The 136,765-nt window shown below is 42.9% G+C and overlaps 7 protein-coding genes across 10 annotated transcripts; 3 read left to right on the forward strand and 4 right to left on the reverse strand.

The window, feature by feature from the left end:
* The first annotated feature begins 44,511 nt into the window (after positions 1-44,511).
* cdkn2a/b (cyclin-dependent kinase inhibitor 2A/B (p15, inhibits CDK4)) lies at positions 44,512-46,509 on the forward strand. Its single transcript, XM_053418777.1, has 2 exons — positions 44,512-44,891; positions 46,258-46,509. Exons 1-2 carry the CDS (start codon positions 44,769-44,771, stop codon positions 46,507-46,509), a joined length of 375 nt encoding a protein of 124 aa, XP_053274752.1. The 5' UTR covers positions 44,512-44,768.
* A 1,920-nt stretch (positions 46,510-48,429) lies between these two features.
* Positions 48,430-61,729, reverse strand: mtap (methylthioadenosine phosphorylase). Its single transcript, XM_053418778.1, has 8 exons — positions 61,566-61,729; positions 60,104-60,190; positions 59,751-59,809; positions 59,371-59,538; positions 54,585-54,687; positions 53,785-54,024; positions 49,985-50,107; positions 48,430-49,026 (listed from the first exon to the last, which is right to left on the reverse strand). Exons 1-8 carry the CDS (start codon positions 61,665-61,667, stop codon positions 48,988-48,990), a joined length of 921 nt encoding a protein of 306 aa, XP_053274753.1. The 5' UTR covers positions 61,668-61,729; the 3' UTR covers positions 48,430-48,987.
* Positions 61,730-62,517: 788 nt separating this feature from the next.
* On the reverse strand, positions 62,518-67,090 carry toporsa (topoisomerase I binding, arginine/serine-rich a). Its single transcript, XM_053419070.1, has 2 exons — positions 66,899-67,090; positions 62,518-65,459 (listed from the first exon to the last, which is right to left on the reverse strand). The coding sequence occupies exon 2, from the start codon at positions 65,454-65,456 to the stop codon at positions 63,063-63,065; it is 2,394 nt and encodes a 797-aa protein (XP_053275045.1). The 5' UTR covers positions 65,457-65,459; positions 66,899-67,090; the 3' UTR covers positions 62,518-63,062.
* Positions 67,091-67,736: 646 nt separating this feature from the next.
* On the reverse strand, positions 67,737-69,787 carry ndufb6 (NADH:ubiquinone oxidoreductase subunit B). The gene is made up of 4 exons (XM_053418635.1): positions 69,510-69,787; positions 68,315-68,407; positions 68,058-68,102; positions 67,737-67,880 (listed from the first exon to the last, which is right to left on the reverse strand). Exons 1-4 carry the CDS (start codon positions 69,687-69,689, stop codon positions 67,815-67,817), a joined length of 384 nt encoding a protein of 127 aa, XP_053274610.1. The 5' UTR covers positions 69,690-69,787; the 3' UTR covers positions 67,737-67,814.
* A 1,282-nt stretch (positions 69,788-71,069) lies between these two features.
* Positions 71,070-78,799, forward strand: prelid1b (PRELI domain containing 1b). Of its 3 annotated transcripts, none has more exons than XM_053419369.1 (7): positions 71,070-71,268; positions 71,931-72,109; positions 72,744-72,969; positions 73,577-73,690; positions 74,090-74,168; positions 74,948-75,007; positions 77,561-78,799. In XM_053419369.1, the coding sequence occupies exons 2-7, from the start codon at positions 72,018-72,020 to the stop codon at positions 77,683-77,685; spliced, it is 696 nt and encodes a 231-aa protein (XP_053275344.1). In that variant the 5' UTR covers positions 71,070-71,268; positions 71,931-72,017; the 3' UTR covers positions 77,686-78,799. The 3 variants fall into 3 exon arrangements, with proteins under 3 accessions (XP_053275344.1, XP_053275345.1, XP_053275346.1); XM_053419370.1 differs by having other exon boundaries at positions 74,986-75,007; XM_053419371.1 differs by lacking the exon at positions 74,948-75,007.
* Positions 78,800-79,065: 266 nt separating this feature from the next.
* Positions 79,066-103,226, reverse strand: mxd4 (MAX dimerization protein 4). The gene is made up of 6 exons (XM_053419372.1): positions 102,954-103,226; positions 102,325-102,424; positions 99,203-99,232; positions 86,864-86,978; positions 84,866-85,028; positions 79,066-84,082 (listed from the first exon to the last, which is right to left on the reverse strand). Exons 1-6 carry the CDS (start codon positions 103,015-103,017, stop codon positions 83,922-83,924), a joined length of 633 nt encoding a protein of 210 aa, XP_053275347.1. The 5' UTR covers positions 103,018-103,226; the 3' UTR covers positions 79,066-83,921.
* Positions 103,227-121,097: 17,871 nt separating this feature from the next.
* LOC128437016 (proline-, glutamic acid- and leucine-rich protein 1) lies at positions 121,098-133,513 on the forward strand. 2 transcript variants are annotated; one of them, XM_053418987.1, is made up of 6 exons: positions 121,098-121,719; positions 127,616-127,660; positions 128,071-128,115; positions 129,035-129,182; positions 130,124-130,285; positions 131,092-133,513. In XM_053418987.1, exons 2-6 carry the CDS (start codon positions 127,616-127,618, stop codon positions 132,159-132,161), a joined length of 1,470 nt encoding a protein of 489 aa, XP_053274962.1. In that variant the 5' UTR covers positions 121,098-121,719; the 3' UTR covers positions 132,162-133,513. The 2 variants fall into 2 exon arrangements, with proteins under 2 accessions (XP_053274962.1, XP_053274961.1); XM_053418986.1 differs by lacking the exon at positions 121,098-121,719 and adding an exon at positions 123,366-123,657.
* Positions 133,514-136,765: the final 3,252 nt, after the last annotated feature.

Genomic DNA, 136,765 nt, shown 5'->3' on the forward strand with positions numbered 1-136,765 from the left:
AAAATAAGATTTAAAGGCCTCGATCGAAATAACCCGATTAGGTGATATATATTTTTTTTTTTTTAAAGTGTGAGGTAGAAAAAAAAAACAATCAACAAGTTCTAAAGCCATGATGGTTTTATGGAAACCCAGCAGGCTTCCATATTTCCTGAAAACAGATTTTCAAAGTTTCTTTCAAACGCCCGGAGTAATCCCGGCTCACATTTTTCTAAACAGCACATCACAAACAAAGAGGCAGGAGAGGAAGAAACGCACGGGCAGAACTAACACACTGTTAACACTGGAGCCCGAGCGCGGCCCCATCTCCTCCATGTCTGTCTCTCTCCTCGCCTTTCAGAGACGGCAGAGGCTTTGAGCTTCGTTAAATTGTCCCTTCTGCCCCTCCCCCACATCTCCCTCTCTCTCTCTCGTCTCCTTTCTCTCCTTCCCTCTATCTCCCCTCCACCGTCTCTCTCCGTTTCTCATTCACTCTGTTCTCGGCGTCCCTCCTCCCCCTCCTCGTCCTCCTGCCCCCCCCCCCCCCCCCCCCCACCCCCCCACCCCCCCCACCCCCCCCCACCCCCCCACCCTCCACCACCTCAACCGGCAAGTCTTTCGCCCTTAATCAGAAGGCTGCAGCTCCCCTCGCTCCTCTGCCTCCTCCCTCCATCCCTCCTCATCACCCCATCCCCCCTCCTCCTTCTATCCTTTCACCACCAGCCGCCACTTCCCTCTCAGCACTCTCTCTCTCTCTCTCTCTCTCTCTCTCTCTCTCTCTCGCCTTCTCTCTCTCTGTACGTTTTTCCCTTTTCCTCCCACCTCCACCCCCCACCCACACCTCCTTCTACACCCCTGCAGTTAACGTCTGCCAAAGGCCGCTTCTGTTCATCACTCACTCATGCACTTAGCAACAAAAGACGTGTGGTAATTTCCCTGCGCGTGCGGCCTACCGCCGGCCCCGGTCACACCCCGAGGGGGCAGGGGTGGTGGGTGGGTGAGGAGGCTGTGGGGGTGAGGCAGCTTGCCTTGCCGCAGCTTGCCGCTGACCCCCATATCACGCATGATCGGCGCCGGGGAGAGTGGCGTGCTGCAGCTGTGTGACTGGCAGGCTGGGGAGACGGCGGGGCAGGGTGAGAGCTCTGTCAGGGAGGTGGCGGTGGGAGTGATTGTGTGTGGGTGTATGTGGGTGGGGGGGGGGTTGCGGGTTGATGGCTGCCACCGGCCCTGGCCACCATGTCGTGTTTGTTAAAATGACTTCCTCGTGCAGCATGGTCACCAGCTCGCTGCTGCACCTGCTCTCCTCCTCCCCAACCTCTGCAGATTCACCCTCTCTCTCTCTCTCTCTCCGTCTCACTATCATCACCACGGCTCTCTCCCCCTTTCACTTTCTACAAACACTGCTTTTCAAATGACCACAACTTCTCCCTCCGGGTTCAGACACCACATCTGCACGACCTGTTACAGGGTGTTTCAAAAAGCAGGCAGAACAGAACATCTCAATAAGAGACGGCAATCGTGCACAAAGCCAGAGAGGTGAAACACAGGTGAGCTTTAGCATACGCCAAAATACTGTACAAACACACACACACACACACACACACACACACACACACACACACACACACACACACACAAACACACACAGGCACTCACAAACATGAAGCGTACACGTGTGAGTAAAATCACAGCCACCGAGGGAGGAAGGCATATTACTGGAATTCTCAGAGCTCAAAGCCCCTATTCCCAGCAGTGAAATAGGGAGTGTGTGTGTGTGTGTGTGTGTGAGTGTACGGAGGGGTAGTGTAAGTGGGGTGGTGGATGTGGGGGTGGGGGTGTGGAGCGGGCGCGAGGACACTTCCATCCAATCTGATTAATGGTGATATTAATCTGAGCACAAGTCAGCCCCGCCGCCCCAGCATTTGATTAAAACAGGGAAGAAATATGACGTAACCAATAAATCTGTTTGTCAGAGCGGCACGTGGCTCGAGAGGAAAGGAAATACTGGCACAGATAAGGAGAGGAGAGGAGAGGAGGTTGATTGACAGGGGGAGAAGGAGGAAACGCGGGGGGGGGGTGACGGAGGGACGGAGTGCCTGGTGACTGACCTCCTCAGCATTTCCACGCATGAGTGAAGCACTCAACCGAATCCTCACCTGCTTACCTCCCTCTGCACTCTTGCCAAACTACCTCTCCCACCTTCTCTCTCTTTCCCTCCGTCTCTCACGGCCTCCATCTCTCAGCCTCTCCCAGCAGCACCCATGGATAACTGAATAATCCTCCTCCCCTGCACTGGGAACATGAATGTGAGCGTGTGCCTGCAGTGTGGAGTGTGGGGCCTCTGAAGATGGAAATAACACCAGATAACGAGACTGGTTGAAATGTGCACACTGTCCTAAACCACATTTATTCAATGAAAATGATTCTCATCTAAAAAGAAAAGGCATGAAGCCTGAACGTCTATTGTAAAATCCAGATGTTAGCAGATGTTAGTGGGGGTTTTGGACAGTGGAAAATGGGCTAAATGTTCCTTTAAACAACTGAACATCCCCCACACCCATGTTGATCCTCCATATTTATCATGTTTAGAAATGGAATATAAGAAATTACTGGGTGCATTTAAAGTCGATAGATTAGAAACCAGTCCCACAACACCTTTCCACCCCTGGACTGGGATCGGGGGGTTGTGTGTGACCCTTTCCATTGCACTTTGAACCCAAAGATCTGATATCCACTCTCCCTTCACGCTGCGATTGGCCAGCGATATGTTGAGGAGAGAGAAAAGCTGAGGTGAGCACTTCTTTCTTTAGCTTTCTTGTTTTGTTAAAACAACTTTTGTTCTCTTTTTGGCGGAAAATATTACCAACTGTGAACTCTGTGAATCTCTCCCAGGAGAGACGTGTCTAAATGAGCACCATTATCATCATATTTAAACATTACCTCCTCTCTCTCCATGACAGAGTTTAGCCGTTTGATTTTCAACTCGGTCGGACAGCGCGTTGAAAGACCTCGTTTTTTAAAGGAAGATAACCAAGATTAGTAACTGATATCATACTACTGTAATGAAAGTAATCACATTACTGTATCATATTATATTATATGATATGTGTGTTTGGAGCTGGAGGCAAGAGAGAAGAGGTTGTGTATGTGATGCTGTTAATGAAGTTGAGGAAGCGATGACTCACATGTAATCTGAGTCACTCCTTCAGCTCGGGCTGTGAGCTGGTCACCGTGGACACCGTCTGGACGGGAAAGGAGCAATCTTGTTTGTCACTTGTGTTAATCCTAATGAATGTTGTAAAGCATATAATTAAATGTGTAAATAAAAACATTTTAAAGGACTTGACAACTTTAATAAAAAAAACAAGTTGTCCTGTAAAGACTGTCATGTTAAGTGGCTGCTCTCATTTAGCAGCGCCTGGCGGTCGTGTCAGGAGGCGGAGGGGAAGCTTTGTTTGCCCCGATGACTTCCCGTGGATCCCCGCCATCTGTGTGCGCCTCTGCCACGAGCAATCCCCGAATGTTTGTCAAAACCAGACGGGCACAGAGGGAAGAAAACGGAGGGATGAAGGGATTAAGAAGGATGGAGGAGGATGACAGAGAAGTGGAAGCGATGGAGAGTGGGGCCATGTAGGAGGAGAGACGACCTGGCGTGTCACGTGACCTCTACTTCATCTCACTGCGGGGTGGGGGGGGGGGGTGGGGGGGGGGGGTCAGGCAGACAAAAGAACCTGTCAGCATCCACCTAGAAGAGCCAACGTGCACTCACACAACAACACAACGCCTTAGCTAGATAAACCTGAGCGGCAGCAGCGGATGCAGGAATGTTTGTTTAAGTTCAACCTCGGAACATCAAGGTGCCTGGTATGAATAACCTGTCGACCAAGAGAGATATCTGGCCAGCACGGGCCGGGGGGGGGGGGGCCTTCTTGACATCTATACATATCTACCATCGCCAATATCTTACTGCTGTGTGGTCAGGACTCAGGAGAGGAAGAGGGATGCAGTTTTAACAAAATAGTGAATTATACAACTGAAATCATGGCAGAGGTAAAAGGGAATATCTGAAGGTTCCTGGTTCAAATCCTGTGTCTTCGTGGGGGGGTTTCTGCAGGTAGCCCAGCTTCGTCCCACAATCCAAAAAATCACACAGTTTTGAGTCGGGTTAAGTGGGAATTCTGAATTCACCATGCAGGGTGTATCCCGTCTCTCCTCCATTGTCAGCTGGTTGTGGCTCCAACCCCCCTGTGACCCTTGAAGGATTAGAGCATATTGGCACTGAACCTTGGTGTTAATCGCTGACCAGGGAGTCGTCCAATATTAATGCAATTGCTTGGGATACTGTGCTGCGTGAGTGCATCGAGAAACACATTGCCAGTGGAACAGTGGCTTTTCCAGATGTGGAGTCTGCACTTTGGCTCCCTGGGTGCTTCTACAGTTGTTATTATCTTATGGGCCGGTCTCTTAGCATGCAGTTTCAGTTCCAGCGCAGTGATGGGTGAGGAGGAGAGAGCCGTATCTGGGCCCTCTTGCTAATTGAGCACAGCGCTGGACCCCAAGGTCTGCCTCGCTGACGCTTTCTTAATCCATGTCTGTTTAACGCTGGCTGTGCTTGAGTAATTAAGCAGATAATCTTCAATTAAACCGAGCTCGACCCCACAACCCCCAACCCCCAGCCGGAGACAGATGGGCCTTAGAGCACACAGCTCTTCTTCCCCAAGATAAATGGTCCACTCCCCTGCCACGCAGCCCGGGTGCTGCCGTGCTTTATGGCAAGTGTGTGCGCCATTATCATTTTTTACCACAGGACTAAATTATTGCTGCGCTGACACATTCTTGGCCTGGCTTACTGCACTTTGTTTTCAGTGGGTTTATTTCAACATCGTTTATTTTTAAATTCACATTGATCCTAATTTTCATTCTGATTCATGTTTTTGAGTACAGCAAATTATGATACATTCATTTTAAATCTTTGCTAGGTTTTTTCTAGTCCAGTCTTACATTTTTTAAATATAAGAATTCTAAAATACTCCAAATATGTTGTATATATATTCAATTATTTAATGACGTCTAAATAAAAGTCATACATATGACAGAACCTAAAAGTTCCTCTCCTGGGTTTTATTTAAACCACTAAAAAAATCAAAATAACTTAGTTCTAATTCTACACCTTTGCCTCATTTAATCATTTCAGATCTGTGAATATACAGAGTAGATCCTCCTCTATCTCCACCCACTAGCTTTTTCTAGCTATTGTATGCTACACAGGATGGAGCAGTTATATGAGAGGGATTCAGATATACTTGTTCGAACCAGAATCCAACTCTGAAGAGGAAGAAGAGCGACAGATGACTGGTAACGTATTTCAAAGGCAGGCACGGCAAAACAGGAGGCGCAATAAATCTGCTCTGTCGAAGTAATACAGAAGATCCCACCCAGAAAGTGTAGCGATGGACAAACCACTTGAGGAGTCTCATGGCTAAACAGTGTTTCAGCCTAAGAGAGCACTTCTTCAGACATTATATAATGAAGGTCGGGGCTTGTGGACACTTGGATGACACCACAGGAGGAGAACAGGTCAGAATTGACATCAATTGTATTGGATTCGGCTGCAACGCTGTTTACCCCTGAGACTCAAACACTTCACCCCCCCCCACCCCCCCATCTGCATAGTGGTGAGTAGATGATGAGTGAATTTTCATTTTTCTGTGAACTATCCCTTTAACAGGATTGATTTATTGGGTATGTGATGAGTGAGTGTGGTTCACTGTAGTGTCAAGGTGGAAGTCCTCAGACTGTTTGTTTCACTCATTATATGTGTGATATTGTATATTAAACACTATATGGATCATAAGGAATCGTTAACATGGTTGAAAATTTGACTTTCATTATAAAAGTGATCAAAATTCATCATCACTGCTGTACTTATACAGCTTAAGATTAATTAAATAGTATTAAGCCATATCGTAAAGAAGACAGTCTTGGGGCTTGACCTTCTCTCAAAACAAATCATTTATATCGCAATTAAAAAGGTCTAAAAAATGAATTCCCCAAATGAAAAGCCCAGATGAAAAAAAACAGGTAGGGCATTACTTTTATTGTGTTCTTCATCTTCTTCATGTTGAGATATTAAAGCATGGATGTCACGTGTAAATCATTTCATCATTCGGCGAATAGACTGCTACAGGGATGATGTATTTTTATCGGCCGACCCTCAAATGTTCCTTGAATTTTCTATTATTTGCAAGGCTATTACAGGAAAGAAGCTCTTTGACAAACATAAGTTCGTAAAAAAGTTTTAGAGCCCAAATGCAATCACGCGCGTGTTTGTGTTTGCAAATGTTTCTCAAACAGGAGAGAATAGTATATTAATTGGGGACTATTTCCAGTCGTGGAGTGATACACATTTAACAGAGTATTCACAACAGCAGGACAGAGAATGTGGGAATGACTCAAAGAAGAAAAGGAAAAGTGTCAGTGTCGCTCATTTATGTGTTTTGGCACAAAGTCATACGATTATCAACGAGTTGAACAGACAACATGCGTCAGCAAGAAACCTTCAGCGTTGGTTTCAGTCTTTTCGTGGCGCAGTTGTTCTTTAGTGGTCTGTGGTGTTGCAACATTGGATGAGAGAAACCAACAGCGACTCATAGAAATCTATGAAACATGTCAGCGGGATGCAGATAAAACGTACTCACGAACCGAGTCAAATATCTGCTTATTTATTGAGCTTAAATAAGACTCCGAATTCCCCCTCACCCAAAGCACATACATTTAATATGCCTTGTGGGACCCCGGTGCCATTTGAGCCTCACGCTAACGATCTATACAAGCTTATCAGTGCTGCTAACACGTGCACATAAACCTCTCTTTCCTCTCTCGCTCTCCCTCTCCCCCCCGATCTCTAACCACTCCTGTTTCCACAGCGATAATTAAGCCATCAAAGCGCGCAACCATGCCCATCCTCCGTCTCTAAGGTGAAAATACAGGCCCACATGTCAAGTGGAGCGCAGCCACCCGTGTGTCTCTTTAAAGGGGAAGACACAAGGGACGGGCAGGGGGAGAGAGAGAGAGAGAGAGAGAGAGAGAGAGAGAGAGAGAGAGAGAGAGAGAGAGAGGCTGTTGTGTGTGTGTGTGTGTGGGCGTACATGTGTGCGTGTGTGTGTGCGACTATCACCACAGCAGCTGCAATGGGCTGCTAGACAACACAGTGTGACGTAGGTTGGATGTGTGATCCCCGCTGCCACGCGGTGCTGGAGAGCCACAGAGGACTGTTTGTCTTCAGCTTGGTTTCTTCAGCACTTTTTTTATGAAAAAGAGGAGTTAACAAGGTGAAATACAGCCGGGGTGTGTGCAGGTATACTCACACATACATCTACCTTTTTTCCTTTAACACACACAAAAACACCCACACCCACACACACAGACACCTGTCCCAATGTGCTGCTTCCTGCTCTTTCAATAAATTCCACCCACACACGCTGCATGTGATCAATCAGTGATGTTCAGCGCGTCCCAGCAGTCATATGTTTATGTCCTTGTACAAACATCCCACCTCATCTGTGTTGTATTTAATGATCTCCTACATTTCCCAGAATGCCTTTTGACATTCCCCCCCAGCACCGCGGTTGTTACTGTTGGATTCACCTGTGTATTCGATTCAGAACATGACCAAGGGCCAAGTTATACCTAACGAAGGCTTGTGGCCCCCGAGGGTCCACATTATTTACATTTTGACATCTGCTGCTCTCTATGTCCACCGGCCATGTCTGTGTCTATTTTTAGACCACCAATCAGCAGGCAGAGCACCTCAGAGTTAAAATCATGTATCAGTCTGGTCAAAGGTGCTGGACCGACTTATTGATGACCTATATGTACAACACGCCGCTCGGCAGAACAATAACAACAAGTGTTTGAAAATCGCATTGGATCATGGGAGTTGTTGTGTTCACCAACATTTCCTTTTCCCAATATCCTCTTGGGTCGCTCGGCTCCTCTGTGTTTTTGTGCTTCAGTGGGAGAGTTGACCGAACGTGCAGGAAATGATAATAATCGTGATCCAATACAATCAATGGAAAGAGAAAATAGCAGACTGGCTAACTGAGGGGTGTTCCTGTCTCAGAGGGTCGAATTATAGCAGAGACAAGCAAAACCAAAGATAAAGAAGATATGATGCAATTCAAAAGTGATCAAACTGAATCGTCCCGCTTCCTTCAACTAAATTGTGGATTTCCCTGTGTTTTAACATAGTACACAAGTCAAGAAAATACAAAACATAGGCCAATTCATTTACAAACAAACAATGGACTCGATGAGAAACATGACACCTTTTAGCGCGCACAACCGTTTCTGGGTAATCCGATGGAGAAACCTTGAAAATGCATCTAAAATACCAACTTTCCACAGAACTAATGTGTGTGGTTTCCTCTCTCTTATTCCAACAGTATTTACATTTTTGACGTTGCCTCTTCTCATTTTGATATTCAGCCCATTGTGCGTCGGCTCCTGTTAACGTGGTTTGTTTGTGGATCCGGTGAACAGGTGCACAGGTGCAGACGTACAACTCACTACATCGGGAGCAGACCCAGAAACTGGCTCGGTGCGTTGCCAGGTTGGTAAACTTCACCCCATCCCAGCTGTGACAGAACATCAGAGCGGGACAAAGCCCCACAGGCCTCATCCAGTCAACTGCAGGCCGGGGACACGGGGACCGTATGAGGACAGACACGGATCCTGACCTTAAAACCAGACGAGTGTAGAGTGTCTGAACCAGCAGCTTGTTGTTCACAGCACAGATACAAGTTGCAGCGACAATGTGAATTGCTATCACAATTTTTTTTTAATCTGAAATAGGGGACTATTGTCTCTTTGTCTTTTTCTCAGAAAGTCTTCCATTTCATTACCTATACAAAATCACAATCTAATGATTCAACAAACTCTGATATTTCCTGATTCTAAGTGATACTAATGAGATGATGAATACAAACAACAGGCTGCTGTGGATCTCGACTGTCATTGTAAGGTTTGAGCTTTTTGAGTAAATATATAAATTACTCTCCGTCCAGTTTATCACTTTGTTGATAATATTAGACGTTATGAGCCTTTCGCCGACATTTAAGTAATCTGCGTTTACGTTTGCATATTTGTGCCAAATAATAATTACTTACAGAGTAAACATTGCAAAAAACATGTTTATTTGCTGTACTAAGTTCTATAAATTTGGTTATATTTGTGTTTTCTTTTACCTATAATAAGGTTTATGGTTAAACTGTAAAATATCAACCCTCAATTACATTTTGATAATAGCATCTTCGAACTTGGAAAAATTGAATTTGAGAGAAATTTGACACTTGCGACCAATTATCCATATAAAAGCACATTTACTTGGCTGGATTAGCAAACACTTGAAGACAGTACAACACAAGATATAAATAAATAACTGGTACTACAAAGAGATTTCACAGGATTATACATACATTTCTTTTGGTGATTATTTTAATAAAAAAGACAAATATTTTGAGAAAAGACCTGAAGACACAAACCTGCACAAACCTAGATCGAGAAATTTAAAAGCGTGACCTCGAACTGACAAACATGTCTTCACGGCTGCATTTATGAAACGTTTAATATTTCATATTAACGTCAGTATCCAACATCCCTGCACATGGAGGATGTGTTTACCTGCACTGATTCTCCGACAGTTCAAAACACTGAATTAAACAAACGGGGAAAAAGTCGATTCAGGTCAAAGCCAAATGTGAAGGCTTGCATTGCAATACTTGTACACAGCACACACACACACATACACACACACACACACACACACACGCACACACACACACACACACACACTGACACACACACACACACACACACACACACACACACGTCTGTGGGGATTGTGGACTCCTGTTCTCAACCGGCTGGTTGCCTCCCCTCATGTTACTGACAGCTCCTAATGGCGGCGGTAGACCTTGCGTAATTAGGAGACCGCACGCCTGCCATGACGCCTGTCTCTCAGAGGCCAATTGTCCCTGATGTTTTCCTACACCACCACTAAGCACCCCACCACCAGCAACAGCCACCCCCCCACGCACACGTCTACACGCACACAATAACTCCTCTGCTGCCCCCTGAATGGCTGCCGTCTGCTCTCCCTGGCGCAGTGCCCCAGGTGGCAGCACGTCCGCCGTGTATCCCTGTGTAGCCGTACCTGGGGGAGGTAATTATCGAGATGCGCAGCATGACTGAGGAGGGCCTGGTTTGTTTGAGCGTGTGCGCACGTGGAAGGGAGGAATCATGTCAGTGTATCTAAATCCCCAAACTCCGACATGGCCCAACAGGAGCCCCCACTGTACACGAGAGGAGATTTATGTTTATATATCCTTCATTTCAACCTGCTCTGCGTCCCCCTCGCTCCATCTGCTTTGTCTCTCTTTCCTTTAGTTTCATTTTTCCTTTCCCCCTGATTCGAGCCATTAACCGAGCCTTTCTGTCACACCTTAACGCCCGTTTCCCCAGTCGAGTTCCAGCCAATCCCCGCGCTCTCCGCATTACAGAGGTGACAACAAAAGTTCCATTAGATCTAAATATCTCTTAATAATTCCTCCCTCAGGATTGGCATCAAGAGCTTTCACCGCGATTAGGTAACGCCTGAGCCAAGGAGAGACTGGAATTGCAGAGAGGGAATAAGGGACGGGTGATTATTCTCAGGGTAGGGGTGCTCAGGAGTCAGGGCGGTGGGCTCGTGATGCTTCACTCGAGAGCAGGAGAGGGATGAGAACCAATTGTGAACGAGAAGAATTTACAGGAAAAGGAGGGAAACACAGAGGAACGCGGCAAAGGACGAGTGATGTTAATGAGCACGTGGACTCATCAGGTCGGTGTGCCTCAATGTGACACCTCGCTGTGCTCTCGTTTGTCCCCAGATTGAATACATATACATGATAGATCTAAAATTAAGGTCGCCCAGTGATTAATCCTCCTCTGCGGGGGGGCGGATGATGATGTGGTGATAATGGAGCAGGTCCGTGGTCTCCGGTCAGCGGCCGGCGGTCTTGGAGGAGAGAGATATAACCTTTGTCTCAGGGACGGCAGATATACGAGCCGGCCGAGCGCCAAGGATTATACACAGAGGTCCTCGGCAGAGAGATGGAGGGGGGGGGGGGGGGGGGGGCCTCCCTCCCTCCCTCCCTCCATCCCTCCCTCCATCCCTCCCTCGAGACCACACGCTGTCTGAGCCAGCCACCACCACCACCACCCCCCCTCCGCCGCTGCCCCACTCTGCCTCCTCCTCCTCCTCCTCCTCCTCCTCCTCCTCCTCCTCCTCCTTCTTCCTACTCCCCCCCCTCAGCTCCTTCCCTCCTCCTCTCCCGCCAATCCCATAACTGCCTGCCGATGCCGGATGTCTCTTCTTCTCCTCTTCAACCGACTGGGGGGGAGGGGGGGAGTGGTGGTGCTGGCAGCAGGAGGTGGGTTGTAGGTGGTGGAGGGGGAGATAGACAGAAACTAGAGTCAGGTTCCTGTGTTGCTGCTGCTGCTGCTGCTGCTGCCGCCGCCTCCGATGCTGCTAAGTGCTGCAGCAAATCATCCCTGCATTAGGAATATGGGCAATTAGCACTGTGGCACATCCCTCCAGACACACACACCACACACACTGAACACACCCGCACGCACGTGTACGAGCACAGGGAAAAAACAAAAAATGACCCCCCCACATCCACATTCAGATGTAAAACAACATCTACATGCATCTATGTACAGGTGAGAAGGATGTGCAGCCACTTGCAGTATTTCCATATGATAAAATATCACAAATCAACACTGGATGCTTAGTTTTCACAGATTTTTTTTTTTCTTCAACACTGACACAAAAAAAAAACAATTACAGCTGCACAAACCTTTTCAAATAAGGCGTTTCAAATCTCAAAGACCATGCAGATAATTTCCACCAGACATCCCTTCACAATAAATCCATCTTTAGCATATAGGTGTAGTGTATATGCGGGGGGGGGGATGCAGAGCGGCAGTTGCCGTTCCACCTTAAGAAAGGTACCTTAAAAGATTATCTCGGTTATTTCACCGCCACTGAGCCGGCACTAATAGTCCAAGGCAGATATTGAAGAGCAGCGCAGGGCCGCAGAGATCTATTAGAAATTCCCATCTACGCGCCTCATACATATTGATTTCTGACACCAAGCAGCGATGAAAGGCCCAGGGGAATAATATATTTAGCAGGGTTTGCAGTGAGGAGGTCACAGAGTGCATAAAGATTAGCTGCACAGACCCTGACAGGACGATGTGTGAGCCCAAATTGTAGACAGAAAGGCACGCACGGATGCACGTCTCACAGACACACACCTTAGCATGCGCGTGCACACACACACACACACACACACACACACACACACACAACCACAGATATATGCAAACACACACCGTATATATATTCACACATTCCAAGTGGAAAGCTTTTGTGCACGGTGTAGGAGCAGGGCAAACTGGGGCTGCTATACTTTTTTTTTTTAAAGTTGTTGCCTCTCACTTCATGGAAAAAATAAAAACAAGAAAAACACATGCTGAAAGTCAAAGCTCCACCGCTGGAAATATCCGGATTCTCTCTCTCTCCGAATGCAACCTTTTGTCTATTTGTGAGCAAGAATCCAATGTTAATTAATTCAGCCAATATTCAACAGTGTGTTCAGAGTGATCTTATGCGTCCCATAAACAAGGGCCTCCAGTGGAGCCTGTTTACTGCTCTGTCTGCTGAGATGCATGCAGAGAGGTTAGACGAGGGCAGAGCCTCCGTACACCAGGTGGACACACAAACAGGTTTAATGCCTCCAAACACAGCACACCTGCAATACTACCCATTTTCTAAAGAGGTTGATTATACAGTATATATATATATATATATATATATACACACACACACATATATATATATAGGTGTATTTCATATATCTAGTTATTTTATTACTTATGTAAAGCATCTCTGAGCATTGTTTAAAGTGCTATATACAAATAAATCCAATGCCTTTATTATCATAGCTCAAAATGATGTGTTGCAGTGGAAAAGAGAGTAAAAGGCAAATTAACACATAAATAAACAGAAAAACATAAACATTAAAATAAAAAAAAATGTTGGTTATATTACACATCGTACCATTGCACATGATGATATTGCACAGCTGGATATCATTCGACTTGGTTAAGTTATCTAATGGCATTCTTGCTCTGTTGTCTAACCACTTTGTAAACGATGTTTTTAAAAAGTGATATATATAAATATAGTTTTTTATTTGTTGTAGTATTATTATTATTATATTTAAGAGTTGAGAGTCTGGAAGTGGACCTATTATGAATAAAATGTATTATTATTGTTGTTGACGATAAATAAGAGCTAGTCCCTGATGAGATCTCTAAACATGGCTACGTTGCTGAAAGACAAAAGGTCAAACACATCAACAAGCATGAGGTCAAACAATCACACAGGTTGAAACCAGACAACAACTTTGTGATATCAGCAAGTTCTCAACTTTACTTGGAACCGAGAGTGAGCGCACCCGGGACGACGCCAACGATCCATCTGGGGTTTGCTTTCAATCTGCGTGTTCGTCTGACTGCACATCCGTGTTGCCTCATTTGGACCTATTTTTGGCGACTTATTGTTTTCTGCTCTACACGAGTTTAGCATTTGGTTTGGTGGGAACAGTTTTTTTTATCACAGATGATAGAAATGGCAAAAGGAAGATGTTTGTGTTACATTTACAAACTAATCTTTAACAGCTCAACAATCAGCAGCTTTTAGGATTTCCGCTCGTTGCTGCTGAGCGACAGCGCCGTTATCACTTCGGCCATGATACGCAGAACATTACTTCATCATCAAAATCATATTAAATGATCTATTTTCTAAAAAGTTCCTGTCTATGTGTGCACCCGTCATGTTCCTGACTCGGTCTGTTGCTTCCTCCCTCGGGCATTTCGCAGTCCTGGCTGGAGACCTGCGCTGCTGGAGAGGACGAGCGGGGTGGGGGGGGTGACCGGAGGGATTCTGTGATGAGCTTGTCCAGGTGAAAGGGTAATTGCTTCAAAGAGGGTAAGACCACCGAGAGCGAGGCTGCGACCAGCGAGAGGGAGGGCTCGACTCCTCCACGAGAGCCCTCAACACCGCCCCCCCATCCATCCATCCTCCTCACCCCTCCCTGCGCTCACCTAGCTCCTGCGTGCTCAATGCCATTGCCATTACCGCCTCTTCTTTTCTTTTTTTCGCTCTCTCCAGTCCCGCTCTCCCCTCCTCCTTCCTCCCCTCCTTCAAAGCGCCACTCGGCAGCCTCTTCAGAAATTACAATTGCTCAGGGTTTAGGCAATTTGACCAAATGCAGGGCTCCGCATGTAAGGATTGGGAAAGGAAGGAGGGGGCGGTTAGGACTGCAGGGTGAGCCTGGGGGGGGACTGGAATGAAATTACAAATTCAATGGCTGGAGCACCGCACGACGGTGGCAAGCCGTGGACATGAAATGAGGATTATCCGATTTGAGGAGGGGGCGAAAAGTACCGCAAAGAGTCTCAAGTCCACGAGAGCTGACGCCCCCAAGTTCCCTTTGATAACTGTCTTAACCAAAATTTAGACTTTTGCCAAAAGAGCTCATTGTTTCAGTGAGATTTGTAAGAGTAATGTTCCTAAAGCATCTTATTCAACTTGCAATATTATTGTTGGTGAGTACTTATGGGGAAGTAAGTAGGCAGAGAGAGAAAACCTTCTTTCCTGGCTGATGACATTTGCCCATTTCAGGAAGAAATACAAAACAAAGACAGAGCTGATCTCTGAGCGGAATCTCCTCAATTCGAAAACGATGGAAAACAGCTGAAGTTAAGCTGAGAAAAATTTCTGAAATCTATGATAAATTCTGATTTTCCAGGGCTAGAAACACAAGATCCAATTTCACACCAAGAGTCGTAATAGACAGCGCCACCATGGGTTATATATGCATTGTGGGAGCCTCGACGTATTCAGCTCTGCCTTCTCTAAGGACATTTCCTGATTTCCCACTTTATCTGAATGGTGAGCTTCAGGATGACAGACCATTTCAAAGTTTTTCTATCTCGGTTGTGTAAGAATTTAAAGGAAAATGCAGGACTCACATATGTGCGACACGTGACACTTTTCTTCTAATCAAAGATCACAGATATTAACTGTTCTCGTCTAAGATTTAATGTGTTTACACTGATAACTGGAATAATATCTATTCTGTGCATTTCTTGCAGACCCTGGAGTTGCCTTAAAGAGCCGAACCGAACCCACCGATACATTCCTGTCACTTGTCATCACCCGTCAAGCCCCCGTGTGACAGCCTGATGAGGCCAGCCGTCACACCTTGATGACAAGCCTCACAGTTGGGACGACGGGAAAAACAAGCATAAGCTAATCCTAATGCAAAACCTATGAATTTGATGAATCACAATCATTCCGTGCGCCGTGATGAATGGCGATGACGCTAACTACAACCATTCATCAAGCCATCATCAGTTATCCTAAGGTGGCTTAATGTTTCATCCACTCAGACCTCAGAGGGAGCGAACAGCCATCGCTCATCGCCGCCGACCGGGAGCGCTCCTCACACATTTCAATCTTGTCTTGTCATCTCCCCTCTCAGGTGCAGACACCCTCCTTCCAAATCATCATTTTTATCAGCGCCAGTAAACCTCGGACCCTGGACGGCGTCGAAGATGCAGATTTTTATGGGCTGGAGAAAAATTTAAATCAGCGAGCCTGCTTTGTGAGTTTGTGTGTGTGTGTGTGTGTGTATTTTTTTTCTTGTAGGAGCAGTGATTGGGCCCGGGCGAGCCGGGGCTGAAAGGGGTAGCTGCAATGACAGCCGGTCTTTCAGCGTGTTGGTTACAGTAAATTAGCATTCGAGCCACACTGCGCGTTTAGCACTTTGCGATTGGGTTCAGCAGAGGCCTCGCCCAGACTGTCCCTGGGGGAAACTTTGGCAGCGGCACAGCGGCGCGATGGGCGGCACCGGGCTGTCAAAATTAGATAATAAAGCACCGCGGCGCTGGCGGATAAATGCGTGTGAGAGGGCATCCATCTTGCAAGCGTGTTGCCGAAGAGGATGCTGCTAAATGACAGCGAGGGCTTTTGTGTGTGTGTGCATGTGTGTGTATACTTGCATGAGAGGACTGTGGGGAACCGAAGGGAATCCATCCTATTTTTTATTTTTTTTGCAGCTCAGCTTGGTTGTGTATAAAATCACAAATAAGAAATTCTAATCAGTGTCTTTGTATAGGAAGAAAAAAAAAGACAAGAATGAGGGAAGGAAGTATTTTAAAAGGGAAATATTAAAGGTTGAAGAAAAAGAGAGACAATGGAAGAGCGACAGAGAGAGAGAGAGAGAGAGAGAGAGAGAGAGAGAGAGAGAGAGAGAGAGAGATTGAGAGATGGAGGAAGGAAATCAAATGTTGCCTCGGCCCTTAACCTTTCCCTGATAATGTGTGGCCTGCTGAACCAGCAAACTCCCTGATGTTTCATCAATACTCCTTATTAATGTGCGGCTGCCATATATTTGACATATACAATATGGCTGAGTAATGCGATCGATAATATTCATATTCTATACCCCTCTCTCTTTTTAATATGTACATGCATTTACATGTTCAGCCGTTGAGGCCGAGTCAGGATAAATTCTGGTGATGTTGCAAGTTCTTATTTTTAAATGTAGCTTATTCCTCTGCACCACAGAGCTCCACCATGTGCTATGACACTATTCAGTTTATTCATAGACGGTCAGGTGTATTCATCCAATACTCTTCAAAAGGCACAGCCTGTTCCAGAACACAACGACTTAAGGAGTCTCTGAAATTAGTTTATTCGTCACTCAAAACTGGATGACTTGCGCCAAAAGCTGAGTAACGCCCAGATATGTACAGCTATTTTTAAATCGGGTCCAAATATTTCATTAGATGCAGAAACCAACAACTCCATGTCCCTCTGTGGAAATAGCAAAGGTACAGAATGACATTAACGTGATTGTGGACAGCACTGTGAGGACGAGTAGGTAGAATGTGACAGACTAAGCATCCTGCACTGCACACAGCAAGAGTTCACATAGAACAATCTAATTATGGCAAATTTACTATTGAAATTTCAACTGAGGGTGCAAACTATTAAACATTGTCTGCAATGTATGTTATAGCAACCCCCTCTTCGAACCAGGACAGCTTAAAAGTCCGCTGTCGAGTTTGTGACCACTAGTAGTGCTGTGGAGCAATGTTTAATGAGCGGGTACTTGTTTTTTTTTTATATTAAACACACAGCACGTGTTCAAGCAGGTCATACAACATGCAGTCCATCGTCACATGATCCCCTTGATGGACAGGTGGAGGCGATAAGGAGAAATGGAGAAACGCACTGATAAAGGCAAAGAGGAAGGAAAAATATGTTAAATGAGGACACAAATCAATGTTGAAGAATGTTCTGTGTTTGCAAGAAAACGAGATTTGGGACTAGCTGATCAAATTATAAGAAAATTATACCAAGCATTGAATATCAATATTCAAATCTCACTGGGAAACCAAATTAGTAGTTTAAAACAACCACCACCACGTGCACTATTTACTCCTGTTACAGTGAATTAGCTTTTTGAATGATTTATTACATTTTACCCCTTCAGTAGGAACAGTGGACTGGCCGGTAATAGCAGAAAGTACTGAGCGACGCACTAATGTGTTATTAGTTTTGGCCTGAAGAGAATAAAAACAGAATATCCTGTGGGTTTATTAGAAAAACACAAAATATTGTATTCTTTAAATAGGTATTGAGTGACTTTAGACCTATGGCCTCAAGATCTTTTAAAAATCTCCCTTCTTAATTTGAAATGTAGATTTGTGCGAATTGGTCCAAAACTGAGGTAGTGCTCTCACTCCTCTTTATGTGTCTCTCTCTAAAAACAACCTGTCTTTATAACGCCCCACGAGTATCTGGCCCAGAATAACACTTTACAAATAGAGATATCTTTCATTCAATCATCTGTCGTTCATTCTCGTCGATGTACTTTGTGCTCGCATTGTGAGCGGCGCCGCAGCGTCTTGATTAATGGCTTTTTCAGAGAGATGGTGCTAATGGCTCTTTAATTGCTCTGACTTCCTATCCAAGCTTCCAGAATTTCTGCCCCTGCTTCTTGCACCGGAGGAAATAGGCAGTTTATTGCGGTTTGATGCAGAAATAGCTCCTCTCTGCCATGCAGGTGATGCTGTAACGCTGGAGTGTTAATAACTTGTAAAAGGCGTTGGCGCAGACAAAGTACTGAAACCTTTCTCCAAGGTGCTTGTGCTCATCCTGGTAAAGAAATGCTTTTAATTGAAGAGCCTTTTTCAAACATTCACTGGTGAAGCATGTCTGTATGTTTTTTCACAGACTGTCCAAAACCAAACAGACACATGCACGTATGACCACATGCACACACAGACACAGTGCTCTGGTTTTGTGATGAGCCCAGCCTCCGGCCAGCAGGAGTCCTGTATCTCTAGTCCCACGTTCAGAGGGGAATACGCAGCAGGCCCTTTGTTGTGCTTTTTCTCCGCAAAGTTTATCTTATCTGGGGGTTCATAAAGTAGCTGCCACGGAGCCGAAGCATGGCAGCGCACGGTGGTCATCTATCACCAGCGCAAAGGCTTGAAAACCCCCCACCTCCATGGAGTAAATCCAACAATAATGTCAACTATTACCAACGTTAGCTGATATTAAAAAGTAAACTAGAAGCTGCAATTTGCATCATGCATCGCCATCCTAACAGGAGAGACTTGTGACAGAAACAGTCAAAGGGCTGACAATGATAATCAGTCAAAAATGAAAATGGGAATCATTTGCCTCATGTAGCTTCACCCTCCTCTTCTCATATCGACTGTCATGCAGAGATATTGGAAATCACTTTTAGAGGCTTGGGGTATCAAGTGTACACAACTGCTGGAAACCAAGAGTGAGTGATCAGACATGTGAAAAGGTTTTATCATAATCTGATCAGAAGTAAGGAAAGCAAGTTCCAAAATTTGATCAATAACGTCTTGTTCGTCCATCTCCAACTATTTCTCATGTGTCCAATCTAGAAATTTGAATCATGTTGATCTTTTTTCCCTGAACCAGTATTTCATCCATCTGTAACACTCAATTGACAAAACATGATTGTACATCAGAATAAAAAAGTATATTATACTTGTTTGCATAATTTCAATTCATCTTTATGTGCAGTTATGGATGTATGTTTACGTGTGTACTGAATGAGACACAAGGGTCCTTGCTTGGTTGTTGTTGTTGTCCCCAAATGTCTGGTCAGACAACAATGCTACACAACGATCCTCTGGCTGTGGCTGGAGGCATTCTGCAAATTCAAGGAACGTCAGCACCGATGTAAACGTGATTCAATCCAGAGGATCAGTTACATCAGATCTGTTGTGATGTGTGCATATATGATGCTGTGGTCTTTTGAATCAAATCAACATTCAAGGATGGACGGTACAAATATATTAAACAAGTAACTGCTGGCGACTCATCACAATGTTACACCTACAGTATGCTAACACTTTGTTACACTATATCTGCTCTTCACTACCACCAGCCAATATGAAAACCTCACACATTTTTTGTCTGATTAATATCTATCCGTCCTCAGTCACTTAAAGTCACGTTATATAGAATGCACCGTCAAACTTTTCAACAAGGGTGATCACGAGGTATTAAAGCAGTACACCCAGTTGCACTATGGGATCTTTAATAATGGCCATTACATTTTAATGACACAAAGCGTCTGGCTGAGATCACAGAGCCGTGCACGTCCTCCCTCCACACCGTCTGAGTAGCGTGTCTCCAGTTTAATGAGCATGGGCATGAAAATCCAGCAGATAAGATTAAGATTTCAGTAAACCTATGAACCAGGGCTTCACGTTTTCAGAAAATTCAAGTTCGAAACAAAGGAGAACCTGTTTGGATGCATTCAAATGTCCCCTGATTGGTTTACCGCTGAACTAATGTTGCCCTGTACTTTCACTTTGCTTCTGTTGTGGCACTATTCAGAAGTTTTCACACATGATACGTAAAATCCAGAGAATTGGCTATGGAGTTTCTCTTCCACACATGCACAACATGCACAGACGCGTTCACAGCAGCAACAAATCCTCCGCATCATTCAGGCGAGAGGTGGAGCAGCCGGGTGCCGCAGACGGAGACAGGAAGTGACTTATTGACTCCGCCGCGGAGATCACGTGATTTTCTTGTCAACACACAGACACTGGTGTCACATCAAACTCTCTTGACATCCTTGGCCGTGTCCTCTACGTATATGCCACAACTTTTATATTTGTTTTAACGCCTGTTGTGCATTATCAATCCCTCCACTGGGTAGAGGTGAATCTAGCTGGGGATCACCTGCTGGATTCAAACATAGACTTCTCCTGGATTTCTACAGACTTTACATTGGAGGTCAGGTGGAGAAAGTCTGCAGAGACGGAGTGAGCGTCTCACTCAGATATTTGCGTTCACACATGCATCTCATCCTCAGAAAATACGGAGGAACTGCGGAGTTCAGTGCGTGCTAGAAAGCAGCTATAGATATAATAAACTCCCAGTCACTGTTATATGACTGAAGCTTTTTGGTTGGGAGTAAGTCGATCTAAATCTTATGATGTTTTAGTCCTGTACTACCCCATCCCCCAGTTGGCACTTCTGCAGCGATGGCCAGTCACTGCCCAGCTTCTCCTGGCTTCTAACTCAACTCCTCCTGTCTTTTCCAGAGCCAAGAAGAGGCTATATCTGCTTCCTCCCCCCACCTGTGAGCAGCTGTCCTTCTCGCCCGTGCCGCTACTCTCAGAGACTTGAGCATCTCCCCCACCGACTGTGCCAGGAAACCCCTGCAGCCAACCCCAACTGGAAGCCAGGTCTGCCACCCTTTCTCCCTCCATTGTTGGACAAAGTTCCGATGGCGGTTGCTTTCCTCTTTAATACCTATTCACATCCATCTTCCCATATGATCATCCATCCAGTCAGGCCTTTGCATGACCCGGGGAAAGTTTCCTCCCTGGTCCTTCCTCATCTCCAAGGTACCAGCACGAGGAGGCTCTTCTCGGAGGAGGGTTGCTTCTCCCCTCTTCCGAGGACCTGTATGGGTCGGGGCTGGTCTCACTCAGGTCTTAAAGTTTTTTCGCTCAGACAAAGTGCCTTGTTAGGCGCCTTCTGTGACTCGTCTGTCTAAATCTTATCTTGTAGTCAGGCAAGTCTAGTCTTCATCATCACATTTAAGCCTTTTCATTCATTTAAGTGAATTCAGATGAGATGATCCAGCAAAAAAAAGGGTAGTACGGTCATTTTTTTTAAAAATTTGGCTCAATTCTTGTAAATTGCAATTGTAATATAATATAAATTTGTCTAATTCGTTGATGTATGAAGACAAGTCAATGGTCAAGTGTCATCTGACCCTGTCTAATGTCAAATTGCCTACAGTCATATGGAAGCTGAAGAAATGCTTTTATTATTAATTTAAACCTTTGTATTTTTTTTAATTAAACATTTTCTTTGTGATCACAGAAAAACTACGGCTCCCATAAAAAACACTAGAAGCACAGCAGAGCAAGTACTTACATCATCATAAGTACCTGTATCCATAAAACTCACCACCACCTTCTTAGTCAAGTCTTTTTTTTTTATTTCCAATCTATAATCTCTAGTGTCTCGTTTTTCTAGGGTTCATTTTTCACAGTGTTCAGTCCTCATGTACTGCAGACATCTTGTGAGGTGATGACCTCTGACTCACTGATTGTCTCCCTGCTTCTGGTGGAGCTGTGACTTTTAGCCTTTGAGCATCTTGGGATTATGAGATATATATATATATTAAATATAATTTGGTGTTAGATGTTTGTAAAATAATATATACGATCTTTGCAACGACACAAGAGGCGAGCCCCACCGTGCACTGTCTAGAAAGGCTCCGTACCATGGCAAGTAATGTATTTAAATGGAAATAACAGAGCACTTTCAAACTATCACTTATCACAGACATGAATAAGTGATGTACACAATTGCATAAACAATAAATGAAAGAACCTGAGAAAGTTTCAAGCAGGCTATTTCTCATCCTTCAGCGTCTAACTCGTGAAATATTCCCACTTTGTGCAGCCACAACTTTATTGAAACAAGTGATTTAAAACATCTTTATTGTCGGGGGGCAGAATACGTTGGTTCAACCGTATGAGGGTGTAAACTGTAATATGTGTGAAGAAAGTGTTTCTTCACACCTTTAGAGATTTAGTGTACGGTGACCTCCTAACCTCTGCGTTGGCCTCATTTTGAAGCCGTTCTCCATGTATCTGGTGCAACTTGTTTGGCTTCATGTATCGAAACCATCAACAACAATATGCTACTGTGTGTGCAGCCCTGTAAAATAAAGGCAGTGTGCAATAAATCCACTATTTCTCAGTGGCCACAATGCAGGTGGTCGTTCATTTTTCCATTTCCATCTTTTTGTGTGTGAGTGTGTGTGTGTGTGTGTGTGTGTGTGTGTGTGTGTGTGTGTGTGTGTGAGTGTGTGGAGCAGGGGAGGTTTGGGTGGGCATATCGTTAATAACGGAATAGTGATTCATCATTTAATTATGATTTGACAAATGCTCGCGCCTTCCCCGTTCTCGGCATCCTCCTCCCTTTCAATTCTCCGCTCTGCCAAACTGTCACGCACTCCCCCCGTGGGATTAATTCGAGCTGTCTGTCTTTGTGAGGCTGCCGGCGCTCTCGGGGCGGCGGGTGCACGACACTGTCAATGAACAGAGAGCCTGACACTTCCAGGGAGCCGCACACAGACGCACGCTCCCCGCTCCCCTTGTTATTGTTTTCACCTTAACCCCTTCCTTCCTGCCTCCATGCCTGAGTGTGTGTGTGTGTGTGTGTGTGTGTGTGTGTGTGTGTGTGTGTGTGTGTGTGTGCGTGTGTGTACACCTTCCTCCCCTCCCATCTCCCCTCCTCTGTCTTGTCTCCCCTTGCTTTCTTTGCCCCTGTCTGTCTCTCTCTCTCGCTCTCTCTATCCATTCTGTCTTCCTCCTCTTTCCCTGTCTACCGCTCCTCATCCTCCTTCCCTCCCTCCCTCAGCCCTCACACCGAGAGAGGGACAACAGCACCGGGAGCAAATATCACACAAAGGAAAACAGTGGCTGTTGCTCCACTGGAGAGGCGATGTGACCATAATGAGGGAAAGTCCTGAGAATCAATTAAAATGTGCATCCACGTGCATGTAAAAGTTCAGGGAGACATTATGTGTATTTTAAGACTTTATATCCAGGGACATTATGTGCAGGACGGAAACCTCCCCAAGCCTCCTGGTGACAGGCGATGCTAATGGGCGGGGGGGGGGGGGTCATTAAAACAAGGCATGTTTGAGTTGAACTGGAGCGCTCGTGTAGCCAAATCCAGCGGGCCTTAGCCCCAGCTGGAGAGATAAGGTTTAATACCAGGCACAGGGCCCTGCCTTATCTCCTCCACTGATAGAGAGAGCACGGAGGAGAGGGGAGGGGAAGGGGGGGGGGGGGGGCAAGCGAGGAGAGGAAACAAGAGGGACAAAAACAAGTGTCTTGCAGGGACCCTGGCTGGCTGGCTGCGTGAGTGCGTCCTCCCGCCGTTGGCATAGAAACTAATCCACGTCCACATTTAGCACCTGACTCGTTTTCTTCTTTTTTTTTCGCCACCCTCTCCGCGGCTGTGGCTGTGGTGGGAGCTGGGGGGAGGAGAGGGGATCCGTGAGCTTTCTCCCTCTCATAATGAGGCCTGTAGGTGGGAGGAGAGGAGAGGCGGAGGGGGAGCTGGGAGGGGGGGCGGACTAGGAAGGAGGGGAGGGTGAGCCGACAGGCTGCCTGGCTGACACCCTTGGCCTGGAGGATCCAGCTGCGTCTCTCTGCAGGACTCACACACCTACACCCCTCGCCGCCAGCTGCTGTTCTACATCCCCCTGTTACACACCTGCAGGACAGTTGACAGTATTGGACACACTATCGATTGACCGGGCTAAACACACATAAGCTCGCTGCTTCTGGGAATCATGAATTGGTTTTGCGCCAGAGTTTGATTTCCCCCAGTGGTTTGTTTACCCCGCCGTGTCTCCCATTGGTTTGTTACAGCACACAGTGGGAATTGCTCTGCCAGCGCTCAACACTTTACTCTCAACTTTACTTTTGCTTCTCGCGCACACAAAGGACAGAACGGATCATTGTGAAGAACAAGATCAAGGAAACAGTCAATAAAACAATAAATGTATGGAAGTCTGGATAGCTTTATGTAGACACAGTCGAAAGGTGCTTTAGACACCAACCCTCCAACAAATGTGGTGCAGATTTGGGTGCCGACATTGACCAGAGTGTGCGTTTCACATATGAAGAACACAGGGAGATGTCCAGAACATTCAAGTGAGGGGTGGTGCCTTGGTGGAGCATGAAGGAGGTGGGAAGAAATGTGTAAATTCGGATGTGGAAAGCAGGTTTTTGTTTACAGCACATCAACACCGGCATCAGACCTTCACCTCAAAAGCTCTTGATTCTCGTCTTTCCAAAATGACCTCTTCATCAGCATCTTCCTCGTTTTCATCCTGAGGTTTTTGTTTTCTTCCGGTTTCATGTCCACCACATGTAAGAAACGTCATCAACTGCTGTGAATGCTGTTGTTTCCTGGAAACAAACTGCTTTGTTTATGTTTGCAAGGAGGCTCCATGGCTGACAGTTCAATCACCAGCCAAAAAACTTCACGTTCATAGATTGTAAATAAAAAACATGTGTCACCAAGTTCACCATGTTGCACAAGAAACACTCAGAGGTAAGAAATCAGAAATGTAGGAGAAAAAAACTATTTGTGACCAACTGTGATGGGAAACTAATTATATCATCTCACCTCTCAGTGATGCACTCCACTTCTCCCAGTGAAATGGATGATCATCATGGTCAGAAGAAAAGAAGAGGTAAAGCAAAGGGAGAGAACACATTAATAAAAGGGCTGCAAAATAACAAGGTCCCCATTAAGGGATCAGACGAGCTAATGTGTTTGATTTGAAAACCTGAATGCTTAAATCGAAAGAAACCCATTTGAACTCTGTATTTCTTCCCTTTTATTAAATCTGTGGTTCACCCACAGTTGTAGGGTGGTGCACCTTGGAAAGTAGACGTTCAGAGAGGCTGATAGTCGGTCAGGTAAATATTTTCTCTCTGAAACCTGGATACATTCCTTCCTGTATGAAAATCGTGGCCAAATTCACAACCATTCTAACTTACATTAAAAAAAAGGGTGTGACATTTAAAGTCAGTCAGATTTTCGGCCTAAATTATTGTTTGCGTCCACTCGCGGTTTTTTATCACGTTCCTAAAACTCTTATAGACACACTGACTCATATTTCTGCCTCACGCCGACCACGAACGTCCAGTGGAAATCAATTAGTGGGATTGAACCGGCGTTTGACTGCCTCCCAACCACAGTCCGTCACGAAGACATATTTCCAAGTGAACTCGTTAAGCTGCAATATGGTGCAAAGACGCCGAAACAGAATGCGACGCTCACATAAACACAGACCCAGTTGATGTCGTGTATACACAACAGTAAACATACACACATAAACACACAGTCACAGCCTGATGGGCTTAGCAAGGTGTTTATTTTCCTCCCTTGACGTGGGTTGCACTCACGTCACTCACTGTTTTTTTCTCTTTTTTTTTTTTTCTTTCTCTCCAGTGGTGCAGCACCCCCCCCCCCCCCCCCCCCCCCCCCCGCTCCCAGTCTCTCCGCGTGACATCAGTCAATGAGCTGAAAGAAGGAAGCGACGAGAAGAGGCTGCTGGAGCGCCATCTCGCTTCTACCCCCTACTCCACCCCACCTCCTTTTTTTTCTTTCTTTCTTTCCCATTTGTATGTGTGTGTCTGTACGCTGGCACGCTCACACAACAGTCTCTCAAGGCTTTTGGAGGATGGCGTGGAAGAGGAGTGTGAGGTGCTTTCCTGTGGCTGTCCTTCAACTCCCCACTTACCCCCTCAGAAGAGCACTCTGCCTCGGCGCTGTCCATGTCACAGCCATTGTCCCTAATTAGGGCTACAGGACCCAAGCCCATTCAATTAATGCACAGCCACAATGCAACGCACATTCACCCCGCTCTTCACCCCTTCACCCCTCCCTCTTGCCCTAAAAAGCCCTCTCCAAGCTCTTTCTGCAGCAGCAGCAGTTTTCAGGGGCTGGGGTATAAAGGACATCAGTCTCGAGTGCACAGGGAGGTTTTTTGTTCGATTTAAAGAACCAACCTGGAGCTGGTTTGGAGAAAAATACACATTACATCCCAAGAAATTAAAATGATATTTGATAAGGGTAATATTCATGTCATGACTGATGAGCGAAAGGTTAAATTGTGACAATAGAATCATCACCAAATACGCTTCTCTACCTGAACTGAAGGAGGGTAATTACTTTGCCGCATTTCTCTCAGTGCATGATTATGACTTAATGAAGAGGAGTGATGTATGCAGTCAAGCCGTATTTGCATAAAGGCAGCTGAAGTCATGGTAACACAAAAGCTGTGAGACAAATTGGCTCGTATCCATTATGTCGACAGTTTAAGTGTTTGGGAAAAATCTGGACAGGGCGATGAGAATGAGAAAGTGTCTGCAGCTAGGGTGCCATCATTTTGCCTTCCAGCAAGGCACTTAACCCCCAGCTGCTCTGATAGAGCTGCTCTGTGGCTGACAGACTGTGGTCCTACTTAGCAGCTCACTGTGTTGTCTCGCTCGCAGGGCCCAGTCTTACATCACCGAGGCAAATAAAGCTTTCAGAGAGTCCAATCAAAAGTTTTCCTGGAGCATATTTGGGGAGTAAACATCTGCAACGACACAGTGTATTACTCCAGATGAAAGGGGTTTATGGTGGGTAACATGAAGTCCGAAGATTTATTAAACTATTAACGTAACCTCACATTGTCCCGTGTTGGTGGCGGTGCCAGAGGAAAAGTCATGGGAGTCATTAGGATTCATCCTCTGGGCACCATAAACGTCTGTACCGAATTCCACAGCAATCCATCCAGTCCAACAGTTATTAAGACATTTCACTAAAAAGCTAAGAAGGGTTGACCTTGAGGTGATGCTGGAGGAAATCTACTAAATTCAATTTAAGACATTTTCAGACATGAACTGACATGATGTCCAGAAAATTTGATCCGGACAATTTGGAGAGTTTGCCGTTCACATATGAAGAACGCAAAAACAGGAAAATATCCGGAACATTTAGGAGAGAGGTGGTGTCTGGGTAGAGCACCATGGAAATCCAATGTTTTTGTTGACGGCACATCGACACCGTCATAGTTCACACCATCTCCAACGTGTAGGGCCCCTCTATGACATTGCTCACGCTGACATTTTACAGATATTCTACAAGGGGGACGGGCAGACAATCTCAGGAGCAACAGGCTCAGACGTTTCCATTCTCACATGCAGCCCATCCGCAAAATCTCAGGAAAATGACAGTGCAGTGCTTGTCTGAAAGCAGTTTTAGACAAATGCTCTGAGAAACACAACTGTCTGCACAAAATGTCATGGCCATAAAGACAAATAGCTCTTGAGATACTTCTGTCCCACGCAGCGTGACGTTGGACGTGATGAATTCCATGGAGTATCCAACACTGGCCATAATATCTCACCACTGAGCAGGTATACACAAAACTCTGTTACCACGGCCTGCACAGCCTGCGAGGACACCTTCAGCTGAGTGATACTTATCTTTCTTCTGTGTCAAATGATTCAATTACTTGCACTCACCCAGACAGGAAATTAGGGATTTTATGTATGAAGCATTTTGCAGAGGTGGGAGGCATGAACAGGGCTCTTAATGAAGCAAGCCTGCCTGAGTTCATAATGATGATAGGAGTGGGAGAATTATTGCAACCTGACCTATAGACCTTCCAGAGACAGCGAACAGACAGACAGAGAGAGAGAGAGAGAGAGAGAGAGAGAGAGACACACACACACACACACACACACGTTTGTATTGCTGTCTTAGTGAGGACACTCATTGGCATAATGCATTCCCTAGCCCCTTACCCTAACCCTAACCATCCAAACTAAATGCCTAACCCTAGCCCTTAATCTAACCTTAACCTAAACCTAAACCTTATTCTAACCCTAACCATAAAACCAAGTCTTTAAACCAAAACAGTCCATTAAAGTCGGGCCATAAAGTGAGGACCAGATACAAGGTCCTCACTTTCCCCGAATGTCCTCCGTGGGTTGTAGACTCAAACTGGTCCTCACAAAGACAGCTGTACAAGAGCACACACACAAATTCACAGAGATGATTTCAGGCTAATGTCTCAGGTGTTAGTAGTCAGAGCAGAACTAACATAGATCTTTTGTTAAAGTACAATTACTCACTGAAAATGATGACCTCGTTAGTTACAATAAAAAAATTATAAAATGGCAACTCCAATCATATCAGATGTATACATACAATGTATACATCTGGACTGGTCAGTTTTTTTGGCAAGGCACTTTCCTGGAGCGTCTACGTGTCGTTTGGCAAACATAACAGTTCTTTTTTTATTGTCTGACTGGCCACATCCCAGCCTGGAAAGATGGGCCCATTGTTTTTTTTCCCATTTGACACTGGGCTGGCCCAAACCCTCCCTCTTGGGACTCAACGCCTTCACTAAACAGCATCCGCAAGAAAATAGCGTCAAATGAATGATTAAGGTAAAACAAACATGGAGGAGGCGCTGGGAGACTGTGGGCCAAGATAAAGACAGGCCCCTCAGGCAGCTGCTGCTGGTGGGTTTTCTAAAGGAGCTTCTTCATCCCCAGTGGCTGATAGCGTTGGTAGCGGACACAGTGAGGAGGAGGAGGTGGAGGAGGAGGAGGAGAAACATGAGGCTGAGAGTGTAGGGGAGCTGAACTTTCAGGATGGGCTCGTTTCCTGGCTCAACGATATAATGAGAGGATGATTAGCATCAGGCTACACAGTGTCCTGAAACCCATTAAGATCCTCTTTGATAAACTATACAAACAGGTACTAGTGGTGAATAAACTAGGGCCTCTGTCGTGTTGATATTTGATAACACACCGATAGAACAAATTCTACTTTTATTTAGCCAGCTTGTTACATTGATGACACAGCTGTAGCCGGTCTCCTCCAAAATTCCATGGCAAACTTTGTGTCCCAGTCATGTGACTTGTAAGACTAAGGCCTCCCTTTCGAGGTGCACATAGACAACTGAGGTCAACTAGAATGTGTAGTTGTTCTAACTACACACACTTTAAACTTCACTTTATTTACTCGCACATGTGCATTTGTGATTGACATGGACAAGTCCGCAAGAATGGACCCAAAAGACTTTGGAAATCAACAGATGTGTCCTTGCACAGACCAAGTGTATACAAACACAGCTGTCCAACATATACGGGACATAAGGCAAATCACTAGTCAATATCTTAAGGTGTAATTATGCATAAATCATAAATGGTCACAAGGTTAATGGAAATGAGTATCGACGAAAAAGGCAATGCTGCAATACTGATTCAAAATGTAATTAAACAGACAGTGTTTTGATCCGTGTAGGATCTTTGTCATGTCAAAATAAAGCTGTCACCACACCCATACATAAACCAATAGACTGTACAATAACAGGTGTGGGTTAAACATCCAACCGATGGTGAAAGATAAACCTGAAAACAACTATCAACTAACAAATCAAAAATTAAAACACTACATTTACCAACAAATTGACCTTATGCTGAATAAGACATTATTTCACTGTTTACATGTTTACAGAATATTTCATTCCTTTTCCTATTTAAGAGCAGAGGCTGATTACGACTCAAATTTTAAAACCCCTGCTACTGTTTGTTTTTGTGTGTTTTCTTTCTATTTTAGGTTTCGTTATTTTTCCATCTTGTTTCCACTTCAGCTGAGATCATATGCTGTCAAGCAGTTGGTAACTACCAAATGGTGACGTCGCAAAATGCTGTGGAAACTCCATTAGGACGTTATGATGCGATTAAGACGTATACATGTCTACATAATGCAACTAACGTTGGAATACTCTGCACGTCTTAATCTAGTTATTGCTTATTCTGAGTACGACCTTATTCGGTTAAAGGCCATCAAAAAATGCAGTTTACATGTCAGTGTCTTACTCAGACTATTGTCCTAATCAGGTTAATATTGGTGTCCATGTAAACGTGTCTAATGAGCTTTATTCTACATTGATCACACTACATCACTGTGATGAAACTAATAAATAAGCAACACGTATGTATTAACATGGGTTAGACATGTTCACAATACAAGATGGAACATCATGGTGGAAACGTGGTCCAGGGTGCATCTCCAGGAAGTGTGAATATTACAGGTCTTTGTTGCATCATCCTCCTTTTTCTCTCTTCTCTCATTTCCTGTCTTTTTCTAAGTAGCAAGAAAAAATATCCCAGAACCTTGTCTAAGTACTTAGTATGTGTTTTCAGGCCTGTTTGCTTCCCTTATATTAAAGTCACAGCAGAAAAAAAAATGTATAGTAGTGGTGTAACGTCAGAATCTCCTGTACAACTTCTGTAGTTCAAGAGGCTCAGGAGGAAAGTTCTTTTTTTTTACATTTGCATGACAGCTTTGAAAGCTGTATAACTGTATTTAATGAAGACAAATGTAAATACAAATGTTGCTCCAAGACCCAGAAACAAAACTTTATAATGATTTATGCTTCCATTTCACATAAGATTTCAAGATCTATTTATTATACATTACTTAAACAACCAGCAGTAACTCAAACTATTCATTGGAGTACTTTGGTGTAAAATATCCGTAAAAACTCCTTAAATAAAATTTTAGAAAAACCTGATTCTGACTGTGAATGCAGCAGAGCGAACGTGGCAGAACGCACAGTCGACTGCCCACAATCATTGCAGCTGTTATTATATTTTCCAGCTTTTTTTCTTTTTTTTTTCGCCACAACTAGTGGAGGGTAATGGCTTCATTCTAAGTGGAATATATTTATCCTTCACAAATGTCAAAGTCTTGTTGTCACAGCTTCGTTGCAACAACAGCCGTGTCTGTGTGTGGCAAGCGGTTGCCCCATGGGCATATCACACAAACACACAGGCACGGAAACAGCCACGCATGCCCACACACAAACACACCTGTAAACATATACTGTGCGCCGGTATGTCATCAACTGTCTCCTCCTCTCATCACATCCATACACCCATCTCCTCCCCACCCCACCCTCCCATCCACACGCACACAGCCTCCCCCGGTGTTGTGGCCTGCCCGTGACAGTAATTGAGGGAAGCTGGCCGGAACAGTGCAAAGATGGGAGGGGGGAGGGTGGGAGGAGAGAGGGAGGGAGAGAGAGATGAGAGGAGGAAGGGAGGGGGGGAAACCATTCATCTGAGACCCATGGATGTGGAATGGCATATTACAGGTCTAATGTGTAATTAGATAGATAGGGAATAAGGTCAGTGTGCTCTGAGATGGGGCGGGGGAGAAGATTACTGTTGGCACAGTGCCATCTAGTGGCGCCGTGGTAAATAGGAAGCACCGTCCCATCCTCAGGTGGACGGTTGTGGAATAAATGGGGATCAAATTAGAAGTTAACAAAGACTGATGACATACTCCTGTGGAAATGATTGGGAGATTGTTTACCTGTCACCTGCGGAGCCTGGTGAGGAGGCGTTAGCTCGTTTTCTTCATCACATGTGGCCTCGTCTTCATGTCTCTGTGTGTCCCCCCCCCCCCGTCCTCCTTCATGCTTGTGTTTACATGTTGGCCTTGATGACGCAGCACTCCCTAATGAGAGATCCAGGCCTCCACCTTCCTTTCCTGACAACAGGTGCTCGGTCCAGACCTGGTGGAGACAGGCCGATCACATGACAGGAAGCTGCTCAAGCTCCTGGGCTGGTAGTAGACACAGAAATGAACATCCGGTGGGGTCGGGGGGCGGGGCTTTAGTCCCTTCCTGTATTTAACGTGCATGTCTTTGCAGCTTTAAGCGTGTCTGTCTGTGTTCATATAAGTCCATGTGTTATCTCACTACAGATCAGGGTTTTTCTAATGCGCCTGTGAAAGTACATGTAGTGTGTCTACAGAACCCATATGACAGTGTGCAGCATGTAGCTACACACAATGTGTTACCTGTGTTTAGGCTCCACCACTGAGTCTGTGAACAGATGTTCTGCAGGAGGAACTGAACAAAAACCATTACGTCACAGAGCTGTGAAGCTCATTAACATTATTCAAGCGTGAATGTTTAACTTACCGTCGTCTCTGTTGTGTGTCGGTACAATGGGGATAATGTACCAGCTTAGTGTGTGTGTGTTGTGCTGACAATTCACACAACAGCAATTTTGATAATTGATTAATTCAATTAATTCAAATGCACCCACAGTTCCGGCTCCTCGCCTATGAAGATTTTATGATGTTATTTTAAACAATTAAATTAACACCCCTGCTAATAACAATAATAATAATGAGAAATAAAAGAAAGATTCCACCCCTGACTAGCCTGCTTTTTAAACACAGCTCAGCACATTATAATATAAACGTGTGTGTGTGTTTGTGTGTGTATGTGTGTGTCCGTGTGTGTGTGTCTGTGTGTGTGTGTGCGTGTGCGCATGTCCACGTTGGCACACTCCTCTATCGTTCTATTACATGGGCCAGTGACTGCGCCATCTCTCCAGTCTCACCCCTCTGCTCTCCCAGACGTCTCATATTGCCCGGAGGGATGGTGTTGATGTGGAAGGCAGGGGCGGGGGGGGGGGGGGGTGTAGGCGGGTGACTACACACATTATCTGTCTGAGAGCAACTCACACTGCACAGCCGCAGCCTCTACCTGCTCTCTGCAGGACTTCCACACCCGACGCTTGGGCCCCAATATCTCACACTTGTTCTGTTCACTCGCTGCTGCTGTTGGCGATTATTCACTGGGACAACAGAATGAGCGACGAGGCAGTGAGGTACAGATGTGACCCACAGTCTTATATCATGTTCCGTTATAGTGAATAAGCTTTAAGAGGTTAAAGCCTTTTGGGGTTACATGGCCAACCCCCATGTATGTAGGGCTCCACGTGCTTTTTCTCAATTTCACTTAAACACATTCATTATTTTATCATGAAAATAGCTTGTTTCTCCTTTTTAAGTCATTGTGACTCTAAAGCTTAATATTTACCCTAGAACTGAACACTTCCATGCAGGTGGAAGGGTGGAATCAGCCCAAGTCAATCCCATGTCTGTGTTTGAATTTAGAAGCAATTCTGCCCCCTGGTGGTGAAACGACAACACTCCACTGGATCTACTGCAGTTGAACTTTGGGTGCTGGTTGTGAAATAAAGATCATGAGGACGTGATGACTGTCAAAAAGCAAAGGTCTGTCATTAAATGTACGTCACTGAATGGAGTCGCACGAGTTCCGTGACTCAACACTGGTTGGTCATGTGATGTTATTCCTTTCAGATTGGTAGGTTTCTCTTTCTGTTCATCTTGCAGTTTGAAATGTTTTCAGGTGAGAGTTTGTGACATCCAGGCCCAAGTTTCCAAAACACTGTTGTTTTAGATGTTTGTGTGAATGGGAACCATTGATTCACGGTGTTTGTCAGTGTCTTTATAAACCTTCCTTTGTTTCTGACAGCATGTTTAGGGTCTATCAGGATTTGAATCATATTCTATCTCCATTATTACATTACATGTCATTTGGTAGACACTTTTATCCAAAGAGACTTACAATTAGTACATTTAAAAAAAAAAAATGATGAGGGGCCATTTAGGGGTTGAGTATCTTGCCCAAGGACACTTCGGCATGAGGACGGGGAAGAGTGAGGATTAAACCGCAACTTTCTTGTGAATGGAGGTGAGTGATATCACTCCACTGAGTGATAGTCTCAGATGAGTCAATGACGCCCCGTCTCTCCACCACATAGGATGTCTGCATACATGGTGGGAATGGGAGTGGAACCAGATGATTATGGACCAAATTCACAGCAAGATTTATTCAAAGATCCAGTGTCAAATATTTAAGTGAAAGGGATCTATCGGCAAAAATTGAACATTAAATAATCCTAGTGATGTTTTCACTAGTGTGTTTCATCTAAATTGGAGTACTTTATATTTAAATACTTTACAATGTATTTACATCAGGAGCATCTCCTCGCTACGGAGGCCCCCATGTTTTTTACAGTAGCCCAGACAACTGAAGGCGATCACAGGTTCTCTATCTTGTTTGGAAGGGGAAGGTGAGGTGAGGGGTAGTCAGCTGCCACATGCAACTTCACCACTAGATGTCACTAAATTCTACACACTGAACCTTTACAGCTTTTGCTTTTAGCAATCCTGGACTCACTGCAGTTTACAGGACAGTTTGGCCATTCACACATTCATACAATGCATCTATGTGTAGCACTATCTCGATTGAGTATCACTCTCAAACTGCACAGCCGTCAGGTGCAAGTTGGGGTTCAGTGTCTTGCTCATGGACACCTGGGCAAGCCAAATTAACCATTATCATTGTAAATCAAGGTCATCAGTCTAAGATCAGAGCTCCTAGTTCTCTGGAAAAGAAAAACAACGGGGCAGAGATAACTGAGCCCTCAGCACAGAGCAAGTGTTTCTGCTGGAGCTGCATATTATCTCCATGCTCTGCTCTGTAAATATACAAACACACTGCATGCTTTTGTATGTCTCTAATAAAAGAGGGAGGTATGGATACTTTGATAAAGCATGTGGAATTACAGGATGAAGCGTCATGAAATTGTCTACTGTCAGATTTATTTTATTTTTCTTGCTAATCTCTCTCTTCGCTATAAATATCACAGACATTAGTCAGTCTGCTTCTCAGCTGAGCACAAAGGGATTTTGGCCACACACATGCACACACACAGGCACACACACAGGCACACACACACACGGGCGCACGACCACACTAATACACAAAGACCCACAGACACACCTCCACTGGCAGACGTGACTCACTTTGGCTGGAACTCAATGAGGGGAAGTGCTGAGCTGAAGAAAAGGCCCAAGTTTATCGAGGCCAATATCTGAAAGCTCAGCCCGACACCATGTGAGTAGCCTTGATGTGCTGTCACTACTTTTTTCTCAGAGTGTTTCCAAATCACAGAAAATAGCAATTACAAGTATTATAATTATTTCAAATACAAATGTATGCAAATAACTATTGACATATTAGCTAAACCAGGTGTTAAGCTGCACACTGTTGAATATATTTTTAAACCAATATAAAAAAAAAGGAAGAGTAAAAAGACGGTGAGCTAGAAAATACAAAAAGGTGACATTAAGGGATTAATTAATACTGATGCTTTGACTTGACAATAATGTATTTTCTTTACAAAGCTTTCCCTGGTGCTTCCCTCCTAAACAACCTGACAACACAAACTGTCTGTAATTCCTGAAAATCGACCTTTAACAAGGGCATACACTGAAACCTCTGCCACAATATGACGCCTGTGAGTCAGCAGTCTAGATGTGTTGTCAGCAGGTTGTCAGAAATGAAACTAGAATGCTGCTCAGTAAAACACATACCTCTGCGCCAATCAAATATCTAATCACTTTATTGTCCCCATAAGGACATTTTCCGTGAGGCCAAAGTGCGACAGCTGCTGCGCCAAATTACACACTGATAGATAGAAATATGGCTGATTATTTTCCTGAAGATCGACAATCTATTACCTTAGAAATCTGCGACACTGTTGAAAAACGGACTATTTTGCAATGATAGAGAAAGTGAAAAAAAAAAAAAATTATGATCTTGACCAGATCAACACCAAAATGGACTTGGTTCCTCCCTGCCCCACACCGCTTTCTTCCACCAAGTTTCACGGTAATCCATATATTCATTTCTGCATAATCTTTCTTACAAGCCATAAAGCCACTGTTTCTTTTCTGCATGAACTTCAGGTGCTGCCACTAATCGCTGACATAATAAGAAGGAATGATGTCACCTTCCTGTTAATGATTACTGAAAGGTGGAAGTGAAAATCACCACTGTTTGCTGTCCTGGCTCATAAAAGGTGGAATGAGCTCCCCATCAACATCCGGACTTCCGAAAGTTTACACATCTTCCGCCGCAGACTAAAAACACACCTCTTCCGACTATACCTTGAATAACATTTTGAAACTAACAATTTAGTAGCACTTAAAGGGCACTTACTTATAGCACTTTGTAGTTTTGCTTTATTTTTGAGGAAATTGTACTTTCTTGATTCTTGTTGTTCTGGGTTTGTACCCTCGGGGTTGAATGCACTTATTGTAAATCGCTTTGGATAAAAGTTTCGGCTAAATGAAATGTAATGTCATGTAAAGTGAAGTACTTTAATGCGGCCTTTATGACCCAGGCTGGATTAGTGTGTTTTCATCCTGCCCACTAGCTGGAAAAAGAAACCACCATAAACCAACCATACAGTACATTTTAATATCTCCACACACGGATCATCTCAGGATCAGAGTGTGTCCTCCAGGTCCGTCACATAGTTAGAGCTAAACTAAGTCAACTTTCTAACCACGCACCTGACAGTTTATTCTTTCTTTGCGTTCTCATTCTTTCCTTTATCTATTCCCGCACGTCTACTGAATTTGCCCAGCGGTTCGAGGCAGTCATATGTATGTGGGCGGTGACTGCTCTGTGTGCATGTGACTAGCTGACCAGGAAAAGGGAAGCGGAAGCAAAGCCCCAGTGCTATCAGTGATTCCTCCCTCCTCAGCCCGGATCTCCATCTCCAGGCAAACCCCGGAAAATCTGTGGCCTTATATGCCTCTGACACAGCTCATCAATTTTATGACACATACACACACACACACACACACACACACACACACACACACACACACATACACACAGAGGCAAACCACACTACACTGAGCAGTTACTGTCAGTGTGTACGTGCTCAACAGACACAATCACACTCAAACACAATGATTTACTGTGCTGTCCGTGTTTGGCAAGCAAACCCCACACTTACTGTACAGGGCTATAACCTTATGAGAGAGACTGAGGGCTGAGGAGCAGTGAGAAAGGGCAAAGTCCTGTCAATATGCTCCTATTGACTTCTGGCATGAGTTTAGAGTGTTGGGCTTTGTTGTTTTAGCTCAGGTTGGAGGTCTTCAGTAGTCTTGAGAGATGTCCACCTCATTTTTGCCGTTTTCAGACATGAGTTCCGGAGAATGTCTGCACCATTGGGTCCGGAGGTTACCTTTCACACATGAACAACGCAGCAGGAGAATCTCTGGTCAACGCATCCAAAAAACAAGAAACTACAGGAGCCTTCAGCTGAGGGGGGGTGCAGCAGGCAGAGGCCGGACGTATGAATTCTGCTGCACAGATCACGTGTTTTTGTTCACAGCGCATCGGGACTCGGTCATTATCACCAAAAGCTCTCTTGACATCTGTGTCTGAAACTCCGGAGAAAGCCTCTCGCATTTCAATTCAATTCACTTTTATTTGTACAGCACCAAAATCATATTATAACGTTATCTCCAGGCACTTTACATAGAAGGTCGAGACCCTATTAATTATTGACAAACCCAATAGTTCCCAGAATGGGCAGCACTTTGGCGACTGTTGAGAGAAAAAACTTCCTCATCCACTGGAAGAAAGCAGAACCAGACTCAATTTAGGTCTAAAGAAAACAAAAATAACGTATTCTACGAACATCCCACACCCTATCAGTAAGAAACTGTTCACTGAAACAGCTTCAGTTACCATGAGGGCGTGGTGCCACATTTACCAAGAGGCCAGATAACCTTTTTTTCACTTTGCTTGACATTCAATGAGCACAACACATTCAAGGGAATGCCCATCAAAATCCATAATATAATATCACACACGCCTCCAGTGGACGGTAAGTGTGTCACTATCATCTACACTCAGTATTCACTGAATTATTAAACTGATTTGCCATAATAAATATGTCAGCATCCCCTTAAATTATCTTGTGATGAAAAGCTTAAGCATGTGATGAATCTCCTATTTAGATAGGAGCAACCTAAATTCAAATGTAATGCATCACAAACAAAAAATAACACAGTGCAGTTAGATAACCAGATTTATATTTAGAGACACTTTTCACAGAATGAGACCAGTCTGGTTAGAGAACAATTTGCCAGGCAGCTGTTCAGTAATACATGTTGTGGTGTTACTATTAAATATAACACAAGATACTGCATGTAAAAAACTGTCCTTTACATAAAGTAGCATTTAGTGTGAATTTGTTCGGACACAGAGCCATAACCAGAGGAAACAAAAAACAGTTTCAACTGTTTGGGTTTCATGAAGCAAACCATTGTCTGACTGTCCTCAAAAAAGCGATACAAAGCATTCACTGATCTGAGGCCACTTCCTCTTGGATAAATTATCTTCATTTGTTTACAATATCAGATAACTAAGAATTTCAGAACTAATAAAAGACATAGCAGAAACTACTTAACTCTTAGAGTGGATTCAGTTTAGGAGATGTACCTTTATCTCATGGAATGTCTGTATCACATGTGATGTAGTTTACATATGTATTTGTTGCTTTAGATTGTATTGTAGACAATATGTGTAATTTCAATCAGCCGTATCTAATATCCATTTTTTTGAGTTATTATTGTATTTATTCTACATTAGATAGCTTTTATACCTACTTAGAAAAAAACATATTAAATTTTAAATTACAACCCCACCTCCCAAAGTTGAGACGGTGTGGAAAATGAAAATGAAAAGACAGCAGTGATTTCTAAATTTATTTTGACTTGTGTTTCATTGCAGACAGTAGGAACATTTTATTTTGTCTGGTCGACTTCATTTTAATTGTAAATAGATATCCATTCCTGCCATTCAGGCCTACAACACATTCCAAAGAAATTGGGACAGGGTCAATTTAGGGTTGGCAATGAGGTAGAATGGTTAAAAAATGAAGTGATTTGAAATAGGTGATGTCAACAGGTGATTGTAATCATGATTTGGTACAGAAGAAGCATCCAGGAAAGGCCGAGGTCTGTAGGAGCAAAGATGGGCGGAGGATCTGCAGTTTGCCAACTATTGAAATGTTTAAAAACATTGTTTCTCAAAGAAGGATAGGAAGGGATTCGGATATTTCATCCTCTACGGTGCATAACATCATTAAAAGACTCAAGGAATCTGGGGGAATTTCAGGGAATAAAGAGCAAGGGCTCAAGCCTAAGCTGACTAACTGTGCTCTTCGATCCCTCAGACAACAGTGCATCAGGAACCGTTCTTTATCTAAAAGCAATATAACATTATTGGCTAATTATGTGTCGGGAAAAGGAATTGCAAGATCATAAAGTGGTAAAGGATTTACAGTCCCAAATTTTTTTTTAAATATGTTCCAAGAATCAAAATTGAAATATGTGTTTATTTGGAAAAAACAATAGAATTCATCAGGTCAAACGTCAAATAATGGGCTTTTGTATTGTTTTTATTGGAATAAAGGTCAAAGGTCATTTATAAATCACTGTTCTCATTTTTAATTGTAAGTGTAACATACCGTCCCTACTTTTTCTGATATTGGGCTTTACATTTGTGAGCTAGATATCTCCATAAAAATAAAGGGGATGTGTTGCAATGTATTGGTATTTTTAATAATTTATTTTAATCATGGATTATTTGCTTATTTTTACAGGGTGTAGAGAAAAAGCATGGACATTTTTGAGCAGTTAGTTTGGATGTATAATATGTCTAATACATATGAAATGATATTTGTAATTATATGAGGTATGCCATTTATATTTTATTTCAGGTTGTTAGAACTGGCTACAGGGACAACAGATGCAAGTTAGCTTCTTCCGCTAACTCTGGCTCATTTACTGTATTTTATCTGTTGATTAATGAGAAGTATCCCCACTAAGTAAATAAACAAATTATAAATAATATGCCATAAAGCGATAAATTGGACAGTCAACCTTGGCAGAGATATCTCAAGTTCCCTTCTAGTTCTTGTGTGATTTACTTTACTGAATTTAAGCAAATAGACGAGAAAAGAAGAAAGGTATTCCAAACTAGCTGCACATTCAGACTGAATGAATGGATCAATTATGTGTGTTAACCTCAAGTATAAAGCAGAAGCCTCCCCCTGTCTGGCTGTTATCCCTCTGCTCATGAAAAGTGTCGACATAACAAAGGGTTTATCTGCAATACAGTCTCCCAAATCGTGTGTGTTTACCCTAAGTCACAGCTCGTGATGTGCCTTTGATGTAATGCGCAGTTTGCAAATAGCGGCGGAAGGGTTGAATCAGTGCGAAGGTCTTAACCCTGGGAATACATGAGTCATAGTGAACCATAACACAGGGATGCATTGACATGTTGTGCAATTAAGGTTGGTGTTGAGATCACAGACTTTGCCGCAAGGAAAATACTTTCTTTTAAATCATTTTTAATCATCTGGGAAATGTCACAGTGGGATGAGACATGAATAACGTCGGGGAGATGCAATTAAAAACAGAACAATGTGAAAGGACAGTGTGTGAGCCGGGGCCGGGCCTCTGCTCACCACAGCACGGTGAAATACCACACAACGTGGAGAGTTGCAGCGGCCGTGGTTTTCTACACAACTTATGAGAAAAGCTAACTGCAAAGTGTCTGCTGATAGCACTGGGTATAACCGAGGGGAGGTATGACAGTAAGTGGCACACCTGTCATCGCGCTAAATGTATTTATTTTACATAATGTTGCTCTGAAGAGGAGGAAATAAACCACCAAGATTAACGTTGACCAATCCACGTGCTTAAAAGGTAATTATCGTTGGCTTTTTCTGCATCCACCAGGTTTCTTATCGATGTGGAGATGACAGGGGACGAGTGGTCAGAAGAAACCTAGCTCCTGATCAAGAACTTCTACATCCTTTAATACTCTTAATTCTGTGTGTGAGAAAACCTTAAGCAATTGGAACACAAGAGATTAAGATGTTTTCAAGTCGTCATTCTGTCTCTGGCATTGGGATAAGATCTCAGTCTCCATTCTCAAGAACATAATAACAATCTTAACATGACTTGTAGTGACCCACACTTGTTATCCACTCCCTCCCATGTGGTAGAACTAGTGCAGTGTCGAAAGGCTAGAAATGAACTGTTTGCTTGACCTGTGGAAATGCGTGTTGCAGCTTTTCTTTCTGAAACTGTATATGTGACCTGCAGTAGTTGAACCGAGGCAAAGACCCAGCTGCACCACCCACAGGGCGCCGGCTGCCTGTTTGCCCAAAGTTTATTCATATTGAATGTAGCGCGCGCCAACACCAAAGTCAACTCTGCTCCTCCTTCCGCCCTCAAAACTACATATGCAAAGTGTGACGCCATTTAGTTCAACGGTTCTTTGGATATGCAAGCCACAGACAGACAGACAGAGACTTCTTCTGTAATAAGAAGATAGATTAGCAGTTAGAAACTTAAATACTAAGATGTTTTGATTGATTGATTGATTGATATTTATTTAAGCCTCGGAAAACACATTGAGGAATAAGACCCCCATTTACAATGGTGCCGAGGGTACAATGAAGAGTTAATACATTGAAAGAAAGAAAAAACTAAAAAAATAATAAGAAAAAAACAAAAAAAATAAGATGCAATAGAAGTTTCTATTGTACTTGACCAAGAATCTTCTTCTCTGTCGACAGATCTATGTTGATATAAAAACGTGTATTAAAGTGAGGACAACCGAGGCTCCACAGCCGACATCAATTAGAAATTCAGCCATCTGTCATCAAACGCTTTTCGTGTTCTGCCGCTGCAGATTCTGCATTTTAAACTAGATTTAGCAGAAACGGAAGCAATCGGAATGATTGGAATTTTGTAAACCTCTGAAGTGCCAGACATTGTAATCGTTCAGCAGTAAAAAGGACAAACAATAAAACCATTCAAAACATGTAATAAAAGGGGGATTTCAACCGAACAGTGAGCAGGAGGTGATTTCATGCACTGGGCATCAGAGCAGGTATTCCCCTTCTCAGCTCTGGAGGATTGTGGTGTGGGTGGAGCGTAGGCGTCAGTATGCAAAGTCCAATTTGGCAAAGATTTCATTCATTCATTCTCAGAAGACATATGCTGTAACATTAAAATACCGAGAAACCAAGTGCAATACTGAGGAATGCAACTCTGAGGAGGTTCAGTGAGAAAGACCTCACAACAGATTACAATAATGCCCTATTGACCACTTTCCTCCAAACTAAGCTTCTAAATTTAGCAAAGAAGAGGAGGACTTTCTTCCTGTAGCATTTCTTCTGACCAAAAGAGCGTTCCAAATGCACTGATGTCATGAAGTCGAGCCCCACAAAGAGAAACCGCTGCGGCAGACATGTTTGATGATGGCCTCAGCTGTTATTAAAAGCCAGCTTTAATTGTCCCCTTCAAAGTCCCTCTGATGCTGTGTAGAAATCTAACCTGTTTACTCTGTCATACTTTGAACAGAACATGAAAGGCATAAAGCCATAATGTCTGCCATCCCGGACACACAAACACAGAGAAACGCACACGCAGGCACACACATGCACGCGCACACAGGGGACTTCCAAACCAACACACCTCCACCCACACGCCGTCGCTGCAGGCTGCGAGGCCACAGGCGAGCACACATTCCACACTTGTCCTCTCACCTTTACACAGATAAACTAAGAATTAAGATTCTTGAAACACACACCACCACACTGTGACCTCAGCACACTGTATGATCGAACGCTCCTCCAGCTGCAGCTGCATGGAGAAACTCATTCTCACATCAACTTGGTATTTAATATGGACTATATATGACACAGCTCTAGCTCCATCTTGGGGGGGGGGGGGGGGGGGGGGGGCAATTGTTTTTTTTTAAAGACCTGACAGTCAGAAGATTGGCTCCAGCCGATCGTGACTCTCAAAGGGTTCTGCAACTCTTAAAGGATTCACAGTATAGCCAATGGATGGATTGATGGATAACTCCTACCTAAATTATCTTATATTAATACATTTAATTAACTACATTTCACTGTATATTAGTACGATTGTGAAAGCAAATCCTTTACCTGTTACAAGGTATTTGTAAATAGTGGGATGCCCTTCTATTTACTTTTGTAAAGGAGCCAATTTCTGATTCCACCTGAGGTCAAATCTAAATATAAAAAAGGGCCTTCAGGAGTTTAACATCTTTTTGGCTGTAATTTTTCTGATAGATTTGAAGAAGTCTTTTCCAGGGAGTGGTCAGTGCTTTTTCCATTTTTTTAATCACAGAGCTTTTATAAAGGTTGACATATATTGTTTTATCTTTGTGTGTAACTCTTGTTTTGATTGCTTTTCTTTTCATTCCCTTTCTTCTACATCTCTTAAGCCCAGTATATGTTAAAGGAAGTGCAGTATAAATAAAACTTATTATAATAATGACAATTTGGTTAAGAAATCTTTCTTCTCATTCACATTAGCTGGGTGGCCAATTCCATCCTCGTAAGCTTTTCTAAATTTGGTCAGGGTTCCGTGTCAACCTGAAATCAGCATCACTCAACACAACTCATAATGAGACTGATATAAGGAACTGCTCATCTGCCCACAGCCATTCTGAATCAGCAACATCGAACATTTCATATTTCTTTCCGTCTACTTACAGGACGTGTGTGTATCATAGAAACTGTCCAGTTTCGAGCTGTGATTAGCGCACTTTGAAATGATAAAAAGAGAGAGAGGGGGGGTGAAAAGTAAGATCTTGCTATGAATCGAATTCAAAATACTAAACTTTTCAACGTTCATCCTCGGGTCAGTGACATCCCTGATTGAATCTGACGGGGAACGTGTTGCATCCAATACCGACGCAGCTAGCAACCATTATTCCGTCTCTCCTCACCTAACGCACACATACATTCATTTATTTACTGATCGATTATCGGTTACACTCCCAACAGAGGCCTCGCATTCTGTGTTTCTCTTTCACCATTCACAGCAGCGGTGAAGGTTGCTAAACAAAACATACAACACAATAATGGCACATGTATCCAAACGTGAGTTAGTAGAAAATATTGCCCTGGTATTTCAAATATAGCTCCAAATAATGACTTAGTATCTCAAAATAACCACTGAGTATCTGAAAACATGACTTGGCATAAAATATTATCTCTGTATCTCAAAGTAAAGAGTTAGTAACTGAAAATAAAAATAAAAAGAATATGTCAAAATAACGACTTGGTGTGCCAGAATATGAGTAAGTACAAAATAATGACTTGGTATCTTATTTCAACTTTTAAATCTCATGATTGTTTATTTGTTATCGATCTTTTTTCACTGACGTAAATGGGCTTCCGCAGATTCCCAGTGAGGCGCAGTGAATAAACAAGGTGGGAACTAAAAGCTGGAAGCTGTCGGACATTGCTCGGACTTTTATGCCTCCGTTATCTCTGTCACACCGGAGGAGCGCGTGCATGACGCCGAGCAGAGGGAGGAAGACGCGCGGATCGGGCTGTCAGAGAGGAGAGCTGGAGCAGCGGCGCATGCGCACCATCGAGGCCATGCAGCCGGAGTACGTCACCCATTCAAAACAGAGGCAAGCCCGGACACACACCGAGCGAGAGACCGCTCTGCACGACCGATCCTCCCGCCTCAGACATCAGCTGAGGTCCGCTGACCCGAACACACACACCCCCCCACCTCCGGCTCGCTCCCGTGTGTCTCCTATGTTAGCATTAGCTGCTGCTTCTTTCCTAAGTGAGCATCACGCTACCTGCCCGGGCGACTCCTCCACGATCCTCCACGATCCTCCACGGAGCTCCCCGCTGCTCCCTGCTGCTCACTCCGGGACATCGCGATGGTTTTCGAGGATGAGCTGAGCACCGCCGCGGCCAACGGACGCACCGCGGATGTGGAGCGTCTCCTCCAGGCGGGGGCGGACGTTAACGGCCTGAACCGATTCGGACGGAGGGCTCTGCAGGTCGGTTTCATCAAGATGCGCGTCATCGGCCGGGGGAAAAGTTCAGTTTGACGCCTAAATGCGTCTCGTGTTGACATCAAATGGCGACAGAAGAACGGGGGAAGTGGAGTTATGGTTATTTATTATATTGTTCTTTTACTTATTTGGTGAAGAAGCAACGCATGAGAGCCAGACGCAGTTCCCCGTGAGTCTTGGGGCCTGCTTGGTCACACTCAGGCAGTTTTAGCATTTTCTGAAAACTCACTTCGAAGCTAAATTAAACACAAGTGCACATTTTATGGATTCTTTAAGATTCTTGCACGAGTTACTAAAGTCATTGAATGCTGTGACTTTGGATCACTATTTATTTCGCACTGCGTTGTTTTGGATGAGGCCCACATGTGAGGAGGAGCGGCCTTATCATGGAGAAGCATAGTCACGTTAAAACTAGAAAGTAATGTTATTATGATAAACTTCCATTTGCTCGTAAGTGACATTAATCCGCAAAACAGTAGATCACTCAACCGGGTGTTGATTTTAGCTTTCTTTACTTCTTTCTGTCTTTTCTTGCCATCTTTCTTTCTTTCTCTCTCTCTTTCTTTCTTTCTTTCTTTCTTTCTTTCTTAAACAGCAGCACATAAACAGCATTAGAGCTTCTGCTGAAAACCAGTTCGGACAATAATGTATAATACTGAACGTTTTTTTGTTTCTTTTTTGACATTTGTATTATAAATAATAATGAAAAAAAGGGTTAACCCATCTAAAAAATCTGATAGACTATTTGTATCTTGCGCAATCAAGCTTTATTGTACGGAGGGGGATATCAACTGTTTAACTTTCAATTTAAATCAGTGGAATGAAATATAATTTACTAGTAAGATGGAAGAAAACGAAACTAAAGTTGTAACGAGGCCTAGAAAAGGCCTGTGGCGCAGGAGCCACATCATTTGGAAGTAGAATGTGATGCTGGCCTTTGAATATGTTATGAGGATTGCAGCCGCTCAAGTGGATATACACACACACACACTCACATCTCCTATAACATATAATAGTCAGGAGGAAGTTCAATGTAGTTAATGGCTGACAATGTTTTCTCATACTGGTTTTGTGCCTCATGCAGTTTTTTCATCGGGAGCGTCAGTTCTGAATAGTAATGTCTTGTACTTTGTACTTTAAATCCTCAAATAGCCTTTGAAAATAACGGGGAGACACAATAGTAAAATTAGTTATTGTCTCAGTGTGTTTTTATAAAATTGCAAACAGATCAATGCATCCATTTTTTGTACTTTCTGCTTTTATAATGCTTTTACATGTTTTCCATGTGTGCAGGATGATCCCATTAATTACATGTGGATCTGCCTAAATCTGTACATCTGTGTTATTGAAGGTGATGATGATGGGGAGCGAGGCGGTGGCTCAGCTCCTACTCAGTCACGGAGCGGAACCCAACGTGGCGGACAGCAGCACCGGGACCACGCCGCTGCATGACGCGGCCAGGACGGGCTACTTGGGCACCGTGCGGCTGCTGGTGGAGCACCAGGCTGACCCAGAGGCCCGGGACAACGAACAACGTCGGGCCGTGGACTTGGCCGAGGAGTACGGCAACAAGGACGTGGTTGCCTTCCTAGAGGATCTGTGAAACCCACCGTGCTGCGGGCCGTTGTGAACCGGGAGGCAGAGCTCCGAGAGGCGGGCCCCGCTGCGGAGGCCTGCACCCTATAACAGCCTCGAACCGCTCAGTGACTGCTGTGAGATCCGTTTTTATTTATTTCATTTGAACAAGATGCTTCACTTCTAACGAAATCAGGGTCATCGACAGGCACAGCGTCGCTAGCGTGCTGCAATAAGAATCTAAATGCTGTCACACCTGTTTTTATTTATTGTTTAGCTTCAGTTGTGTCATTGAAATACTCCAATAAGTGTATACGCAATCCAGTTGAGTGTTTTACTGTAATATTTGTATAGTATAATATTTTTAATGTATGCTTGTGTTTGATTTTTCTCATACTTCCAATAAGCACACTGCATTTTGAAAAGTTTGCCATGACAGACATTTAACCAAAAGCACAAACAAGCATTGGAAAAATGTTTGCACATTTGAACATTAGTGTCTTTACTGTGATAAACTATCCTGTGAGAATTATCCCTAGAGTCCAATTTCCTCTTCGTAAACATGATCAACAGATCTGGGATATGCACTTTAATAAAAGTCCCTTAGGACATTTACTCTAAGGTACCAAAAAAACTAAAAAAAAAAATCAATCTATGATTATTTATATTTGAAATTTGTTACAAGTTTGAAAACCTAAAATGTTAATGCACTTTTGAGCCCCTGTCAGGAAATTGAAATATTTTGAATTAGGTAACTTTTCTTTGTATTTGCAGCTACAGCTTTTTTTATATATATATATTTATGATCGGATACAGGAAACTGCTTCATATAACCACTGCATGAATTCTAATTATGGCTCATTATCATGTTCTTACTGCCGCTCTGGATTTCACTGTTAGACACACTGATCAGATCAAGGCTAACGGAACATTCATTTATCGGCACTGAAAATGTTCAGGAGGCTAGAATAGACACTATTTGACAGAAAACTGTTAATTTGTCAGAAGCTACAAATATTTTTGTGTAACATTTAAATGCTTTTTCTAATTAAAGGGAATCAGGTTTAATCTGCACTTCAGATAAGTTGCAATGTGAGTTTGTAATGTGTGTGAAATAAGTCACAATAATCGTCTACCCTTTTCTCAAATTAAACATTAGCTTATAGTTAAATTTCATCCTCTATAGTTAGTGCACTCAAAATTAGATTTAACCCCAAACCCACGACACTTCTGTTTTGTCTTTTTTGGAATTACCTGTTAGTCCAACAAATGTCAAGCTAAGAATATGACGAAACAATAACGGCTAAATTTCTGTCCGGCAAACATTCCTACTTTGATAAGAAACTCCAATCTGAATGGAAAAATCCAGAAGACATCACTACACCAATACTTTATCCTTTACACTTCCTCTATTTATTATTTTTTAACTCGAATTCAAATTGTAAATACTTCGAAATGCATTCTTGCACAGGCTCACATTTCACTGCACGTATTCTGAAAACGTCAAAACGTGACCTCAGCTCTTTGAAGTCAAAATCTCTTGGACCCATTTCTGCTGAAACTAAGTTCATAACGTTGAGACAAGGCAACGAAGAGGAAATGCAATGAGACTATTTTTAGATACTCTGCATAGTGACAAGATTCAGTTGCAGCAAATGAAGATGAGAAAAAAAAGGACATGAGTGGCGCTAAAGGCCCAGCACTCCTACAAAAATCCCATTATCATTAGTTGATGATGAATCCTACAGTGTATTGAACATTTTATGCTCAAAAGTGCATCTCTCCTGTGTCTATAAATGCAGGGAATCGATCAGATGTAGAAATAAAGTGCTGTAAAAGCATTCTGATTATCTGATTCATGTCAAGCATGCAACAGTGATGTAGAACAAATACAAATAAGAGTATTCCACCAAATATAAAACTATTCCCCAGTAAGCAAAGACAAATATTCCCAAGAACAAGAATTTATTCAAACTGTTTTGCTGAAGTGTTTGCAGGTATTTCAAACTTTTTTAATTGTGTAATATGACGAAGGCAGTAACTAAATATACATGTGCTAAATGACAGACTTTTTTTATTAAATCCTGCATTAACAGCAATAAAGACACCAATGGTTTACTGGCAACAAATGTATAAATTCCAAATTCTTACAGACAACAAAATAGAAATCCACAAAAAATTCAAATCTAGCATAGTTGTAAGATTTAAAATTGTTTCTTGGTCTTTTTAAGTGTTTTGTAAACATGTGATTAGACTGAAGTGTTCCAGAGAAGGTGTGGCGTGTCGGTCCGAGAGAAGAGGGACTTTTTTTATGCATCTTGAGTCATGAAAAAAGAAAAACACTGAAACTCCAGCTGCAGACACAGCACATGCATTATTTATGTGAGGCACTTTCTCGTGATTCACTGATGACAAATCCGCCGGCAGAGTCGAGTCTGTTGTCCGTGTGGGAGTCGGTGCAGGTGGTGTCTCGGGTCCCTTTTCTACTGAATTGTTTTCTACACCCTTAGTGCTTTGGCAACATAACCGAAGATTGTGCCATGGACTGCAACAGAAAGAACAAAACAGTTTTTTCCCCCAAATGTATTACTCATGTAAAACGTTTAGATCATGTTAGTTCATTGGAGAGAAAAACAAACAAACCTGATTATAAAATATTTGTCTTGAGTTGAAATAAAAAAAACGTCTGTGCCTGTTGTCATTAATAAAACTCCAGTACAACAAAAAAGGTAAAAGGTTCTCTAAGTTTTCAAAGTGTAGCTGTCTGCAATAAACAAAGACAACTTCTGAGGAGAAATGTCACTACTTACCTCACTGGGACCTCAATGCACTTCAGGCATGTTTAAAGCTACTGTTACTCCACCAAGAAGACTGTTTTTTGCCCCTGTCCATTTAGTTTGTTTTCATTTCAGGATGGGGTGTGTGGAATATTTTTTTTTGTGGGATAGGGTGTTTTTGGAAGTTTTCATCAATGCCCCAAGGAATAAATTTAATGAATAGAAAAAAAATCTTAAGGGGACTTGGTGGGGGTGTGTGCTTTACTTTACTGCCATTCTAGTTACAAATGGGTCTTAAGGATGCACCCAGTAAAAAAAAATCACTCATCACGTTAGTCATGTGGTATCACCTTTAAGCATGAAAGTATGATATATATATAACCTATAACCTGAGCCTGAATATATAACCTGATAAATTCAGGTTCAGGAGGTGTAGCGGGTAGATGGTTCGATCCCTGACTCCTGCAGTCTGTATGATGAAGCACCCCGCCCCCCCCCCCCAAATTCCTCCTGATGGCATCAGTTAATGCATTTGATTTTATTTAAACTGGCACTTAGAAGTCTTTCTTAGAACAAAAATTGTAATCACCTTTATAAATCGGTTGTGTTTTGAAAAGAGATCAGCTCCTGACAGTTTGATGAGACTGACGGAAGATAATCAGACCCGTTTTCACAACTACTCACAACACTTGATGGAAATGAGTCATCAGAAAGTTGACGACTTACTTTCAAGGTCTTCATTGTCTGAGACCAGTCCAGCTGACTAATCTGCGGTATTGCAGTAAGCAGGATACTGCTGGCTTTGTTGGCGTTCTCCTTCATCGTCTTCATTACATTGTCTACACAGACCTGAGATAAAGGAAGAGAAATATCCGGCTGCGATTAAAAAACACGAAGCAATTTTCACTTCCTTGTGTCACAGTCGATCTTTTATTTCCCAATAATTCATCAGCTTATACACGTTTGAGCTGTGAATAACATTGCAGGATTTAAAAAGTCTCTTATTAGTTATTCATGATGTGAAGAAATAATCCTGTGAAATAAAAGCTGCTGCTGTGATCACACTATCAGATGTTTTTTATATTCTGCAGACAGTAATCCTCTCAATTACACTCAAGGATAAAGTTTGTGAAAGTGATACTGTATAAGTTGTATATATGTGTTGTGATCAAGAAATTCTAATAAAAATATAAAAACCAACAATGTGTTAGTCTTTGGCTTCTTTCTGAATTCCCAAGCTTGACAATCAATCACAATCCTACTGGGTACCTCAGACGTAAGTCCTTGAAAATAGCTTGATGATGAGTTCATTAAAATCACTAGAATTACCACATTGCTCTTGCACCTGCAAACCAGAGCAGTTTCAGTCTACATACATTTATCCTCCAGACTCATGAGGTAAACGTGACCTTTGACCTCTGAATTCTAAACAGGTCATCCGTGAGTCCAAATGAACAAACGTATAATGAATGTGAAGAAATTTCCTCAGGGCATTCACTAGAATGGAACGACAGAGACAGACCGAACACATAATGCCTCCGGCCACTGGTGTGTGGGCATAACAAGCTAAAAACAAACAGAAACTGAAGCTTTCTGAAAATGACAGACAGCAGCAAATAGTGCATCTGCGATGGATTCATACATATTTGCAGCTGTGGCCATGAGCACTGTAATAAGAGAAAATGACACCACAGAAAAGTCAAGGAAAGAAAAACGGTCAGAGGCTGAGGCTCATTCATTTGCTTGAATAGATTCTGCAACACAACGGAGGTCTGCCACACAGATGATTAGGTTTTAGTCAGTATTGCACTAATTGGAGCCAAATATACAACATATAGAAACATGTACTCCTCATCAATATATCGTTGTTACAGTAAGACCACTGAATTTTGCGAAATAATGTCATTTAAAACACTGACATTTTTTTTATTAATGGCAACATTGAATTTTTGGCCCACCTTGAACACAAAGAAACCCCATAAAGTCGCACATCATGAAACATGTCAAGTCAAGTTACAGCTCAGTCCTGGATGCTGGGGTGAAAGTGAAAAGTTAGTTTTGTTGTGGGCATATTGACACAGCTGTCACGGCAGAAGCTGTGGGCCGGCCGCGCTCAACTTCAGTGCAGATGCGACGAGCAGGTTGTTGTTTTTCAAGCTGTGAACTGTGCCCTGTACACCAGTGAGTCATCATTAATGAGGCAGCGAGTTTGAAACCATTTCACCTGCAGAGTCCAGATTAATCCCCTTTATTCACAATCCATAACTTCCCTTTAAGAATGTGGAAATTTATATCTATACGTGTCTAATTATTTATCTGATTCAGGTCGAGAGTATTAATGTGTATCCAAAATAAATGATGTGATATCTAAGGGTTAATTCTTATATATCTCAGCCAGACATACAGTGATCTGTACAGTATGTTACAACTTTGTTTTCGTCCTGTGCTGCATGATTATCTCCTGCAACTATCAACCCTTCACTTGAGTGCTTTGTTTTCATGTCACACTCAATGACTGGGTTCATGTATTTGTGGCATTCGCGAGGACGAAGACAGTGAAGTGGATGACTCACTGAGAGTCAACCTCCTCTGGCAGGGCTTCCACCGGAGGCTGGCAGGCAGTGTAGCCGGCCCAGGAGGTAGTGAGAATCTGGTAGGGAATGGGGGGGGTAGGTGGGCGGAAGGATGTGGCGAGCATTCGGCAACAGGAGGGGGAAGAGGTCAGCGGAAGGAACTCGGAACTGGAGTTGTGAGTTTGGCTGGATCAGTGACTAATAAGCTGAAGCTCGCCCACATGCAATTTTTCATTGCATTACCCAGAGTGTGTGACAGAGAGTAGGTCACTCGGAAGCTGCGTGATACTGTCATCTGTTTATGGGGCACAGATGGCAACAACTTCAGTGCTGAAAGAACACCAACTAAAATAACTGAGCTAATCAACCAAAATGATGATATTTGCTATCCTGAACCAGATTTTTATATTTTTCACTAATATGTATTTATACAGATCCTGGCATAATACACATATCACTAAAAACAACTCCATATAATTGTTTTCCTTTATGTGTAGTAACACAATGGACAGTATTTATATACAGTAAACTTAAATTGATTCAAAACTACTATACTCTGTGGCAAAAAGTGAAGAGCTCTTTTAACCAAACTTTGTTGTGCTTCCTGCAACAAGACGACACTAATCATCACAGATCACAGTAAACAAGGTCCCTTTGTAACGAAGAAAGTTAGAACAATAACAACTACTGATTACTGTATTCATCAAAAAGTTTCTAGAGGTTTCCACAAATTAGATTTGCGATTTTTTAAGACCACATACTACCTAATAATTCCATAAATGACTCTCTGTCTGTGGATCGCATATCCCGGGAACTATTCAACTAATCGTTTTCACACTTGGCATGTGTATTTGAAATGGCCCGGGGAAGTCCAGAGCCGGCTTTGGGGCAATTTGGACACACAAGATTCAATATTAATAAACTTTGAATAAAAGAGGCGACCAGTGCTCTGTAGCAGTCAGAAGGGTCGGAAAAATGTCAGGGAAATAGAAAACAAGTCCAAATAAAACAAGCGAAGATGTTTGCTCATAGTTAACAGACTTTTAGTCTGCCGCATGTTTATGTAAACATTAACATCTGTCCGTCATCTTTGTTTTTATTCTCCATGTGATCAGTGATTATTAACTTGATCTGCTGTGTTGTAATCAGAGCTACCAGCTCAGAGCGAAAACGGGAGTTAACATAATTGAGCAATAATTTTTTTATTGTTTTGTTATTGCTTCACAGCTTGGCACGAGCAGTTAAAACCTGTACATTTGACCGACGTGGCACAATTTCGTCTAAAGTATTTGCTGCAGAGCCTCCGAGTCCTGGAACCCAGTTTGGGAATCACCTGTGTGAAGTGACCAGGCCAAGGATGTAGAAACAGCTTTAAGAATCAGCTGGGTGTTCAGTGAGGACAGGGTAAATAAATCCCTAGGGGAAGTGGTAGCATTATATATGCCCTATTATCCCTGATAATAGTTAGGAGAGGTTTTCTTTCTCCAGCAGGTGTAAACCCCATCCATCATTCTGCTTAAGAAAAATTATCATTGGCTCAATTTTACGAGCAAAACGTGGGAAGAAATGAGTGAAAAATAAATACACACATAGGTACAGTTGCTGTTCATTTACAATTTAGCTTATACTATAGGTAAGGTAGAAAACAAGAAACGATAAATAATAAATGCTATTTTAGCCAACATTGTTTTCTTCCTGTTGCCTGGCTGATTGCTTTTACCTAGGTCTCCAGTTACGATTCGCATAAGGTTAAAAATAATAGACAAATGAAACTGTGATGCAGTTGAAATGATCTAAGGAGGAGGAGAGAAGTCCTGGAGGAATTTATGATAGAATAAAATATAGAAATGACCGGGGAGGACGTGACGTCACCGATGACCAGCACTGCCTCACATAAAGACAATGGCAGCAGAAATAAATAAATTCCGCTGTTAGGACCAGCCTGTCACTCACCGCCTCCTCATGTTCCTTCCAACAGTCATAGTCTGTTGCCATGGCAATGCTGGCATAGCACATGCCGGCCTCCTTGGCGAGGACCACCTCGGGCACAGTGGTCATGTTGATGACGTCAGCGCCCCACTGTCGGAACATCAGGCTCTCTGCTCTCGAGGAGAAGCGAGGACCCTCGATAGTCAGCATAGTCCCTCGCACGTGACACTTCACGCCCAGACTCCGCGCCACCTCCACCAAAACCTGCACCAGGGCAGTAGAGCTAGTAAGTGTCTCCACTCAGCAAATTGAAAGAGGAGCAGGTGACTGTTCACATGGTTTGAATAGTTTCTGTATTTATCTCATCTGGTTAACTGTGATGCTGAATGAATAGCAGCTGAATGGTTGGTATCTGCTCATCTGCATGTCTCACCTTATTGCCATCTGGAGTAGACTGAAACATTACACAATATTTATTCCAAGCCAGGACTGCCCTGAACAAAGGAGGGTTTTTGTGAACCCAAAATGTTGTCCCTCTGAGATACTTTTTTCTATATAAAAACACTTGTTAATGAAAGAAACTCAAGGTCAAAGAAAAAGTTCTAGAAAACTGTAGAATTTGTTTAAGAGTTTCAAAGCTTCATAAAATGAAATAAATCTCTTTTTGGTTTCTGCTTGCACGAGCTTGCAGAATTATAATTTTTCCACCTCCACACTAACCCTGGTAGAAATTTTGTGAAACTCCAAATTCGAAAGGCTTGGAATAAATAAGCGTACAACACATCTAGGAAATTCGATATTTGTCCAGGTATTCATGGACTCACCTCTCTGGTTCGGTTACAGAAAGGTTCGGCCATGGGGATGTGACACACACCTGGAGGACTGGTGGCCTGTCCATCATACAGCGTCTGAGATCTCTTTGTGGTCCTGGCAAACAGGAGCAAACACAAAAGGACTGAAAGTTATTTTCATGGCAACCATGGCTGGATTGTTTATTAATATAATTGTCATTAACCTATTTAAAATGTGAAAAGTCCTTTCACAGCTATCTAGGACCATAAAACAAATCACAGATTATGGCAGCACCTGGTCTCTGTCTTTATGGCAACAGCTCTACTCCAGTTTAAAAGTTTACACTTCTGCTGAAACAGATGGGGTTAAGCAAGGCACAGTCTGAGGCACAGTCCCATTCTTTATGGAGGTGGCTAAGGAGTTTGCAACAGACTGATTTAGCCCGGTGGCTTGAGGGTACCAGGGTTTCTGTGCAAGCAGCCTCTCTGTCTTTAGCAGACACTGAATTATAAGATGGTTCCGTTTTACAGACCATTATGTAATGAAGTAATCAAAAAGATAGATTTCTCAGAGGTGGCAAATCATCACATTCTATTTGTCATGTTTACCCAGAGCTTAGTACGTCATAACACAATTATCTCAGTCATTCAAAATATGCATCTTTCAATTGTTGCCCAACCCCAATCGCTTACTCATAGACCTTGCACTGGTGCTTAAATATTTTCGGCAAGCTGCAGCACCACCCTACTGAAACAAGAAAAAAACTCACAGTAGTGTGTGTGTGTGTGTGTGTGTGTGTGTACGTGTGTGTGTGTGTATGTGTGTGTACGTGTGTGTGCGTGTGTGTATGTGTGTGCATGTGTGTGCATGTGTGTGTGTGTGATAAACTGTGGTCTGAGGACAATGCTTGTTTTTGTGACAGCAGTGGTCTTATCTTGGTCTGGCATCATTTCAATTGCAAGATCATTTTAAAAATCACCGTTGCAAATGTTTCCCGCACTTTTTTACCACCAATAGCAACAGTTTTGAAAAAGGACATTATCCATGCACTCATGTTGGATAATACTCACTGTACAATTAAACACTTTCCAAGATGAGGTTTTGGTTCACCTAGCAATTAATGGTTATCAAATTAATTTAATATAAAATGTACTGTTTAACATTAAACACACCAGATTTTTTAAATCTCGATTCATTCATTTATATTTCTGAGAAATCAATGAAAAGTGTTAAACTCTCTGAGATCTAATAGTCCCTTTTAATTCAATGGAGCTTCACCAAAATTGCACTCTCCCATCGATCAATTTATCAAGATCCATGACTTATTACCTATAAGATCTGTGAAAATATTCCCCATCTCGTAATGTTGAAAAAAGTGAAAAGAGTGTTCCTTGATCCTTCCCCTTTATCCAGAGCCTCACCAAAAATGGTACTTTCCTGATCCAACACATTCTTCAACCAAGTTTCATGGTGATTGGTTCAGTTGTTTTTGCAAAATCCTGCTAACTAACAAACAAACAATAATAAAACTATAATCTCCTTGGCTGAGGTAATAAATATCAGTCTTTAGATGCTACTTGATAGAAGATTTTGGAACCTTTGGAGTTTTAAGGTTCATGTGAGACTGTAAAACCTAAAACTCGACAAAGCCAGTGACACTGACCTATAAATGCAGCGATCAAATGTTTGGTTTTCAGTAAATAAGAAGAGGTAATGACAAATATTGTGGCATCCATAAAGTGAAGCCTTGAAAACAAGGCGTCACATGTTGTGGGACAAGTCTGAACAGGTCCCAGCGAACGACTTCCTCATTTCTGATAAACAGATCTCGTCTGTGCTTGATTCTGGTAGCTGGGCTATTCATCGGCTTCACCAACACGGGCGAGTAAAACCACAGGCAACGTGATACACTTGTGTACAAGTATACAGGGGAAACACACTGACACAATTCAGACTCAATTCAGACAGTTGTCTGCCAACCCATTGCTAACAAATAAACCATCCTTACAAAAAAACAAGCACCTCTCACTGCACATATTGAGTTATTGAATGGAATTTGTGCACTCAGCCGACTGAGAGAGAGCAGCACACTGCCTCAGGGTCACGCTCATTGTATGTTACACATAGGAACACATATATAAGCCTTCAGGTCAGAGATACTGCTGAGAGAGTATAAGATCTCATGGAAAGCTATTCTCAAGTTCACCAGCAAGAGTTTTTATTTCTAAAAGGAAGAGTTCATAATCATCTTGTGCAATCTGAGCCACTGGGACAGAATACCTGGGTCCTGTGTTCATGTTCATTACGAAAAAAGCTGATATGTGTGGAGATGCATTTCAACAAATTCAATTTTGAGTCCGACTGAGGTCATGGATTACGCCCCTTGGTTGTGAATACGGCCATCCATTGCTTATGTACACATCCAGCAGGGACAGAGCCACACTGTCATTATCATTTATTTGGTTCTGTGCTTGCGTCAACCTGACAAAAGCAAGTCCAACATCCACTCTCTTTGCTCTGGTCCTGATAGAAATCTCTCTCAGCTGAGGAGGTTAGGTTTTCATTGCCATCTGTACGTCCATCAGCAGGATTACTAAACAACTACTGAACCTATTTCCATCAAATTGTGTGAAGGGCTGGGGCATGACCTAAGGAAGAACCTATTCAATTTCTGAGTGAATCTTGATAAATGGGCAGAACTAGGATTTTTTTCCACTTTCTTTAACATAACAAGAGAAGACGAGCCCCTTTCTAGATGCTTCCTGTGTCTCCCTTTTTCACAGGGTCACTTTTTCCCTTTTTATATATAAATATGTACTGCATATAGCTCAACATGACAGCCACCGACAGGAGAGTGGATATTAGCTGAGCAAAATGAATGAATGAGAACTAACAGCTCACAACACGCAAGCTGATACACAACAATGACAGACAGGAAGGAAACACAACACTTCGAAACTATCTGTATAGTAAAGGTTGTGTGGTAGATGCTCTGTTATCATACTGGGGTTAACTGTTTCCATAGGTGAAATGTCACAGAGACCTCATTTTTAATTCTCACCAAAGCCTGAGGCCAACCATGACATGTGAGAGCTCAACAAAAACAAATTAAACACAGGGTTATAGTTGGTGTCCCACTGAAAGTGACAGTAAACAAAAACTGGCTTTAACAAGTGCGTCAGACCACAGCGAGTAACTCTTTCCTCTTTCTCACTCAGCTATCGGGACGCTCTCTTCACACAGTAACATGAGGCCTGCCACTGAGATTTGTGGGAAGATGTTTGTACAGTCGCCCTCCTGTACACTTGTTACAGAACAGCCACCAAGAACAACTTTTTCAAGAAGCTTGAACTATTTAACAAGAGGCAAAACAGTTAATAAAAGAATAACAACACCTTCAGTTATAAATACCTTATCTCAAGAGTTTAATTCATAAAAGCAAACCATGAAATCATTTAATTCACATAAATATACTGTGCACTCTAGAATTAAAGTTTAACGTTGTGCTATGATAAATTATATTGTGATGCTGCAAGTTATTTTAATGTATCAAAGCAGACAAGTATCTCAGCTATAGTTATTACACCTCTGAATATACTTGAAAAGACGTTTGATCGGACAGTCAGGAAGTTCCCCAAGTTCCCCCTTCGGGGCCGCGCTCACAGTTTACACATCAGTTTACGGACAGTTTATTTTGCTTCATCTAGATACTGTGACTTCTCCCTGTGATTATCCACGTGTGCAAAAAAAAAGTCCCGACATTGTTCTTGACCGTTAAATAGTGGCCACGATCATTTTGCTGAATAGCCCAGAACGCCTCTGTGCTGAGGTAATATGGGGCCTGAGTGCAACTTAAATTAGGATAATGTTATGAACCTTGTTGGTGAGACAGCCGGACACCAGAAAAAGAGGCAATCTGTGTGCCACTACTAAAATTCAAGATCTTTGTCAAGTACAAGATATATAAAGTAATATCCCAGACTTGGGAGAAACTGAATATAAAATAAACCTTGCGATGTTTTCGCAAGTTTGTTTCATCTAAACTTGACAAATTGTTGTTTTGTTTACCCTGGAATGGGCCCTTTGTATTTAAATACTTTATTGGGAGCGGAGGGAGCCATGATTTTTAAAAGGAGCCAAGACTGGACAAATTAAATATCTTTTGAGGCCCGGATACAGACACACGAAGCGCCTGCTCCTCTCCACCAGCCCAGTGAGTGGGGGAGGGAGAGCCAGTCGCCGCACGCGAGCTCCACTGGCCTCCAACCAGACTACTGGCACACTGAGGGAGAGCTTCCCTCTACCGGCTCAGTATTTGATGACAATAAAAAAAAATTCCGGAGTTCTAGAGCCTGTCCTTTTTTTATTCCCGGTGTGTGTTCAGTGTGGGTCTCTCAGCATTATCGCTCTCTTTTTCCTTCCCTTCCACCCTCACCCTAACTCTCATTCTCTTACTCACTCCATACAAAGAGCCCTAACCGCCCCGCCCCATCCCGGCCAGGCTCTACCAGCCGGTCCCTACCAATAACAGTGCGCTTTTATGCAGCACCAGAGGAAAATCAACCAATCAAATACGAGTCTCGCATTGGGAAGTATCGAAAGATGTAGTTGGGGGAGGCCTGCACTGAAAGTCACTACATAAAAAATGTCAGGAAAATGTCAAATGTTCAGTACATTTCTGAAAGCAGCAAGAGAGTAATATGAGTAAGGTCCTATGAACAGCGTCTAAGTCCGGGAAGAACATTGGAAAAAAACACTAAAATGACCAGATTAGCACATTTTCTGAACCATAATCTGATATGTTCACGTCCCACTCACCTGTCAATGAACTGATCTATGATGACAATGTCTCCAGGCTGAATTTCCTCCCGCAGTGAGCCACAGGCTGTGGTAACCAGCAGATGTGTACAGCCCTCTTCTCTCAGCGCCCAAATGTTGGCCTGGTAATTCACATTGGATGGCATTATGGTGTGTTGTCTCCCGTGCCTACGAACAGGAAAATAAACAGCATTTGAGATACAGACAGTTTAGACTGATCAATTTCAGAGATATCAAAATAAATGCTTAGATATAACAGGAAACAAATTTTATATGGAGTGAAATATTGTGTGAGGAGATGCAGTATATCCGGTATATTTGACAGAATTTCCACTAGATGGTGCTAACAGATAACATTTTCAGGAGTCACATTTTCTTACCTTGCCAGAAGGACACACTCCACATTTTTTATCTTTCCCAGTATCAAGGCATCAGACGGCTGTTCAAAAAGACCAGAATCATCCATTTATGAATAAGACAGCAAAGGAAATATTTTACTGCAAGGAATCATTTTACAAAAACTATGCCAGAATGCCAGTGGAACTTGTTATTTACATCGATCTATTAAAAGGTCCAGTGTGTAAGATTTACAGTAGGGGAAAGGGATCTATTGGCAGAAGCTGAATATAAAATTATCCTAGTGATGTTTTCACTAGTGTGTTTCATCTAAATTGTACTAATTGTTTTTTTCTTTACCCTAGAAGGTTGTGGTTTGTTCAACAGCTTCACTGACCTTTCCATATGGTGTATCCACATAACGCTCAGTCCTGCCCTCCAAGATGTCTGGATCATTAAGGCCTGAACCACCAATTATTCCGATCTAGATCAAACAAAAGAAAAAGGTTAACAGTCAAACTTATTTAAACTTAATATCACAATAATAACACTTACCTCTGTATAGAGATTTTGAATTTAAACAAATTCCTTTTACATAAGAGAATTGATGAATAAAGGCAAAGATAGAAGTACAAAAACTGTTTCAAACTATTTGAACACATCGCCAAATCAGTCACCGTTATGTAACCAATTGGCAAATTCATCTGGTAAGACTTGATGCTGTTTTTCACCCCAGATACAGAAAGCTTTACAAACTCTACATGTAGAACTTAAGTGTTAATTATCAGTTGACATCTGTGTTCAGTGTTAAGTCTATTAAGTTTAAGCATAATAAAATAAAATACAATTTAATTAAATTGTTAAATAAATTGAATTCCACCTTAAACCAGCAACCACACTGATACAGATGCAACTTATTGATGCATCAATAATAGTTATAGTACAATATCACTCCCTTTTTTAGAGAGGGGTTGTCATTGTGGTGCTGTAAATCTATATTAAAAATAAATGTTCTATTTATATATTTGATGGGCACATTAGTACAAATACTAAAAAATTTTCATGCTGGAATTAGCAAAAATGCTCATTTACATCCACTGTACCTATGCAGGCAAAGAAAAGAAAAAATCCACAAGTCAAATAGAAAAAAGGCACGTGGCCAATTAAAAGTGATCACAGTCCTGTTTTTTCCTGAGCCCTTGTTTTAAAAGTGGGACAATCCAACATTTGCAGACAGCAGACACGGTGAGATGCTACTGTTTAACACACTTTGATGGGGAGGACAAAGGCCATGTAAACATCTGTCACCACAACTCAAAGCGACTCGGCATCAAGATGATCGATAAGATGAGCCAACACCTCTTTAAAACCATCAGACCCAAACCACCTTCAGGGTATGACAGCATGAAACAAAGGCCTGTCTGTGAGAAACATGACTGACGCCTATCGTGTTGGTAATACTTTAGTAATATAAGGTTTCCTGGGACGTTTTGCTACTTTTAATTTGAAGTATGACCTGAATTCTTCCTCCCTGCAGTCAGCTGTCGGTGTGTGGTTGGTTAGAGGTGCCGGTTGAACACGTGCTCCAGGGGATGCACCTCACACGCTTCCGCTTCACCTCCTCTGGACCGTACACTGGACTTGGCATGTTAGCATGTGTATTATTCTAGCTTACCACTTTAAAGCCGACACACTTTAAGCTTGGCTAACACGATGCTAACGTCTACTAGCTTATTCCCCCCCAGCAGCACTTCATGTTTGCCAGAGCTGCAGCTGCTGTCAATCTACCTGAGCTACGCTTCCTTGTGGATTTTCCAGAGTGACGTTTAAACTGGAGCGTTACGTGGGGGGTTCCTTACCTTAATGGGCGCAGTGGAAGCCATGACTGCGTCTTCTCCTGTTAAAGTAAAGATGCGGCAAAGTACTGAGGCAGAAGAAGCTTTACAGTCAATGGTTAACATCCGCCAGAGAGCCGGAAGTCAAGCATTTCCTTTCCTGTCACTGTGCCTTCAAAACAAAAGCGAAAGCACAAGCACAAGCTCTGTATCTAGTTCGAGAGAGAGAGAGAGATGTTTAATACGCTATCACCTTATTGAGGACATATCACATTATTATCTGGTGATAACAGATCATATACGTGCTTACTTAGCCAAAAGGCAGAGACGTGATAATAGCTGTATACTCTTAATCACCTGTCCGAACTAAGTTGATAAGCAAACTGGATTTCATATTTACTTTTTAAAGATGAGCATCTTCGCTCATGTTACTTCACAACCAAAGATAGGTTTTACAGTAGTGGCTCATCTGTGAATATATTGTGTGTAGTCTATATTATTAAAAGGTTGTGAATAAACATGAGGTGTTTCAGCTGAAATAAAGTACTGCATTAAATACAGAATATCACATAGAAACAGTAAAGTCATATGATCCATGGAGGGTGGAGGAAAAAAGGGAAGCGAAAGTGAAGTGTGTGGATGAGTCAATTGGTCATGACGTTCAGAGCTACATGTTATTTATGATGGTACGTACACTATGTCCAATTACACAAGGTCATTTTAGAACACTGGATAAAGAACTGTTAAGGGTAAACTGCTGTAAATGCTGGCTCACTTTTTTTTTTATAGCCATTTTAACCACATTCAGGTAAAATGATCTGTGGGTACCGTGGAAATTCCATCACACAGTTGCAATGATACTTATTCAGTTATATGAATTACAAAGTGACAAACATATGGCCAAATTATAATTAACAATACAACTTTTACTTAGTCTGGCCGTACCCAAAATGAACAGTAAACAAGAAAATAACACTTATTTGCTTTTTACATTTTATTTTTAAATAAAATACAATAGAAAAGAGAAACTTTAACACCCTCTGATGATAATTTGTTGTTCTCCATGACAAGTAATTGTTTTATGAAGATATGATATATTCAAATTATTGTAACCAAAAACATGACTGTATTCAATTTATCCCTGAGAACACTTTAAAAATACAATGCATTTAAGGTAATAAATTTCCAGAGTAAGGGTTGACACTTAAAAATTTGACACTCCTAATCTGATTCCATCATGTCTTGTTAAAAAAGTGGCACCATGCACCTCAAACAGCACTATTGTATGTGTTCGCTAACACAGTCAAGAATGGAAAATGTTTTATTTGTCCAATGACCCCCTTCAGGTCAACACACATTTGTGTGCGTCGCATGTAGTGTCCAATGACAAGTCAAAACGTGGTGGTGATATTAAATTGATATGTGTAATCCCAATATCCTCCGTTTATGAAATACTGCTACCACATAATAGATGAGTGAATCCATTGGCTCTCACCAAACACAATCTGGACTTCCACCTAATTATGACAGAGAGGTCAGAGCGGTGGGGTCAACTGGGTCATCTGTGATACTGTCAATAGCATTGTCTTTATTAGTGATGCAGGCCTGGGTGCCAACGTCGTTAGCAAAAGAATCACTGTCACTGTCAATTGTGATGATGGTGGGCGATCGCTTCTCCGTGCGCTCATCACTCCTGTGCTTTTTGCATTTTTTCTTGTGTTTCTTCTTTTTTTTGTGATGCCGTTTGCTTCGCTCGTGTGCGTGTTCCTCGTTGATGAGCTCAACACTCAAGCTCCTGCTCGTCTTTCTCGACCTCTCTTTGGATTTTTTACGATGCTTCTCTCTGCTCCGTTTCTTGTGTTTTGTTAATGGTGCGGAGGCGTCTCCTTCACAGCCTGAGTTGGAAAGCGTGTTTTTAGATGGCTCCTCCAAATGTCTTGTTTTGTACTTTCTCTTTCCACCAGGCTTGTCATGGTGGGATTTACTTTTTGCAGAAGGCGAGCGGCTGCTGGAAATAGATCTTGAATGCCTTCTATCCCGTCTCACTGAGTCTCTGCTGTGGCTCCTGGAGCGAGAGTATGTGTACCGATCTGAGTACTTGCGACTACTGTAATAGTAAGACCGCCTCTCTGTATAATGCATCCCACTGTCATTTCTCTCCTTGTCCCTCCTTTTAGAACTACAGTCAAATTTTGAGTCTCTGCCGCTGTTGTAAGGATAATCTCTTCCCCTGGAGAGCGTGTCTACGCTGCTCTGGGAGATCACCAGCCTCCCGCTGTTGTGCCTGCGCTCTCTACTACTTGACCTCCTTCTTCTCCTCTGGTCTCTTTCCTTTGAACAGTGTCGCTCCCTAGACCTCTCATCACCATCAGAACCCCCATCTCTATCTTTTCTGTCTGACTTCCTGGATGTCTTGTGTCTGCTAGATGTCGGCGAGCTACGTATTACTTTTGAATCAGACTGATGACTGTGGTCCCTTTCTACATTCTCCGACTTTCCAGCACCTTTTGGATCACAGCTCTGCGAAGCAGAAGGACTGACACTGGAGAAGCGGATGTGTTGAGGTAAACGAGGCACTTCCTCTGTATCTTCACAGTCAAACTCATCAGAGTCTGAGGAGAGCTGAACCAGCTCAGGAGTCCTCTCTACTGTGGGCTTGACAAAGCCTACAATGACACAGTCGTCAGGAGACGAACCCTCTTGTTTGTTAACTTCACCGTGAGTCATGTCTGTTTCATTATGGGGGTGCATCTGCCGTGGATAAGCATCAAACTCTTGTGTCTCCTCCTCTAAGCTGGTGTCAGAGTCTGAGTCCAGGACTGAGACACGCTCTGCCCGGCTCTGCTCTGCTGTGGTAGAATATGAAGGTCCAGGGGTCTCATCATCCCACACAGAGTCAGTCAGAGTAGACATGGTTTCTCCTGGGGGGTCCAAATCCATTGTGAGTTCCTCGTCCTCTGAAATTGCTATCACAGATGAGTTGGAGCTGCTGCCTTCATTTGAGGAAGCGGCCGGGTAGTCGTACACAGCATGCTGGTCATAACACTCCATATGGAAGGGGGATTTTGCAAAGTGGATGAACTCATGCAGAAAGTGATCCGTGCGCCCCTGGATGAATGGCCGGAGCTCTTCCTGAATAGCTCCATCTTCCATGTCGAAACGTGTAATGCGTGACATGATGATGTGCTGAACTATGTTTACCAAAGAGCCGTGGGACCCATACAGCACACTGAGTTCTCTCTTTACCCAGGGGATCAGTCTATGTAGGCAGGCAGGATTTTTTCTGTAGAACTCAGCTGAGGTCTTTCGCGAGCGGCCCCCATCCTGAACAGTCCGGACCCTAACTCCTTGCCGATAGAGCTCCCTCCTGAAGTTAACCATTTCCTGTTCTCTGACGCTGTTCACGGCTCTGCCTTCACTCGCAGCTTTCCGCTTGGCCGCCAGCCTCATCATCATGCGTCGGATGTACCGGTCCTGAGGTTGTTGGGGAGGCATTGATGAGGCTTCGAACATTACTCCATTGTCTGGAGGTGGCGAGGTCCTTCCACGCATCTGTCGGTGGACTCCAGTGACAGTTGTGCGGTATCTAAACCGCGCCCCCCCAATAGTACCAAAGGAGCCATTGTTCACTGGCTGCAAGTCAAACTTTTTAAAGTCTTGATCTGATTTTATACTGTGATAGATTGAATTAAATGGCTGTTTGCATAAAGGGCACTCTGCTTTGTTCTTGGACCACTCGTGAATACACCGGAAACAGAATTCGTGCAGGCAGAGGTCCAGGTACGAAATGTTGTTGAACATGTCCAAGCAGATGGGACACTTGGAGTCTGGGGACACCTCTGCTGACATGGCTTCAGAGGTTTTCCTCCCGTTACTCTTCTGCCTCTGCTGCAGGGCAAGCTTGAATGCCGACATGATCTGACACAAAAAAAAAAGAGGTTGAAATCAATACTAAATTGTAACGTCTCATCTACAGAACAGGAAATGTAAGGCAGCCATCAATGTACTTTAAGTTTCACAGACATGTATAATTAAGTATAAAATCAGACCTTTAAACTTAAGAAGCTTAATTCTACAATTAATAGTGCTAAAGCATAAAATACCTTTCCATTAACTGAGGGAAAATACACCAAGTAATTCATATGCAGTAAATTCATTAGTAAGCTTAAAAGTCTGCAGGATGTGACTTGAACACAAAGTTGTACATTTAATTTCTCAACAAATCGCAGTGTGAAAACCTTTCAGTTTCAGCTCTGAACGCAGCACTAGAAATAAAAAGATAATGCATATTTCCTCTCTCTCTCTCTCTCTCTCTCTCTCTAATCTGCCTGAGAGTCTACATTTAGAAATATTATAATGTTCAGATTTTGTTAATGCTAACAAAGAGGTGTGGGTTCAATCACATGTTTAAACACTGAGGTCATAGTTAGCGGGGGTGATAAACTGGACTGGATTATATTGCTCCTCTCGATCCACTGTCTTTTTAATATTGCTTATAAAACTGAACCCAATGAGCTAAGTTAGAGCTGTTGTATTGTGTTGAATAACAATGTGCATGTGAACCCTGTGAGTGTAGATGGTGGAGGGTTAGTGTCCATGATCTTACCCAGATATTCGTCATCTTTCTTTTCATGATTAATAATCTCTCCCTTTGTTATATAAACAATACAATTTGATGCTTGGATCGTTTCCTTACTGTAAAATCTAAAGCTGTTGTGTACGTTTTAAACAATACCAACTTATTTCATAACTACAACTCAAACACCCAACTCGGTACAATTAGAAATCAATCGAATTGTCCTTAGCACATTTTAGTCTCTAGAGAACAAATAAGTAATTAATATTAAAACGATAGCCAACTCGAGAGCATTGGCAGCGTCATGGTGTCGTAATGTCAGCTCGTCCAGTGTCACCCTCCTACATCAGATCTAACCTCTCTGTACATGAGAGATCCTGGAAACACTACAACCATTTCCATCAATCTTTGTATCATAGTATTTAGAGGATTCCAAGCGGGAGAGCTCGACATTAAACCGACTATTGTCTCCCTCCGTCTACACCTTCGACTGTGTCGTTTGTCGATTTGTTAGCATGTTAGCACGTTGGGCTACAGTCGCAAAAAGCGCCGCCTGTTTGGAGGCGAGTGTAGCGGCGTCAGAGTTGGAAATAAGTCCGTTCGAGTTCTGACACGTGTCCAATATTAAACCCTTCTGTCGGGAGAAAGTTGGAGCTGACGATAAACAAACATACAGAGTCTAGTTCCCGAACAGGTTGACTTGGTTGGCTAAAGTTAGCAGGCTAGCTAAGGCGGCTAAGATGCTATGTAGCTAGTTAGCCAGGACGTTTGAAAAGTTTACCTCCGAGTTTCTTTGACACGAACAATGGTGACGGTGTGTTAACTGTCTCTCTCCGGGAGAGACGAGTCCATTTCCATACGATGTCTCGAACCTCAGTGACGGTTTACTGGCAGACAAAAGAAACACAACCCACCTACTCGAATATATATGTCTATATTCTAAATTCAACTGGACACTTCCGGTTTTCACAATAAGGGCTATTTGAAACGTTGAAGGAATTTTGCTTTGTTTTTACAGATAATACAAAATAGGCGATAAGTAAATCACAAGTAAGACAAATATTTCAGATTTAGATTTGCCTCCTTCATAATAACTCTGTTTGATACTTCTGGTACAATTATCAGTACATATTCCGATCTGTGGTTACCAAAATAAAATCAATTTAGGCCTCGTTTTCACCCACTGACGACTGGAGACAGCTGTACACTTTAAATACATATTTGTGGTTTTGTTTACTGCCCCCCCCCGCCTTTTAGAACAGACTATACATTTGGGCACTGCAACTAGTATGTCCTTCAACAATACATGTAGTTATATTATAAAGTGACAACTCACATTTTCATTGATCCAGCTCTACAGAAAATATTGCTAATTAATTTCCTTCTTTCAACGAACATCTTCGCTGGTAGCATTTGACTGTTTTCTTAACAATGCATCAACCCCAATACTGCTACTTCAAAATGAGATGCATCAAACAAGCAGAGTAATGTGTTACCAGTTTTTGATTTAAAGCTAACTTCTGCTCTGCTTAGGCTGGGTTACATGTGTAAAAACTTAAAAATACTGATTCTAAAAAAACTCACTGTTTACATTCGGTTGTGAAATCAGAGTCATGGCGATTACAATGTAATATTTTAATGGCATATACACAGTTTTTACAACACAAACTCAGGGACATTATTGAAATATTTCAACTTCAGTGATGGCCGTGGGTCTCGGGGAGATCTGGAACCACTTCTCCTGTCTCCAGAATGGTGTCACCCTAAACACAAAATCAAGAACAGAAATAATTTTATAATATAAATTTCCTCGTTCAAGATATCCAGCTATGGCCGGTAATGCAAGCTCATAAAGAGTTGTACATACACAAAACAAAAATTGTGTGATTTTAGCATAAATAGAGGCATAATGTTAGAATCAATAGATGGGTTGAACTTACGGGGAACAGCCTGGGTTTCAGTTCCACAATACCATATGGCTTGGGCTGTGGAGCACAATAATACTGTTATTTAGAGCCTGGAGTTTAAATCCTTGTAGGTAAAGTTACTATCAAATGGGAACACCATGTAGCAGTGGTTTACTGGACATATAGAAAAAAACACAGTCAACCCCTGGAAAATAAGGAAGTTTACAACCATGATATTGTTTTTTATATTCAATAACATGACAAAATGTCAAACATTTCTTTTAACTTACAGCAACATGGTATTTCACGTAGTAGTGAACAAGCCAAGCAGGTATCAACAGCCGGGTTAACGTGAAAACTCCTCCTGTATATGCTTTGTAGGTCTGTAAGGAGATACAAAAATAAATATAGACAAAGTGAATTACACAATTAATCATGGTTTTTAATCTTCACTGCTCCACATAGATCATAATTTAAACAGGTGCTTGTGCTCTCACACTAAGTAATTCATATATGCATGTAAAATATTTAGCTGTATATTAAGCGTTTGCCCTAAGTGGCTCTAAGAAATACAGAGAATTGTCAAAAGTGCTGTCAAGTAAGATAAAGTAAGGCTGGTACAGTTAGGGCAACAAATGACAATATGTAAAAGAAAATTTTGAATTGAAAGAACCTGTAGTTTGTGTGTAATAACACTAATGTTGGGTCTAGCCTATTTTACAGTCTTGATAAACCAAAATTCAACAACATCAGAGCAAACTTACTTTAACGAAACAATTCTAACTCATTTTCAAATGGCTGGAACACTTATTAACTCAGAATTCTCTAAATCTGAACTAAAATTGTGTGAATTCTGGAGGATAAACGTGAGATACATTTAAGAAGATCTTTGCACCAAATTTTAATTCTGAATAACATCTATCCAGTATCTTTCCCACTGATGAATGGTCACCATACAGTTTGCCTGTACAAAAACACTGATGACGGAAAAATACGCTGGCCTCCACAAGCAATTGAATTGAATATAATCTTTTTACCTGTATAGCGCCAAATCACACATTATCTCAGGGTAATTAACATAGTAAGGTCGAGTCTTTCCAAATAATATTATTAACATGTAATATGCGCAGAAATTGTAGCATGGCATACTGCTAAAGCTAATAAGAATTCACCTCATCTAAACACATTAGTAATTGTTTTAAAACAGGGGTTAATATAAACTTTACATATCAATATCAACTCTAACTAGATGTGATATTGTGCCTTTTTCCAATCAGATATTTTAAGGTCAGGTGTTGAAAACAAAGTCCCTGTTGGCGACTAACCCTATTTACCTGTTTGTACTGTAGCTCTCAATTTGCTAATGCTACTTCAATAAGATCAAATCAGCAGTTACAGTGAAAACGTTTCTTCACTTATACATCACGTATCAACTGTCACCACACGAGCATGTTTGTTGTTGCACGGATGTTTACACGGACTCACATAAAGCCTCCATAGGCTCTTGGGCTCCAGGAAGCCAGCCCAGAACTTGGCGACGACGCCGGAAGGTTTGGCCTTGACCACGGGTTCCCTGGGGCTGAGCTCCTGGTCCTTCAGCCACTGTCTGCGGAGCTTCGCCAGCTGCTCCACACGGAGCTTCTCGTCCGGCGTGTACCCAGACATGGCTTCTTTTTATGGACGTTCAACCTCAACACAACTACAATGACACCATGGAGGACACTTCCCTTCAGAGTCTAGCGTAGAAGAAGCGGAAGAGGAGGAAATGTGGTCCTCATTGAAGAGTTCGCCGGATTATAGTGCGACACCAACAGGGCAGGAGTTTGAACTACATGGTGTTTATTTATTCCACTGTTTGAAACATAGACTGTATTTAAGGTTTGAAATGACAAGATAAAACAAAATAATCATTTATTGGTCCCACAATAGGAAAATTTGCAGTAGTCAAAATAGGCATCAGTAAGTAATAAGTAAGATGCAATACGTGTTAGGATAATAATACTTAATGTAAGGAAATATAACAAATATGAGGCTCCATGTTTCTGGTTTATGAGATATTCCTGATATTTTACAGATGTGAACCACACTTATCAGGATTAACGGATCAACTCAATAACGTTATTTATCCCACTGAGTGGAATTCATCTGGAACAGCTTGTACAAATGACGATAAACACATAGACACAATATACAAGGGAGCTAAATGGATGTAAGAATATGCAAGGATAGGAATATATCAGAGAAGAAAGCTTTGGCAAACTATGGCAAATTACAATAATATTGTTTTTCTAAATTGGGCATAAAGACCAGCTACAAATGAGTAAGGGGGTTAAGGATCGATTTACCATGTAAATATCGACAATATTGTTCAGGCTGCAAGTTCAAAGAGCATCATGACAATTTACAATAAAACTTTTTATTATTGAAGGTCCTTTTGTGTTTATGTCCGTCTTTATCCAGTAGATGGCGAAAAAACAAAAGGGTGACAAGGAAGTTGCACATTTTCAAGAGCAACAGGCCTTTTGAAGGTAAGATGTCAACCTCAGTTCACTTGTCTCGACTAATACTCAGCAACATGTGAAATCCTTTCACTGGTTCTGGAGGAGATTTCTTGAGAAGTCTGAGAAAATAACCCTCCATCAAGTCAATAGAGATATCAGATTCAATTGTCTTCTCAATGATGAGTACAACACAGTATGGCAGACATACACATTCTACTTCAGTCTTTTATATACATTCTTTGAGTACAACCTGGCTGAGATGTGTGGCTCTAAAATTATGTCAAGACTGGTGTAAAACTCTGCTGCAGTATTCAGATATTTAATTCACATTTAAACTGAGTTTCAGTGCATTAGTATTTTGTGATTATTCTATTGTTATTGATGATTATAAAGTAAGAGAATATTATAGAATATTTTGTTAAAATTAAGATGAGTCTTTGTGTGTAGATTCCTACATAACTAGACAGATTATTATTATATATTTGTACTTTTTATGTATTTATTTTATTTTAAAAAAAAAAGGGGAATGTTTACAGACAGTCCAAACATCCCGTTGTGAATAAAGCTTTTACTTCGAAATGTAGACCGGAAGAAGTATCATTAAAGCCACGGTTTCCTGTCCTGTGCGTCACATGTAGCATGGTGGATGTTATTAGCTGATTTGGGGTCATTTATCGGCTCCAGAGGCTCCGCAGACTGACAGGACATTTATCCGTCTGGTGTTTTATCAGCACTCACTTCAGGTAAGACTTGTCACTTATCTCCTAACATTCAACAGGCACTCTGTCAACTTAGCTTAATGCTAGCTAACAAAATGAACCAACCTACGTTATGGTATTGTTATGCTAGCTGACGAATCGACACAGGCATGAACTAGCTTTGAAAGGAACAACTTACGAGTGTGTGTAAACCGGTTGGAACTCAGGCAAACAGTATTAAGATATTAAACTGCTGTATCGGTTCTTATGAGCTAGCCCTGTTAGCTGTGCATGATGCTAACGTCAGCCGGCAGATCAGAGCCCAGCTACAGCTCTAAGGTCATGTGGTCCTGTGTCACAACAGCGGCACTTCGAAAATGACGCGCGTCGTTTCGTGGTCTCAGGACATTGGAGCGTTGACGCAGTTATTCCACCTCACTCTGGCTCACGGGGACCCCCACTGACCGGATGTCAAGTTTCAGAATATTTTACTGTAGAACTTCTGAGAAAATAAAAAGGAAGTTTGCGGTTGAGATAGTCCTCCTCGATGCGTCTCTGCCTACTGTGGCCTAATATGCCAAGCGAGGCAATTTATAGATGTGATGGCAAGATCTCTGAAGGTTGATGAGTTTAAATAGTCAAGTGTATAGATATCCTAAGTACATATACATTCATTTTGTATGAACTTTTTCTCTTTACTTTAACAGAGTTGTTTCCAACTTGTTGGATGGAGCCTGCGTCCAAGTTTGACCTCGGGGTTTGGGATTCAGGCCATCCTGCAGAGCAAGATAAGAATGGTCAAGTATTTTTGTAACAGCACAGACATCAGCAGCACGTGGGACCAGGTCTTCTCTGCTTTCTGGCAGAGGTACCCTAACCCATACAGGTATTGTGACATTTTCCTAGTCAGTAGGATTTTGATATAGATGTTCACTGTGAACCCCTCAAGATATTCCTGCTTTTTTGGAACACAAGAGTGGATGTGAATGTATCAGGACTAGAAGTGTTTTCATGTTTATATTAGTGCTAGGGGACAAATTGCTTCATAATGAATTGGTTTAAAATTTCAAGATCTGAACTCAATGGAGGATTTTTGGAATGAAGCAGTGTTATGGGATTATCACCAAACCTGCAGGAATCATGTTTTTGTTTAGAGTTATTCAAAATCCTGCTAACACAAATTTAATGTATGTTGCTTCCCATTTTGAAACAAGAAAAAGCCCCTCGGTCATGATTAATATAGAGAAATGAGAAACCACATCAGAGAAGTAAAACAAAGGCTTTTAGTAGATTCTTAGTGGGCCTGTTGTAATTTCTGTATGACTTAACCTGAGAGATCGTTGTTCTGTTCTGTAATGTGTCACAACCGTATGTCTTTTTTTTTTCCATTGTGTTTGTCTTTAAATTGATTGTTTGATTTAACTGAATTGAATGATAAGCAGTTATGAAACCTTCAAATCAGTGGTAACCACCCAGCTGACGTGGCTTTGTGTGTTTCTGTCTTTTTCTCTATATACAAGCAACCATGTTCTAACAGAGGACGTTGTGTACCGGGAGGTGACTGCAGACCAGCAGCTCCTCTCCAGACGCCTCCTGACAAAGACCAATCGGCTGCCTCGCTGGGCAGAGCGGTTCTTCCCCAGCGGCATGTCTCGCTGCGTTTACATCATCGAGGACTCCATCGTGGACCCTGTCAACAGAAGCTTGACCATCTACACCTGGAACCTCAACCACACGACGCTCATGGTGAGCAGCCGGATTCTCTTTGGTTCTCAATTTCAATGACATTTGGATTAACCTTTAATCCAACCCATTTGGAAAAGTGTTTTATTTCAATTCAGTCCGATTCAAATCCATTCCTTACTGTTTGCATAATCTTGCTGACAAACACATTGAAATGGAAACCTGGAGGTAGTTATCCTCATTTAGTAGTTTACAATAGGCTGACAGAAGAGACTGAACTCTGCCATGACTGCACATGGTGTAGCTGCTAACTCCAGCAGTAAGGGGGAAATGTTAATTCAGCTGCCGGATCTTCAAAGCAAGCAAGCGAGCGTTTGAGCACAGCTCAGAAAGTATAATCTCAGGGAAGAAGGACCTTGACATGACTTGTACATTATGCGGCTTTAAGGTGTCTCCTAATGCTGCACGCTAACTCGGGATCCATTGATCCTATTCATGTTTTTAATCCACTGCAGTATGAAACAAACCCGGCATTAAACTGGCAGTTTCCTCTATTCAGTTCTTTGAATTCTGTTCCTGAGTTATGTGGCTAATCTCACTAAATTTAAAACATTACCATGACCTTGACCTGCTGTCACTCTTCTCTCTCTCTCTCTCTCTCTCACATTAGTCAGTTGAAGAGCGCTGCATTTTCCGAGACTCCGCAGAGCAGCCATCCACCACCCTGTTGAAACGGGAAGCGTGGATATCATCCGGCATTTATGGTTTCTCTAGACCCATTCAGGTACATTCCATCCGTTCATGCAGAAAGAAATTGTGCTTTAGTAACATGTTAAATTACTTGTACATAATATATATGTGTAATAATAGGCTTCAGTTTAAGTATATGTATTTCAGACGGGCAGAAATAGGATCCGTCTCCAAAGCTTTATTATGATTTAAAGGTCATAGTATAGACATTAGTAGGAGCCTGGGTGGCAAAGAGAAAAAGTGGGAGATTTGGGGGAAATGGAAATACGTTCCAAATATGTGTTAGCCCCCCAAAATTGTTATTTTTAGATGTAGATGTTTCCAGGCTTGTTTGTAAATCCCCGGAGAGAAGGCGAGTGAAGCTCCGTAGCTCACTGTTGTGTTTCAGGTATCTCCACCATGTAAAGTCATTTCCTGTTCTGTCTTTTCCCAGGAGTTTGGATTGGCTCGCTTCAAGAGCAACCAAGTGAAGGCCATGAAGGGACTGGAATACGCTCTGTCCAACTTACAGGGTGCGTATATTCACCAGCAGACACAGAAAGAGGGAAGAGGGAAAATAAACAAGTTTATTTTTAATTGTTGCCGTTTTTGGAAAGGAGAAAACTGATTCAGGAAGTTGCACTTTCATCCTTTAAAGCACAACGCTGCGACTTTTTGTACATAGTTTATCACTTATATTTATTTATGGAGTATTTTACAAAACAAACATTAGTTTCTTCACCTACATGGATAAACAGCCTTGAAGCAGCCTCAGTATGTAAGTATTGTTCTAGATTTAGGGAAAGTAAAAAACTTAAGTTTCTCCTACTGGACTCTTAAAGCTAAACATTTACTTTCCCATGTCAGTGTTGCGTACTAAAAGAGGATTAAATCAATGAAATCTGATTAGAGAAAGTTATATATTTTCAGTCTGGAGTATGGATGTTATATAGATGCATAACTACGTCTGTAAATGTTTGCTCTCTATCACAACCAAGGCTGCAACTAACCTCATTTTATAGATTTTAATCACTAATTTTCTGTCCATTAGTGAGAACATTTTGGTGTCTGTGGATTGACAAATTGTTTCACCTCTGATCAGAATCCTTTGTCCTTCACAAAGCCTTTTATTATCAACATTTTTTATTTTTAAGAGAGAAAAATAGACAAACGTTGAAAAGTCAGTGTTAATAAACAGGGAGGTGTGTTATTCAGGGCGTAGCCACTTTGTGAAAGAGGTGGTGCCTTGTTTGGCCTGGACTCCAGAGCACTGAGGTTTGTGATGTGAAAGCTGTGTGTTGTGCTAATGCAGCATTCTGTCCCACTGCCCCTTTGTTGATGGCACTGCAGGGATTGGCATCAGAGTGTTGTGGTAAGTGTGTTAGCAGAGAGGCCTCAGTCCCAGGCACCGTCACATGATGTCATACATGACCCTCAAACAGTAGCTTGTGTAGCTCGGGTAGTGACCGTCTCCCCTTGTGTGTGTCAGCAGATAAACACATATTTGTCTTGATAAAGTCAGAGCAGAATGTTTGATTAGTAAAACTGAGAAAAGTGACTCTAGTGTTGGTATAAAAGTAAATCCTGAATAGTTTAGTCGACCTTTGTTAGAAATCTTTTAAGCCACAATCTGGCTGAATTAAATTAGAACATTGCTCTAGCTGCTTCCCATTTCATATAACATTGACCAATAATGCAACAATAATTTGCTTATGTTTCTAACACGATGGTTCATAAACTGCAGTGGAAATCCAGTTCAAACTGTAGAACTCTTGTATCAGAATGCAAAATGCATTAATTTTTCAGTTGCATTGTGTATTTCTACTCTTTAAATTTTTTGCATTCTACATTAACCAAACTTTTAAAGTAAGGACAATTTGTTGATCTTGACAACAGTGTCACTTCCTCCATGTTCACTGTATTGCATTGTCAGCAGTAATCTAATTATTTGACTTTTTTTAAATCTCTATTGGAGCATCAACATGGTGAAGTCCAAATATTACTGCAATGCTGTTTAGCAAATTGGGCTTTGAAAGGTCAGGTGTGTAAGATTTATGTGAAATAGATCTATTGTCAGAAATTTAAAATACAATAATCCTAGTGATATTTCTACGTGGGTGTTTCATCTAAATTGTACCAATTGTTGTTTTCTTTGGGACGTTTATATGTAAATAATTTATATTTACATCAGGAGCGGGTCCTCTGTACAGAGGCTGTTGTATTTTTTACAGTAGTCCAAACTGGACAGACTAAACCATTTGAGTTTTTATGTCAACTGAAGGCTACCACAGGTTCTCTTTCATGTTTGGAAGAAGAGGGTGAAGTAAAGGGTATTCAGCTGCATCATACAACTTCACCACTAGATGTCACTAAACTCTACACACTGAACCTTTAAACACTGTAGTCAATGGGTGTAACATGTATCAAAATAAGAGCCCTATCAAAATCGAGTTTGGGAGGCCAAAGCAGTTACCAATATTTCTGACACAGATTCATATATTTATTGTGAAAAAAAGACAAAATATTTGAGGTTTGATATGTTACAGTTTAACTGTAAACTTTACTGTAAATAACTACAATAAAAAAAAAAACTAAATACAACCACATGCACAGAACTTGAATTAAGAAGATAAATATACATTTTTATCAGATGATATATACCTAAATGTACGTCTTTTCTGCATTTTTCTATTCTGTGGAAAGTGGAAAATTAAAGCCTAAAACGCCACTAAAACCACAGGTTTTGGTAACACCAGCAGTCCCAGCACCTGCAGGATGTTTTAAACATTATTTTTGGGGCTTTACGGACAAAATGTGAATTCACAACTAGTTACTTTTTATTTCTCAGTGAGTGTTGGTTGAGCAGCTGCTCTCAGACTGTGTGTGAAACGGTCAGTGAAACAAACACACACAAGAAATCAGCTCAACTCCTGTGAGGAAAAGTGTTGAAGCTGGTTTGACAGAAGAAAGTAAAAATGTGCTGCTTGTACTTTGGCTCGAAAAAGTGCACGATGACTAAAGGATTTCGATTCAGTAGAACTTTATGTGACGTAGAAGTCTCACTGCACAAGCAGATAAATGTTTTTTGGCCACACACTCCCTCCAGTTATTATCAGCCTGTGAACATGTGAAGAGGGTTGTCCCTCTGCCAGGCCGCCGCTCTGTTGTGTTGTCGCCCGGTTGTTGTTCTCACGTGAGCTGCTTCATGTGTGAGGGTTCACACTGGGGTCAGACGCAAATAGCCTCTGCAGCCAATGGGAGGCCGTTCTTATCAGCAAACCAATGTGGGCTCACCTCAAGAATTTTTCAGAAATACAAAAACACAACATTTTGCCACTGTTGCATATTTTGTGGCAAAGTCTCTTTCAGATAAAAGTTACAATTTCAATCTTGCGAGCTCAGACCTTTCTATAAACTTAAAGGCAGTCTGAGTTGAGTGCTGTCAGATTAACGTAAAGATTAACAGATTAACCAGGTTAAATGCTCACAAAGAAACTCACTGTGATGCATTTCTCGTCCAAGCATCACCTCCTATGGAAAATACAATCTGTTCAACACATTTTGAACTCACTGCTGCAGGGTAACACTTCCTCTCACGTGCCAGGGGGCCGAGCTCATCCCACCAGCACAGGCTCAATGTTACGTTTTCCTTGTCAGAACAGGACTCAGGAAAACCAGATTGTTATCTCCGCCCCTGTCCGTTTGGTTGTTTGTTGGTTTACACAAAAACTACAGAACGGATTTACATGAAACTCAGAGGAAGAATCGGACATTGTCCAAGAAAGAACCCATTGGATTTAGGCATGGATCCTTGTTCACCTTGTTTAACAGTGTCATGAAGTTTGTTTGAATTTAAGGGGACTGTTTGGCCTCAGTGGGGTTTTCCTAGTTCTTATTTTCTCTCTCTCTCTGGCCACTCTCACAGGAGAGGCACACCCGCGGCTGCTCAGGGACACCATGAAGGATGCATCGGGAAAGGCCAAAGAAGCAGCCAAGAACCTGGCCTCAGCTGCGGCTGCGACCCCACAGAAACCCCAGCAGTTCATCTGACAGGAGAGTGAAGTGTCGTGAAGGGGACACCAGCTCAACACAATGCCTGCATTTTTGCTGGGATCTCACTTCTCCCTGCGCTGTTGTTCCTCCCTCTGTCTGATTATCTCTGTTCCCCACGATTTCCCTGACTCTTACTTCTTTCCCTCCTCTCCCTGTCGTCTTTTTCCTCTGTTCCTCTCTCGGCTTTTATCAGTTCTCAGGTCTTGAGCCTTCGTATGAAACGTCTTGCCTTCGTGTAAACGTTCAGATCAGCAGCATGTTTTTAATGCTGTAACGAGGTCCGTGTTAATGCAAAATGTTTGGCCAATGTGTCTTGGCCACTTGTTTAATATTTTACTGGACTCTACTGTTGAAGACTATGGAATAATTATTTATTAATAACCAGTATGTGTACTTTTATTTCACTGTATATTTCTGGCGCAATGTAAAAATTCTTAACAGTTTGACACTTTGGGATTTCACCAGTTTATCAATCACTCATCAGCTGCTTAACATATCAGTTCACATTAGATCAAGTCTTATGTGTTTGGAAGATTTGATGTTCAACCATTTTGAATAATGGTTCCTTTTCATTTCCTCTTTATTTGACATTTTCTGGGTTTCCCACTATAGTGATGTCCCTCTCTGAAACATAGCACAGAGCCTGTGCTAGTAGAGTCAGCATGCAGTGTTTATTCTGTTATATAGTGCACATAAATAGAAAGTTTAGTGTAAATGCAGAACCAGAGCGCTGATAATCACAAGATACCAAAGTCACTGGTGTGAATAAAGACCGACTGAGCAGTTGCCTCCTCTTCATGCTCAGATTCATTCTGCTATTGTGATTCATCTTTAACTGGACGACAGATTGTTTCAATCTGCTTGGTGCTGTGAAGCTGAACTGAGGATGAAGGTGTTAATTGTACATTTCAATGACTGCATTCCCATGTAGAAAGAATTTGAGTATATGTAGGTTTATTTTATTTTTGTTTAATTTAATACGTCAAACAATATTTATAAACAGAATAGGCTGGACAAGTTAAAGATGTAAAATATTGTTCAACCAAATTCCAAATTGTATATTTGTGTTTTATTTTTGTCTAATTGAACTCTAATAAAATGTTTAAAGCTACTGTTTTGATTTTTGCCTCATGTCGTCTGGTTTCTCTGGTGAACTTTTGCTCTGCAAACGATGAACTCTGACATTTAAAAACGACTTGATATTCCAGTTTCGTTGCTGCACAAACCAAACAGGAAGCCTCACAACATTTGAACACATGTATCTGCTTATTCCTGCTGCTTTGTTTTTGGCAGTTGACGGTTGTCAGTTTCTATTTCCCTCTCCGTAAGAGAACCTGTTGAAATCATTTTGCAGGTCAATAACGAGGCTGAGGCATCTTTACGTATAAAACATTTTAATTATATTACAATGAGAGAATGCACAATACCTTCAAGTGTTTGCTAAACATAGCCAGCACCAGGTACTCGTGTACACGCACTCGCACGCACAACAAAAGGAACTTATATAACATCTTCTGAATGCATGTTACACATCCGCTAAAAGGAACATATTCACAGGTCTCTGGCACAGAACTCTCCCTACTCTGCACAGTGTGTCAGCCTGAGCAAACTCCCACCATCCTCTTCTCCACGGAATCCCAGCCACCTCTCGCTCCTCGAGAGCAGGAGGAAGAGATGAACCGAAAAGTTGATGCAACGCTTCCTGTGGAGCGAGCGTCACTCGATACATAACTAGAAGAAAAGACGTAAAGGCTGGAGTCCAGGACCAGGAAGCGCAAAGCTGACCTAAAGCCTACAAGTAGTTAAAGCTATTAAGCTGGAATTACATAAACTCTTTACTAATCATTCAGCAAGGGAAAAAGTGACTCTTCATTTGGCAGGAATAAAATTTCTTGGAAGTTGTTTTTGTAAAATAGCACCATTGCTCAGCGGGCTCTGGGATGCGAGGGCGTCGAACCTCTCTGCCTTGCCGGAGCTTCTCTGCACAGACTGTCCCTGATCTCTGCTTCACCCTGGTTTCATCCCACTACCCAGACACCCTGTTTCTCTCTGTCTCTGCGTTCTGACTTCCCCAGACAACACGCTGTGCTTTGGTGCTCTTTTGAGAAAAAAGGGAAGAAAAAAAAAAGAAAAAAAACACAAAGTAAATCTCTGTGCAACAGCAAAAGAAAGAAAACATCAAACCTGGTCTGCCCCCTATCTCTGAAGTCTGTAAAACTGAACCCGTCTCTGTGTTGAAGTTCTGCTTTGATCTTTCTTTTGTTCAGAGTTCAATGAGGATTCCTGTCAACTCCTTTGACTCGAGCCTCAACTTTTGTTTTTGAGAAAAGAAGCAGTAACATCTTCTGTTGGGGTTAAAAATAGGAGCGACGGTGAGTGATCAGACAGTGCTCATGAATTGGTACAATCTCCGCTTTCTCTGTTTCTTCTAAGGAAATAACGTTTTCGAAGGCACATTTATTTACATTTGAAGAATTTCCATTAGCGCCACCTGTCCAGCATTCAAACTCAATGTTTAACCACCATAACACACTCATGTTGAGTGTGTGCTAAGTACATTTGTCAATGATGCCACTGAAAAATGAATAATCTCATATCTGGCCCTCAGCTCATCCCATTCGTCTTTCTCACTGGGAGGTTCTGTGCAAGAGAATAATCATATGCCATCAATATGGTTTACTCAGTTGTTCATTTGACCAACAAATAGAAGGACATTTATGCTACAAACAGTCAGGTACAAAGTCTTGGACATGAATGTAAACACTTGATGACGGAGAGAAAAACGACCTTTCCCAAAAGTAAAAGGTTTTTCGTTTTTTTTTTTCCTTCTCTCGTTTTTTTTTTTTGCCCTGCTGCAGTGAGTGGAGAGAGAGTGCAGGTGGGATGTAAAATTCATCAAAACAAAATAAAGAGTTGGTCACCGAAACAAATGCACCACAGAGTCGAAAGCAAAACCACCTGCTTGTCTTAATCCCCCCCCTCCCTCCCTCAGAAAGCACAAGATGGTAATATTGCTGTGTCTCAAGAGGTCCCCTGATCAATGGGTAACACTATTCTGGGGATGGACCACTGGGAGCGTTGAGGATAACACCTTAAGCTGCCATCGATTGGATTAATCTTTTTATCGCTCGTCTCCCAGGGACTCCCACTGAACAAACACACAGTAATCAACATACAACAATAGTAAAATGACAACAACAACAAAAAAAAGGAGACACATGCCTCAAGCGCAAAAGTTTTGAACCCTGTTGATGACCATTCGGGGGCGACTGGAAGCTGCCATGGGAGATTACCAGTGTGTGGTTGTTGTTGTTTTTTTCCGTGACAGTGGCGACACTGGCAGATGATTGGGCGTCAAGAGGTGTGTGTGGGGGGGGGGGGGGGATAGTGCCTGGACAGGATGTCATACAACAGCGGCTACTCAGTAGAGACTGGAGGAGCTTTTATTTATGTCCTTATTCGTAATGCGGCCTTCTCTTCACAAGCCCCATGCTCCTGGAAGTGTTTTGGCATTTCAGCCCCGCCAGAGGAGGAGGAGGAAGAAGAGGGGGGACGAGATAAAGAGGTGGGGAGTGTGACCTGAGCAGGGACTGCAGGTTTGGGAGGTGGGGGGGGGGGATGAGGGAGGCTCACCAAGGCACAGGATGACAGCAGGAGAGTCAACCAAGGGAGGGGGGCCAGTGTATCAGCTCCCCTGCCCCCACTCTCCCTTCATCAAGCCTGGCCCCCTGTCTGTCTATCTCTCTCTCTTTCTGACACACACACACACACACACACACACATTCACCCAAACATATATATATATATTTATAGATAGATATACTCAACTCTTTTTTGTCTTTTCATTACAAGTGCACATTTAGGAAAATATAATACAAAATTTTATACAAGAAATATAGACTACACTGGCTAGATTCACTTTTAGTGACGAGTAGCTTCTTTCATATGCACGTTTTTTTTTGTTTGTTTTCTTTCGAGTCTGGTAGTTTTTAGTTTTTTTGGTCAGACCTGCCACTGGGGGGTTCGGCCCTTTTTTTGTTTTTGAAGCGTCGGGACACTGAGCCCTGAAGAGACGGCCAGAGACTGAGGGAACTCGGACTTGTCAGAGAGCAACAGGACTCGTCTGTGAATAATAACGATTGTGCATAAGGTTAAAGACAAGTCGGAGAGGAATCTTATCCTCATCGGTCTCCAGCAGCGCCGAGAAGCTCCAAAAATACATAAGGTTTAGCAGAGAGAGAGAGAGAATCAGAATTAGTTTTTGTTATAGAAATTAAAAGTTCACAACTGGATATTGTTAAGTTTCTACGTTCTACTCATTAGACCTGGTCCTTTTTTAATTTGACCTTTTTTTTCAACATTTACTGCTTTGACTTGTTAATCAGATGGAGGAAAAAAAACACACAAGCACACACACACACACACACACACATACACACACTGCTTGAAAAGGAACAGAGCTGTAGAAAGATGCCAAGCTACTGGGTAGATGGGATGGTGGGCCGGGAGAAAAGAGAAGGATCCATTGGTGAAAAAGGAAAGCTGCACCTCTTTTCTGCAGGTCCTCTCTCTGCAATTCACCCACTCACCATCTACAGGTGAAGGAAAAACCTCATGTTCCACCAGTGTCATTTCCCAGTGGGAGCACCCGCCTCGTGTATTTATTGCTACATCAATTCGCTACTGAGACAAAAGATTTAGACCAATCTTTAAAGAGTAGAGTTTTAGTTTTCGAGGCAACTCCTTGTTTTCTTGACATAGTAGTCCATCCACACTATAGGGTGGTATAGTGTAGTGGTCAGTAGTGTGGAGGAGTGGTTAGGCGACCCAACCAGAGGGAGACATGGAGGTTTTGGACAGTAACTGTTCATCTATTCACATCCTTTCTTCTCCGCTACAGCTCTGAAACCTTTTCAGTTTGTCTTTGGCCAAAAATCGGCCACGTTTTGGTTGTGAGGATGTTAATCGTGTACAAAAGTAGCTGTTGGAAAAAAAATCCTATTTTTGCTGTTGCAGAAGCATTGACAGCACACAAATGAATAATTCCACAGTTCAGGGAAACACACTTATTTGGTTTCTTGGTGAGAATTAGATAATAACATACATGCAGTTCCCAGGCCTGTGAGGTGAGTAGGAGTCTACACAGTTTATCTTAGCTTTGCAAAGACTAGAAAACGCTAACCTGGCTCTGTCCGCACCTCTAAGGCTTTTAAAGTTTGAACGTCTGTGCAAGCTAAATATAAAAATGTTATTTGCAGTTTTTCTGCAGCGTCATGTGTCTGACTACTTATCAGTCCGGATCATGTGCCTGACTGTTTTATGACCAGGATTTTCCACATGACCCACAGCAACTTCTCAGGATTTACACTGGAGTTCTTATCAGTGTAAAACCAACAACATATGATTTGCTAATGAGTTTTAAAGGTGCAGGTCACAGGTGGTTAGCTTTTTACAGGTTTATCTGTGTTCACTCGTGTCCAGTCTATATGCTTAGCTACGCTAACTGAGTCTGATTCTCACAAAAAAATAAATTAGCAAGTTTCTCAAAACGTCAAACAGTTTTTTTAAGCTTTGACAAATTTTTCAGCTGTCGAATGTTTCACTAAACAATAAAGAAATCTGCAAAGTGACTTTGTAATTTAAAATAGCTTTGGATGTCCCAATGTTGCATATATGGCAGAACAAACAGAAGTGCTTTGGCAGTAACATCACAAACTTAGTGCAAAGCCTTGTCTGGGTATGATTGCTAAGTGAAGATGATGTGAAACTTAGATTTAGTTTCTGACGTCTCTTAACCTTTTTACACAGACAAACACACACAAAAAAAAAAATCCTGATCAACAAGTCAAAGCTGACAAACGCACCACACAAGACCCAGAAAAAAACCACAAGCTCTGCTCTGCTCTGTCTGAGCCTGTTTCAACACTAGGTAGGGGCAGTGAGGGCGGTGGGAGGGCAGGGCGTGTGAGGAGGGTCAGGCAGGATACAGTAGGGTGAGGTAGGGTCAGTGGTCAGGGTGGGGGTCAGGAAGGATTGAGTGGCTTTTTAGCCCCATGTGCTTCCTGGAAACCCAGGGCCAGGAAAGGAGGAACTGGTTCAGGGGTGTGCAGCCATTGTGGACTGGTCTGACGTAGGTAGTGGGCGGCGATGGCAAATGGTCGGGGGGAAGGCGAGGTGAGAGGAGGGACGCACAGGTGAGGAGGCTGGCTGGGAGTTGGATGGACACGCCGTGTCTAACAGTGGTGCGGCTGCAGTCTGTGGGAATGTGTGGCTGTGTAGCTGGTGTCGCTGGAGCTGCTCTGGAGGCTGTAGTGGTCCTCTTCCTCGACGTCGCTAATACTATCCAAACTGTCCGCCTCGCCGGGGGTGAACTCCATGCCCTCGATGTCCACATCTGCAAAAAGAACAGAAAACACACAGGGTTATTTTGAGCACTGTTTGGAAACAGAGCAAGAGGGAGAAAACTGTTTATTTCCACCCAACCGTGGGCACATTTATTAGGGAGCCTGTGGAGTAAACCTGGATTTCGGCGACCATTAACCCTGGAGAAACAGGCAGACGTTTGTGACTCCACAGCCAAATCCCAATCCACTGATAAACAACTGTGTCCATGATTAGTACATAAATATACAGAACAACAGGCTGAATTAAAAATGGAATGGCTGACTCTGTTTGGGGCATTTCTGCAGATGAAACTTGACAAGGCTATTTAGGTATTAGCTTGTAACCTGGGGCCGTCACCTGAAACGGGGGGGGGCTACTAATCATGTGGCTCAAGGTTTATCGGTGAACAGGGGGAGTAATGCAAACAGCCAAACAGCCAAACAGCTGTGACTAGGTCCATGTGGACGAACACACTGATAGTGTCGTGTTGAGAGGTCATTTGTGAATAGATTGTGAACTAACAACGTACATGACAAGACCAGTCACCAGAGCGGATCTACATTTTGTTTTCATTAATAGTCATCGTTAAATAAAGCTCTGACCACAACAAAGCACAGATCTGTCTCCATGGCACAGTAGAGATGACGTAACAGGACATAACAATGGAGGATACACTTCTTCAGGCACTCCAGAAGAAGTGTATCCTCCATTGTTACGGAAACAAATAAGGTTTTTCCCTGATGGGTTGATCCATGATTTGCTACCACTGGTTTACTGTTTGAAGCCAGCTCACCTTGCTCGGAGTCGGTGGAGATGGTGGAGCCCATGCTGTCAGTGCGGAGGCGCTCCACAGAGCCGGACACGGAGAGCTGCTCCAGGCGGCGTTTGAGGTAGCGGTGCTCTCTCTGCAGCTGCTCCTTCACATTCAAAGCCTTCTTGTCCTGCTCCTCCAGCTTCTGCTCGGACAGAAACAACACAAGAGTCAGATATAATGTTCACTGGACAACAACACGTCCATCTGTAGTAAAGTGTACACCTGTATACTGGACAAATATTATTTACCCTTTACTACCTCCCCCAAGGAGGTTATGGTTTCTCCCCTGTCCATTTGTTTGTTTGTCAGCAGGATGAAACAAAAACTACTGAACCCAATTCAACAAAACTTGGTGAAAGGACATTCCAGAGAAAGGGGCAAACTTTCTTTAACACTGTGAGATGGGCTGTTTTATTTAAATGTTTTCATTGATGAGTAAATTTCTTATATCGTTTTGGAACAAATCAGGCATATTTAGGGGAATGACATCCATGATTGTGTGCAATTTACTGCAGATCCACATACAAATCCAGATCTACTGATTTTAAAGAGTTGAAACTGAACAATTGAAACAATTGAAGTTATGCACAAGTTCCCCTATGTGTAAGTTTGGGAATTTTCTTTCGGGTCAGATCATTCACTCTCATGTGATGCATTTTGTAGATCTTCCAGTCGAAATCCAAATTTACGGTGACTTACTCAAATGTGGCTCAGAAAGAGAATCCCGCAAACATAGATTAATATTTCCAGCATGTGGCAATCATATCAACTAAGATAAGTGGAGGCCCGTAGCATAAATAATATTATTATCTCATAAAGAAAAGTATAAAAAAAAACTAAGTAGAACCTAACAAAAAAATCCTAACTAAATAAACCTCACCTTATCCTGCAGATGCTGTAACTAATGCTTGTTATCTATCATTTCCTATCAATCAGACCTCAGCCAAATTCACAAGAGTCTATTCAACAACTGTTAAATTTCCACATGAGGAAGTGGCCGAATGACTGCGTGAGGTTAGAAAGCAAAAATGAAATGTCAGATCTGGTAACAGTCTGACTCAGCATGGGATCAGATCGTGGCCCATGTTAGCATGTGAACGTTTTTCGGTGGTGAATCAAAGCGGAGCCGTGTCACACGTGGCCCTTTGTGATACGAGAAGACAACACAGTAACCAGACTCTGTGCGGAGAGGACGTGTATGAGAAACAGGAAATGAAGGGTTAAACCTTGCGACTTCTGGATTTTCCACCGACCACACTGTTGCTGCTGGTAAACAGTAAGACCAGTGAAGCATGTCCTGAACTGTTTTTACATTTTCTTCTCATCTGCTACATGACAGGTATTTTTTAATACCACTTGTGTTTGTGAGCTGAAACATGAACCGTGGAAGAGGAGTCAGGCTTAAACAAAGCAAACATCCAATTATCTCTGACATATCAAAAGATCAGCCACCAAATGTACTATGTTATTCCACTTTGTTAACTCATTTGTTAGATATGGGAGATTTTTCTTTTTCTTTCAGGCTTGGGAGCTTCTTTTTTTTTCAGGCATCCCCTGCACACCTCTGATTGAAAGATTAGCAAACAATACCTCACTTAAAGCAGGCGGAGGAGAAAACCAGAGAGCGTGAGTTTGGTGCACGAGAAGCTCAAGGAGAACTGAATCTATTTTTAGTCTATGTTCACAAGAAGTTTGAGTCGTCTTTCAATTATTGTTTGTGAGAAATTGATTATTTGATATTAAATTGTCAGAAATAGTAAAAACTCTTTCACATTTAAGTGCCGGAGCTCACGCTTGTGTCTTTAAATTGCTTTTTTTATTGCCAGAAAAGGTTTTGCTTGATCAATCACAATCGATTAATTGACTTATCATTAGTTGTTCTTGTCAAAATTAATTATGGCTCTGAGCAGGCCACCTTATCAAACACGGCTGTCATCTTAACTACTGCTTTTTTCCACAGAGCTGTTCTTTTAGTACCTTGATGTGCATCCTGGCCCTTTTCAGCAAGCTCAGTGTGGTGTGTCTCGTGCTGTCTGGACCCAAAGGCACCAACTTCTTCAACTGGTCCAAGTACAGCCGTAGTTTGGCACGTCTGCAAACACACAAGCACGAGGTGAGTCAGCACAAAATCATCCAGCAGAAAAAGGTCGGAGAGGAGGAATGTACCAACACAAACACAGTGACAAGAGCAAATCCACACATCCCTGAAGTGCACAAACAAATGCTGCTGCTCATATAGTCTGGAAACAACCATACTGATATGTCTTCTATTTAAAATGATGTATTCATTTCAAAACGATCTCCGTGATTTAGCTCCGTATCAGTAATAGTGGCACATCTCAAAACACATATCCTGTATCTGACAATAAGTGTTTGCAACATTTTGTCTGCTGCTGTTTGTCCGGTTGTGACTGACCCATCCATACTATGATGCATCCCTGACATTTCAAAAATAGAAGGGGGCCAACAGGGTTTGCAAACACTTGAAATCTCCTCGACCCAAAAACTTCACAGAGGCTTCAACCTCAACCATAAATTGTTAAATAAAGACAGATGACATGACTCCTCACCAAAAGTGAAGCCAAAAACTTTCTCTTGCTCGTCACCTGGTGGCTTATCATAGTATAGGCCATAGGATGGTTTCTGTCATTTTAGGTAGTTCTTATCACACTAATGTATGTCCAAGTGTAAATGTGGTTTTAATTAGTTATTTCATGCAATCAGAACAGTGTGAAATGTCATGATTGACAGATGAGACCAGCTGCTGATTGGTTGAGTGCCTGCATCGGCAGCCTTCAGATATTTTAGTTTGATTTCTGGGTAGTGAGAGGAAGTGGAGAGTTGTCATCCATCTTTGTATACAGTCTATGAAGCCCACAGTCCCCAGGTGCAAAGAAACATCCCCGACCAAAATGACGGCCATGAGAAGTTCCTCATCTGCCCTGAACGGCTGAACTGATGACAAATCATGACCTCAGAAATCAGACCTTCCTTGCCAAAGCCCCGCAGGCCAGTGACCCTGAGCTGCCAAGTAAACACTCACTGGATGCAGCATTTACATTTTTTACAGTTTAATGCAGTGATAGTGGCAACAAAACAAAGCTAATCTCTGCGTGGTCATGCAGTGACTTTGTATGGATATTGTAAAGGGCTGCTTTTATTCACAACAAGTTTTTTATCAGCAGATTACCTCCCGTCTCTGTCCTTGGGCCATTCAACTTTGTTAATAAAGGCCTTTCAATCCTCCATTAGTCAAGCTAGTCCATGAACCGTTCCTTTGTTCTGAGCTAGCCTTCCCCTTCTCTCCGGTTCCTTTGGCTAACTCCGGCCACACGGTAAACATACTCCGACAAGGCAAGGTCTCCGTTGGCCATCGCTGCAACGACAATCAACCTAATAAAAGAAGCGAAGCTCTCTGGGGACTGGCTGCGGAGCCGAGCACACAGGAGACCACAGCGAGTGCACAAGGACGCGATCTTTACACAGGCACAGTCTTTTCCCTGTTTTATTTTCTTTTGAGGAAGGGCGTCACCTGTGTTTTTCTCATAAAGTAAGAAACTCTGACTAGCACTGACTATTTCATTTAGAGTTCAGCTGAGGACGGCCTGTGGGCAACAAGACAGTGTCAGGGACTCAACATAATAACCCAAGGTCCTAAATGAAAAAAAGCATCTTTAATTTGATTGTAGCTGTAAAAACACACCAGATATTTAAAGCTAATTTGATTTTGATTGAAAATATCAACAAGAATATCCTCAAAACCGTGTCTACCTCTCTACAGGTGCAAACAGGCATTCCAAAAAAAAGGGCGTGTGAAAGTGCACTCGCTCTTTTATTTCCTCCTCTCCCAGGGGGCAGCCTCCAGCTTTCCCCCCATCCGCTGAACCCCCTCCACCCCTCTACTCCACCCTGCCAACATCAACACACCCTCATCCCACTGGAAAACAAGTGTCTTCTGAGGACAGGGGTGGGGGCCCACCTCCAACCTGCCCCAGCCCAGCCACATGAAGCACTTGGAGTCCGGCCAGGGGGAAGCAGGCAGGAAGGAGCTGGGGGTCTGCAGCACAGGGGGGAGAGGGGTGGTTTTTGGAAGGGAGTGGGGTCTGAGCGAGTGGACGACTTTCTCTTGGGTTGAAAAAAGGGCTCTTTGAGTGCAGTGTGCTCAGCTGCACCAGGCAGCACTCCATACACATGATCCAAGGGGTAACTCGAGCCAATGGGCAACCATCTTGTACCCTCCCTCCCTCCCTGCTCTCCCCCTCTCCCTCTCTTGTAATGAAAAACAAAAACAAGGCGTTCCCCAAATATTCTGCCTGGTAACCCACCTTTCCCCCCCCCAACAAAACTTCACAGGCCTCATCACAGGCCCCACCTGTATGCTCGCCGCATATTTGACCTGGCATGCAGCGTGCAGAAATGTGCACAGATGCACCTTCACTGCCGCTTTTAACCACATGAAAATAAAGATGAATGTCTCCACTGTTTAGCCGTCAACCTTTCAGATATACTGCCTCGTTTCACTCGCCCTAAATGAAAAGCATACAACTTGTCACTCAACAATCGAATATGCTGACCTGGAAGAAAAACCATACCGGCTAATTCAGGAGATGTGCACAGAACAATGTTAATATAATCAAAATAATATACGATGAAAACAAAAATATATACTGTAATGAATAAAGAAGTTGCTTTTAGGCAATAAGGAAAGTTGTTATAAAGTTGCGATAAGATGTGGTGGTGAGTTTTAGAGGTGCTGGTAAAAAGATGTTTTAAACCTTCAGACATAGCCAGGCTAGCTGTTTCCCCGTGCCACTTTTAATGTTATTCTAATCAGCTGCTGGTTGTTGCTTCATATTTATTATATTGTCTTCAGACAAATTCATGCATGTCCCAAAAATCACTCCTTTATAAGACTACTATGGCTGTGATTGATCAACTGTGACTTGCTTAAGAAAAGCTTCATGTCTCTGACGCATATCTATCAAACACGACCTGGTTAAGCCTGACAGTGTGCCCCTGACAGCACCCCCCCTACCTCCACTCCCCCTACCTCCACCCCCCCCCCCCCCCCCCCCCCCAGCAGCACGTGTCACCCTGCCGCGAGACACACTCACTGTTTTTCTTCAAGAGTGCACAGCTGATTTGGAGTTAGGACCCTCCCTCGCTCCCATTTGTTATTCCCAAGCCAAGCCCTGGTCACGCAATGTTTATCAAATTGCCTCAAACAGCCATGCAAAGTGCAGCGCCAGACGAATGTTGATGGAGAGCATACAGTTTCGCATGGCTCTGTATCACATGACATGTTCTAATTTGTCTGGGTTGAAAATAGGAACATCTTTGATATCCCAGCCATGAATAGTTTCACAGTGTGAGACTGCTATGGCAGATTTCTGGTTTGTAAGTCAGCAAGTACAAAAGCAGCTACATGCAACATTTACTAGATACACAGTATTATGCTCTAACGTCAGCATTTCACCTCTAAAATCTGCAAAAGTATTGGACTGTAATTCCTCTGAATTTGAGGATTCAATAGTAAATCTGCAATCTGATTTTCTGTGGAGTCCTGTCTGCAGAGAAATGACCACCTGACTGTTCTCACGTGCGAAGTACCACGGGATGATTTGTGTCTGATCTCTCGCCCTTCCTTCCCCCCTCCTCTTCCCTCTTCCCTCCCTCTTCCAGCGGCAGAGACATAGGAGAAAATAGAAAAGGAACTTTTGCTCAGAAAGCTGCACGCTGCTGAAACTGGAGCAAGCTTTTTCAAACTGCTGACTTAGCTCCAAGGTTACTTGGCACAGACCAGGCCTTTCTCACAGACCTGGTCTCACTTTGGGACTCTGAAGGAGAGGAAGCATGTTGTTTTCAAAAGCGAGAAGTGTAGCTGCAGCACCTTGTGTATGTAGATAACCAGTTTTAACAGAGTCAACACACACCTAATGGTTCACACACAGCATTATGGCGACGTAAGTCCTACTGCCGTCCAGTGGGCTGGGAGGTGAATCTTTCGGCACACATTTTTGAAAAAACGTGTGCAGGGCCTGAGAAGTCTAGCTAGTACAAACAACAGCCCTTCACTCACTGCACTGTCTAATGAGCTTGCTGCAGCCCAGCGCATTCCTCAACCCATACGCACGGCACTGAGTGGCTTGTCTGGCACCGAGCCAAACCTGCTCCAGCAAGGTCAAGGGTCATCAGGAGACACCCGTGCCGGAGCTGACTCGGTCTGTGGTGTTGTTTTGACTTGACATCAGCGTGGAAGATAGGCTGCCAGGTCGACTCGGCTTTAAGACGACACAGTGAAGGGTTAATCTCAAAATGCAGAGGTTTTGCGTGCAAATGTTAAATGTTCTATTTGTTTCAAGGGTTAAAATCAATATTCAAACTCATTACAATTTTATAGTTTGGGCCATATTTCTTATCAGGTATAATGACTCATCAGGTTTATTGCTGAGATCAGGAGATGCACGAACATCTCTTGAGATAAGGTTTACCCACTTTCGTTATCAACAGTTTTGCACAAATCCACTATCAGGGATTATTACTAACAGTTTGGATGCGCTCACTTTCAGTGTTAGTTTCAAATAAATTGGTTTAGTCTGGGTGTTAAATATAATCATTTGCCTTCCAAATAAGTTTGGTTATCTTTTCACTTAACTTGTATGTTAATGATGTTCTGGTGTTTGTAGAATTTATTTGGTTATAACTCTCTTACAACAACTACTGACACAAATCGCAACCAAAAATTGCCTTTAATGTTTTTTTCAATTTCTGTATTTCTGTATAACTGTATTTCTCTATCCTGTATGGACAATCATTTAGTTACACTGGCTTCCAAAATGTTATAAAAGTTTTTAAAAAATGTAGAAAAGGTCACAAAAAAGACCCCAGAAAGTTTTTCAAAGCAGGAACTTTCTGCATCTGGCCGCCTGTTTACAGCGCGGCTCTGTTCAGTCGAGTGAAAGTGGGGTCTGCGTCGTGTGAGTGTGGATCACCATGGTGAGGTGGTGGAATTTGGGGTTGCCAGCGGAGTGGCTCCACATCTGGCTGGCAGGCATCTGGGGAGTAACGAGGCAGATGGAGGGAGGTTTGAGGTGGTGAGGGGCCTCACCCAGAGCCCAAACACAACACGCACACGCACACAGACACACACACACACACACACTAGGCCTTTCAGCGGCCCACTTCATCAGTCTCGCTGTCACCTTCCAGCCCTACCCTGAACAAGTTTACATTTAACAGAGATCTGATGCGCCCTCTCTGAAAAAACAAGAGGGTCGACAAATAAGAGCGAGTCAAGTGAAACTGGCAGAGGGAGTTGCCACGGTGCCCACGCTGCACAGACATGTGACACCAGGGACGCACGCACACAGGGAAACACAGGGAAACACAAGAGGCTGTTTTTTTAATCCTGCTGATATGCAATGTCAGTCGTCTGGGACAAACTGTATTTGTTTTCCGTCGTCGAGGAAGCCACACCCGCCCACAGTGGTGAGTGACAACTGTGAGGTGAGACAGAAGTCTCCCGTAAACAAGCAGGATCATGGAGTTCACTCTCATGTGACTGCTCTTACACGCAAACAGAAACTTGGAACACACCACAACATCAGCAAATACGGAGGGAGGGCCCTGGTTACACTACTCGCACAATTAGTCTGAGGAAAAAGGAGCATGCCTAGCTGGTGACTTAACAACAGGAAGCTACAGAATTAGGCAGTTTGTTGTGCACTCGTAGTAGTAGTAGCATTTCCTTAAAGCAAACTGGAATTTCCATTGGGTGTGCGAGGGAATGCCTGGTAATTAGGCTTTTTTTTTTTCTCTCTCTCTCGTGTACTGAAACAATCCCCTGAGCGAGCATTGGATCATTACAAAATCCCTTCCTCAGCACAGCCAGCTTACACTGGTGTTACAGGAAAACAGATGTCAAATAGAACTTAAAGAGCAGAGCGTGTGAGAGGGTGAAACACAAAGGCCTCCCCGGGTGCATCTCTGATACACTTCAACAATGAGGGACCTGGACATTTGCTGCCTTGCTGCTGCATGCATTGAAAATGTCGGACAGACTAGCAGGGACAAGTTCAGCGAGCTCAATAACCACATCCCCCCCGACTGGTTTTATAATGATCCTTGTAAGAGGATTCCAGCTTCCGTGTTGAGCGTAAAAAGTTGGGCTGTTTACTCCTGAGAGGAGCAGCGTGGTGCAGGATCTGGACCCGCCTTAAAAGCTGAGAGGTTGTGAGATGCCAAAAGAAAAAAAACACTGTCTGCAGTTTCCTCAAACTTTACATGAGGGAGAAAACTTGGGTTGAGCTATAGTCCCAGCCCTCAGACTAATGCAACTTGTGACGAGGAATCTTTTTAACCGTCACAAGCCGAAAAAAGGTTGACAGCTGCGGTTTTGGAACGTTATACAACGTAAGAGAATAAAGGAGGGAAGAGAACAGATTGACAAGTGACAGAATGCCTGCAGCTCTAATCTTTTCAATATTCAATCCATAGCCAAACAGATATTTTCGCTCGAGATCCAAAACAAGCCAAGCCGAGCAGGGATGCATCTGCAGAGAATTCTAGTAATATTCTGCTCATTGTGTGACCCCCATCCACCCACAACCTCTCCCCCCTAAACCCCCTCTCTTACTTAACTGCACATTCCAGTGTATGTCTGCATACTTCGCTGACCTGAATTTCAAGCTGCCTGCTCGACACTCGGAGCAGCCACGTCCTACGCTGCCTCCGGTCCCTCCCTTCGACAGCGCTCAAGAATGTCTTCGCCTCCGCCTGGTTCAGTCCACTCACTTTCCCCCCTGCTCTCCTCCTTTTCACTTCTCTCTTTTTATTGTTTTTACATGAGAAACAAAAGCCGTGCAAACACCTTGCATCCCACGTTGTCTTTTAGGAGCATCAGCTTCTTTACAGCAGCGAATCAAGTTACTGACACAGAAAGGGAAGAAGCCTGCAGCAGCAACACCTGAGAGGGAAAGGAATGTTCTCACCTCAATGTAGGTCTACGCAAGTCTCATTCACATGCTCAAATCGTGTCTTTGTGAGGTTACAAATGCACAAAAAGCCAGTGCACATTACCCTGCGGGCCTCATGCAAACACAATTGTCCACATAGTAGAAGTGGAGTAACCACAGCCAGTCTGACCTGAGAAGTTGAAGAACCTCTCAGCACCTGGTGACCCCATATGGAGAATTTTCATGTGACCTCTGCCGCTGACCTCCAGCTGTGGCTCGTCTCTTATTGTAGAGTCTTTCATTAGTTACAAAGCAGACTTTCCTGTTGAACAAATCTGACTAAAGAAATCAGGAGGGAACAGATATCCCATTTATATGCAGTATCTAGTTGTATTAGTCCATGGCAGGTTATAATAATAAAAAAGATTACTTAATCCGTATTAGATGCCGTATTCCTTCATCAAATTGATCAAATTAGATTTTTTACTCACTACATTAGCCTGACAGAGGCACTCTGTTTTTTTAAATATTTATCTTTGATTTGTTTTTAATTTACATTAGTCATTTCAATAATCACTAAATCATTAGCCAAAAACTACACAATATCCCTCTTTATCATGATAATTTTATGTTTTTTTTTCTCTTTTATGTAACAGTTTCCACTGATGGTCAAAAGAAATAAGCTTTTTAAAATGTCAATTTGAGCTGTAGGACATTTTGTATTCACTTTTATTTCTGTTCTGTGACATTTTACCAACCAAATGATCAGGAAGAGAGTATCTGACACTTTAAAGTTTGATCAGCATTCACCAATTTAATGTTGAATATAAATTTAGCTACAGATTACACTATGGCCTACATGAGACATAGCACAACTCATCAGTCATTACTGGCGGTTTACTAGCAGCTAAAGACACACAACTGAGGAATGCAACTGACAGTGTGTCATTTGAGGAAGTGAAAAACAAAAGCAATGTGAGCTTGTGGACGTCACACCAAAGCCAAAACTTAAAAGTAAAAATGAAACTATTGTTTTTATCTCATAGCCTGTAAGAGGCAAACATGACATTTAAATAAAAAAGATAACATTTTAAAGTAGGATGACGACGTAAGAGGTTCACTGAGGCTGTGCAGTTTACAATCCACGTTAAAATGTCCTTCGAAAATCCTCCACTTAAAAAAGACTCATACCTCAAAAGAGTGGAAACGGGCAAAGATGAGTTTTTGCGAGAGGAGCTTTCTCCTCTGAAGTGCCTCAGGTTTCTGCTGACTCAGACACTTTTAGAGGGCGAAAATGAGGGATAAGGGGAAACAAGATAACAGAAAAAACAGATGTGGTCTCTGGAGAAAAAAGGAGACAAAGAGTAGAACGTAGAGAGGTGAAGTAACTGGGCCGTGGATGTCTCTCCCTCCCACTGCCATATATCAAACCGCTCAGTAAGGTACTGCTGCTGCTGCTGCCCGGCCTTTGACACACACACACACACACACACACACACTTACACGCACACACTGATGTACTTCACCCAATGGGAGAGAGCTCCTCAAAACCAAATAAGTCATTCATCACAGCTGGGAGTAGGAGACACTGAGAGTAAATTTAATTAGAGAGAACATTAGACCGTGACAAACCGAGAGTCTGCTCCTGTGTCCATGAAGTTTGTGTAAATTTAGAGTCAAGTTCAAGAGGTGTTGCACAGTTGCTGCACATGATCCGCGGTGGGATATGCTGGGCTGCTTACGGTGAAAAGACTGTTTGTTGAAATCAATCTGCAGAAATGAAAATGAGAGCACCTGACTGCGTGGCCACTGGAGAGTTAAAAATAGATCTGTAAATCCTTTGCTCAATTGAGGTAAGTGCTGCAGGCGCAACAGTTGCCCAAGCCTCATGCGACTGGGCACCGATTTCCTGTAAACAAACGATATGTGGGAAACAAAAAACGTCTATACTTTTGCAATTTCTTGGCATAACGAGAAAAGGAAACTTGTGGCGCGCAGGAGTCGTCACAGGCGTGATGAGCGGCGGCTTAAGTCAGAAATGGGAAGGAAGCAATGCCAGCGGAGAGCGACCACACAGAAGCATTCGGTTTCACAGAAGTGTCAAGCTGATGCTCTGCAGCTCTGTCCTGTGTCGATGCAATGATCAGAGAGGGGAAAGAAAAAGCTGCAGAGTCACCCTTCAGAGGGTCTGTGCAGAGTTGTCACAGCTGAGCTCAGGCTGCAGCAGATAAGAAGTTTGTGTGAGGACAGAAAACCCTGTGGGACATCGCTGGCTCCCGGCCAGACACCTGACTCGGGCCCTGTTCATACCTGGCAATAACGTGCGTCTCGGGGGATCCGATCCCAATGGACAGCTCTAAATACATCACTTCACACTTGGGTTATGACTGGGTCCCCTTACGCCTTGTAGCGACTGAAGGGACCACATGGGATCTGGTCTCTCTACATTCAAAAGTACACACATGTACATCAAGACTTTTGGTGTAAACCTTGTGAGGCAGCAATGCTCCTCCAATATGAAAGTCTGCCAGAAATTAAAAGAAGAAAATTAAACAACAGTGACTTTTATACTTCATCATGTCCCAGCTCAACCAGTTCACCCAAGATGTCTAATGTTTCAAAAAGTTTGGGTTTATCAGGAATCGTAGACAAGACCAGAATAAAGCAATTTGATATTGCGAATGAGAGGGTACTTCCTCTTATGTGGAGGATGTTACTTGAGTGGGCGGTCCTTCAGGACACACTAGCATACACACTGTGAAAAGAATGTAGCCTTATGCGTGCGAGATCGGATCTCAGTGTGTCCGGTGTGTTAAGACGTGTACGTACAGCCGTCCACTCAAGAGCTTTCCTAAGGAATCAAGTCTCCATACCTGCTCAACCAGGTGAGCTATTGGGCGCTCCCCTCACAAGATTCTTTATCTGGTACAGCCCTAACAACTATTAGACTATTCTCAACAAATGACATGCATCAGTCACCCTGTCAGCCTTGTGACTATGTAGTCGAAGGATGTGTCTGTATGAGAGCCAAACACACAAACACATGACCAAACAAAGACAGTGAGTCAGCACCTCCCTGGTGTGGTTGTCTGAGGGGTGTAAGGGATGAGGATTTCAAGGAAACAGGGCTGAACAGGGCTTGGAGAGAATTTTCTAAACTAGTCACACGGCCATTGAACTGGTTGGACAGGGCAGCAGGACTTTTGGTTTTGATATGAATCAGCAGCAGACAGACAAATAAAGATGTTGGTATCATTTCAATCAATATAGCATAACAGTGGGCCTGGAAATAATAGATTTGAAAAGAAATGACACGTTTGGTCAACAAAATTTGTGACCTTTGCTAAACACATAATTAAAGCAAAAGGGATCATTGGAGTTGTTGTCTTCACTATCATTGCCAATGAAAATCTACCTGACGTGACTCAGGCTTAAATTGTGTTCACGGTTGAGGTATTGTATTAAAGTCCTATTCACATTATGCAGCAAACAACAATGAATATATGTAATATATTTCTAGGGACCAATACAAACTGTTGGAAGGAAATAAACAGCTGACTGGCTAATCTGGCTAGCAGTGGATTTTTCCAAAGTTATTCGCTGTTTGCCCCGGAAGTTAGAGTAGAGACGAACAAAGCCAAAGGTAAAGTGGGTCTGATGCAATAAAAAGGCAACCAAAATTAAACTTCCCCTTAACTTGAATAAAAGTGTGGCTTTAATTTAAATCCACCAGTCAACTAAATATGTGACATAGCTCTTGTTCGATTTTGGATTGTTACATTCGTAAAAACTTTACTGTAGGTAAATATACGCTACATACAACTGCCTCATGGAGGATCTTGCTAAAGCCTGAAGACACAGTTTCTACCTTTAACACCTGCATGTTGGAGTAATGACAATGTAATTTGAAGACACAAGTCCAGACAGGGTTTGAATCAGGATGCATTATGTTGTGAACGATCACAATGATACCTTGTCATTGCCGGGGCTTTTTTTTTTTTAACAAATTGGTAGGTTGAAATGTATCCTTAAAAACGGCCACGGGTGGAAAATAAGGACAAGATGAAAGTACAGAATAATGTTTCACTTGTTTTAAGGATCCTTTCATTTCATTGCTATAATCTTAGAGAATAAGTGAGAGAAGTCACCTGTTTTAACATTACAGGGATGACACTGCACTGAATGTCTAAAAAAAAAATCGTCTTTGTAGAAACATGGGGCCATAGTGATGACAAGGGAAGTGAGTAAACTGATTATGGAAGACTTTAATGGAACTGTCAGTTTGACTGGAACTCACTTTATTGCTCAGCCACCACACCCCGTCATTGGACATGAGGTAACCGGTGTGTCTCAACAACTACAGTGAAATCGGCCCCGGCCTCCTCCTCCGTGTCTCAGGTCAGGGAGGAACGTGTCTGCACTTGTCTCTTGTCTCTCTCTCTCCCTCTACGCACGTCCATTACTCACTCGCAGACATGTGACTGGCAAAACCCAATCCCTCAATGCGTGTGATAGTGTGTCACACACACACGCAGCCCAACACGCCCATCTCAGCCACGGCTCACATGCTGATAGTCACATCAGCTGTTTCCCTAAATCCTTAGGCAGGCAGTTTTTTGAAAAGTCAGCTGAGGTAACTGACGCAAAAACAGAACTGCCATAAAATGTTTTACTGCATCGACCAAACTCTACGGTAGTTAGGTTGTCTTGTTTCCAATAAGGGTTCTGCCTCCTGACAATGTGAAGTCATCTCCTCTGTTAATGAAGTCACAACAGATGTCTGTGCCTTTAATGAGCAAGCGTATCACATCACCACGAGCTGAACCCTGTACCCCGAAGGGGGGAAAAGAATATGCTTCTGAGTTGCAGTGAAGTGCATGCTGGGAGTGGCAGAGCAAGATCACAGTGCGTGTGAGTTGTCTCTGGCCTCCTCAGTTTGGAGAAATGACAAGCGAGGGCCAGAGTCAGTCCCCCGCCTCCGCCTGCAGCATGGGCAGGATTATCACATTACTGTGAGGATTCCCCTTCCATACAAGGTAACGAGTTTCATCCGTGCAATGGAGACAGATCTCAATCGACACGAAGGTGCTCTTTGAAATCAGCCTATTATCCGTTTTGAGACACGGGGAATTAATTGATTAAATCTGTGGCTCTTTGAACATGACCTCTGATCCAATCTGGTGCTTCTGACTGAGAGAGACATATCTGGGGGGGTTTCCCCCCACAGCCAGCTTCCCTTCACCGAATATGTTAGGAATTCAATTGTTCTGAGTAAAGATATGAGCGCAAATCAGATCACATGGAGAGAGATGGGGGGGGGGGGGGGGGGGGGTAGGTGAAAGAACTTGAGATGCCACCTTACCTGTGTTTCTCCAGCTCGTTGTGTGACGATCTGAAAGGCCAAACAGACAAAGGACACAGGTGAGTGTCAAGAACACGTGTACCAAGAATACTATAAAAACAGTCAGGCTGGGATGTAATGAATAATCCCTACGTGGGAGGCGTGGTTAGTAAATGTTAAACAGATCAAAGAAAGACATTTGGAAGAGAGCGCCAAGTAAGAGCAGATCTGAGAAGCATTCAGGGAAAATATGTCAAGAGATCAAACAAGGACAAATCAGCTTTTGCTTTCCTTTCTGCCTCTAGGAGTGCTAGACGAAAGGAAACATGGTAATGTGACACTTGCATGTTTACTTGCATATTAATTCTGATTGGGTGAATTAAGGGCACAGACTTCCAGGAAATTGGTCACACCTTCAGTAAAATAGACAGCCATGACAACTATGCAAAAACAAAGCTCTATGCCTAAAATCTCTTTCCATGTCCATGTGACATTTTGTCAGAGAGCGAGGACCAGAGGTCAAACATGGCCTAGAGAGAGAGAGAGAGAGAGAGACAGCAAGAGAGCGAGAGAGGCACAACACACTCCTCCGTACCCTGCTGGCTCGCCCAGCGGCCATACAAACAGCACGCACGCACCACTGTTGTTGCTGCTGCTGCACGCTGACTGAACAGCAGCATGGACATAGGATAAAAACACACCCAGACGTCTGGGAGGCCGAGACGCTACAGAATTCCTCAGTGTGTGGGCTATTCTGAGGAGACTCTCTATTATGATGTGCAGCCGGGGGGCAGGGGTGGGGGGGTGTGGGCCCTGCAGTCCATCTGAAACAGGCCCTCTGTTCACGAGGCCGTCATGGATACCGACAGGGCAATAAAAACAAAAACAGCGACAAACAAAAAAGGGCCAGACTGACAACAAGCCTTTTCAGATTTCCTGAACTGTTCGGGAGCCTTCGAGGTCGCACAGCAGCGGTCCCCCCCCGCACCAAAAAAGAGTTTACAGTTGACCATGCAACAGGGACAAACTCTTCAAACCAATAACCCACTTCAAATGACTGACAAAGAGTGTTAATCCATGGTGGAGGAAGTGAGGTAACCGCAGGGAACGTCCCAGTCAAAGCCCGGGGCACGACCAGGACATCATAATATAGACTGCACACGGAAATGTGACAGCACCAGGTTAACACGCACCTTTACATGTTATGTAAAAGAGCGATGTAGCATGCAAAGCGCTATGTGGTCTGATGTCATAAACTTGTCCCTGATGGCCTGTAAATTGGCTTTTTATGACCTCCTACATGGGATGTAAAAGTCCCAGCACTCATACTGGTGTAGAGAGTGTCCTGTGTATTTATTTACAAACGTCACAGATTTAAAGGGATGTCAGAAATAGTTAGGCAGGCTTTTTCTTTATCATCTGAGCTATTTATATTTTTAATGTCATACTGAGTGTGACAGAGAGTGGAAACAGGAAAAGTCTCACCGGGAAAATTCCAGGTCTAGCTCATTTTTTTTTTTTTTTTAGAAGTGTTTTGACTTAACAACAGCCTTACGCGTAAACAAGGAAATTCCACCAGGGTTCTTCTTTCTGTCTGTGCAGAAATAGACTCACAGCAGAATGCCCTGAATAATGCACCACTGCAAAACATGTTATCTGTTTAATTTGAAGTTTCGGTCATGATATCAAACGCTGGAAAAATTGTTGATGCTACAAAGAAAGCTTTGCAATTTTCAACTAACAACCAGCTTTCTGTAAGACTGAGAATATGGTTTCAGTTCAAGCATGAAATATGTTTTTAATTCACTACCCCCCCCCCCCAGCATCCTGTTGAGAGTAAAGAGGGAGATGGGGAAGTTTGCCCTCTTTTACTCACAGCCACGAGAAAAAAAAAAGGAGGGAAAAGCAGGTCTGTTGCATGAAGCCAGTGTTCGTCGCCGTGTGTGTGTAGGTGTCTGTTTAACCCACCACACCCACCTGCCACATACACACACACACACACACACCCCTCACCCACACACACTTAACTATGTGAGTCCGTTGGCGATTGTAATGAGAGGAACGTGGACGTGGGGGGTTGCGTAAAAATAAACTTTCAATTTTGCAAAACCATATGCCGTCAAAGGAGTGTAATTACAACAGTGACCGTACATGCTGGATGTGAAATGATCTTACTCTACGGAGGAAACCACACTCACTGCATTTCCCTAAACTAATATTACCCAATAGCTTTTTTTCATTATTAGTCTGATGTTGACGTGCCACAGTTCTGAGGAATAAAACTTCACTGACGCTACAAATCAAGCAGACATTTGAATGAGTTCACCTGAACTCATTAACCTCGTAAGAGATAACCCCGTATTATTTTGCATGGATGCAAAGTGAGCCTCCTCACTTGGGAGAAGAGAATCGGACTTAGAATCTGACCGTATTACCACAGTGTTAATATGAATTATGAGCCCTATTACTGATCTGGAGCTGGACAGACCGTTTCATTATGGAGATGAGAATTAAATATGAACCAGTATGATTTTCAAATAGACCAAATGCAAACTGAAACTTAAACGTGTTAACTAATGCAAAGTGACAGCATGGAAATCGTGAGCTCTTGCAGAAACGCCTATACTGGGAGAAGAGTTGAGCTGATCAGAAGAGAACATTTACTTTCACATCGAACTCTCACACACACACAATCAAAGTTTTGCACAAGTGAAAGCATGTGATCCCGGCAGCAAACACGAACGCTTCTGGATATATCGACGGTATCTCGTATCAGCATGGGGAGGGTTTTTTTGTTTTAGGAGTGTGTGTGTGTGTGTGTGTGTGTGTGTGTGTGTGTGTGTGTGTGTGTGTGTGTGTGTGTATGTGTGTGCGTGCGTGCGTGTGTGAAGTAGAGAGTGGGAGCAGCAGGGTTGACAGTGTACGCGTGGCAGTGTTTATCGGAGAGACCAAAACAGAGGAGAGAGAGCCCAACCCAGGCATGAAAACAATGTGTGTGCGTGTGTCCGTGTGTCTGTGTGTGTGTGTGTGTGTGTGTGTGTGTACTCACAAACAAACACAGTACGGGGGGGGGGGGGGGGGGTCTGGGATAGGGTGAGGAAAGATAATGATAAAAAAATAAAAAAAGAGGCAGACATATTTACCTATTGTTGTGATTTTTTCTGGAAATTGGCGACGCTTTCGTTTTCTTTCGGGAAAAGTCGCTGCTGAACGGTAACACGGACGCGTAGCCGTGTTCTGCCTCTGTTGACAGGACACACACACACACATTGAGTTCAGTTCCTTCATCGTGCAAAGAAAAGTGAGCCATTTGAGGGGGGGGGGGGGCAATGGTTTAACATGACACAGCTCTGGAGGCAAACTGACACAACACATAGCACACTGTAGCTAACGCTCAATACAGGTCATTATGATGCTGTCGTCAATGTCACGTTGTTCACGGATCTGTCCCTGGCGTATAACCTCGTCTCTACACACGTCCACGGACGCATGACACCCTCTGCATTGTGAATAACACTGGTCCCCCCCCCCCCCCCCCCCCCCCCCCAACTGGCTCCACTTCGCAACCCCATCGTCTCTGCTCCACATCCCACCCGTCCACAAGAAGTGACATCATACCTGCACTGTGGCAGGGCACGTTTAAAACTTTACGGACGCCAGCCTGCGCTAAGCTAGCTGCTGCCCCCCCCAGCGGGAGGTGATCCGCTACAGGGACCGGGAGCAGGGCTGTCAGGCTGTCAGGCTGTCAGGTTGTCAGTCGAGCTGGGTTTACCTCTGTCTCTCCTCTCCAAGTATTCTGCCGCCTCCAGCAGAATTAACAGAGAGTTAAGTTCCATCTTCTTTCTTCTTCTTCTTTGTTATTTAAAGAAATAGACAAAAAAAAGAAAAGATGATGTATTTACATGAATGTACGAGTCGTAAAGTAGCCGGAGCCGAAATGATAGAAAGAAAAAGAAAAACCAGTCGGGACTGGGAGAGATGTGATCTCGCTGCTGTTTTCACTTCTGAGTCCTGGTGACTCCAAACTACAATATCAACAGCAGGCTGACTACAACTCAGCCCGCTGACGGACACACGCGCCGCCCAATGGGAGCAGCCTACGGGACGGCACTCCGGATGTGCTCTAGCCAATGGGCGGGCTAGGATCGATTTGATTGGTGCGACGAGACAGAACAAGTCAACAGGGACATACCCTAGCAACAGCCCAGGCCACCCGCCCCCCTCCGCGGCCGATTGGTGTGACGCGGGGCGCGCGGGCTTTGATTGGCTGGGAGGGATTGTGGGCGTGCATCGCGGCTGAACTTGGGGCGTAGCTGTGGTTGATGTGTAAACTTCTCTGAAGTGCGAGTTCTGGATTTGAACCGTGAAATAAACGCGTAACGTCCATAAGGACTCTGTTATACACGTCAGCTATAATCCACTGGAAGTGTTTTTCATTTGCTGCTCAGGTCAACATAATGCAGACAACTTTATTGGGTGATGAGCTGCAATGTGTTTGTGTTGTTTGCACGTTGTGACAAAGCTACAAAATGCATTTTATATGAAATCTCCCATTGCTGTCATGATATGAGCATTTATAGAAGAATGTGAGGAGCATGAATGCACAGTTAAAACTAAGCACAGCCGGAGAGAGAACAGAATCATCATTTTGCAGCTCACACTGCCTGTGTGTCTAAAACTTTGTGTGCAACACCATCCACAGAATATTGATCAAACCCATAATGAACATTTTATAATTCTTGTTTCATGTTTGCTATTAAACAGGAGCATTACACATTTTTGATTTCACCTGCGCCTTTATTTCTTAGATGTGGTTAAAGATGACACAATAAATGATTACAATATAGATTGACAGCCAAGTAACTTGAATCATTTTAATTGTCTCTTAATCGTTTTAGTCGGGTGCCTGTTTGTCAGATGTTGGCAAAGTCATTAGAATTTATGACATGTTGTGGACATTTTCCATCATTGTCTTGCTTTTTAGAAACCAAACTTTAAATGAGGAGGACAGCATTGATGTAATGAAAACATTTTTAAGGCCAAAATATTTGCTTGTTGCCGTCCTGCTGTCAAACTGGGTTTTTAATTATTTAGTCGAGTCAAATCTTAAGTCGTTAAAAGCCAAATCTGTAATTAATATTCATCTTATAAGCTCAGAGGGAATCTCCCAGCAGAAGCGAAACCCTTAAGGTTGCTTGATTCTGGCTGCAGACCCTGAGCCGTGTGGTGCTCATGCAGCTGAACCGTGGGAGTGAGCGAGGTGTCACGATTGCTGGAGCATAGGAAGAGTTATGAATATCTCAGCAGGAGTGCCTGCAGTGTGTTAAATGTGGGTTGCTCTGCATGGCAAGCAGTTGTTCGCCGGCAGCCAGATGTTTGTGCATCGGATTGCCTGGAGGGTCGCAGATGAAGCAAGGGATTCATTTTATAGTGACTGATGATGAAAAGGCCCCTGAGGACCAGAGCCACAAACATTGTTTTTGTTGTAGTTGCTTGACAATAAGTGTCACACAGGATCCTCGTGGGGAGTTGTACGACACAAATTGCTGTTTGTTGTCATGGTTTTAACATTTTTAAATTGTGCAAAACTTGACATTATCAGCCACACAAACACAAATAGATAACCCATGAAACTGCAACATATAATTTAAAGTACATTGTTTGCATTCACACAATTGTTGGTCTGTTTAAAGTGAACAAAGAACATTAAATCAAACTGAGATGTGTTTATAATACTCAGTCGGTTTTCTTTCATATAACTTGTGTCGAAACACCCCTCACTCTCAACACAACACGATTCATCAAACTCCAAGCCTCTAAAAACAAGCTGTAAAGTTGAATCAATATTTCTGTTTAAGCAAAAACGAAACGTTCTAACTTTCAGAATGGATTCATCCCAGATCTGTTGTAGTGCATTGCTTGTAACTAATAAAGAAGCATTAATTTAATATAGGTTTGGTTCACCAAGCTGAATTAACACCGAAACTACATTCAGCTGCGAAACATCACAAATGAATGTCAAGGGTTGTTGTCGTTGTGCATGACTTAATTTCAGTGTCTACCTCTTGTTTAATAATAACAATACATTTCTCATAACAAATGCCTTGTTGCCATGATGCATGTGCACGGGTTAATGTGTTAAATATCTTTGGTTTGTCTTTTGAATACCTCATTAGGTGAGTCTAGGCCTCATGCCAGTGACACAACTGATGCTCTTTGCTCTTTGGCAATTTGAATACCCAATATCTAGATCAGAACAGGGAACACATTTGTTTGTTTAAAATATATAACGTTTATTCATGAGGTGGTTTTCACAGGAAAACAGTGTTTGCCGTCCTGCCTGCGTGTGCTCTTCGTGGTAGCGTGAAGAAACAGTAAACAAGAGACCAAATTAGCCTCCACTACATCCTCCTTGTGAAACTGTGCAGATGTACAGTCAGAGTGAGAATATAACCAATCTCACATGCAGCGCAACTGTGTCACAGCAGCAGAGTTGCTGCGATTTGCCTGCTGCAGTCTGGTGTTGTGTTTAGGCTGCGTCTCATGACTGTTCCCCGGGTAATTATAGAGAAGTTATGTAACTCGTACACCTCTTATCACAGGCCCGCATATGCAGTGATGTCAATGCACTGGGCCACTGAACTCTGTGCATGTATCTGCAGCTCATTTATGTTGATTGCAAGAGTCCACAGGTTTATGGAGTTTGTCTCCTCAGGTTTTGTTGTGTGAGCGTTTGTTTGACCTTGACGGGGGTCAAAGCAGTCAAGCAGACGCCCGCCCTTGACCTCGCAAGGATCTTTTATGTGAGCAACAATTCATCGACTCATGCATGTTGCCACTTTTGAAGTCAGAAGTGTTCACTCTGCAGAGTTTCAGAAGTCCTGTCTCCACTGCACCTCCTGTGGACTGCAGCAGCACTCTTCATGCTGTTATTCAAGGACGTGGTTTGACAATCATCTCAATTACAGAACCAACTGTGGCCAAGAATCCCTTTTTCAAAACGTGTTCGGTGAAGTTGATAAATGCTGACCAGGGAATACTCAGATCTGCACGTCATTAAAAACAAGCCTGCAAAAATGGCATCTGTTTTTGTCTAATGCCTGTTAATCTAATTAAACTTGTCACAAAGTAAAAAGACTGTGCATTTAAAAAATGGCAATTAAACCAAAGTCACATGAACATCTGCAAATGTTCGGTTGCAATGCTATCTAACATGGTTGCTGTAACCTAATTTCAATTATTATTCTATTTCCATGGTTTGCATGACAAAAATCATTGGCGTCATTGTTGTCCCGGTGAAAGGTGTCTGCCTATATATTCCTGTGATATTTGCTCTAATGGGAAAGAATGTAATGTCAACTGTCCGTGTTCTAAAGTGCAGAAATTCTACCATCCTTTTGCAAGGGAAATAGCCTTTGTCCCTCCCACAGCACGCTTCTATTTATAGACTTATCATCTGCTCTCTGATCACAGTAGCTCAGGCCTTGCATTGCTCATTGCTTCAGGCCCGTCAGGCAAAAGACCACTCTCTCCTCTCGTTCTTTGTTGACTTCCATTCTACAGAAACATGTCCGTCCTGTCGGTGCACCAGTGACCAGCCGGCCTCATCGGATCATCTGTGACTAAATCTGCACAATAAATAAGAGCATTATAACCATGTTTTTTGGGGGAAATTGAGGTCATAATATCGGCCTTCCAGCTGCTGCACTACATTATGCTATTACACATTAATATAATTATGTATATATTAGGTATATTTGTATTTAATTACATTTGTTCAACAGTCAGAAAATAAGCTGAAACTGCAGGCCTCTTCATTGCAGCTCTGCAGAAGTCTTCCTTGTGCAATCGCTGCAAACTGAGACCATTAACAACTATGAGGGAAAACAGTATAGCACATACTCGTACATTCAATCAAGCTGCACTAAATTGTGCACACTCATAGATCTCTGCTCTATTTTCCCCTCAAGATGCATTCCTGGAAAATTGGTGAAAAGGTAAAATGCGTATAAAAAAAAAAAGGGTTCCAAATCCTGGATCCATTCCTTTGTGTGGATCTGCATCAAAATGTAATGAGTTCATCCTTCTGCTACGTTTTGTTGAAATTCACTCAGTAGTTTTTGCGTAATCCAGCTGTTACACAAACAAACCAATCAACAAACAAACAAACAAACCAACAGGACAAAGGGCAATAACATAACCTCATTGACAGAGGTAATGATTGGTTTTATTTTCTGGGACCAAAATGACAAGTACATTGAGTTGAGCGATATTCACCCGGCTTGCATCGACACATCAGTTTTGTGAATAGAAAAAAAAAAAGTCTGGTTAAATTCTGCTGCTTCAGTCAATTTCCATTTTTAGTCATGACCGCTGAGCAGAATATCAGCGACATGTGTTTTCTGCTTCCTCCGTGGCAGCAGGCGGTCTCACAGTGATAAACCCCCAATCAAAGAGATGTTCTCAGGAAATAACCCAAATGCTTTCAATATGTGACCGGGGGGGGTGGTTTCTTTTTTACATGAGGCTCTTCTGTCATTCTCTCGGCATTTACTGTCACGCTTGTGGCTCATAAAACCTCTTTTGACAATAAATATCTGCAGGCCTGGAGCCAGGACGTGGAGCGAGCACAGACATGTCGAGTCTGAGAGGAGTTTGTGCCAATTATTGTTTCATCCATTGACCTTTCTTTAACCAGGCTTTGATCAACATCTAATCAACAGCATGTTTCTAAAGAAGGCTTTTTCATCTTTTTATGGCCTGATATTGTTTGGCTCCATGCATACAGGACATTATCTCTGCTAAAGGGTGCTAATGTGGCTCCAGATTGATCGCTATTCAGCTGAGCTAATGAGAGAGCAGGGATGGGCGGTTGTTTATCTTGTTGACACTGATTGTTTACAGGCTACCTTCTTCCCTTCTGCAGGCCCCCTCCACCTCCCACCCGTTGCTTCATCTTTTTTCAGGCCAAAGGTCAGTTACTGTAGTCTGCGTTCCACCATTTTGGATTCCACACTTTAATCAGGATTAGGGATCTTACTGCTACTTCACTCCTGAGAAACTAGAGAAAAAGGCTGAAGTCCACCTCAGACACATTTTACAATTTCTGTCAGCAGGTCTGCTATCACATTATTTCTAATGTGGTAAAAGCACTTTTTAAAAAACACAAATAAAGCCATAAAGGCCGCACAGCACTGGAATACTAAAACCCTGAGCTGCCGCAGTTAAATCCTATTACAGGGCTAAGATCAGAAATCCAGTCCTCATGCCCCTACACTTATCAAAGGTCACGTTGTATTAGCGAGAGCACGCTCGGACTGTTCTCCAGCCACATCGCATGTTTGCCCGACTAATTACAGTATTTTTCACAACACAAAGAAGGCGCTGCCGCTTGTGTCACTACACACCTGCTATTCACAGTTTTCCATTGAGCTTTAGCTTGATGCAACACATCGCAAGGTTTGCGTAGTCACATAAAGTCTTAGTCACTAAAATTACTTGTTCCACCCCCGCAGTGTATTGTCGGGATCATCAGGTTTGTCATGGCTGTTGCTGTAACAGAGAAAGACGGCATTACGTGGAAATATTCCCGAAATGGGCAGGGTGGGGCGGTTGACTTTCAGCACCTCTTGTACACTCATCCAGCTGCATCGTTTATTATCTGTCTTTCAGTGTTCAGTTTAAAAATGATAGCGTACTAAAAGCAAAATATTTTAAAAATGTATACGTTGATTTGTGTTTGACATTTTTCTCTGATAGAGAACAAATATTTCTGCAGCTACGAGCACAAAGTGTTTATGTTTATGTTTGCAGACTTGAAACCTTTGAGGCTGCTACAGGCTGCAAACCTGTATACACACACACACACACACACACACACACACACACACACACACGCAAACAATTAAAGTTGTTTTGTGCTTTCTTAAGATTTTAAGATTATTGTCCCTCTAGGGGGGAAACTCATTTACCATAGAAGAAAATCACAAGAGCACATCATGCAAGTAGACAACAGACGTTGCAACATTCCATTTAACCCCAGTGAACCTGTACTGAACAGACTCTTCTTATAATAGCTGGTCAGATTGAAAGTGCCCTCCTCAAAGCTACAAAATGTCACACTAGTTGTATAAACAAAATAATGTTACCAGATTTTTGCAGAAGTTAGGGGCAGCTTTTTCATAAAGGCGATTTTTTGGGGTTGCATGGCCTCAGGCAGTATTTGTGCTCCTAAAAGCTGCAGATTGTTGATTTGGCACCTTCTGAGGACCCCATCAGCGCTGTGTGTTCTGGGTGTACAAAGCCGGCTGTGGCTCAGATGGTAAAGAGGGTCTTTTTATTACATTACATTACATTTCATTTAGCTGAAGCTTTTATCCAAAGCGACTTACATCCCTGGCACCTCCAATCTACATTCTGAAGTGTCCTTGAGCAAGATACTGAACCCCAAATTGCCCCTGACGGCTGTGCTGACAATAGGATAGAAAAGCCTCCCATATAGGAGCACTGCACAAATATGAGTGTGACCTGCTCTGTAAAGTGCTTTGACTGGTCAATTAGACTGAAAAGTGCTGTATAAATACCATCCATTTAGTCAATTATACAGTATTTGTACACAATAAACATCTATAGACTCTTTCTTTCCCCTCCACCCATGTATTTTTTCCCCACCTGTGACCCACCATATGTGCTTCTTGCGCCATCTGTGTTCTTCTGCCCACAGAGCTGACAGCTCTTCACACAACAAGAAGCTTGAAGGTGGCGGATGAATTTATTTGGCCATCACTTCGTGTTTCAGTCCTGTGGGTTGACCTCGTCACTGCAGCACCAGTGGCAGCACCTGGACTGTTTACTGGGTCTGGCACTGCTCATCGAAACTCCCTCCAGGTTCCTGGGTTCCTCAGCTCCTCCGCCCTCCTGCATCGGTGCTTCAGCAGAACAACCTTCACCTGCTCCTTGCCCTCTGGTGCTCAGTGTCACATGATGGCACCATGTTGCTCTGGCATATGTCCTCCATGGGCAGTGTTGTGCAAGTTCACTACTCTCATGAACAAGTTCAAAGTTCAGTTCATACAAGTAAACATGAATAGTTCACGTTCATAGTTCACCATTTAAATTCTGAACTAGTTCATATTCCAGTTCATTTCATAGTTTTAAGGTGGAAAGTGAGAATGAAAGACTTAACTTGTTAAAGAAAACCTTATCCATCACTACCCCTTGCCTTTACTGTCGGAATGTTTATCAGACAGTGTGTAAAAATCCCTCAGATAATAATAAGGTGCATCGGATCTCGGATGTAGTTGCTGAGTCTGCGTCTCTGCTTTCTCTTGCCATCTGTATATGAGACCGAGAGCTGTTGTGTTGCAGGTATGGCCTGGCCCTTTAAGGGAAGTTTGTAGTGTGTGACGTAGTGCACCAGGGTATTGTGGGAAAATACGCTAAAAGTGTGTTTATAAGGAGAAGTGACGGAGCACCTAGAGGTGATCCGAGTGTTGCTCCTGCTGTATATCCGAGAAATAAAGTGGCTGCATTCCAAGTAAAGAAACATCTCCTCCTCCTTCTTCACGGAGCGGTCCGGACGGCTGGTTACCGGCCAGACAGCGAGCCAAGATAAGCAGTGACAGGGGCGGCTCCTGGTACAGGCGACACAGGAGACTGACTTATCATGACGTGACACATGCAATGTAAAACAATACATTAACGTCACACCATCATCCTCTAACCCCGGGGACCCACCGGAGGTAGAAGCGCTGTGAAAAGCGCTCCGCCTCCTTTCCTCGCCCATGTTAAATACTTTGGCTGTTCGCACCGGCAGCGTAGTGCCGGGAAGAACCAGGAAGCGCCGCAGCCACACACACAAGCACATCATCTCCTGTGGGGGGGTGGCGGCTACAAGCTTGCGTAGGTCAGTCACCTGTGAAGACCAGCATCATCTACCCCTGAACCAGCGCGGAGAAATGATGATGAAATGTAATATACATTTTTTAAATATAAAATTAAATATAAAAAAATTTAATTAAATTAAATATGTATTTTTTTAATTAGATTAAATATATATTTTTTAAATTAAATTAAATGGGGGAAAAAAAAAAAAAAAAAAAAAACTGCTCGCGCATTCTGCGCAGAAGCCTACTGTGCACATTCTGCGCAGAAGGCCACTGCGCAGGAATTGCGCGGGAAGCTTTTTTTTTTTATTTATTTTTTTTTTTAAATTAAATTTTCCCTGTTTTTATATTTAATTAATTTAAATTAACATAGTGTAAGATATTTTGCAATTAATAGAAGAAGTCCTGCCAATTTTTAAAATGGTAATGAGTGGGATTCGAATCCGGGTCGCTGTTGTTAGAGACTGAACGCTTTACCGACTAGGCCACTTCAGCTGATGGTTTGCACCCGGAACTAAGCATTTTAACACGATGGACAAATTATCGTGTGTGTGTCGCTGTCATTTTATGCTGCTTTTGATAAACACTTCAGAGAAAATATTTTCTACTTTACTACATATATCTGACAGCCTTACTTAAAAGTTACTTTTATATTTTTGGCTTTTAGATACTGGATGAAACCTATTGTTAGAGAATAACCCAGTGCATGGGGAAGGAAGCTTCATGATCCATGAAGCTTCCTTCTACCAAGTTGTGAGGTACGGAGCCGAGACACTGGCCAGAGAAGAAAACACTTGGAATACGTTGCTTGTTTGGTCTGCATATGTGTGCCATGGGTGATGGGTAACGTAGTGCAAAGTCTAGTTAGTTGGTTTCGGTTAGGCTAAATCGCGGACATTTTACGGGCACTGAGCAACGATGTGGTGAAAGCATTCAATTTAGACAGCGTCTCTCCTGAGGAGAAAGTATTGAAATGTCCCGAGGGTCAGTGAACAGGTAGGGGTGGGGCACGTGACAGTCTAGGCCAATGGCTGTAGGGTTTTGTGGGATGCCAGGCTCTCATTGGCTGATGAGTTGGCGTGTCAAGAGTGAATGAGGAAGGGGAGTGGAGAATACAGTGGTGGATGATGATAGGAGTGTCGGAGTTACGAACAAGAAGTGTGTCGTGTTCGCTGGACTTTAATGAAGTTACACTTAAAGAGAGAAGTTTCCTGTCGTCTATACGCGAGGACGCTACAATATGAACGTGTTCACCGTTCAAATTCATTATTTTTCATTGAGTTGCGTTCAGTTCATCTTTCTCATAAAAGTGAACGTGTTCAATGAGCGCGTTCTTTTGCGTTCGTTCATGCACAACACTGTCCATAGAATATGAACCAGCGAGTGCACAAGGCCACGGCTCTCAGATATGTTGTGTAGGATGTGGAAACCACAACACAACAGTTAAAAGTCCATAGGACATATTTCAATTTGTATTTCCTGTCTCACTTTGTTTCGAGTGAGGAAAAATCAGAGCAGGCTGAAACGCAGGGAAGCAACAGGGACCCAGAAACTCAAGTATTGACACAAGAAGTCCGAGAGGGGGGGCAGGGATCTGTGCATGTAAGGGTGAATGGGCTCAAATAAAACAACCATATCCGTGACCATGGCAACTGGCGAACTTAAGCTAATTCATACTCTCAAACAGCGGGTCTCTAACAACAAACATCCTCCCTATAAATATGCAAACCAGGCCTGTCTTCTCTTGTGGGTGGGCAGCAGAGGAGGATGGTGACAGACCACCCACCAATGGATGTGATTCTCCTGTGATAATGGATGAATATTAGACTCTGAAAAGGGTCTTTTATTGGAACAAGTAAAACTGAAGCCTGTGTGTCAGGGTTTGCGGTTTCTTGAGTTTGATTTCCCACTGAGAACCCTTGTCAGCATGTCTGGATTCATACATCCCCATGTCACTGCTTCCTACCTTTGTTACTCATTAGTTCAAGTGAGAATTTTCTTTTAAATAAACAATAAGATATTTTGTTAAATTGGCTTGTTTATCTGTAAAGTAAGAATACAGCTGCTGGAGCTGAAGGATACAAGCCTAGTTGAGCGTAAAATGTTCTCAGATATGAACTCCAGAAAATGTCTTTCACATTTGACGAATGCAGCAGGAGATTGTCCGGGGTCAGACGTGTTCGCAACAAAGGAAAAGGTCTGGAACATTCAGGTGAGGGGTGGCGTCTGGGTACAACCAACAGGAGGCACAAACAGGATGTGTGACTTCTCCCCTCGTCGCCGAAAGCTCTCAAATCTCCTCGTCTTCTTCTGTGTCCTCTGCATGTATGACAACTCTATTAATCCTAACATATTTGTATTGTTCTGGTTTCTGGTTCCATGTCTGTCGCGTGGCAGGAACGTCATCGACACGCCCATTCGCTGGCTGTGAAGTTTCCAGACACGCTCCTGCTGTATTCTCACGTGGGCTCACTCGGCTTACAAACACTTAAAATATTCACAAATCTACATACATCTATATCTCATTTGTTAGACAAGATTAGATTCGATTAAACTTTATTGTCATTGCACAGAACAAGTACATATACAACGAAATGCAGTTTAGCATCTAACCAGAAGTGCAAAAAAAGGCAGTAAAGTGCAGAGTATTGTGCGTATTTAAAGTGGAATGTAAATAAATAAGATATGTACAGTAAGAAATATATATGGAATAGTACAGTATTAACAGGTATTGTATGATATAAGAACATATGAGCAAGATAAATGTATAAAAATATATAAATATGAATATACTATAGGCGGGATAATACACTAGTAAAAAAAGTAACACTGTAGTGCAAATGTACAATTGTTCAAATGTTCAGTGGTTGGAGGAGGGTGTGTGGCAGTCCAAGCCAGGGTGGAGGGAGGAAGTATAGTCAAATGAATACTTTACAGAGTAATTTAAAAATTGCATTTTGTGAGTGATGGGCTTTATTGCTGCCTTCAATCTGCACACCCCCTGGCTCTATAGTTAGCACACAAGAGATGGTAATGATCTGCAAGAGAAAATAAAAATGTCAAACTTGTATTTACAACGTTCACAGAAACTTCTTAAACCGCGTCTGCAGAACAATCCACTGTCTAGCAATCGCAGTCTGAAATTACGGCTAAATGTTCTGCGTGATACAACAAAGGTATAACAAGTACGGAACATCACAACAAGACAAACACTGGAGCCGACTGAGAGAAACAGATTCAAATGGAATCGGATTATGTGGTGACATGTTTGGTGAGAAACTAAGAAACTATTTTGGAAAAACATACATGTACACGTGTCCCACCGGTAAATAGTTGTGTGCTTGTACGTGTCTGAAGAGTTTAGCCTAAGCTTTTCATCAGCCAGCTCAATGGGCGTGGCAGTGACAAACGTCAGAGACAACACAACACTGTAATCACTAACTAACAGGGCGATATGATGTGAGTGAACCTCTGTTTGCATTGTGAAAGAACTATTTCTGGATGTCTGTGTTTTGGTGTCTGGAATTTTTTCTTCTCTCTCTGCGCATTATTTTTGCCCATCTGGCATTTTTAGGCCCAGAGCTGCAAGGTACTGGGGTTTTGCTCATATCCGGTGCTGAGCTGGCAGCGGAGGGAGGGTCCAGCGTGTGAGGAGTCATCAGCACTCCCTTCCTGCTGTACTCTTCCACTGATCCTCACACACAACCTCAGTGGTGAGTTTCCATGCTTGCATTGTTTTGTGTCTGGCCTCGGGGACGTCTCCCCATATGTTGTTGTGTAATAGTGGATCTGAAGATTTATGGGCAGGGCGCTCCTCACCTCAAAAGGAGGTCGCCCTTCTTCCCTCCTCACACGTTCACAGGCCTCTGACAGGTTGCATCCCTGTGTGCCCTGACAGGTAGTCCCCCCCAGGGGCTTTCTGTATGTACATACAATACATACAGTACATATATAAATATGAAGATAGTAATTAACTCAAACCTTCGCAGGCACTGAGGGCAGATCTGGAGGTTCATCCCGGGCCAATCCATGTACATACATGCAAGAATCTGGGTCCCCTGCCTTTATTCAGCTCAGACGCTCGCTGGTTAGCTCACCCCGTGCATCAGTTATTGTCCCGAGCAGCAGGAGGGAAACACATTTTGAAGTTGAGCAATGTTTTCATGTAAAAACAATAGGAGATAACCACCGATATGTAAAAGTGTATTTCAGGAGGGCCCTGAACCTCCAGGGGTCTGTTCTTATGAGGGAAAAATACGAGCAACAAGAGGGAAAAGATGAAAAAAAAAAAACATGCCTGTTTATTTTTGTACATGCACATGCATCAGTGGGGCACCAGTATCATTAGAATGATTCAACAATATGTGTTTGCTTTTAAACGCACAAGCCCATAGGAGGCCTGGAGCTGAAGTGCTCATGCAATCCCCTTATCCGTCATTTTTTAAGAGCCTGAAGTGGAACAAAGTACAGGAGTTTCAGAGGCGAGGGGTGGGGCGGGGTGGGTGACATCTGAACGCTGAAGTTATTGCCTGGTGCAGCTCAGCGATGGCGGCCGGCCTCAGCAGACAGAGAAAGAGCGAGAGCGAGAGAATGGCCCACAAACGCACAGCTGTTTCTAATCGGTAACTCAGCACCAATGGCTGACCTACATTCTGGTGCTCGCACGTCTTTGAACCCGTGGCCCTGTTAGACTGTTGCCATATGGGGGGAAGGTAGAGGGAGAAAAACAAAGAGAGCGAGGGCAGTCAAGAGGGGTAAGAGAAACAACAGGGAGTGAGAAAGGGAGAGAGAGAGGGAGAGGGGGGCAGAGAGAGAGAGTGTTTTCATGTGTGTATTTAGTCATAATGGATTGTGCAGGTATAGGTCTGTCACAGGTTGCATTTATGTTTCATGACAGAGCGTATGAGGTAGCCAGAGCTCTGTGTGCGCCTGCAAATGTTTCCACAGCCCAAAGTGCAGCTGTGCTCACCTAAAAAAAGAAAACAAAAATGAACTCATATAGAAAGAAAAAAAATCATGACCGTCAATTTTCTGTCCCTCTTCATGGGACCCGCTGCGCTCGGAAAATCCTCATGTTTCCAAAATGTGTTTTCCTTTGTCAACACCCAGCTGTCCGTCAAACTTTAATAAAGTTCTGCCGTCGGCATCTGAATGAGTGTCCCCCTTTCATTAGGGCTGGAGTGCACGGAGCTAGCATTCCTTGCATGCAGAGGAGGGGTACGGCCGAGTGCCAGGGGTCCCCTGGTAATGACTCATGGCAAAGATCCCTATCCCAGTCCCACTCCCTAAACAGGACGCTTCTCTGGGTTATGCAGAGAGAGAGAGAGTGGGGTCTGTTGTATGGGAGAAAAGAGAAAAAGCAAAAGGGGTGGTGGTGGTGGAGAGACAGCGTTTGAGCAAAAATGGTGCAAAAACCGTTAGCGTTGAACGTTTCATATGCACACTCATACACGCCTCGCCTCGGAGGGAGGAAGGAACTGGAAGTGGGTCACTGTGTCTCAGGACTCTGGAAAAAAAGAAAGAAAGATAGAAAACAGAGAGCAGCAGCAGAGTGAGGGAGAAGGGGAAATAGAGAGAGAGAGAGAGAGAGAGAGAGAGAGAGAGAGAGAGTCAGTGGCTGACCAAGGCCTGCCAAGAATTCACAAAAAAAATTACCAGGAAAAAGAAGGAGGGTTAGAGAACGAATGACATGAGAGACGTTTTACTGTGAGTCAGAAGGAGAGAAAAATAACAAATTAGTGGTGTTTGCATTAGAGTCGCTCCTCACGGGGCACGCTCGCATCCCGTGTCACCAGAAAGCAGGTGTGACCCGGGCGAGGGCAAGGCCTCAAAAACTGAAGCACAAAGAGACGTGCAACAGTTTCTCTCTACAGATCCCGAGCCAACACCCGCTCACACCATGACAACGTCTTCTCTCAGTGCACGGCCGTGTTGCGATGGTGTCTGTCAATATGTGGCCACGGCAGAAATACTGGAATTCCTCCTGTGAAACAGTGTCAATGAACTGGAATGAGACCGTCGGGGGAAACAGACACGTCGCAGACAAACACTACGAACCAGCTTTTCCGCTTGTGCTGGAGTTTTCCTCTGCTGACTGGCTCGCATCGGGTCAGTGGTGAAACTCCGCTTGGTGCACTTGCTGTGTGTGTGTTTGTGTCTGTGTGTGTATGTGTGATTCTCTGTTCCTCTCTGGGCCATAATAGTCCACAGGGTTCCTCTTGTTTTTGTGCCGGACTGAGACAAAGGCCTTGTGTCAGCAGCAGTGATGCCAAACACTGAAGAAAGCCATCAAGGTCCCGTGGAGGGGGCGTAATCAACAGGGTGGGGGGGGGGACTGCTGCATTATGGAAGTCTCTGATTAAACACATTCATGATTTCCCCTCTGATTTCCATACGCACTTTTCTCAGTCCCCTCCCCCCCAACTGTTCACTTCTCTTAAAATCAATGATGTCCAGTTAGTTATTCTCGCTCCAGTCTGGTGTAAGTTCACTTGAATGCAAATTGGAGGCGCCGGGGATCGATCTACTGATATTGAGTGAGTGGACGAGCTGCTCTCCCTCTCCCTCTACACCCTGAGCCACAGCTCTGAACTTATTAAAACCAAACTTACTGGGAAAATGACACCAGTGTACCCAAAATGTCAGAAACCATCTTCGAGAAAAAAATCCATTAGACGTGTCTGTTTTGCGTGGTCCATCCACTAACATGGAGGAGGCAGGGTTTATGACTTGCACTGCAGCCAGTCACCAGGGGGCGATGGAGACACTTTATCTTCACTTTTTGGGAACTTTCATGTCAACCATGGTCACTATGTGCACATTGGATTTACTGAAGTGAGGGCGTGGCTGTCGAAAGCATACATTCTTATTTATCACACCAGGCAATCGCGATGATTAGTGCTGGATATTTATCTATGCAGGTGCAAACAATCCTTCCAAACATCTTCAACTCTTCAGTGCACACAGTTAACATATAGTTGTAATGCACCAATCTGACTTGTCTGTGGTACATGAGAAAAATGACATAGACTTAACTGAAGGATGCACAAGGCTCAGTATGTAAGTCTGTGGATTACATTGTACAACATAGTGTTTGTGATCTTCGGTTTGCTGTGGATTTGAGTTCTGCAGAGTGAGGTAACCTGACACAAGTCGTCTCATATGATGTTTTGGTTGTTTCACTCAGCGGAATGATAATCATGTTTGATAGCATGTGCTTGTGTGTGTGTGTGTGCGTGCGCGTGTGTGCGTGTCATGGTCTCCACTACCCTCATTAAGTTAACTGCGGTTGACTTGCCAGGACTTGTCATGGACCTCTGCTTGGCCTGTGGTTCCAGACTCTGTATGTGTGTGTGTGTGTGTGTGTGTGTGTGTGTGTGTCGGTGGGGGTCTGTTAGCTTAATCCTCTGTCAGAAAAAGACAGGAACAGGATAGAAGGGGTGCAAAACAGCCTGTCAGTCACGTGCTCCCCTCTCTCTCTCTATCTCTCTCTATCTCTCTCTCTCTCCCTCTGCATGTAACAAGAGTTTGTGTCTTTGTGAAGGAGTTCACACAGTAATAATACATTGCTTCCCTCAGATGCCTTGATGTGGAAACAACACTTTCATCAACAAAAACCCACAGGGGGAGGAAAGACAAATGTTGGAAGAGGCGGCCGTCTCTGGTCTGCGAGAGTTGTGAATTCAAATGTTGAGCCTAAATAGTAATAATAATAACCTTAATTGTATAGTACTTATTTAAACAAGGTGAAAAAGTGCTTCACAAAAATATAAATCCAAAACAAAAAGATGCATGAACTAAAATTAGAAATTTCAATTCAGTTCACTTTAAAGGCCCAAAACCGACAGTTCACACAAAAACCACAGGGCTTCACTGCCGGCTCATTATTTAGCAGAGTCTGTGTCGTCTTCACAAGATCATGTGAATCACATTAACTGTCGCATTTCTGTGGAAGTGACATGTCTGGAGCCAACGTCAACAAAAAACAAGGAACCTCTCCCAGAGAGAATCGACTCACATGGGATGAGACGAGCTGTCTGAGAGACGAGGCCTTCCGAGGCTGTGCATTGACAGATACATCCACGTTTCGTGTTCCTCCGTGTTTGACTTGCATGTGGTCGCCGTTGGGCTGCGCCGCCGCACACAATGACAAATGTTTGCGCTCGGATCCTTCGACAAACATCAGAGGAATACTTTCTGTCTCCTCTTGTTTGACAGCTGTGCTGTACTAGCACGGGGACAGCTGATTTACAATGCCAATGATAACACACTGCAGTCGCCCTTCAAACAAAGAGGCCACGGAAGCTGATCCAGGGACTCGGGCGGCTTTAACCCTCGACAGCTGCAGGAGGATCGCGCAGGGGACACACTGAAGGCCTCAGGCTGGACGTGTACAAAATTGTACAAATTTTGTACAATTTTCAAACTTCAAAAACGTGTACAAAATTCTGAAGGAGTTTTTTTGTTATTCAAAGGTTTAAAGTAAAAGAAAACATTCTACCGGCGTATAAACAAGATTTAATCTGATTCTGCCACAGCTCTCCAGGACTTAGGGGGTGTGGTCGAATCCAACTTGACTGACAACGACGTCTCCATGGAAACGCAGGCAACAACCCTAAACAAAACAGTCACGCTGAGCCTGAAAACAGTCACTTTTTACAGTGTACTTAAATGACTTTTTTTTTTTTTTTTTTTTACAAAATCCTCAGGGTGAGATGTACGCAACATGGAAGACATAAAACACTATGACGAAAATGTTACTGCTCACTGTAGAGTAAAGTAACCTTAAGTTATAAGTCTCACAATGGCACTCGGTGGAGCCCCTCAAAATCAATCAAACTGCACCAAATTCCACAAACTCATAGATATGTGTTCTCTAACCGTGTCTGATTTTTCCAGTGGTGTTTGTCTGAAAACACCCGAGCAGACAGAAAATGTGCCGACGGCCACATTGTTGAACTTGAGCAGGAATTGTGTTTTATCTCTCGTTGCACGTATCTGTAAATACGGAGCCATTGCACGGTTTGGAATAACAAGTCCAGCGCGGTGCAAAGCGGGGCCTTGAGAAAGAGCCCAGGGAGATGTGCACATGTTATCAAAGGCACATGCTGAGCAAAAGACAAACAGAAAGGATGTAATTTAACGTGCTCAGTGCGAGGTCATTACTCTGGAAAAATGGCCTGTAATAATGTAAAGAATATGGAATTCCTCTCTCCCTCCTGCCGGGGAGGCATTGTGCAGCGGGCTGTCACTTATAGTGGCATTTTCAAATGTCACATGTCCTTGAGGCACAGGATGTGACTTGACGATGTGGTAAGTGCAGACAGATGCATGTTTTTTTTTTTGTGTTTTTTTTGCAGCACCTGACCACTTTACAATTTCCAGGCACTGACGAGTTATTCAGCTCTGTTGGTTTCTTTGTGGACATTATAAGAAAAAGGAAGTTTAAAGTGGCACAACATGTGTTTTTATACATACGTGCGTTCCAGAGTAACGTCAGCGTCGTGACGTGTGACTTGTCAGTTGACGGGCAGGTTTTAAAACAACAAAGCAACCACTGAAAGCACAGGAGGCATTCCTCAGTGTCATGTACAACCTCCATGTGTCTGTCTGCAGAGTGAACTCTTTTGTTTGGGCCTCGGATGCATGTAGACTCTCACAAAATAACAGGAAGGCACATGAGTGTAGCTATCACACTGGAAACTTCTGCACATGCGCTTGATATTCATGCTGTTTGGAATAAAAATGGTAAATTCATGAATGTGTATTTCAGTGGATAATGAAATATATTTTACATTTACAGGTTAATAAGAGATAACATTATGCAGGGTGATATAACAACATCATAAGAAAACCTCACAGCCAAAGTAGAACCTCCACAAAGGCTCACCAGTCCACTCATTTAAATTCACTAGATCCAAATTTTTTCATTTTGATCTGCACCAAATTGCACACACACACATATCAGTCCCTCAAACATGCCTGGTGCCTTTTAGGATCCATGAATTATTCTTCCATGAAATCACTATCTTGTCATTTTTAAGCCACCCAAAAATTATGAATTGATCCGACTTGGATCGACACCGACATTTACTGGATTCCTTTTTGACCCACACCACATCCTTCCATCCGAGTTTTGTGATAATCAGTCCAGTATTTCTTGCATAACCCTGCTAACTAACAGACAACCAACAGAAACACAACCTCCTCGGCGGAGCTAATAGAACACACTGTGCCAAGCAATGGTTTGGTGGTTGTAACCGAGCCTTTTAGACATCACATGTGTCAGCTGGTTCAGTGCAAAACAAATATTGATCCAAATCTCTATTAAACTGTCACTTTAAAACTGTTGCTGTTTGAATAAAAACTTTGAATCCGTGTGAAGGAAACTGCTCATCCAAGGAAAAATACCCTGCTCCCTTTGGGAAAAAATACCTTTCCTGAAAGAAAAGGACCTGTTATATCATCACGTGTTTGTGTGCTTGTGTTCCTGCTTTGCACAGCAGCTACTCCCTGTGTGCGTAGACAGAGAGAGGTTGGTGACTCTGACATGAGATAAGGAAGAGAGACGTGCTCCACGGCCACATCTCACTTGGTTCATGCCGGGTCGCACTGTGTGCAAGCCACAAATTCTTCAGATCATGGAGCTGTGAGGTAATCAGCATGAGTAATAATTGCACAGGGTAAATCACATGTCTCTCGACACTTGAGTTTCATTTTGAGTTGCTTCCAAATAATATGACAGTCTCATATTTGCCTCATGGTAGTCGACGTGGACGCTTGATTCCCAGCAGCTCTGCAAGAAATCGTGGAAAAACAAAACGTACAAAACACACATTTGTCCATGTACCACAGCATGGTGTATTTATTAATAGTAAATGAAACTTCGCAGATACAACTTCCTGTGACCCTTTGAATAGTGTTTGTTGCTCTTGTGTGCGGGTCTGCGTGTACATGTGTGTGGCCATGTGGTCCGGGGAAGCAAGGCAGCTGACCAAACAACTTCTCTACAATGCCTGAGAAAATTACAGTAACTCAGAGTGTATTATTTAACTGAGGTGGGGGCTACTTATATGATTATACTGTTTTAAACATATATAGACATAAATGCAGTATCCAATATTTAAAAAGAGAAGCAGCTTTTTCACCTCTTATTTCTCACAGGATAAAATCTATTTTTGTCCGAATATAGAATCACACACACACACACACACACACACACACACACACACACACACACACACACACACTTTTGCATGTGATTTTACTTCACATGCAGACAAACATCATTCAAAAGCGACATTGTGTACTCTGCTGCCCTCTTGTGAATATTTAGGTATAACCTGTCATTGGGTTTATGTGCTACGCTATGATATGCAACTACGTGATACTACTGAAAAAAGTATTTCACCTATACCGTAACTTCTGGATACACTTTAAAGAACTGTTGATTTTACTTCACTTTTATTTTTTCCCTGGTGTATTTCAAATGTAGTATCGTATGGTATTAAATTTTGACATATCTATAAAAAATAAACAAGATGTTTATGTTAAAACAAAATGTGACCAGACTCAAACAGACCAGTGGTTCACGACAAGAAGACACTGACTGTCAAGACACTGTGGGGGACACAATTCTACACAATATAAATGAACAAATATGATAATAATAATACAAATTACTTTTGAAAATGTATATTTGCTCTATCGCTCAGAGCTAATTCCTGATGAATGTGGTAGCTTGTTAAATATAGTAAGAACCTGCAGCTGATTCAAAATAAAAGTGAAATATGATGAACTGTAATTCAACACTGTGGGGATAGAATTCTTCATAATGTAAATTAATACTACTACTACAATTATTATTATTATTATTATTGTATAATAATACTATAACTTGTAGTATAGGTCAACTTTGTGTTTCTAATAGAATATCTCACTATGCAAACTGTTCACAATGTACACATCATGGTTGTAATCATGTGTCAGTACAATGTCAGAAACACGTGTGTGTACAGTGGCTTAGGGGCTCAGTGGCCCAGTGGCTCAGTGGTCCAGTGGTCCAGCGGTGGTCCTGGGGGTCAGAGCACCAGTGTGTGTGGACTGGGCCCGGCTGAGGTCCTTGGCTGAGGCGGCCTCTGAGCGGCTGTTGCTGGGAGCTCCGGCCAATCAAAGCCGCAGCGCTGCCGTACAAGTCGTTAGTGGGTTGGAGAAGCATGACATCATGCCCAGCTCCAGCCTCCCAGTGAAAACAACGCGTGAAACCTCCACATCCCACTACAGCGCCTCGCCTCCACCACCCGACCGTCTGCAGCGTGACAGCACGCCGCCCCGTCCCCGAGACTCACACCTGGAGAGGGGGGGGCATCCCTCCGTCCGTCAGTCCGTCGGTGCATGCGTCTGTCCGGGGGAATGGCGGAGGGAGAGGCCGCCGTGTCTGTGGTGGAGTGGGACAGCGGTGCGGTGATGGGGGTCTAACCGAGAAACGTCCCACCTCTGCGGCTCTATTTCCTCTGCTCGGCTCGGTTTTCAGCTCCAGACATGGATCCTGAGAATAAGTTGACATTCTGCCTCGGGCTGAAGGCTGAGGAGGTAAAACCTACACACACACACGCACACACACACACCACCACGCACACACGCACACATACACTGCTGTCAACAGCTGGGCTTCAGTGACTCTGCAGAGCAACATGCTTCTCATCTCCTGCCTGTTGTTGTTGTTGTTGTTGTTGTTGTTGTTGTTGGATTCTCTTTTCCTTCCTCCATCTCTTCTTCTGTTGGCTCATGTCTCAGGGCCACAGTGGCATATTTGCTCCACTGCAGTGAAATGGTTGGTGTTGAGTGAAGTCAGACATTTGTTTGCTCATAGTCAGTGGAAAGAAAGAGAGTCTGTGATGGTGGGGTCAATGGAACAACAGCTAATTATAGGCCACTGTTAAGGTTCCCCCCAGTAAGAGGGACTCACTGTGCAGGACACGAATGAGAAAGTGATTTAGAATGATGATGGTGCTGTCATGGTGTGATGGTTTTGGTTTTGGTTCAGGGCAGAGGTTTGGGTTGAGCGGGTCTCCTCATGGTTCCAGTCAGCTGAATGCACTGGGTGAAGGTAGACCACAGGCGAAGGCTGGACGTGATTGTGAAACATTGTCAAAAACTGAATTATTCCACATGCAGACTCAAAACAAACTGACTCTCTCAAGAATCAAAACTGAGTCTCACATGAAATTGTATTGGATTGGCTCCTTTGGCTCAATAAAGTACAATATTAGACTATATAAATACAATCTAAGTATAAGGATTTAAAAGTCAGGGATAAATGTTCAACATATTACTACAGAGAATAATAGTGTATAATCAGAGAAAAACAGATCGATCCACAAATATAATATAATTGAACCACAACAAAAATATTTAGTTGCTTCCATGGAAATATCAGTTTGTTCCTCAATTCAATTTCACTTTTGCTTTGAGCGTGGCCGATTTAGAAATTAAGAGATGTTAAAGAAGTTGGTTCTCATGTTGTCGGAGGCCCTGTTCACACCCTGGTAATAACATCCTTCCTGAGTGATACCTTCATTAAATACATGTGTGAATGCACCACATTAAACTGTTGCTCAGTGTTGATAGAGTGACCACACACAACTAAACACATGGACACTGAGAAGCGTAGAAACACAGGTGGCCACATGGAGGCCCAGACCTCCTCCAGATGTGGTCTGACACTGACCCCGTACACGCCTGGTAAACATGTGTTCTTTGTGATCCAGTCACAAGTGGACCTGAAGTACAGGTGTGAATTCCCTCAGGTCTGATAGCGATCCGATCACACCAGGCCAGATGTGTCCTGGACCCACAAATGAAGGACCGCCCAGTCTGCTGACCCTAACCCTATCCCTGACCTGCTAGAGGTTTTACTATGAACTGAACCTCTTTCACTCTCATCGACCCCCATACACTGATTAGTTTGTGGTCATTGCCAAAATATCACCTTTTTTTTTTCAGCGCCTCCTGACTTCTCTCTCTCTCTCTCTCTCTCTCTCTCTCACACACACACCGACACACACACACACACAAACATCGAACACATCTGTAAACTCTGACCTGGTCAAAACAACATCATTTGGTCTTAACTATCACAAATGGCATACGTGTTTATTTGCATGTAGAGCGGGGAAGTGATATATTTAGCGCTGGTCAATTGTGATCGGATCTCTCAGGACAGATGTTCATACCAGATGTGAACGGGGTCACTGTCAATCATTACGTTGTGGTCAGTGATCAAATCCACATATGCACAATGAGATTCCATGTAAAACTGGAGCGGGTCAGAGGAAGCGCGCTGGGTGGGTGGTCCTCAGGACACATTGGGTTTCACACAGCGGAAAGGATGTGTCCACATGTGTCCCGGACCACCTCTGATCTGATCTCAGGACGCTTTACTGTCCATTAGGCTGCGTGGGACCTGTTCCTGGTGCTGACCACTTGTGAATCCACCACTTCTGAACGGGGTCACAGTGAAAGGGGGTCTCACCTTGATCCACACGATGAGCATTAAAGCGTGAGACCTTAACCTCACCTTCATAAAAATATACACCACAGTTTTATGGTTTAACATCCTCAGACATTAACTTGACTTCATCACAGCAAATTTTGTTTTCTGTGCCGGCGGTCCCTTCCCTCCCTCTAACATCCAGATGGTGACATTTCACTAAATACTGTTACTGTGGCAGTTTACAGAATTTGACACAGACATCCTGTCAGCCTCTCTCACGTTTCCCTTTCGTGACACTAGCTGCAGTCGAGACCTGTGGGACCTCAGAGGTGGAAATCATTGGTGGTTAGTCGGTGGTCTCTGGGGAAGCCCGAATGATCTCCTGACACTCGTGTATGTACTCAGCTCAGTGCGGTGGGCTCACCACAGGAACTCGGCTCGACATTGACGCCTGAATATGTCCTCTCATGACTTTGACTTTCGTAACAGCATAGAAGCTCGGTGTTGAAGTACCCAAGGTTTTGTTTGATGGTTTGTTTCATCTCTTGAGCTTTTATCTCGTGTTCTGCACATGTCAGGGACCCAGTTGACAGGATTTCTTATTTAAGGTTATGTTTTTCATTGGCATTAGTTTGGCTGGTGTTTAGCAGAATTACACAAACACTACAGAATGGATTTCCATGAAACTGGGTGGAAGGATGTTTTTCTCACAGAACAATTCATGGATCTTGATGTAAAACATGTTTAGGGGACTGATATTTATGAGTGTGTGCAGTTTAGTGCAGATCCTAATAATATGTATCTAGTGAATTTACATGTGGTCTCTTAAGGGAACTGTTGGGCCTTAAAAGATTTAAAATAAAAAACATGAAATGGTGCTAAATCAAAAACAATTAGTCACTGTCAACTACTGAAAGCTGCTGCTTCTTCGATGAGAGAGATTCTGTTATAAAACCTACTTTATTGAATATTATGTTCACGGTCGTTTAAAAAATGTACCCGTCCTTATTAGCAGTGAAGAATATGTGTTCTCACATATAGTGCCGCCTGCCATCAGACCAGTATTTGGCAGTGTCTGTCCCGAGCTCTGCTGGCTGCAGTGCCAGCCGCGTTTTTGGAGCCTGTTTTTCCTTGATTGGACGTTGCTCCTCCACCAAATTGTCATGTAAAGTTGTTTTGTGCAATTTTCTACACAAAATTGTGTAGCAAGACTCATCCTGCACACAGGGAGTCAGAGGCTTTGCAGTAGTGATCAGTGGATAGGATGTGCAGCCTCAGAGCAGAGTGTGTAGATATTTGCTTGCTGAAATGTGGCATATTGTCACTTGGTACTGTGACACACACACATACACACACACACACACACACACACACACACACACACACACACACACACACACACACACACACACACACACACACACACACAAAACATGACTATAGGCCTGGTATAAAACAAGGTAGTGGGCCCCCATTGTCTCCCCCATAGTTTTCTCAACAGTGGCCCCTCATCTAGCAGCACACACACACACACATTTTTTTCTTTTACTCCCAGTGGGCCGGCATGGTATTTAAAGAGGCGTAGCACAAACATGCAACAGTGGTATTCATTATCACTGCAGGTAGTATTTAGAGACACACACTTATATGATCATTCACTAATGGGGAGTTTTATAAAAACCAGGATGCTGCAGGATGTTGATTAGTTGATTAACAAAAAAAATGTAATACATTTCAAGACAAAAGGAAAGAGACAGAGAAATATAAAAGATTGTTGAGGTGTGTCTGGGAGCTGCTGTCCTCTCTGTGGTTCCTCAACACTCAGAGGAGACATAGGTCACATTAAAAAGCCATTGACCTTCTCATCCCCCTTGAAGGGCCACAAGTGTGTGTGTGTACGTGGGTGTGTGGGTGTGTGGGTGGGTGGCAGCCAGCGTCTCCAGACTGGAAACTAATAATTTAGTGGACTTTTTTTTGGGGGTCATGCTTGATTAAAATGAATTTACATGGTCTCATTTCTCCATCTTAACCGGTGCGTGTCTCCGTCTCTTCCAGATGACCATGTCCCTGCAGGGGCTGGACGGAACCGAAGCTGCCACGGTACTGAGCTCGACCTTCAAGCCACCACTACACACGCCTCACACCACTAGATGAAATCACACATTGTCAACATGTGTGAAAAAAAAGCCTCCCAGCGTAACCGTGGTGGTTGCCATGGCGATGCATGATCATCTGTTGGCACTTCAGAGTTTCTTGTGTGGTTACTATGTACACAGCCGATCTAGAAAACCTCCTCCTGCTGCATTATTACTGCGAGTTATAATTATGATTCCGCCTGAGCTCATCGACACACGTCTTTTCCCTGAACATATATAATAACGATGTGTCGAACGTTATACATCTAATGTCTGGGTTAAGTCCCTCGCTGGCTCGTGTCCTTCACAGTGGCACGCTTACGACTGAGATGTAAGTGTTAAATTCACAGGGATGTTTCTTATCTCTCATTTTAGGTGGCTGTTTCTCAGAAGGAAACCAACACGCGCACAGTGAATAAGGTGGGAGCTTTGTTCAGCCTCATTCAGCCTTGACCCGTAGCTGCTGTAGAATATAGTCATTTTATAACACATTCTTAAAGCCGCTCTGATCAATATTTGTTTGGTGAGCCATGGATTCACATGAAAGAATTTGTTTATAGTGAGTTATCACCCTATGCAAAGCATTTACCGTCTTTAAAGGAGACACATTTTTTTTTTTTTTTCAGTTTTTCTTATTTTAGTTTTTTGGTTAAAGTAACCGATTTTAAAAGTTAAAAAACCCAAAGTCCCCCCCACCCCTGTTGAAAACACTGCTCCTGAAACGCTAATGCATCATTGTGATGTCATGATGCCTCACATTTGCAGAATGCACCCCCCAGCAGCTATAGTCTGCCACTGCCCCAAACAAAGACAGGTAAAGAAAGAGGTGCAGGAATTGGTTGACCAATCCCAGCAGAGTGGGCTTTATCTGAAGCAGTCCCCTAAAGGAACGGTAGCTAAAACCAAATGTTTCAAAGAGAGGCTGAGAGCAAAGGAAAGTGATGATGTAATGAGGTAATAACCCAAAACCCAGATATTTCTTCTTAAGACGATTGGCTCTGCTACTAAACGCCTTTGGTACAGTTTCAGGCTCACAGCAGACATTCTATTGAATGTTGCAGGGGGTGAATATTGGTTCAATTAAATGAATGCTAATACAACTCCAAATGAATCTTAATATATATTTAATATGTAAATATGCAAAATTATAGCTAATTCAACAACTATGATATGGAGATGAAATGTTTAATAAAAAGTCACTGGACCTTGAGTTATGTGGTAAAGGTTGAGAACGAATGGGGGAAATCATAGCAATGCCAAGCAACCATCTGGACTGTCCTTGTGCTGTGCCTTTATTTTCCACTGTGGTGACGGTGTGATGCTGTGTTTTGTCCACCAGGTGGTGAAGCCACACAGGGGTTCTGGTAGCCGGCCTGTAGTCAGCCCAAAGTACTGTCCTGGAGTCAACAGCAGTCCAGGCTACCTGTGTGAGACGGGACACTGCTGCGGAGAGACAGGCTGCTGTACCTACTATTATGAACTCTGGTGTGAGTCTACCTGACCTCTGTTCCTCTGTGTCACTGACCAGCTCACACTGCTGTGTAAAATTCTGATGTTTGCGTTCATTGCTTTCACATATTAACAGAACAGCCTGTGGTTGGATTTCTGCTCTATTGGCAGAACGTGTCCGACCACAATTTGTAGATGAGCTACTCTTTCTTAATACAATCATTCACACGTTCACTCTTGGTAAAAGAAACGGTCAGAAAACCTTCATCCATTCAGCCCAAACATCTCACTTGCAAAACCAAATATTGAGATTAAATATTAAAATACACTCACATTAAAGTTTCAAAAAGATATACACTGCTATTGAATGACAATTTATATATTTGACATTGTGATCATTGCATTATAACATTTTTGATAAAGCTTTTTTAGGCCTTATCTTTCCATACACATTTAAATGTTAAAGTAACAATAAGCATTTTTATGATAATTTGACTTTGAAACTTGAAGTTTGACACAACACTGTAAATGTACCGATTCAGTAAAGAATAAGAATATACTTGCATTGATATTGGGATAATAATAACGATTGTTACTATTGTAATGTATTTTCATCAGTAGCAATATAAATATATATAGATATAATGCTAATGCTGATTTTCAAGAGTTTTTCATTTAGAGTTTAAAATGACAAAAATCACTCTTTAAACTTACAGATAATTATGACATAGTTTAACATTTTCAATATTGACTCATGTACATTTTTATATTTTTTCCCCCAAATTATTCATCATCTCTTTTTAATAATGAATAAACCATCTAGCCATGATAATCAAATAAAAGCAGCTATTAATGACCCGTTTTAAGTATTTTATCTGAGTGTAACCCGAGTAGCTGTACTTCAGATAACAGGCAGAATCCACCATGTTTGTTTTTCATCATGGTGAACGTTTGTGTTCATTTCCTGTTTTTTCTGCAGGGTTCTGGCTCTTGTGGACGTTGCTGATCCTCTTCAGCTGTTTCTGTGCTTTCCGCCACCGCCGGGCCAAGCTGAGGATCCAGCAGCAGCAGAGACAGAGAGAGATCAATCTGATCGCCTATAACGGAGCCTGCAACTACCCTTCCTCAATGCTGGACCTCAGTACGTTCACTTTATGTTCCCCAGTGGTTAGTGCAGCTCTACACACGGGTTGGATGCACAGTGTAAACAGGTTTAAAATGATGCAGAGGGGTTGAATTATGTTAAATACAGTGTTTTTATACATTGAAAACAACTGTGAAGGTTCAGTTTTCCACATCTACATTGAGATACGTCTACACTTAGTGGTTTTATTAGTTGCTACCCTGGCAATAGCTCCTGTTGATTGGTTGATATCACATTATTATCATTTATTTTTAGCTGAGGATTACACATTAATATGGCAAAATTAAGAAGCCCACATACCTAATTAACATACAGACACAGAAATACAAAAAACATGTAGAAAGTGAATACATGTAGAAATACAGAAGACAATCAATTTATGAATAAATAAATAGGTCAATGTAGGAAAACATTGAAGAAGGTAAAAAGAAATGAAGAATGAAATGTACAAAATTTTATTTATTTTATTATTAATTTATGCATTTGTTTATTTATTAAAACACTTGAGTCATTTCTTTATTTTTTTATTTGGTCAGTTTGTGTCCTTGCTACATTTAGTGCTCTCGTCAATATTTGCTGCAGCAGTGCAATCTGGCTCGTCAGTGTGTTTGTGAAGTTTATGGACAACAATGGCGGTATCCAGCTCAGAGGCTGTATCAGATTTTATCTTCCCTTTAATTGTTTGTATAAATTAGTGGTTTTAGTATTTTTGTAATGGTGTGTTCACAATTTCGAAAACCACTGTCATCCTAGTAAACGTGGGAGCAGACGCCACATCTGAGCTGATGTCTCTTTCCTCACAGGTTTTCTGGCTTCTTTCAAGTTGCCCTCTTACGAGGAGGTGGCGGCACAGCCCTGCACCCCTCCTCCGCCTTACAGCTCTGTCTTCGCCCTGCAGGGTGGTAGCATGGGGGGTCCCAGCTCCTCCTTCCCCTATCACCCCCACCACCGCAACCCCTGCCCTCCCTACCTGGGCCCGGGCCCCAGCGGCATGACGTCCTCCCAGAGCTCTGACAACTACACCAGCTGCTCCTGCGAGTCGTGCTCCCTCACCTCCCCCTCGAGCACCTCCTTCTCCTTCCAGGTGACAGACGAGACGTACGGCAGCAGCCACATCTCCACACCCAGCGAAGCCTGGGGCGCCACCTTTCCGTCCACACCCTCCCCGCCACTTCCACTGCAGCTTCAGCCTGATGTTATACCAGCGGCCGCTCCAGACGTCGTACCCGTGCAGAGATGCTCCTCTAATGGCCGTGAAGGAAACTCGCGTCCATCGTTTTCCCTTCCTCTACGCTCTCATCCATCACAGCCCTCTCGCCTCGCGCTTTCTCCCCTCACCCTGTTGTCTTCCCTCCCTCCTGGTCAGGTCCATCCTCTCATCCTCTCAGACCCCCTTGGAAACATGGCTGTCCAGAGAGAGAAAGAAGAAGATGCTTCACCTCACGGTCCGACCCCCAGGCCCACACTGTCTGCCCCCAAACAGGTGCTCATCTCCTCACATGTGGCCACGTTCACACGTAGCAGCAGCAAAGGGGAGCAGAAGCTAGAAGAAGAGGAGGACGAAGAGGAAGACGAGGAGGAGGATCACTTCCGGCACAGACGACTGACGGGTGACTCGGGCATCGAGGTGTGTCGCTGCCGCGTGAAGAGGGAGGAGCAGGAGGAAGAGGAACTGCAGAAGGGGCATGTGGGTGAAGGAGGGGAAGAGGCTGTGCAGGGGGAGGAGAGGGAGGATGTGCTTCACGACAGCCTGGACTGTTCCCACCGAGCGAGGGCCGGCGGGCGGTCGCCTCTCTCGGACGACTGCGCCGGGCAGCGCGGCCGCGTCTCCTCCTCCTCCCGTGGCATCCAGAAGACGGTGGAGGCCTCGTAGGCTGACGGCCAGTGAGTTCAAACCAGTGGAACAAAGTGAGATGTTTATGGTGAACGGCTTCAATACAGATCCAGACTTGCAGGTGAAAAGTTGAATCACCTCAGGAAAGTCTTGCAGGTCTTAGTGGTTTACGAGCCGAGAGACAGGAAGAGGAATAGATCCGCCTGTTGTCTCTGTGTTTTATTTCCAACGAGAACCTGAAAGTCGTATTTTGTAGTTGGTTGATTTGGTTCGTGGTTTAGGAGAAAACAGATCTTTTTCTCGAGAGTGATGAAATGCTTACGAGTTGTTTCATTCTCTTTCTCCTTCATTTCCCCACATGCTAACCAAATCAGTTTTCACAGGTAGCTTAGTGACAACATCCCTTTACCCTTTAGTTTTTTTATCTCTCTGCTTGCTAAAAAAAGCATTTTAGCTGTTGTCAGTGATATAGTCAGTGGTTCCCAACCTGTGGGGTCGGGACTCGAGGATTGACCCTATAAGAAAAATGAAGAACGCGTTCGACCATACAGAATTCTGTGCTAATTTTCCAATGTTCTCCTGATCGTAAACAATCTGAGAAGCAAAAGTCCATATTTGGTTTGAGCTGCTCACAACTTATCGACTTATGCAATGTTAGATGGATCTCAAAAAAATATTAATTTGATTCACGGGCTCATACATGTTTGGAACCACTGTCTTCAGTGGTAGAATAGCAGTATACCATGTTCTATATGCTATTTGATCAGAATCTGTAACTGTATTTGTATAAATAACATTCTTAAAGAAGATGGAGATTGTGGAACAGGTTATTTTGAACAGGGCAGATGGAAAACAGGAGTTATATCTTTTAATCTACTGGCTTCAGATTTTTTGAAAAAACCCAATTATTGTTCACAAAAATATTCCAGATGTTCTATTTCTTGTCGGGTGACTTTTTACTGTCACCAGCCTGTTCCCTCTGTTTACCAGAGGAAATAATGAGCGAAGGCATCTATTGTGACTGATTCAAGGTGTGTGTGTGTGTGTGTGTGTGTGTGTTTTATACGTTTTGTCTTCTGTAGTTCCCTTAAGGAATGAGAGGGTGCAAACATTGATTTTAAAATGTATGGGTGGCAAAGCTTTACAATGATTATACTTTGATGTTTCAGACTGTTACATGAATATTCAGCATAATTACCAGACTGTTTGACTTTGGATGTAACGTGTTCTAACATGTTCCTGTTTGGCCGTTGCCACTTCTTTTCGCAGGGCAGTGGGAACGTTGAGTTTTTAAAATAGGCAGAAACTTTAAGCCTAATCTCGTCACTGATCATGAATGTAAAAGGTAATGTATTGCAGCAACAAAAAACTAAAATATATATATATTGGAGATTTTTTATCGCATGTTGCTCGACTGAAAGAGTCTGGAAAAGGCGACGCCAAGTGGCAGACGTGGGCTTTGAGACGACACTTGAAATGTGATGTTTGTCTTTGAGAGCGTATACCTCCGCCAAAGCTCATTGGCCACTTTATCACCCAAATGCATATTGAGATCAGATTCATACACCATGTAGACAGAAGGTTTTCTGCAAACTTTTTACATTAAACACTGGCAAAATATCCATCCTCTGACACCTTAACGTACAGTAACTAAATAAAGATCAGCCCCTACCAATACTTATTTTGATTCGCTATCCAGATCTTCATAGATGTTAGCACTCTATATCACATGTCTGATTTTTTTACATAAAGATCTCTATGAAAAACACTTTTAGAAGTGTTAAAGAAAGAGGAAAGAAATCCTTGATCCACACCACAATGTAATGGTTTCCTTCCCTGATCCATACAAAATCCTTTCATGGAAATCCATCCTGTGGTTTTTGTGTAATGCTCTTAATTAAAAAACATAACACAGAAGAAAACATGATGTCATTGGCGGAGGTAAAAAAAAACTGAAGTTGTAAAAGCATGAAATGAGGGTTTACAGTCGCCGCCAGTTTGAGGCTTTTATTTTGAAAACTGCTGTGACTAATCTGAGACTGTTTTTCTCTAGGCGTGTCCTGGTTTGTATATAAAACCACTGGTCGGTTGATATTCCAGTCACACGGCGTGTGCCACTCACGTCTCTGCCTGTTGGCGGAGCGTGAAACCTTTTGATTGATGCTCTGTGTATGTGCCGGGATGACGTGAGGGCTGGTCTCAGTGCTGCTTAGCAGGAGCAGCACGTGTTCTCTTGTGATTGATCCTCAGTACAAAATGTCCTGGAGAATAGATCGAGTGTCAGAGAGAGGAGGGGAGCATGTCTGTCCGGCTGTGGTTTGTCTTAGGTGTCTCCGTAGCTCAATGGTTCGAGGCCACTCGGTTGTGTCCTTGGCTCAGTGGGACGATGCCTTGCCTGAAGGTTTCGAGTCATTTGTAGTTCTGCGGGCGGGAAACGGCAATTCTTCTCCGCGGTACCTTTTATTGGTCAAAGACAAATCATGTGTGTCCAGGGAGTGGAAGTAGGTTGTGTTGCAGGTTGTGTTGCAGTTTGTCATCTGGATCTTCTCTGTTCGAGGCTCTTGTGACTCACAGAGGTGACAAATCAGCAGAAAAGCCTTTGGGCTGCTGTCCATGTTTTTAGCTTTAGCTCAAAGAAAGGACACAATTTTCACTTTCATTAGTCTAGAGGGGTTTTTTAAGATCCAAGTATATGGTGCCTGGATGAAAATAGACTTTCTGTTCGGCATACAGTAGTTTTTAATGCTGCTATGTGAATGTGTGTGTTTTCTGTAAATTGTGTGTAGTCGTACATCCAACGTTTTTTCTAGCAGTGCTTACGGCAGTCTCTTTATAAAATATACGCAGTACACGTGAGACTTGCAAAAATAGTATTTAGCAATAGTGTTCACACTTTTTTCCTTATTCTAGTCAATGCTGGTTGATAGGAAATGGACTGTTGTGAAAAAAGACATTTACCTCTTCATTATGAATCCGTGAGCTGTGCCGGGCAGAGGCCCTCGATTGTACATAACACAGCGGGGTCTTTTATTGAAATGCCTTTGGCTTAAGGTTTCTCCCAAGTGCGAACTCAGATCGTCCGGTTTTACCTTCGACCTGGTTTGTGTCTCTCATGGATGATCATTACGTTTGAGTCACATGGCCACACATTTGTATTTTGGAAGTAGCTGCGAGTTTCAGAAAAAATCCTGAGGATGAAGAAGTTAGCAAGAACTTAAACCCTTATTTTATTTGTATGGCATTAACTGAAAATTAGTTTTCGATATTTCTGAGTAATTTATTACTTTCATAAAAAAATAATGCTTTTATCTGGCACTGACATTATATGTAAATTAATAATAATAATGTAATTCTGTTGGCTGTAATGTTAAGGAGCAAAACGATTGTATTTGGTAAGAAATTAAAACACTAATTTGAAGGAAATGGCTCCATAAACCCTAAAAATATTCTTGTATGCAAATGATCTAAATAGTCTTTGATTTACTGCTTTAAGTTTTATCTTTAGCTAAAAGGCGGAATTAAGTAAAGCTGAATCAAACAGTATATGAAAGTAAAAGTACTGTATAATTAAGAGATCATGTATACTAGAAAAACACATTGTGATAATTACTCATATTGGTTTTTGTTGTGTAGTTTTGTAGTGCACAACACTCACTGGCTTTTATGAATTTGTATAGTATCTTTAAATCTACGTGTTTTGGCCCTACGTGGTCTAACAAGGTCATACATGGTAAAACCAATGTTTGTGTAGGAAACATCCAAGGTAGGAAATAAAGTTGTGTAAAAAAATCCACATATCTGTTATTTTGCGCTGGACACTTATGCAAAGCAGAACAGAAAAGTTGATGACTCTGAAAGTTTCATTACGACGATCATTTGAAAAACACATATTCCGCTCTGTGACTTGAATGCAACACGAGATTCACAAACCGGAGCCAGTTTTACCCCGACTCTGATTTCACGTAGAAGCCAAACTGAGTTCAGTGTCTGTGGAGTTGGTTAAGTGTGAACGGAGAAAACACCCCGACCCTCCCCCCCGTTTCCACAGTGAAGGCCAAGGCCTGATACTAGACTGTTACCTCGCTGAGTTTTGACTGCAAAGGACTGTTTACTTTTCCTTGTCGAGATAGTATCTACTCTATATTTGTACTGACGTTATTTTGTAATGCCAAGAACTGATGAGCGGAAGAAATAAAAACAACAACAACAACACAACGCACAGAGAGGCCACACTCTCGGCTGAACTAGTTTGCAAAGGAACCGACAAAACATGAAAAACCTGCTGTGGCGGGAAAACTCAAGGCTGTTTGTGACACTTCTCCTTCTTACTCCTGCAGCGACCGGGAAGCACCGGATTTATAGCCGTATCTGTACGTGATCGTGTGTGGAATAGTTCCCATTAATATTACTACAACATGTGGTGTTCTTTGAGGGTATCTTTGTGCAATTCTACCTGCAGCTCTTCAGTGTGCTACGTGTGGGGGAGTTATCGCCCGCCGCGTGTTGTGGTGCTGTTGAATCATTGTCGCTTATTATGAGGCCAAAGTCGAGTGTCGTTGGAATTCGTTGACATGATATGTGTCGATATAAACACCTAAACATTTTTCTGTCATCATGTGTATCAAGTTGATTTTGTATACTGG

Source organism: Pleuronectes platessa, chromosome 3 (assembly GCF_947347685.1).
Source record: "Pleuronectes platessa chromosome 3, fPlePla1.1, whole genome shotgun sequence".
In the NCBI taxonomy this organism is placed as follows: Eukaryota; Metazoa; Chordata; class Actinopteri; order Pleuronectiformes; family Pleuronectidae; genus Pleuronectes; species Pleuronectes platessa.

Excerpts from the sequence above, each read along its gene's own strand:
- LOC128437016 (XM_053418986.1), top strand. The coding sequence starts at position 123,607 with ATGGATCCTGAGAATAAGTTGACATTCTGCCTCGGGCTGAAGGCTGAG. Across the intron at positions 127,661-128,070 it reads ACGGAACCGAAGCTGCCACG|GTGGCTGTTTCTCAGAAGGA; the intron begins GTACTGAGCTCG and ends CTCTCATTTTAG. Across the intron at positions 128,116-129,034 it reads ACACGCGCACAGTGAATAAG|GTGGTGAAGCCACACAGGGG; the intron begins GTGGGAGCTTTG and ends TTTGTCCACCAG.
- mtap (XM_053418778.1), bottom strand. The coding sequence starts at position 61,667 with ATGTTAACCATTGACTGTAAAGCTTCTTCTGCCTCAGTACTTTGCCGC. Across the intron at positions 59,810-60,103 it reads TGGATACACCATATGGAAAG|CCGTCTGATGCCTTGATACT; the intron begins GTCAGTGAAGCT and ends CTTTTTGAACAG. Across the intron at positions 49,027-49,984 it reads AGACAATGAAGACCTTGAAA|TCCATGGCACAATCTTCGGT; the intron begins GTAAGTCGTCAA and ends TTTCTGTTGCAG.
- mxd4 (XM_053419372.1), bottom strand. The coding sequence starts at position 103,017 with ATGGAACTTAACTCTCTGTTAATTCTGCTGGAGGCGGCAGAATACTTG. Across the intron at positions 102,425-102,953 it reads CTTGGAGAGGAGAGACAGAG|AGGCAGAACACGGCTACGCG; the intron begins GTAAACCCAGCT and ends TCCTGTCAACAG. Across the intron at positions 99,233-102,324 it reads AGAAAAAATCACAACAATAG|ATCGTCACACAACGAGCTGG; the intron begins GTAAATATGTCT and ends TTGGCCTTTCAG.
- toporsa (XM_053419070.1), bottom strand. The coding sequence starts at position 65,456 with ATGTCGGCATTCAAGCTTGCCCTGCAGCAGAGGCAGAAGAGTAACGGG.
- ndufb6 (XM_053418635.1), bottom strand. The coding sequence starts at position 69,689 with ATGTCTGGGTACACGCCGGACGAGAAGCTCCGTGTGGAGCAGCTGGCG. Across the intron at positions 68,408-69,509 it reads AGAGCCTATGGAGGCTTTAT|ACCTACAAAGCATATACAGG; the intron begins GTGAGTCCGTGT and ends ATCTCCTTACAG. Across the intron at positions 68,103-68,314 it reads ACGTGAAATACCATGTTGCT|CCCAAGCCATATGGTATTGT; the intron begins GTAAGTTAAAAG and ends TGTGCTCCACAG.
- cdkn2a/b (XM_053418777.1), top strand. The coding sequence starts at position 44,769 with ATGGTTTTCGAGGATGAGCTGAGCACCGCCGCGGCCAACGGACGCACC. Across the intron at positions 44,892-46,257 it reads TCGGACGGAGGGCTCTGCAG|GTGATGATGATGGGGAGCGA; the intron begins GTCGGTTTCATC and ends GTGTTATTGAAG.
- prelid1b (XM_053419369.1), top strand. The coding sequence starts at position 72,018 with ATGGTCAAGTATTTTTGTAACAGCACAGACATCAGCAGCACGTGGGAC. Across the intron at positions 72,970-73,576 it reads TCAACCACACGACGCTCATG|TCAGTTGAAGAGCGCTGCAT; the intron begins GTGAGCAGCCGG and ends CTCTCACATTAG. Across the intron at positions 75,008-77,560 it reads ATTGGCATCAGAGTGTTGTG|GAGAGGCACACCCGCGGCTG; the intron begins GTAAGTGTGTTA and ends CCACTCTCACAG.